At 45.9% G+C, this 131,022-nt stretch overlaps 1 protein-coding gene, 1 non-coding gene and 5 pseudogenes across 2 annotated transcripts; all 7 read left to right on the plus strand.

The window, feature by feature from the left end:
• The first annotated feature begins 35,761 nt into the window (after nucleotides 1-35,761).
• Nucleotides 35,762-35,952, plus strand: LOC118201926 (U2 spliceosomal RNA). Its single transcript, XR_004760330.2, has one exon. It is a non-coding gene; the product is annotated as a U2 spliceosomal RNA (small nuclear RNA).
• Nucleotides 35,953-62,727: 26,775 nt separating this feature from the next.
• LOC118204357 (uncharacterized) lies at nucleotides 62,728-65,019 on the plus strand. Its single transcript, XM_085826502.1, has one exon. The coding sequence runs from the start codon at nucleotides 62,737-62,739 to the stop codon at nucleotides 64,675-64,677; it is 1,941 nt and encodes a 646-aa protein (XP_085682628.1). The 5' UTR covers nucleotides 62,728-62,736; the 3' UTR covers nucleotides 64,678-65,019.
• Nucleotides 65,020-78,286: 13,267 nt separating this feature from the next.
• LOC146994545 (U2 spliceosomal RNA) lies at nucleotides 78,287-78,461 on the plus strand (annotated as a pseudogene).
• Nucleotides 78,462-92,234: 13,773 nt separating this feature from the next.
• LOC146994546 (U2 spliceosomal RNA) lies at nucleotides 92,235-92,412 on the plus strand (annotated as a pseudogene).
• A 7,760-nt stretch (nucleotides 92,413-100,172) lies between these two features.
• LOC146994547 (U2 spliceosomal RNA) lies at nucleotides 100,173-100,350 on the plus strand (annotated as a pseudogene).
• Nucleotides 100,351-102,127: 1,777 nt separating this feature from the next.
• Nucleotides 102,128-102,300, plus strand: LOC146994548 (U2 spliceosomal RNA; annotated as a pseudogene).
• A 5,798-nt stretch (nucleotides 102,301-108,098) lies between these two features.
• On the plus strand, nucleotides 108,099-108,276 carry LOC146994549 (U2 spliceosomal RNA; annotated as a pseudogene).
• Nucleotides 108,277-131,022: the final 22,746 nt, after the last annotated feature.

Below are 131,022 nucleotides of genomic sequence, written 5' to 3' on the forward strand. Positions count from 1 at the left end.
TTTCACAGGCCCCTCTAGTCGTTTAAAGCTTTCCTTTCAATCTGTGTCTTCTGGGTACGCGGATGCTTATTTTCAAATTTTCTTTTTGGGCCTTGCCCTTCAAGTTTCGATGCGTTAGCTTGATAGTTCTTTCCCCCATATGAGCGATTTCCATTTATTGTTTCCTCCTTCCTTCTGGTACTTTGAGAATATGTTTCCCCTCTCGCTCTTTCCGCGATTCTGCGATTTTGAAACTTCACCGCCAATTCGAAAAGTTCCTGCAATGTGGTTGGGTTTCTAATTTCAAAGTAGTCTTGGACAGCGGGTAACAATCTTGGTAATATTATTTCAATAATCTCCGCATCGGGTTTTTTCCCATACAACATATCCGTTAGCTTGATTTTTCGTAAAATAAAGTCCGTCAATTGTGCTGTATCCCGTTGATAGAAACTATATAGCTCGGCTTCCAGCCGTGCGCGATCTTTCACTATGGGGAAGGCCTTTACTAACGATTTTTTGAAATTTTCAAAAGTATACGTCGGGCTTCCAAATTCACCTAGAAGAAATTTGCCTATATTTTTCCACCATAGCGCGGCCTGTCCTCTTAGTGCTGATGTGGCGATAGCAACTTTTTGTCTTTCGGGCACAGGATAGAGCTGAAAGTGGTTTTCTATACCTTCTAAAAATACGGACACGAATTTTTTCCGTCGAAATAGACGTTTGGCTTGATTGATGCTCTCAAAGTCTGGACCAGGTATCCAAATCCTTCTAACTGCGTTGTCATTTCTTGGTGTTGTCCAGCGGCTTCCATCCAGTTTTCGGCCATTTCAGTTCGATAAGTGTTCGGGCGCCAATATAACGTTGCGCGCCTCTAACTAGCACGCAACCAAGAGGTGACTGTGAAAGCTTGTATAAACCACAGAGTCTTATAAAGGGTTTAAGTCCCTTTTTATTCAACGTACTAATTTACAATTGCGTTCTCTTGACGCTTACAAACGGTGCCAACTCGGCAGTCAAAATAAAAATAAAAACCTGAAAAGAAATTAAAGACAATATTCTAACTACGAGGCTCTCTCAAATAACTAACTCACCGCGTTTTACAATACGGCTGCTAATTCAGCAGACTTGAAGCTCACTGGAACAATTGCAACTACTTCCCGCCAAGCACATAGGCCGCAACGCGGGGTTTTTCAAATCTCTATAACTACCTCCGCGCTCGCTGAGTAAGAATAACTCTCTCTCACCGAACTTGTTTCCTTCTATTTAAATCATACTACTTCCGCTGATAATTTGAATGCTTGCGCGTTCTACTCAAATTTACATATTCTGGCATTGGCAGTTCCAGGGGAAAGTAAGGATTGACAGGAAAGATAGTTTAAACTTAAAATAAATGTTAGTTAAAATAAATATAAACCCTACAAATTTCCTGCGGGAACTGGCCAGGATGGTAGCACCGGCATGCGAGGCAGAGACGTATTCCTCATCATTGAAGAACCTGGTGACGCCCAGGCGACGTGAAGCAGAGCGAGCAAGAGACCATGTGGAGGAAGAACTTGACGGGAAGCGGAGGGATCCTTCATCAGAACCAGAGAGGTAGGCAGCAAGATCGGAGTTGAAGACTTCCTGTCTAGTCCTATTGGCGACTACGGAGCGAAGATCCAACCAGGCGATGTTGCGTGTCACTGGGTCACGGAATGTAAGTAATTTGAATGCCCCGTCAACAAGGGAAATGTCCGAATTCTCAGCAGCCAACGGTATTCCGGCACATGCAGCATTCTGATCTCCGTAGAGGTATTCATTTGCAGCTTCTTAGGGGAGATTCAGAGTCGCCTTGAGACGCGGTCGCAGGAAGTCGTCGATGCGGGTCCAGTCAGTCTTTTTCAGTCTGGCGGTTCTCATATGGAAGGCGAGTGCAGGAAAAAAGAAGGCCTTGATAGCGTCAATGCGTTGCCATGGGGGAAGGGGTGAATCCATTATTTTCTGGCAAGCGTCGAGGTGGGAGGAGAGGCTTGCATTGTCCGTGGGTAGCTGGAAACCAATCGGCTTCCCCAGAAATTCAGCACCTTCTCCATCGGTTAGCTGGTGGATTGGAGTCCCATTCACGCGGAAGGTGGTCGGTCGGGTGCCCACAGGCCGGGATCCAGAGAGGTGGATGGAGAAGCACTTCGATGGATTGAGGCAGAGGCCGAGAGCGCTGGAGTCTGTGACGATATCAATCCGGGATTGAAGGGCGGCAGGAGATGGTGCGAGAATTAGGTCATCAGCATAGGCTAATATGTTGTGCTCACTGTCTGTACCTTGTATCGCACGGATCACTGGGTCAATTACGAGGTTAAAAAGGAGCCCACTCAAAGGACATCCCTGGCGAACTCCCCTGTAGATGGGATAGGGTCGGTGATGCCATCACGAGCAAAGAATCGAGAGGAGGCGCCGTCGTAGAAAGCCATGATTAGTTCAGAGAACTCTTCACCAGCTCCTGATGACATAAGACCAGCAGTGATGGCATGGTGTGGGACTGAGCCGAAAGCATTTGCCAGGTCGAGGGACTCAATGCAGATGTCACTTTTCGAGCTTTTGGCTAGACGTAGTCGTTGCTGGAGCACATAATTATGTTCAAATACCCCGTCGAAAGGTAAAAATGGCTTTTTGCAGAAGGACAGGTCGTCATGAGTGATCAGCCATGAGGACAGACGGCGAGCAATGCATCCAGCGAACAATTTGACGATAGTGCAGCTCAGGGAAATCGGTCTCCAGTTCTCTATCTCGTCAGGGTTACCCTTCTTATGGAGGAGGATGGACAGAGACTCTTTCCATGAACTCGGAATACGTCGGGCCTCTAAGCAGACGTTGAAGATTGCGGATAGGATGATTCATTCGGGGTCCACGGACTTCCAATCATTGTAGGTAATACGATCTGGGCCAGGTGCAGAATTTTCACAGGCTCTCAGGCGAGTGGCGACTTCGGAAGGCGTGAAGGGTAGCATGCTAATGGGTGCGCGTTCCGTATCCGGTGGCTGGAAGATGTCAGTGTCGAAGTGAGGCGAAGCCGAAACCTGGGAGAAGTCGTTGAACACCCTGTCACTTGAGATGTTGCAGGTCGTAGAGTCGTCGTTCAGGATGAGGCGTACGGCCCTGCGTCTATTCCTGCGGTAGAGCTTCTGAGCAGACCTTGGGTCCCACATAGGGTTCCTTGCAGGCTGGCGTCGGCTGGCATTCTCGGAAGGCGGTGGAAGTCGGACTGCGGTTGCAGTAGCATCCAAGACCTCAGCAAGGCAGTCTTCAAAACGTTGCCACTGGAGCGCGGAGTTGTTGAGAATCTCAGAGAGTCTGTCACGGAAGTGGGCAGTAGGCGACACAGTATCAGGGAACCCGTCAAGGTCTGATGCTAGTTTCGGAACTAAGACAGGAAACTGGGAGAGGCCGTCATCGGTTGCATGCTGAGCTGGTGAGCTATTGTTGCTAGACGGGCACGCAGCAGGTGTGGACGAAGAGGACTGGGCAGGACGCGCTGGCGAGGTACGGCTTGCAGGGGCTGCCGAGGCGATGAGATGATCATCATGCCGCGTGCTGGGAGTAAGGCATCTCAATGTCGGGACTGCTTCCAGAAGGCACTTCAGGTGTCCTGGCACTCGCTGCCAAGGAGTGGACTCTGGTTATAGTACAGGTGCGTTCTCTCCTGTGAAGAGCAACGTGATTCAGGAATCCTCCACGGGTCGGGCAGGAAAAGCTGCAAATTTGACACTTCCATGTAAAGGATCTCCCAGTTCTGGTGACAGGTCCAGTATCACGGAGGCAAGGATGGCGAGAGGAGCGGTCCGGGAGACTGCAGGAGCACAGTTGACACCAGCGCATAGTATTCAAGATCGTGATGTTGTGGGCAACCAGGAGTTGACGAATCAGTGTCTGGTCTGCGTCTATTTCCGGGAAACAAACGTGCGGTTGCAGCCCACTTCTGTGCATAGAAGCGCATCTGGGACTGGGAAGACAAGGTGGAGACAGTCATCAGCTCTACAAGTAGCGTCTGGGCAGTGGGCCAACTGTAGCGGCAACACTGGGGAAGTCTCAGCAGCATCCAGGCAGTCGGGCGGTGTAGATGTCGCGGGTGTGGCCAGAATCCGGTGTTCCTCTGTAGCAGAGGCTGTAGACTCCAGGGGTGGTGAAGCGGCCGGCATAGCAGCAGACATTGCAGGCGGGGAAGTAGGAGTGGCAGACGCAGGCAGAAAAGCTGGGGTAGTGCACTCTGGGTCTATCGATTCTGATGCCATGGTGGTGAGGAGCGTAGTCATATCCGGTGTTACATCCACAGTAATAGGCAGCGGTGCAGCAACGTCAGGTGTAGAGGCGCTGGCGGACTTGAGGTGCAGGTACTTGGCAAAGAGGCAGCGATTTCAGCATAAGTCCTTGTGGAGGTATTAGTCGGTGAGGAGCTGCACACATGTCCGGCTGCAGTACGTGCTCTAGTGTGGTGGCATACTGGAGAGTCAGATGTCGGGCAGGTATGCTGTTCTGGAGGTGCTGGCTCGGTGCGCTGGTGGCGTATTATATGTCTCTGGAGGCACTTTTGCTGAAGATATGTCCACAAACATAGCATGGAAAGGAAGAAAACCGGCCAGAGGCATCTCTGACATCTCTCAGACAGGCACGGGAGGCAGGCTATGCAGAAGTTGACGCATCATTGGCAGTAGGAGAGTTGTGCATACTGGAGGTTCGAAGAGGGATTGCAGTATTCTCGGTCATTGGTGAGGAAGGACACGATGGGGCAGATTGAGGAAGGCATGTGCGGGTCTGTAAAGCAGCGGCAGGTTCAGGTGTCGGAGGTGTCCACCTCTGTAGAGCGGAAGCCCAGTTGGTGTCACGAATGCAGCAATGTGTCGTTTCTGCAAGGCACCAGTATTTTTTTGTATTTTGTATGGGCGCAGCCCCGGCCCCCCAGCCGATTTAAATCGGCCACATGGCCAAAATGGGACAGGCCCGTCCAACACAAAAACGAGAAGCCACCGAGCCGGCCGTGCTCAAAATTTACACAAGGAAAACCACAATTCAAAATTTACCTGAAAAGACTTAATATTTAAACAACCGCGAGACCTGAGTAACAAAAAAGGTTAAAAAAGGAAACATAACAAACACAAAATTACGAGAGCAAATGGTTGCAAGCCTAAGTTAAAACAAAAATCCATCATTCACACAAAAATGAAACTGAGGAAAATAATAAAATCTACAAAGTTAGTAATAACATGAAACCAAGACAAAACAACACAGAACCATTCATACAAAACATAAAAAGAACTTCTTGTAAAATCTTGATCAGCCTTCGAATGAGCACAAAATTATTGAATAGGTCAGAAGATTTTAACTCTCAATTCCGATCTTTTCTTTATTGCCATTAATAATTTTCATTATTTCTTGAGCAAAATCTTTAAATCTGTTACTATTTACGATCATTTCTTCAATCTTCCTGTCTCCATACTTAAGCCTCACACCCCGGGTAAGAATACACGACTCGACGAAGTGATCTGCGTCACCGATCTTATCACAAATGAGGCATTTATCGTTGCCCTGGAGATGGAATCTATGTAAATAGAAGGGAAATCTTCCATGATTGGTTATAATCTGGTTGGCATCAATATTTATATAACATTTCATTCTGTATGAAACTTCAATAAAATTCAAGAACCTATTTCTTTTAATAGAGATAGACCAAACCTGCTTCCATTTATCATAGTAAAAATTCTTCATAATTGAGATCATCTTTCTTCTAGCCGGTCTTACATCAAAATAATCCATACCATCCCCCAGGGCAGCCTCGTTTGCCAGTGCGTCCGCCCTCTCATTGCCAGGATGTCCAATATGTGCCTTAATCCAGTGAACATGGATAACATGATATCCTAATGCTCTTTTAAACAGATCTTTAATGTCTTCCAAAATTTCATTTTTAGGCTCTGGCCGGGAGAGAGCCGTTAGCTCAGATAGGGCATCTGAGTATATATGTATACAGTGTCTCTTAGTAAGTTCTCTTAATATCCAGTTAAGAGTTTCCCTCAAAGCATCCATCTCAGCCTGATAAACTGAATTATGTTCAGGCATTTTAAATTTCTCTACATGCATCTCAAGTCCATAAAAATAGACAACAAAGGCTGAACCGACTCCCCCCTCGAAGCCAGAGCCATCCGTATAAATTTCAATTTCCTGTAGGTCCAATTTATTGCAATCAAAACTAATGCTACAATAGTCCATAGGAGAAACACTCTCTGGATTAAAATATTTAATAAAATTGGCACAAACTTTAAAATCATTATAATTAAAAGAGTCTCTCAATCCATTACTTAGTAAAAATTTTTCAAAATAAAACTGGTAAAAAATCGAGAGAGGGGGCACGCCGGCAAGTATGCACAGAACCTCCGTCGAGACCGTCCTAAAAGCTCTGGTAACAGCCAAGAGCCAGCCTCTCTGCAAAGAGTCTAATTTAGTTCTTAAACGGAGGAGCTCCCCTGCCCGGACACCCCATGCGCCAATGCCATATATGATCTTGGGAAGAATAACGCTGATATAAATTTCTCTCAGGGTGGCACCTTTCTGAGCCAGAGTACTTAGATTAAAATTATAAACATAAAAAGTTAAAACCTTCTCTATCTTTCGTTGTATATCTTTAAAATGGGAAATAAAATTCAATTTCTGGTCTAAAATAACACCCAAATATTTTATCTCATCCTTGAAGCGTAGATTTTTTCCGTTAAATTTCAACTTAGGTGGTCTAGTATGGAAGCCACCCTTTGGAAAGATTATAGCATTTGTTTTATCCAAATTAAAGCGAAAAAATTGTTTATGGCTCCATCTATTAAATAAATGATCTATCTGGGAAAACCTCTGTTCCAACTTTTCCAAAGAAGAATCATACACCAAGACCCGAATATCATCGGCAAAGCAGTTAATTTCAATATTTGGTAAATCGATAAGTATTTCATTAATTATAAGGCTCCAGAACAGGGGAGCGCTGCAAGAGGGGAGCCTTGCGGGCATCCTTTCGTGATCTCATATTTCAGGTTAACACCATCACTATTACCTTGAGAGAACACTTGTCTATTTTTTAGATAATCTTCAATTAAGTAGTATAATCTTCCAATAACACCTAATTTCCTAAGGGCAGAAAGGAGTAAAGGCCAGGCAATAGAGTCAACGGCACCATGTATGTCAAATGAGACAAGTGCAACATGAAAGTCCTTCTTCTTTTCCCTAATCAACTGTATAGTGTGATAAAGTGCAAGTTCAGTAGAACGCCCTCTTCTAAATCCATATTGTCTAGGGCTAATAAAATCTTTCTTGTATAGAATAAAATTAAGACGATTTGTGAAAAGTTTATCTAAAACCTTACCAAAAACTTTCAGAAGACAGATTGGACGATAACGACCTTCACTCTTCGGAACAAGAACAATTTTTCCAATTTTCCAACAGTCAGGGAAAACAGATAAAATTAAACATCGATTATATAAAATTATAAAAAAGGAAGGATATTCACAAAACAATTTTTTAATAATAGTAGCACCTACCCCATCCAAACCAGGAGCAGATCTTGTTCGTAATCTTGAAATCACACAATAAATTTCTTCGTACGTAAAAGTGGAATCATAAACTTCTCTATAATCCTGACTATTTTTCTTTCATGTCCTATATCTTCTTCATAAGAGTCTCTCATCACAGAGTCCTCCACTCCACCGGAATGGCCCTCATCCAATTTCAAAGCACTGCGGATAATACAGTCATAGTACTGTTCGACTGAATCATTATTCTTATCTTCCCTAGCCCTCAGGGGCTCACTTTTGTGAGTACGGGTGTGGCAATCCCGAGGTACCCTAGCCCTTCAGGGGATCATCTTCTTGGTGAGACGGGTGTCACGATCCTGTAGCCCCAGTGATCTTTCCTCTTTTCCGTCTCCTCTCCTCTTGGCTGGAACTTTTTCCACTTCCCTTCTCCCTTTTGGTTTCTCTCTATGGAGTTTGGGGCTCGTCACGAGAGACTGGAACAGACCTTGTCTCTAGTTCTCGAGTGGCGAGAAAACTGCCCACGTGTTTGCCGTGCGTGGAGACCCGTGTCGCTGGAAAGGAGGGTCCTGGTAGTTGAGGGGCGAGGTACTGTCCCCAACACACTACTTTGGCCTCTGCTTCAGCTAAACGGGAGGCACCTTAGTCGTCCTCACGGGTGTCAATCGGCTGGTCACTAGTCCTTGTGTCAGTGGCTTGGGGTCAAGCTCTCGGGAGTACCTGCTTTCGGGAAAGCCGACTGTGGGGCTTCAGTTTGCGTATAGGTCCGGCCAGCCCTAACACAGGAATCTGTGTTCCCTTGTTGGGCTCCGTGGTGGGCGGGGCCGTCGGACCCGAATCTTTTCTCTTTCAAACATGGCTTCACTTTTATATTAAAAAAAACTGATACAAACGAAACTAAACAAGAAATAGAAATTATAGACAAATCCATTAACAAAAAGATCCGTACCGATGCAAATGCAAATGCAAATGCAAAGGAAACTACTGAAAATCCGCGCTTCCTAGTTGTCTCTAGCCCTTCTGGTGAACTGCAAAAGATGTCTCCTTTTCTAGTAAGCAAATACATTAAATCATGCATAGGTGAGCCAAAGAACATTAAGCGTCCCGTTCTGGAGACCTGCTTATAGATACCGTTTCGGCCACCCAGTCTGCTTCACTTTTGAGTCAAACCAATTTTGGACAAGTACCTATAACTGTGTCAGCACACAAAACTCTTAACTACTGTAAAGGTGTGATCTCGGAAATCGACCTTATGCTTGTTTCAGAAGAAGAGTTGGTTTCTGAGTTGGCTGACCAAAAGGTTTGTGCTGCTAAGCGGATCAAGATGCGTAAGGAAGGTCAGTTGATCGACACAAAACACGTGATCCTGACCTTCAAATCGCCTGATCTGCCAAAGAATATAAAGGCTGGGTATCTAAACTGCCCCGTAAGACCGTATATTCCCAACCCAATGCGATGCTTCCAATGCCAGCGGTTTGGTCACTCTAAAACATCCTGTCGTGGCAGCCTGACGTGTGCTCGATGCTCGTCGGTTGGTCACGATAGTGAAAATTGCACTGCTGCTGCATTGTGTGTAAATTGCAAAGGCGATCATCCGGCATTTTCTCGTTCTTGTCCAAAATGGAAAACAGAAAAGGAAGTACAGACGACAAAAGTCACTAGAAACATCTACGCAGAAGCCAGAAGGCTGGTTCAAAGCACACAGCTTCAACCAAATAGATCATATGCTAGTGCCGTTAAAGCAACAAGGACCGTTGCAACTCAAACATTGATAAATGCACAGATTCCTCCAAACAAAACCCAGAAGCATGCAAGCCAGAAAAAGGAAACTCCGACTCATGTAGTACAAAAACAAGAAATAGCAATCCAGAGCAAATCCAAAAATGAGCCTTCAAAAATAGAAACAAAAAACAGAAGTAATAGTAATAGTTCATTTGAGGATATGGTATCTGAATCTTTAGATTCAGATAGTATGGAAGTAGAAGAGGGGCTAGAACTTCCCGAGCATCTACTTCCACGAAAAACAAAAAAGCAGCACAGAAAAAACAAACATGAATTATAATGGCTACGCTGATCTCTTGGAACTGTCGCGGATTCCACCAAAATTTTCTCGACATCAAAAGTATAGTCAAAGTTCATCACCCTGTGTGCTTGGCAGTACAGGAAACAAATCTGAAACCAGATCAACCAGCAAAACTTCGGAGGTTCTCTTTCGTCAGGAAAGATAACCTTGCAGGTGAACGTGCCTGTGGAGGTGTAGGTCTTCTCACCTCACTCGACTATCCCTCAAGTTTCCTTCCTTTGACGACATCCCTCCAAGTTGTCGCTATACAAGTAAATTTTCATATTGTAGTTTCAGTTGTTTCTCTTTATTTGCCTCCTAATGAGCACATTGGGCAGGAAGATTTAAATTGTCTTATAGAGCAGCTGCCTGAGCCTTTCATCATAATAGGAGATTTTAACGGCCATAATCCGCTCTGGGGTAGTAAAGATACAAATTGCCGAGGAAGACAAATTGAGCGAATGATCGAAGATCATAGCCTTTGTCTCCTGAATAATGGGCAGGATACTTACTTCCATGAGCCTTCAAGGACATTCCACGCTCTCGACCTTGCCATCTGTTCACCATCTCTGTTGCCATTTTGCACCTTTAGTGTCGGTAATGATCTTTACAACAGCGATCATTATCCCATTTTGGTGTCTCTTGCACGAAGAGGAGCAAACCCCATGTCGAGATCCCCTCGATTCATACTGGACAGGGCAGACTGGGAACTCTTCTCTTCCATTGCAGAGCTCACAGATGAAATGGTAGAAGATGCGCATATAGATGATGCTGTTGAAGTTGTTACAAATACTATTATTGAGGCAGCTATGCTTTCCATTCCTAGAACATCAGGAAAAATACTGAAATATTCGAAACCGTGGTGGAATCGCGATTGTCATGAAGCACTGAAAAAACAGAAAAAAGCATGGGGTATTTTTCGTAGATATCCTACTCTGCGAAACCTCATTGCATTTAAAAGAGCCAAAGGAATTCTTGGATTTCCTATGTGTCATCAATTACATCCTCTACGCCTAGTAAGCGGATTTGGGAAAGAGTTCGAAAAGTATACGGAATATATAAAGACCACTCACTTTCCTTTTTGGAAAAAGATGGCCGAGTGATTAGCTCCATAGAAGAAATTGCGAATACTATCGGCGAGACATTTGCTGCCGTTTCTTCCAGCAGAAACTATTCACCTGCATTTCTCTCTATCAAGCAGCACTCTGAAATAAATCCCATTGCATTCAACTCGTCCAAATCTGAGACTTACAATAGAGCGTTTACTATGCTGGAATTAAAGAGAGCTTTATTGCAGACACATAGGTCTTCTCTTGGTCTTGATGGCGTGAATTACGAAATGCTAAAACATCTGTCCTATAAGTCACTGACTGCACTTCTCACTCTTTACAATAGAGTGTGGAAGGAGCGTATTTTTCCCAGTGCGTGGAGGAGAGCTGTGGTAATTCCTATTGCTAAGCCAGGGAAAGATCCAAGGAATCCATCGAAATATCGGCCAATTGCCCTTACGAGTTGCGTATGCAAACTGTTTGAAAAGATGGTAAACAGCCGCCTAGTCTACTTCTTGGAAAAGAATGATATTATATCGCCTTATCAGAGCGGTTTTCGAAAGGGAAGAACAACTGTAGATAACATGCTCCTCTTAGAGACATCTATTCGGAAAGCATTTGTCAGAAGAACCCACCTTGTCTCGATATTCTTCGATATTGAAAAAGCTTATGATAAGGCATGGAGATACGGTATACTCCGGGATCTTCACGAGAGTGGCTTGCGCGGCAACCTACCAATTTTCATTCAAAATTTCTTGAAGACTAGAACTTGTCAAGTAAGAATTGGCTCTGTTTTTTCAGATGTTTTTGAACAGGAAGAGGGTGTGCCTCAAGGCTGTGTGCTCAGTGTAACCGTGTTTAGTTTAAAAATAAATTCTGTACTAAAAGAACTTCCTACCACCATCTTAGGATCTCTATATGTTGATGATCTGCAGATTAGCTGTCGAGGAGCAGACATGAGATATGTAGAGAGGCAACTGCAGATGGCTCTGAATAAGATCCAAGAATGGTCAGACAAACAGGGATTTACATTTTCGAAACAGAAAACTGTGTGCGTGCACTTTTGTAGGAAGCGAGGTCTCCATCCTGAACCTGAGTTATATTTGAATGGTACAATTATTCCAGTTGCGCCTGAAGTAAAATTTTTAGGAGTGACTTTCGACCGAAAATTGACTTTCCTTTCTCATGTTTTAAACCTGAGAAAGAAGTGTCTAAAAACACTAAATATTTTAAAAGTGTTGGCGAACACCTCCTGGGGTGCAGAGCGTTGCTCCATGCTTCGCATTTACAGAGCCCTCGTCCGCTCTAAACTGGACTATGGCTCAGTTGTTTATGGATCCGCTCGGTCATCTGTTTTGTTAAACCTGGATCCTGTTCACCATCAAGGTCTGCGGATTTGTTCAGGAGCTTTCAGGACTTCTCCTGTGCAGAGCCTATATGTTGACTGTAACGAACCATCACTTTATCTGAGGCGTGAGCAATTGTCCCTTTTGCAATATTTTAATACTCTATCTCAACCTGAACATCCCAATAAGCTGTGCTTACTTGATAATGAATGTAACACATTATTTGAAACACCTCCATCCTGTGTTCCTAGCCCTCAGGGGCTCACTTTTGTGAGTACGGGTGTGGCAATCCAGAGGTACCCTAGCCCTTCAGGGGATCATCTTCTTGGTGAGACGGGTGTCACGATCCTGGAGCCCCAGTGATCTATCCTCTTTTCCGTCTCCTCTCCTCTTTGCTGGAACTTTTCCCCTTCCCTTCTCCCTTGTGGTTTCTCTCTACGGAGTTTGGGGCTCGTCACGAGAAACTGGAACAACCCTTGCGTCCAATTTTCAAATGGCGAGAAAACTGCCCACGTGTTTGCCGTGCGTGGAGACCCGTGTCGCTGGAAAGGAGGGTCCTGGTAGTTGAGGGGCGAGGTACTGTCCCCAACACACTGCTTTGGCCTCTGCTTCAGCTAAACGGGAGGCACCTTAGTTGTCCTCACGGGTGTCAATCGGCTGGTCACTAGTCCTTGTGTCAGTGGCTTGGGGTCAAGCTCTCGGGAGTTCCTGCTTTCGGGAAAGCCGACTGTGGGGCTTCAGTTTGCGTATAGGTCCAGCTAGCCCTAACACAGGAATCTGTGTTCCCTTGTTGGGCTCCGTGGTGAGCGGGGCCGTCGGACCCGAATCTTTTCTTATTTCAATATGGCTAATTCCCAAATTTTTCTGATCAAAGACTTCGAAGTCACTCCAGTCTCTCAACCTAGTTCTGAAACGTCTACTACTAAACCAGTCACTCAACCTAGCTCTGAACCACCTACTAATAAACCAATCATTCAACCTAGTTCTGAAAAGTCTACTACTAAACCAGTCACTCAACCTAGTTCTGAAAATTCTGCAAAAAAATTACGGACAGATGCAAATAAAAAAAATCATCACAATAGTCCCCGTTTCCTAGTCATCTCTAGTCCTTCTGGCGAAATGCATAAGATGTCTCCTTTCGTAATAAATAAATACATCCAGTCTTGTATTGGTGAGCCGAGAAACATAAAGCGTCTCCGCTCCGGAGACTTGCTTATTGATACAAACTCAGCCACCCAGTCTGCTTCTTTACTTCAGATTACTAAACTTGGGCAAGCGAATGTCACTGTAACAGCACATAAGACACTGAATTATTGTCGTGGCGTAATATCGGAATTCGACCTTCTGTACGTTCCTGAAGAAGAGATCGCTTCCGAGCTATCCGACCAAAATGTCTGCGGTGCTAGGCGGATCAAGATGCGTAAGGAAGGTAAGTTGATCGATACGAAACACGTGATCCTTACCTTCAACACGCCTGATCTGCCTAAGAATATTAAGGCCGGATATTTAAATTGTCCTGTAAGACCTTATATTCCCAACCCTATGCGATGCTTCCAATGCCAGCGTTTCGGCCATTCTAAGACGTCTTGTCGTGGCAGCCTCACATGCGCCCGATGCTCACAGATTGGCCACGATTCGGAAAATTGTACCGCTGCGCCTTCGTGTATAAATTGCAAGGGTCAGCACCCAGCATTTTCACGCCTCTGCCCAAAAGGGAAATCCGAAAAAGAAGTACAGACTCTTAAAGTTACCAGGAACATCTCGTATGCTGAAGCCAGAAAACTAGTTCAAAGCACACAGCTCCAATCAAACAAATCTTATGCCAGCGCAGTTAAAACAACACGTAGCATTGCCACCCAAACATCAATAGGCACGCAGACTAAACCAAATAAAATCCAACCAACCACATCCACCAAGAAAACGGAAAATGCAACTCATTTAATACAAAAAAAAGAAACAGTCATTCAAAGTAAACCTAAAATTGAAAGTCACAAAATAATTAATAAAAATAGAAGTCCCAGCAATAGCTCTTTTGACGAAATGATTTCTGAATCTGCGGATTCAGACACTATGGAAGTAGAGGAGGGTCTAGAATTTCCCAGGCATCTACTTCCACGAAAAACCAAACAAGAGCACAGAAAGAACAAAAACCAGACATAATGGCCACCCTAGTCTCATGGAACTGTCGCGGTTTCCACCGAAATTTGCTCGACATCAAAGCCATAATTAAGGCTTATCATCCTGTATGCTTCGCAGTACAGGAAACAAATCTAAAACCAGAACAACAGGCAAAACTTCGGAGGTTTTCCTTCGTCAGGAAAGATAACCTTGCAGGTGAGCGTGCCAGTGGAGGTGTAGGTCTCCTCACCTCACTGGATTATCCCTCAAATGTGCTTTCTTTGACGACATCCCTCCAAGTTGTCGCTACTCAAACAAATTTTGATTTTGTTGTTACAGTCGTTTCTCTGTATTTGCCTCCAAATGAGCATATTGATCAGCAAGATTTAAATGGTCTTTTAGAGCAGCTGCCTGAGCCTTTCATCATAATAGGAGATTTTAACGGCCATAGTCCGCTCTGGGGTAGTAAGGATGCTAATTGCCGAGGAAGACAAATTGAGCAGATGATCGAAGATCATAGCCTTTGTCTCCTCAATAATGGGCAAGATACTTACTTCCATGAGCCTTCAAAAACATTCCATGCTCTCGACCTTGCCATCTGTTCACCATCTCTGTTGCCTTTTTGCACTTTTAATGTGGGTAAAGATCTTTACAACAGTGATCATTATCCCATTCTTGTGTCTCTTGCACGAAGAGGAGCAAACCCCATGTCGAGATCCCCTCGATTCATACTGGACAGGGCAGACTGGGAACTCTTCTCTTCCATTGCAGAGCTCACAGATGAAATGGTAGAAGATGCGCATATCGATGACGCTGTTGAAGCTGTTACTAATACTATTATTCAGGCAGCTATGCTTTCGATTCCTAGAACATCAGGAAAACTACTAAAATATTCAAAACCATGGTGGAATCGCGACTGTCATGAAGCACTGAAAAAACAGAAAAAAGCATGGGGTATTTTTCGTAGATATCCTACTCTGCGAAACCTCATAGCCTTTAAAAGAGCCAAAGCAAATGCACGAAAAGTAAGAAGGCAGAGCCAGAGGGATTCCTGGATTTCATATGTGTCGTCAATAACATCCTCCACGCCTAGCAAGCGGGTTTGGGAAAGAGTTCAAAAAGCATGCGGCATATATAAAGACCACTCACTTTCCTTTTTGGAAAAAGATGGCCGAGTGATTAGCTCCATAGAAGAAATTGCGAATACTATTGGTGAGACATTTGCTTCCGTTTCTTCCAGCAGAAACTATACACCTGCATTTCTTTCTATGAAGCAGCACTCTGAAATAAATCCCATCGCATTCAACTCTTCCAAATCTGAGCCTTACAATAGAGACTTTACTATGCTTGAATTAAGGAGTGCTTTAATGCAGACACATAGGTCTTCTCCGGGTCTTGATGGAGTGAATTATGAAATGCTAAAGCATCTGTCCTGTAAGTCACTGAATGCCCTTCTCACACTTTACAATAGAGTGTGGAAGGAGCGTACATTTCCCAGTGCATGGAGGAGAGCTGTTGTCATTCCTATTCCTAAGCCAGGGAAAGATCCCAGGAATCCCTCCAACTATCGGCCAATTGCCCTTACGAGTTGCCTCTGCAAACTGTTTGAAAAGATGGTAAACAGCCGCCTAGTCTACTTCTTGGAAAAGAATATTATATCGCCTTATCAGAGTGGTTTTCGAAAGGGAAGAACAACTGTAGATAACATGCTCCTCTTAGAGACATCTATTCGAAAAGCATTTGTAAGAAGAAGCCACCTTGTCTCGATCTTCTTCGACATTGAAAAAGCTTATGATAAGGCATGGAGATACGGTATACTCCGGGATCTTCACGAGAGTGGCTTGCGCGGCAACCTACCAATTTTCATTCAAAATTTCTTGAACACTAGAACTTTTCAAGTAAGAATTGGCTCTGTTTTTTCGGATGTTTTTGAACAGGAAGAGGGTGTGCCTCAAGGCTGTGTGCTCAGTGTAACCCTGTTTAGTTTAAAAATAAATTCTGTACTAAAAGAACTTCCTCCCACCATCTTGGGATCTCTATATGTTGATGATCTGCAGATTAGCTGTCGAGGAGCAGACATGAGATATGTAGAGAGGCAACTGCAGATGGCTCTGATTAAGATCCAAGAATGGTCAGACAAACAGGGATTTACATTTTCGAAACAGAAAACTGTCTGCGTGCACTTTTGTAGGAAGCGAGGTCTCCATCCTGAACCTGAGTTATACTTGAATGGTACAATTATTCCAGTTGCGCCTGAAGTAAAATTTTTAGGAGTGACGTTCGACCGAAAATTGACTTTCCTTTCTCATGTTTTAAACCTGAGAAAGAAGTGTCTAAAAACACTAAATATTTTAAAAGTGTTGGCGAACACCTCCTGGGGTGCAGAGCGTTGCTCCATGCTTCGCATTTACAGAGCGCTTATCCGCTCTAAACTGGACTATGGCTCAGTTGTTTATGGATCCGCTCGGTCATCTGTTTTGTTAAAACTGGATCCTGTTCACCATCAAGGTCTGCGGATTTGTTCAGGAGCTTTCAGGACTTCTCCTGTGCAGAGCCTATATGTTGACTGTAACGAACCATCACTTTATCTGAGGCGTGAGCAATTGTCCCTTTTGCAATATTTTAATACTCTATCTCAACCTGAACATCCCAATAAGCTGTGCTTACTTGATAATGAGTGTAACACATTATTTGAAACACGTCCATCCTGTGTTCCTACTTTTCCTTTAAGAGTTCGCCCTGTCATTGAGGAACTCTCCCTCTCTGATATGCACCCCCAAGCAGTACAGAATTTTGAAATTCCACCTTGGGAAAATTCATGGATCCAGCTTCTTGATGTTTTTAAACATCACGTAAAGGCGAGCACTAACGAGATCGTTTACAGACAAATTTTCGCTGAGCACAGGCACAAATATAGCAGTTATTATCCGATATACACAGATGGATCAAAGTCAAATGATCATGTGGGGATGGCTTTTGTATTTGAAAATTACATAGAGGGCAGATGCCTGCACCATGCTTTCTCTGTCCTAACATCTGAACTAACTGCAATATATTATGCTCTTTTGTACATCTCAAAGCTCTGCCACAAAAAGTTCATAGTTTACACAGACTCGTATAGTGCTCTTAAATCCTTGGAAGCTTTTCCCAACGCTCAGAATCCTGTGGTAGTGGATGTTCTCAAAATTCATAGAAATTTAATGATACGAGGATATGAAATCCTGTACTGCTGGGTTCCCGGGCATACGGGAATAAAGGGAAACGAGCTTGCAGACATCGCGGCAAAATCTGCTGTCGAACTGTCCAGTCGCCTTATCCCTTTTAGAGACATCTGCTGTGTCATCAAGGGAAAGATACGAAAAAAATGGCAGCAAATTTGGGATGTTCAGCATCACAACAAGTTGAGAAACATCAAACCTAGAATTGAGCATTGGGATTTTGCTGGAAATCGTAAAGAGGACGCTCTTTTGACTCGACTCAGAATTGGTCATACCAGAGTTACACATAGCTATCTTCTTAAAGCTGAAAATGAGCCTGTTTGTTTTAATTGTAATGTTTGTTTATCTGTTCGTCATATTTTAATTGAGTGTCCATGTTTTAATAGTCTTCGCCAGAAATATTTTAATAGCTGTGACTTACCTCTCGACCGTTTAATCGGAAGAGAGGTCAATTCTAATTTATTTTATTATTTAAAAGAGATTGGGTTTTATTACCAAATGTAATTTGTTTTGAAGACTGTGTCTTGAATGTTAATATGTGCTTTTAACTTGTTTTTATATGACTTCATCCTCTGGATTTGGTACATTTATCTACTTGTTTTTATTTATTGAATTTTAATGTCATCAATTGTAATCATCTCATCTTTTGTTTGGCGCGTCATAATCATCTCTGGTTTTTGCGCCATAATCACTCACTCACCCTGTGTTCCTACTTTCCCTTTAAGAGTTCGCCCTGTCATTGAGGAACTTCCCTCTCTGATATGTGCCCTCAAGCAGTACAGAATTTTGAAATTCCACCTTGGGAAAATGCACGTATCCAGCTTCTCGATATTTTCAAACATCACGTAAAGGCGAGCACTAACGAGATCGTTTACAGACAACTCTTCGCTGAGCACAGGCACAAATATAGCAGTTATCATCCGATATACACAGATGGATCAAAGTCAAATGATCATGTCGGGATGGCTTTTGTATTTCAAGATTACATTGAGGGCCGATGCCTGCACCATGCTTTCTCAGTCCTAACATCTGAACTAACTGCAATATATTACGGTCTTTTGTACATCTCAAAGATCTGCCACAAGAAGTTCATAGTTTATACAGACTCGTATAGTGCTCTTAAATCCTTGGAAGCTTTTCCCAACACGCAGAATCCTGTCGTAGTGGATGTTCTCAAAATTCATAGAAATTTAACAATTGGAGGATATGAAGTTCTGTACTGCTGGGTCCCTGGACATGCAGGAATAAAGGGAAATGAGCTTGCAGACATCGCAGCCAAATATGCTGTTGAACCGTCCACTCGCCGTATTCCTTTTAGAGACATCTGCTGTGTAATCAAGGGGAAGATGCGGAAAAAATGGCAGCAAATTTGGGATGATCAGCATTACAACAAGTTGAGAAACGTCAAGCCTAGAATTGAACATTGGGATTTTGCTGGAAATCGTAAGGAGGACGTTCTTTTGACTCGCCTCAGAATAGGTCACACTAGAGTCACACATAACTATCTTCTCAAAGCTGAAAATGAGCCTGTTTGTTTTAATTGTAATGTTTGTTTATCTGTTCGTCATATTTTAATTGAGTGTCCATGTTTTAATAGTCTTCGCCAGAAATATTTTAATAGCTGTGACTTACCTCTCGACCGTTTAATCGGAAGAGAGGTCAATTGTAATTTATTTTATTATTTGAAAGAAACTGGCTTTTATCACCTAATGTAATTTGTTTTAAAGATTGTATCTTGAATTTTAAATGTGTGGTTTTAACTTGTGTTTATATGACTTCATCCTCTGGATTTGATACATTTGTCTACTTGTTTTTATTTATTGTATTTTAATTTCATCAATTGTACTCACCCCATCATGTGTTTGGCGCGCTATAATCATGTTTGGTTTTGCGCCATAATCTCTCACTCACTCTCACTCTCACTCTTATCTTCCCTATCCAAAATAATATGTTGTCTTCTTTTATTTGTAGCAATCCTGTAATACTTATCATAATAATATTTACTATTCAAAAATATTTCTTCTCTATTTTGTCTTTTAGTAAACTTAATCTTTTTCTTATAAAATGCAAGGTTTCTTTTATAATCCACTTTCCTTTTAATACGCAACTCATCAGGAATGTTTTTAACTTGGTAGCTTTTCCTAGAGGCTCTTAATTTCCTTCTAAGACTGTTCAATTCATTAGTCCACCATACGGTATAGTTCTTATGTTGCAAGGTCTTCTTAATCAATAGATATCTATTCATATTACTAATCAACAGTCTCTCCATTTCACTAATACAATTATTCAACTCTAAAGCGTTGGAGAAACAACTAACTTTGTCTTCAATATCAAAAATATCCCTGCGACTCTTCTTCACCATTATTTCAATTCTTTTAATGTTTCTAGAGTACTTCTTTCTAATGTCACTATTGACTTTAATATCATTCAAATTAATCAAAATATATCTGTGGTTCGCTAAGGGTATCCAAATCTAGAACTTCATATTTAACATTATTGATATCCATACCAGATGAACAAAGTGCAAGGTCAGTCCAGCCACTCCCCACAGAGGAAAAAAAGGATGGAGTAAAATCTTGAATATTTAAAAGCTTCAAATTATATTGTACTATAAAATCATAAGTTAAAACTCCTCTTTGATCCATTTCCTTAGCTCCCCAATTAAAATTCTTGGAATTAAAATCACCAGCAACTATAAAATCATAAGTATAGAGTTTAAAATTATTTTCAAGTTGAAATAAATGCATCTCCAAATCCTCTGCAGGTGAAAAATAAACTGAAATAAGAGCTAATTTAACTTGATCCAGGAAAACAGTGATTGCGACAATACAATCCTGAAGTACATCTACTGTAAACTCTAAATTGCTATCCGCAACAATAATACCAGTCCTGCCATTATCAATTTCTACAACTCTCCAATTTCCAAGTAGATGGGCAATCTTACCCTTAATAGTATAGGGCTCTTGCAGCATAATCACATTCAAAGGCTCTTTAATGATATCATTAATTGCAGAGAGCTGGCAAGAAGCGGCCGCACAATGATTTAAATTAATATTTAAAATATTCACGTATAACAAAATAAAACCAATATACATTAAAAGCAATATTTTAAAATCAATATGTACAAATAAAAACAGTATTAAAATCAATCAATTAAAATCCAGTAAAAGTCTTGGCATAAGTTCAATTGACATAAATAAATAAAATCAACACCAGAAGGTTCAAAGTCTTTATTAAAACCAGAGCAACTTACCAGGGGTGAGGACAAAATCCTTTTCTTCTTCTTTACTGGCTTCCAAAATAAAATACTTACCCAAAGGCCAATCAATAATAACAGAAAAATGTAAAATAAAATAAACAATATCACACTCCCTTTTAGTATTGAATTAAAAAATAAACAAACAAAAAGTCCCCGCTGACACCTAGTCTCTCAATAAAATCTAGATGTCCAAATGATCCTTAATAAATTTCATTTCCTCTAAGTATACGGAATAATCCTTAGAAAAAGCATGATGGTGTACATCAAAATCTGTGTGAAATTTCTTATTGAATTCCACACAGTTAATGCAAATAAACTCTTCACTTTGACAATTTTCCTTTCCATGCTCCCCCCTCAGGGGGCTCACTTCTGTGAGTACGGGTGTGGCAATCCCGAGGTACCCTAGCCCTTCAGGGGATCATCTTCTTGATGAGACGGGTATCACGATCCTGGAGCCCCAGTGATCTATCCTCTTTTCCGTCTCCTCTCCTCTTTGCTGGAACTTTTTCCCTTCTCTTCTCCCTCGTGGTTTCTCTCTACGGAGTTTGGGGCTCGTCACGAGAGACTGGAACAGCCCTTGTCTCTAGTCTTCGAGTGGCGAGAAAACTGCCCACGTGTTTGCCGTGCGTGGAGACCCGTGTCGCTGGAAAGGAGGGTCCTGGTAGTTGAGGGGCGAGGTACTGTCCCCAACACACTACTTTGGCCTCTGCTTCAGCTAAACGGGAGGCACCTTAGTCGTCCTCACGGGTGTCAATCGGCTGGTCACTAGTCCTTGTGTCAGTGGCTTGGGGTCAAGCTCTTGGGAGTACCTGCTTTCGGGAAAGCCGACTGTGGGGCTTCAGTTTGCGTATAGGTCCGGCTAGCCCTAACACAGGAATCTGTGTTCCCTTGTTGGGCTCCGTGGTGGGCGGGGCCGTCGGACCCGAATCTTTATTCTTTCACTATGGCTTCTCATATTTACTTAATAAAAGATTTCGAGGTATGTCCAGTCACTCAAGTCAATCCTGTCACTCAAATCACTCCTGTCACTCAACCTAGTTCTGAAACTTCTACTCCTAAACCAGTCACTCAACCTAGTTCTGAAACATCTACTGTTAAACCAGTCATTCAACCTATTTCTGAAACGTCTACTGCTAAACCACTCACTCAACCACTCACTCAACCACTCAGTCAACCTACTTCTGAAAAGTCTACTGCAAAAAAATTACGTACAGATACAAATGAAAAAAATCATAACAATAGTCCCCGTTTCCTAGTCATCTCTAGTCCTTCTGGCGAAATGCATAAGATGTCTCCTTTCGTAATAAACAAATACATCCAGTCCTGTATTGGTGAGCCGAGAAATATAAAGCGTCTCCGCTCCGGAGACTTGCTTATTGATACAACCTCAGCCACCCAGTCTGCTTCTTTACTTCAGATAACTAAACTTGGGCAAGCGAATGTGACTGTAACACCACATAAGTCACTCAACTATTGTCGGGGTGTAATCTCAGAATTCGACCTTCTGTATGTTTCTGAAGAAGAGATCGCTTCTGAGCTCTCCGAACAAAATGTCTGCGGTGTAAGGCGGATCAAGATGCGTAAAGAAGGTAAGTTGATAGACACGAAACACGTGATCCTTACCTTCAACACGCCTGATCTGCCTAAGAATATTAAGGCCGGATATCTAAATATTCCTGTAAGACCTTATATTCCAAACCCTATGCGATGTTTCCAATGCCAGCGTTTCGGCCATTCTAAGACGTCTTGTCGTGGCAGCCTTACATGCGCCCGATGCTCACAGATTGGCCACGATTCTGAAAATTGTACCGCTGCGCCTCTTTGTATAAATTGCAAGGGTGAGCACCCAGCATTTTCACGCCTCTGCCCAAAATGGAAATTGGAAAAAGAAGTGCAGACTGCAAAGTTTACGAGGAACATCTCATATGCCGAAGCCAGAAGATTAGTCCAGAGCACACAGCTTCGACCAAATACATCATACGCCAGTGCTGTAAAATCATCTCGTACAGTCGCCACCCAAACATCAATAGGCACACAGACCCTAGCAAATAAAACCCATCCGTCTACATCCAACAAGCAAAAAGAAAATGCAACCCATATAGTACAAAAGAAAGAAACAGTTATTCAAAGTAAGCCCAAAACTTCTACACATAAAATATCCAATAAAAATAGAAGTCACAGCAATAGCTCTTTTGATGAGATGATTTCTGAATCTGCGAATTCAGACTTTATGGAAGTAGAAGAGGGTCTAGAAGTTCCCAGGCATCTACTTCCACGAAAAACAAAAGAACAGCACAGAAAAAACAAAAACCATTCATAATGGCCACCCTCATGTCATGGAACTGTCGCGGTTTCCACCGAAATTTCCTTGACATCAAATCTATAATAAATGTGTATCATCCTGTGTGCTTAGCAATACAGGAAACAAATTTGAAACCCGAACACCATGCAAAACTTCGGAGGTTTTCTTTCGTCAGGAAGGATAACATTGCAGGTGAGCGTGCCAGTGGAGGTGTAGGTCTCCTCACCTCACTGGATTATCCCTCAAATGTACTTCCTTTGACGACATCCCTCCAAGTTGTCGCTACTCAAATAAATTTTGATATTATTGTTTCATTTGTTTCTTTGTATTTGCCTCCAAATGAGCACATTTATCAGCAAGATTTAAATAATCTAATAGAGCAGCTGCCTGAGCCTTTTATCATAATAGGAGATTTTAACGGCCATAGTCCACTCTGGGGAAGTAAAGATACAAATTGCCGAGGAAGACAAATAGAGCAGATGATCGAAGATCATAGCCTTTGTCTCCTAAATAATGGGCAAGATACGTACTTCCATGAGCCTTCAAGGACATTCCACGCTCTCGATCTTGCCATCTGTTCACCATCTCTGTTGCCATTTTGCACTTTTAGTGTCGGAAATGACCTGTACAACAGCGATCATTATCCTATTTTTGTGTCTCTTGCACGAAGAGGAGCAAACCCCGTGTCGAGAGTCCCTCGTTTTATCCTGGACAGGGCAGACTGGGAACTCTTCTCTTCCGTTGCAGAGCTGACAGAGGAAATGGTAGAAGGTGTGCATATCGACGACGCTGTTGAAGCTGTTACTAATACTATTATTCAGGCAGCTATGCTTTCGATTCCTAGAACATCAGGAAAAACACTAAAATATTCGAAACCGTGGTGTAATCGCGACTCTCATGAAGCACTGAAAAAACAGAAAAAAGCATGGGGTATTTTTCGTAGATATCCTCCTCTGCGAAACCTCATAGCTTTTAAAAGAGCCAAAGCAAATGCACGGAAAGTAAGAAGGCAGAGCCAGAAGGATTCCTGGATTTCATATGTGTCCTCAATAACATCCTCTACGCCTAGTAAGCGGGTTTAGGAAAGAGTTCGAAAAGCATGCGGAATGTATAGAGACCACTCACTTTCCTTTCTGGAAAAAGATGGCCGAGTGATTAGCTCCATAGAAGAAATTGCAAATACAATTGGTGAGACATTTGCTGTCGTTTCTTCCAGCCGAAATTACTCACCTGCATTTCTTTCTATCAAGCAACGCTCTGAGAAAAATCCTATCGCTTTCAACTCTTCCAACTTTGAGCCGTACAATAGAGACTTTACTATGGTTGAACTAAAGAGAGCTTTGTTGCAGACACATAGGTCTTGTCCGGGTCTGGATGGCGTGTATTATGAAATGCTAAAGCATCTGTCCTGTAAGTCACTGAGTGCCCTTCTCACACTTTACAATAGAGTGTGGAAGGAGCGTAGATTTCCCAGTGCATGGAGGAGAGCTATTGTCATTCCTATTGCGAAGCCAGGGAAAGACCCGAGGAATCCCTCGAACTATCGGCCAATTGCCCTTACCAGCTGTGTTTGCAAACTGTTTGAAAAGATGGTAAACAGCCGCCTAGTCTACTTCTTGGAAAAGAATAATATTATATCGCCTTATCAAAGTGGTTTTCGAAAGGGGAGAACAATCGTAGATAATATGCTCCTCTTAGAGACATCCATTCGAAAAGCTTTTGTAAGAAGAAATCACCTTGTCTCAATTTTCTTCGATATAGAGAAAGCCTATGATAACGCATGGAGATACGGTATAATTCGCGATCTTCACGAGAGTGGCTTGCGCGGCAACCTACCAAATTTCATTCAGAATTTCCTGAACGCTAGAACTTTTCAAGTAAGGATAGGCTCTGTTTTGTCTGATGTTTTTGAACAAGAAGAGGGTGTGCCTCAAGGCTGTGTGCTCAGTGTAACTCTTTTCAGCCTAAAAATAAATTCTGTATTAAAACAACTTCCTCCCACCATTTCAGGTTCTTTATATGTTGATGATCTACAAATTAGCTGTAGAGGTGTGGATATGAGACATGTAGAGAGACAGCTCCAGATCGCTTTGAACAGGATCCAGGAATGGGCAAAAAGACAAGGATTTACGTTTTCGAAACAGAAGACTGTGTGCGTGCATTTTTGTAAAAAGCGAGGTCTCCATCCTGAGCCGGAATTATACCTCAATGGGTCTGTAATTCCAGTTGCACCTGTAGTAAAATTTTTAGGGGTGATGTTCGACCGAAAATTGACTTTCCTTCCTCATGTCTTAAACTTGAGAAAAAAGTGTACCAAAGTTCTAAATATCTTAAAAGTCCTGGCGAACACCTCCTGGGGTGCAGAGCGTTGCTCCATGCTTCGCATTTACAGAGCTCTAATTCGCTCTAAACTGGACTACGGCTCAGTTGTTTACGGATCTGCCCGGTCTTCAGTGTTGTTAAAACTAGATCCTGTTCATCATCAGGCTCTGCGGATTTGTTCTGGAGCCTTCAGGACATCTCCTGTGCAGAGCCTTTATGTTGACTGTCACGAGCCATCACTCCGTTTGAGGCGTGAGGAGTTGTCTCTTTTACGCTATTTTAATATTTTATCTCAACCTGACCATCCTTATAACTTGTGTATATGTGAAAATAGCTGTGACCTTTTATTTGAGGCACGTCCATCCTGTGTGCCTTCTTTTCCTGTTAGAGTTCGTCCCCTCATTGAAGAATTCTCCCTGTTTGATATTTCCCCACAGGCAGTACAGCATTTTGAAATTGCACCTTGGGAAAATGCACTAATCCACCTTCTTGACATTTTCCACAATTACGGAAAAACAACTACTGTTGAGAGCATCTACTGACAAATTTTTGCTGATCACAGGCAGAGTTACAGGAGTTATGTTCCCATATATACGGATGGCTCTAAGTCAGCTTGCCATGTTGGCATGTCATGTATAATTGGTGACCACATGGAAGGCAGACGTTTACACGACGCTTCCTCTGTCTTAACCTCCGAACTGACTGCCATATATTATGCGCTTTTGTACATCTCAACGCTGCACCATCGAAAATTCATTGTATATACGGACTCCTACAGTGCATTGAAAGCTTTAGAATCCTTTTCTAGCACTGAGAATCCTGTGATAGTGGATGTTCTCAAGTTGAATATTAAATTGAAATGTCGTGGATTTGAACTTCTGTACTGCTGGGTCCCCGGACATACAGGAATAAAGGGCAATGAGCTGGCGGATATCGCAGCGAAATCTGCTGTTGAAATGTCCGGCCGCCTCATCCCTTTTAAAGATATCCGTTGTGTCATAAAAGAGAAGATCCGAAAGAAATGGCAGCAACTTTGGGACCTTCAACTTCATGGGATACTACTAGCAATCGCAGGGAGGAAGTTCTTTTGACTCGCCTTAGAATTGGTCACAGTAGAGTGACACATAACTACCTTCTGAAAGCTGAGAACGAGCCTATTTGTGCAACTTGTAATGTTTGTCTTTCAGTTTATCACATTTTAATTGAATGTTCATATTTTAATAATCTTCGTGAAAAGTATTTTAATAGCTGCGACCTGCCTCTCGACCGTTTAATCGGAAGAGAGGTCAATAATAATTTGTTTCACTACCTCAAGGAAACAGGTTTCTATTATTTAATTTGATTTTGTCCTGAGATTTTATGTTGGAATTTTAATTAATCAGATGTTTTAGGATTTTATATCTATACTGCATCTCTCATTATCAAAGTTATAATCAGCATTTTCATCCCATCATTTAAATATCTTTTAACTTGCCTCGATTTTAAAAGTGTGCTGTTGTCTTTATATTTTTTGTTCCTTTAGTTTGTATGTTAAAAAAAAGAATCCTGTGTTTGGCGCATATGGCCTATTGAGCTTTGCGCCATAAAACTACTACTACTACTACTTTCCATGCTCCTTAGAGCAGGCGGCACATATTTTGACATTCTCACAAAATCTTTTTGAATGTCCAAAGGCCAAACAGTTAGTACAACGTTTAGGTCTTAAAAAGATCTTAGTGCTATAGGCCTTCCAATCAATCCTTAATCGTTGATCTTCAATAGTGTTACCCTGGCATTCTCTCTAGTAACCTGATACACACGATGTGACACGAACTGCTCTGAGGCCCTCATTCTAAATATCGGCTTGACACAATTCCCCTCACAACAGCAATTTCTTTTCAGTGCTTGCGTAATCTTATCGTCTGACACTTCTTCTGAAACGTTATAAATAACAATCTTTGGTCTAATAAATTTCCTTCTTCTTGGTCTTACTAAAGAACATATTTTCTCATTATTCTTAATTACTTCCTCTAATCTCTTGCATTCATTCCGATTTTCAAGTTTTACCACCATATCACCGTTCTTACGGCAAAAGGAACTGACTATTCCAATTCCTATCTTTTGTGGGTCTACATTAGATTTAACTTCTTCAAGTCTAACTGCAAGGCACCAGTGTCCAAGGAAGACAGACGGGGCGTTGCCACGGCATCCAGTGGAAAAGGCAGCACCATGGATCTCGTAGACGCAGAAGGCTGGGGACCGTCGTGTCTGTGGCTCGGGCTGCATCCATCAGCAGGTAGACTTGCACGGGCGGGCTTGAAAGAGGCTCCCCTGTCAGGACCAGATCCATCGGTGAGAGCGGCTCCAGAGACTGCGACTGCGACTGCTAGGCTTCCAGTATCGGCTCCGGGTGTTCTGTCAAGGGCTCCAGGGACTCCGACTGCAAGGCTTCCAGCGAGGGATCCGGGTAAACCATTGAGGGCTCCAGGGACTCCGACTGCTTGGCTTGCAGCTTGGGCACCGTGGACTCCGTCATGGACTCCAGTGACACCATCCATTGGGGCTCCAGCTTCAGCTTGGCATCCGAGGACTCCAACAGTTGCACTTGCTTGGCCTCCAACGATGTCTCCGGGAACTCCAACTTGGCCTTCGTGTATTCCAAGGGCGGCTACAGCTTAGGCACTCCGGACACCAATGGCAGCACAAACATGGACATCTGAAGCTCCTAGAGCACCTCTTGGAGGCGAGCGAGAACCAGGACTCTGAACTCCAGGTGGAGGGCGGGGCTTCGGCGGTGGGCGGGGTCTTGGTACAGGCGACATCCGTCTTGTCCACCACTCAAAATCTAAAAAATAGAAAAGGTGCCAAAAATTAGTAGTAAAAATCGGCAGTTCGGCCAATTGAGCCTATCCGCTTAGCCGGTACTATGGATCTGTCAGCGACAAAAGAAACTAGTCCACCGGTCTAAGCAGACGAGCCCTACACTTTGATCTTAGCCAAAAGGCTGAGAAGCGATGCAGAATTCGGTGGCGTGATGAATTCACTTTCAATTTTTCATATTTGAAAAGTCCTTAGCATTCGTGCAGGGGAGAAGGGGGTGCAGAAGACTCAGGTTAGCGAGTGCTGCTTTGGGGATTTTTATGATATGTCGTTATTTCATCCTCCTCCTGTGCTACAAAAAAGAGGTGTACAAGGATGAACAATTTGTGTCTACTCAAGTGGATCATTTTTGCGGTCCTTTCTAATGTTCCCATTCTGGAGGCGTCATACCCCTCCTCCTTGGGCGGGGCTACTTTAAAAAATTATCATACAAGCGACTAAATTGCGATTTTCAGTTTTGACAACGTTTTTGATAGTAGTATGTAAAGAATCGTGAAATAAAGTGAAATTTGGATCCGTTGCCACGTTCTTCTCGACCAGCAGCTGAGAATATGACAGCAAAGGACGTAAGCAAGGGATCTCTAGCGCAAAGCAGCTTGAAAGCAAAGTCGACAGCAGCGATGTGTGAATCCTCCGCAGTGAGGGAAATGCCAAGGGCTCCTTTGCCGGAAAGGCTATAAAGATAGTTGTTAGATGCCTCGGGCGGAAAATTCAGGGTCTTCTTGAGGGTAGGACGCAGGAAATCGTCAATCTTCTTCCAGTCTCCCTTTGCGTGCTGCGAAGTCCTCATGAAGAAGAGGAGAGAGGGAAAAAAGAAAGTCTTCAGTGCATCCAGGCGTTGCCACGGAGCGAGCTTTGAATCCATAATCTACTTAGCCAGGATCAAGAAGTCACGTAGCTGAGCACGGAGAGGTGGAAGGTGGAAGCCCACGGGTTTCCCGAGGAAACGGACGCCAGAAATGCGGTCCAGGTCATCCTGAAGAACGTCGGGAGAAAATGCGAGCAGGAGGACGTCATCAGCGAAGGCGAGGACACGAAGCGAGGAAGGAGAAGAGTCAACAGAGCGGAGAACAGGATCAATGGCCAGGTTAAACAGGAGGCCGCATGTGGCTCCTTCACCATCTTTCCCAGCAAGAGGCATACCATTTTTCGTTCCTTCCGCACCCTGAAAAGGAGTGAGCGCCGTGATGACCTTATACTCCTCCCCAACCAGGGTAAGGTGATGGAATGTGTTGCCGCCTCTCGCGCGAGCTCCCACTTCCTGAGCAATGGGTTGTTTACCAGGTTCGCGGAGTGGAGATTCGTGCATCGTGCTCGCCTCAACTTGGTTCCTCTCAACGCCGCCAAGCCTTGGGACCGCTCTCGTCGAGGATGCCGCCGCTGCTCGTCTACGGAAGAAACGCTTCCTCATGTGCTTAATCACTGCATGCGTTATTCTGCTGTCTATCAGTCTCGACATAATGCAGTGGGGGACCGTGTGCGCAAAGCTGCTGGCAGTCGCTGGAACCTTCTCTCCGCCAGTCAGGTTTTCCCTGGCACCAATCTTCGACCGGATCTCGTCCTCTGCAAAGACCGCTCCGCTATTGTTATCGACGCTACCATCTCCTTCGAGAACAGGCTGTCTGCTTTTTCTTCTGCACGCGAGGATAAGATCACCAAGTACCGCCCCGTAGTCGACCTGCTGAAGCGAGATTTCGCTGATGTTCGTTCTTACGCGTTCGTTGTTGGCTCTCTTGGCGCATGGGATAAAGAGAACGACAAGTTGCTTCGAAGGCTGTGCAGCAATAAATATGCCAACCTACTGAGGAAACTTGTTGTAAGCGAAACTATCCGCTACTCAAGAAACATCTACGTTGAGCATCTCACTGGGATTCGCCAGATGTAATTGACTCCATCCCCGCCTCTGTGGTCTTGACTTTAACAGGACTTGTCACCTACCGCTGGACTCTTGCCCTGCCTCTTGCTATGTTGAGATGAATATTCCCGGTTTATTTGTAAATATGTATATAGCTCTGTAAATATTTTCTGTATCAAATATCTTCCCTCAAGAAATGAAATGTAAATCGCACTGCGTGCGTTATTGGTATTTCATGCCATGGTTATACCAATATGATGTAAAATGGCAATAAGCATTATCAATAAAAAACTTCTGTTCTTATCAGCTTAATTTGCGCACTTATTTTATTTTTATTTTTACAGTGGTGATTGTGCTGATTGACTAACTTCACTCTTCTGGAGGGCGGAGCTGAATCGGTCTGTATGTATGGTTTTTGCTTTCTTTCCCTCTTTTCCCATTGACGCTTGATGGTTCGAATATGTTCCTTACTTGCGTTCAATGGGGCCCTTTCCTATCCTCTGCGAGCGAGCAGGTTACCTGTGAGCAAGCGGTTCTTTCCTGTCTCCACCGAATATGCTGCTTGCAGTATACTTTGGTGTTTGTACGGGTCTTTCCTTTCCCTCCCCCTTTTGCTGATTCGGCTGTTTTTAGTCGTTCTCAGTAAGAATGTGGTTCTTTCCTATTACCTCTTGCTTCTCATTCAGGAAAACACTGCTTGCAGTGTCTTTCTTGCTTTGACAAGCCCTTTCATTTCGTTTCTGCCAACTACCTCTTAATTGTGGGCGTGGTTACTCCTTTTCTTCCTCTCTCCTTCTTTGCTCTTCCACTTTCACTCCCCCCTTTTTTTGGACTCGCTGAAGCTTTGATGGATGCTCCTAACTCCATGCTGCCTAGTTTGATCTTGCCGGCAGGCCTCTTGTTTTCCTCTGCTATTGGGATTTCTTCACACGATTCAAGGATACGTTGATGATGTCATCTCCGCATCGCCTTGCTGCCCGGCCGAAGCCTCGATCGCCCCCTGATGTCCGGAGCCCTGGTTCTCGGTCCACACCTTCTGTTAGATGCCTTGATGATTCCTTCGACCTTCCTGGTGGACTCCTGAACACATCCTCTCTCCTCTCTGGAGTTTCCCCGCCCAGGCCTGCAGCGAGTGATGGCGTCTCTCCTGGAGTGCTCACTTCCTTACCTGTGCAGCCCGATTGTTCCAGCTTGACTCCCCGTCAGTCCCGTGCCACCACTTTTGTCCCTACTGATGCGTTGTTGGATTCGAGTGCTGCTAATGGACTGTGTCTCTACAGAGAAGTTGCCAATGTCTCCACGCCTCTTCCTTTGCCACCTGCTGATGGATGTCCACTGTCTACTTTGGACACGCCTCCTGGACACTCTGGTGCTCCTCGTCAAGTTGCTGCTTTTGTTACGCGTAGAGTTCCACCCTTGGGAAGAGGCGGTCAAATCTGTGAGCTTCTCCGTAGAATCCGGGCCAGCAATACTGCTCCCTCCTCTCCGTTGACTGCTGCCACTTCTACTAGTCATGCCTCACCTATTGCTGCTGTCAAGTTCCCCACAATGCATGTCTCTTCCACATCCAGCTTGACGTCTTCATGTCATCCGGGGGAGATCTTGGATACTTTGCCTCCCTCTAATAGTCCCCAGAATAAGACTTCTTATGTCAGTCCTCGCAGTTATACTTCTCCAAAACTCTGTACTACCTGCGGGAAAGCTTTCTCGCAGAAAAGAAAATTTGAAAAACACATCAGAACGCACCGTGGTAATGACTCCCGGACTCTACATTATGATTCCATCCTTCAGGCTTCTTCCTGCGTACCAAATGACATCACCGGTGAATCACCCGTCTGCCATCACACCAGGTCACGTACTGCTGCTGGCCACGCTTGTCCACCTGTGAATGCTGCTTCCTCCGCACCTGGTTGCAATTCCTCTTCTCCTGTTCCACAGTCTGAATCTTCGTCTGATTCAGCATCTTCCTGCGCTCCAAGTCCTCACTGCGTGTCTCCTGCCCATGCGTCACCTGCACCGTCTGCTTCACCCCCTGCTTCTCCTTCTGCTCACCCTGCTGATGACTCCTTTCTGGATGATCCTGATGGGAACTCCTCCCCCGGTTCCTTAGGACTCAAAATGAGGATTCTCAGGATGTCTCTGTCAGTCGCCCTGGCTGCCCATCTGACCCTGCTGGTTGCTCTCCTGCTGCTGATGGATCTACTGACTCAGTCTTACGCCAGCCTTCTCGAGAGGAGTCATCCTTGTTTGTCTTCTTTCCCATTCCCCCGACTTTCGTTCTCACGGAGACTAGATGCAGATTTGCCTGCAGCAGTTGCAGGTGGACTGCACAGAGAAGATCACTGGAAAGGCATGTGACAACCACGATATTGAAATCCATTCAGTCAAATACTTCTGCCTCCACTGCAACAACGCCATAAGTGGACGACCGTCACACCACTCCTGCCTCGCAAATGGACTACATCTTATGTCTCAGTCTGAGACTATTCCAGTACAACGTAGATTCCAATGCCGGCTATGTGACAGATCTTTCACTTCTAGGAAGGGCCTTGACAATCACCGGATGTATCACAGAAGACGGGATGCAAGGAACAGGAACTTGGCTACACTTACTTCATCTGTACTTCCTGTCTCTCCTCAGGCTTCCACTGCCAGTCCTAATGCTGTTGTCCCAGCGATTGCAAGTAATCCTGATTCATCTGTGACGACTGTGCTGCCTCCTGCAAGTCCATGCCCTCCATTGGCTTCTGTTGCTCCTGCTCCTGCTCTACAGGCCCCTCCTGCCTCCAGTGCCCTTTCCTGCTTCCTGCCGATCCTTGACAACATCCTGAATAGTGAGGTGACCAATGACTCCTAGGCCCTCTTCCAGAACACACTCAATGAGATCATCGGGTTTGCACAGGGGGAATGCAAGCTTCAGTCGTCTGTTCCCACTCCCCAGCGGGCCCCTGTGAATATTGCTGACGCCACTGCTTTACAGAAGCTTTACAGAAGGAACAGAAGGCGGGCGGCACGGCTTATTATGTCTGGCAATTCCAGGAACTGTGAAATCCCCCTCTCACGCTTAGAGGAACACTTTAGCAACACCAGGACGGACAGAACTTTCAACAACTCCATCCCCAACTCTAGATCCCCGCCACAGATCTCTTCGCCGATTAATATGGAGCCTTTTACTGAAGCTGAGGTGATTACCAGGCTCAGAAGATTTGAGAACACGGCACCTGAGCCGGATCGACTCACTTACAACCATTGGAGATCTCTGGACCCGGAAGGATGCGTCCTGACTGTTCTCTTTAACATCTGCCTTCGGTTCCGTAGAATCCCTCACTCTTGGAAGTGATCTAGGAGCATCTTGATTTACAAGAAAGGCGACCCTGACGACCCGAATAACTGGCGACCGATTTCACTTTGTCGGATTATTGCAAAGATTTTCTCTGGCCTCCTTGCTACTAGACTATCCGATTGGCTTGAAAGCAATGACATCCTCCACCCAGGACAAAAAGGATTTCGCCCATTTGATGGTGTTATTTAGAATAACTTCCTGCTTCAAAAGAAGATGAATGATGCTAGAACACAGAAAAAAGATCTTTGTGTTGCGTGGATGGATATTGCTGACGCTTTCGGTTCCGTCCCCCACTCAGCTATCTCTGACATTCTTGAGTACATTAGTGCCGGAAATCACTTCTGCAGTATCATCAAAGACATGTATGAAAATGTATCTACTGAATTCGTGTCAAATGCCGGTACCACGCCCCCCATCCCAGTTCGCTCTGGCATCCTTCAAGGTGATCGTCTGAGTGGAGTTCTCTTTGTCACAACAATGGATCCCATTCTCTGGAACACGGCCTCTTCGGACAGAGGTGCTATTCTGGCATATGCAGATGACGTTGCCCTCCTTGCTTCCCCACCTGCTGAGCTTCAGTCACTGATTAACAAATTCTTCACTTCATGTGACTTACTCTCGCTTGGGATTAATGGAACTAAGTGCGCCTCCCTTCACCTGACTGGTTGCAGACCTGTTGGCACCCGACCTACACAGTTCAACATCAATGGACAGCCCATCCGCCACCTCAATGATGGAGAGACATGCGACTTTTTGGGAAAGCCAGTTGGATTCCTAGGTGAATGTGGCACTCCTTCCAGTATCGAGCGGTTCATTGGGAATGGACGAAGACTCCTAACATCAAAATTGGCACCCTGGCATAGATTGGATGCCGTTAAAACCTTCCTCTACCCATCCTTCACCTTTGCAATGCGCACATCCCAGATTCCTAAAGGAGAGTGGGAAAAGCTCGACAACGTCCTACGGCCGCTTTTGAAAGACACACTCTATCTACCTCACCGTGCCACCTATGACTACCTTTATGGAAGCCCGGCCAGTGGAGCAGTTAACTTGCCGAAGGCTGCTGAGGAATCAGACATTTTTGCGAGAGACACAGCGTTCAAGCTTCTGACTTCGCGTGACACCTTTGTACGTTCTTTGCCTGGGAAGATCTAAAAGATACTGTGAGACATCGCTTGCACCTGAAGGATGAGGACCCGGATGTTGCTGCCTTCCTCTCTGGCACTACTGACGGAGAATTCCGTAGAAGCAGCTATCGTATTGGGAACATCTGGACTGCTGCTCGTGCTGCCTCCAGGAGATTGCAAGTCAAGCGGACCATTCAGAATTGCCTCCCTGTCATCGAAGCTGGTGATTTTTCAGCCACGGCAGCACACCGCCGCAATATTGCCACCTCTATTAGGAAGTCCTGTAAATCCGTCAGAGATGAACGCCTCCTGTCTCTCCCCAATCAAGGAAAAACATTGGAATGTTTCGCCGCCTCAAAAGCCTCCACCCACTTTTTGCAATCTGGAAGTTACACTCGATTTGCAGATTGGAGGTTCGTCCATAAGGCCCGACTGAACCTTGTTAGCCTTAATGGCGCCAAGCCATAGTCCAACCTTGACCCAAGATGTCGCCGTTGTGGAGCCGACAGAGAAACTCTCCCACATGTTTTAGATCATTGCATGGCATACTCAACCCTCTACAAAGAGCGACACAATGCGATTGTCGATCGCCTAATCAAGATGTGTGAGAAAGACTTCAGCATCATTTCTGTGGATCAGTCCCTTGACACCTCACGGCTTAGGCCTGACCTCCTAGTTGAAAGGGATGGACAATACTTCCTCATTGACGTGACATTCCCCTTCGAAAACCACTTGGGTGCCTTTGCTGAAGCGAGAGCCAGAAAGCTTGAAAAATATGAAATGCTCCGTGCTTTCATCGCCCAAGAACGTGGACTCTGCGTGATCGTTCCATTCGTCATAGGTGCACTGGGGTCATGGGATCGTGCGAATGATAAATTCCTCAACATCGCCTGTTCCCGTTCCTATGCCCGCCTCCTTCGGATGCTATGTGTCAGCGATGAAATCCGCCATAGCAGGAATATCTACGTTGGACATTTAAGTGGAAGAAGCGAAGTCACATCACACATCGAGGCAAATCCTCCAAATAATGAGGAAGGCCCCTCCCACGCAAATGAAAATTAGGTATGAACTGTAAATTCTTACGAGCTTGTGCTTTTTGCAAATCCTGGACTGTATCAACTCTGACTCATGAACTTTGACTAGTGAACATTGACATGCAATTAGTACACCAATCATAGCCAACACGGTATGTTAAAACAAGTAAATGATGTATGTAACATTTACGCATCACCATCAGTTGTATATTTTATATTTTATATTTTATATCATGTATATAATCTGCAATATTGTAATATTTATGCTGTATTGCACTTCATGTATACATTTTTACACTGTAATGATATACTAAATTCTTGTTGAACGCTGTACTTGATTGTACATAGTCTGTAAATATTGTTAATATTAGCTTAATAACATTGGTTTTATCTGTTCTTATCAGCTTCATATCTGATACGACGTCGACATGACGTCAAGATATTAAACTAATTTTTGCAGATAGGCTTGTGGTTAGGAATTTATTCCGCCCTCGCCACGGTTTGGCCTGCTATGGCACTACTTGCAGGATACGGCCCACAATATATCCAAAAAGCAGAAACTTCACTCCCCCCACTGCATCCTCAGGAAAACGTCCTTTTAAAATGGCCCCTTCAAATTTCAGAAAACCGAAGGTCTAACAACATTATACCTTTGTACGAGTGTGCAGCGACCTGACTTTTTTTTACTTGATATTGCTCGGGGCTTTTCCTCGGAATGGGAACATTCTGGAGCCTCGGGATTAACCCTCGTTCTTTTCCAATGTCAAGTTCTGGTTTCTGTAAATACGAAGTTTTATTCGTATTTACAGAAATCCCATAAAATCCACATTTTGATCCCGTACTCAGAAAACTTACTCATTCTGTCTGACTGATTGAAGGAACATCGGCCTCGAAATATTACTCAAATTTCATTTGCAGTAACATTTTTGTCTCATTTCGTGTAAGTTTGAGAGAATTCCTATTCACATTTGCCAGATCTTTCCCACTACAGCGCGCGTATACACATTGCTTCCTTCAACACACGAGCCATTTTATTGTAAATAACTCTCGAAAGGGTGTAAAATGTTTGTAGGCACACTGCAGCAACAAAGACTTTTCTGTCTGTTTCCTAATGTTTTGTTTTGATTCTCTGTATGATTTCAAAACGCCAGCTAATTGTAATGGTCTACAATTATTGTTACGGATTGTTGTATTTATGTTTTTATTCATTCATTCATTTTGTGTAAAGGTAGCGGATGTTGTAGAAATATTTTTTAATAACTGTTTTACCAATTTCTGACCTTGTGGCTCAGCTGCCTGAGCCTTTTATCATAATGGGTGATTTTAATGGCCATAGTCCGTTGTGAGGAAGCAAAGACACCAACTCACGAGGAAGACAAATTGAGCAGGTAATTGAAGACCATTGCCTTTGTCTCCTGAATAATGGGCAGGACACTTACTTCCATGAATCTACAAGGACATTCCACGCTCTTGATCTAGCCATCTGTTCACCATCTCTCTTGCCATTTTGCGATTTCAGTGTCGGAAGTGATCTGTTTAACAGCAATCATTATCCCATTCTTTTATATCTTGCACGAAGAGGAGCGAACCCCACGTCGAGACTCTCCTCGGTTTATACTGGATAGGGCAGACTGGGAACTCTTCTCTTCCTCTGCAGATCTCACACAGAAAATGGCAGAAGATGTGCTTATCGATGATGCAGTGCAAGCAGTTACAACTGCTATTGCTCAGGCAGCTATGCTTTCCATTCCTAGAGCATCAGGAAAAATAATAAAATATTCGAAACCGTGGTGGAATCGTGACTGTCATGAAGCACTGAAAAAACAGAAAAAAGCATGGGGTATTTTTCGTAGATATCCTAATCTGCGAAACCTCATAGCCTTTAAAAAAGCCAAAGCAAATGCACGAAAAGTAAGAAGGCAGAGCCAGAGGGATTCCTGGATTTCATATGTGTCCTCAATAACATCCTCTACGCCTAGTAAGCGGGTTTGGGAAAGAGTTCGAAAAGCATGCCTAATGTATAAAGACCACTCACTTTCCTTTCTGGAAAAAGATGGCCGAGTGATTAGCTCCATAGAAGAAATTGCAAATACTATTGGTGAGACATTTGCTGCCGTTTCTTCAAGCAGAAACTATTCACCTGCATTTCTCTCTATCAAGCAACACTCTGAAATAAATCCCATCGCATTCAACTCTTCCAAATCTGAGCCTTACAATAGAGACTTTACTATGGTGGAATTAAAGAGAGCTTTATTGCAGACACATAGGTCTTCTCCGGGTCTTGATGGCGTGAATTACGAAATGCTAAAGCATCTGTCCTATAAGTCACTGAATGCCCTTCTCACTCTTTACAATAGGGTGTGGAAGGAGCGTACCTTTCCCAGTGCATGGAGGAGAGCTGTTGTCATTCCTATTGTTAAGTCAGGGAAAGATCCAAGGAATCCCTCCAACTATCGGCCAATTGCCCTTACGAGTTGCCTCTGCAAACTGTTTGAAAAGATGGTAAACAGCCGCCTAGTCTACTTCGTGGAAAAAAATAATATTATATCACCTTATCAAAGCGGTTTTCGAAAAGGGAGAACAACCGTAGATAACATGCTCCTCTTAGAGACATCCATTCGAAAAGCTTTTCTAAGAAAAAATCACCTTGTCTCAATTTTCTTCGATATAGAGAAAGCTTATGATAAGGCATGGAGATACGGTATACTTCGCGATCTTCACGAGAGTGGCTTGCGCGGCAACCTACCAATTTTCATTCAGAATTTCCTGAACGCTAGAACTTTTCAAGTAAGAATTGCCTCTGTTTTTTCGGATGTTTTTCAACAGGAAGAGGGTGTGCTTCAAGGCTGTGTGCTTAGTGTAACCCTGTTTAGTTTAAAAATAAACTCAGTACTAAAAGAACTTCCTTCCACCATCTTGGGATCTCTAAATGTTGATGATCTGCAGATTAGCTGTCGAGGGTCAGACATGAGATACGTTGAGAGGCAGTTGCAGATAGCTCTGAATAAGATCCAAGAATGGTCAAACAAACAGGGATTTACTTTTTCCAAACAAAAAACTGTGTGTGTGCACTTTTGTAGGAAGCGAGGTCTCCATCCTGAACCTGAGTTATATCTCAATGGTTCAATTATTCCAGTTGCTCCCGAAGTAAAATTTTTACGAGTGACGTTCGACCGAAAATTGACTTTCCTTTCTCATGTTTTAAACCTGAGAAAGAAGTGTCTAAGAACACTAAATATTTTAAAAGTGTTGGCGAACACCTCCTGGGGTGCAGAGCGTTGCTCCATGCTTCGCATTTACAGAGCCCTTGTTCGCTCTAAACTGGACTATGGCTCAGTTGTTTACGGATCCGCTCGGTCATCAGTTTTGTTAAAACTCGATCCTGTTCACCATCAAGCTCTGCGGATTTGTTCAGGAGCTTCCAGAACTTCTCCTGTCCAGAGCCTGTATGTTGACTCTAACGAACCAGCACTTTATCTGAGGCGTGAGCAATTGTCCCTATTGCAATATTTTAATATTCTATCACAACCTGAACATCCCAATAAACTGTACCTACTTGATGATGTGTGTAACACTTTATTTGAAACACGTCCATCCTGTGTTCCTACCTTTCCTTTAAGAGTTCGCTCTATCATTGAGGAACTTTCCCTCTCTGATATGCGCCCCCAAGCAGTACAGAATTTTGAATTCCCACCTTGGGAAAATGCACGGATTCAGCTTCTTGATGTTTTCAAGCATCACGTCAAGGCAAGCACCAATGACATCATTTATAGACAACTCTTTGCTGAGCACAGGCACAAATATAGCAGTTATCTTCCAGTTTATACAGATGGATCCAACTCAAAAGATCATGTCGGGATGGCATTTGTAATTCAAGACCACATGGAGGGCAGACGCTTGCACCATGCCTCCTCTGTCTTAACATCTGAGTTAACTGCAATATATTATTGTCTTTTGTACATCTCTAGGCTCTGCCACAAAAAGTTTATAGTTTATACAGACTCCTATAGTGCACTGAAATCTTTAGAAGCTTTTTCTAACACACAAAACCCAGTCATAGTGGATGTCCTCAAGATTCATATAAACCTAACCAATCGTGGATATGAAATCCTGTACTGCTGGGTTCCTGGTCATGTGGGAATTAAAGGGAATGAGCTGGCAGATATCACAGCCAAATCTGGTGTTGAACTGTCCAGTCTCCTCATCCCTTTTGGAGACATCTGTTGTGTTGTGAAAAAGAAGATACGTAAAAAATGGCAGCAATTTTGGGATGTTTAGCGTCAAAACAAGTTAAGACATGTAAAGCCTAGAATTGAGCATTGGGATTTTGCTGGAAATCGTAAAGAAGAAGTTCTTTTGACTCGCCTCAGAATTGGTCACACAAGAGTGACACATGGCTACCTTTTAAAAGCAGAGAATGAGCCTGTTTGTTCAAATTGTAATGTTTGTCTATCTGTCCGTCATATTTTAATTGAGTGTCCATGTTTTAATAGTCTTCGCCAGAAATATTTTAATAGCTCTGACTTACCTCTCGACCGTTTAATCGGAAGAGAGGTCAATTGTAATTTATTTTATTATTTGAAAGAAACTGGCTTTTATCACCTAATGTAATTTGTTTTAAAGATTGTATCTTGAATTTTAAATGTGTGGTTTTAACTTGTGTTTATATGACTTCATCCTCTGGATTTGATACATTTGTCTACTTGTTTGATTTATTGTATTTTAATTTCATCAATTGTACTCACCCCATCACGTGTTTGGCGCACTATAATCATCTTTGGTTTTGCGCCATAATCTCTCACTCACTCACTCATTTATTTTGTTGGCACATTAATATTAACAAACGGGAAAATGCCAATAGATGGCTGCACTATGCAGGAAGCAGTTTATTCTGAGTTTTGAGATGGCTTGCCCGCCGCTAGTGTGGAAGTGTAGAATACAAAGTAATCATTAATTGTAAAGTAAAAAGTACTGTTTGATTGTACATATTACAAATTAATTTGTAAAGTGTTTTTTGTAATTTTTCTGTTTGTTTAATTGTTTTAAGTTCCTAATATTTCACTCTGCGTTTTCAACTGCAACGTTTGAACTGAAGAGAGAGAGTATTTCTGAGTTGGGAACCATGTGCTGGACTGTGCATGTCGAGTTTGTGTCAATCAAACTCTGGCATTATTTAATGTAGTTTTGGCTGATTAATTTTACTGTATCAATATTGGTTTAGTCACAAAAAATAATTTCTTCCCAAACATGGGCATTCGATACCTCCAGGAATATTTATTTATTTTTTTTTTCCTTTTTTATTGCCTTTGTAATTAAATTTGTTTTATATTCACGTGCAGTGAAGAATGAGATTTTTCAGAGGAGGAAGCTACGCCAGAGAAATGAACACTTTCATAAATATTTCATTGTCCTCTTTTCCCATCTTAAAAAAATTGAGAAAGTACGAGAATATTATGTTGCATGATGCATAAGCTTATAAAAACTGCTGTTATTGACTTTAGCGATTTCGCGTTGAGATCGGATTAACTTTCTCTACTTTGAATTTTGTTCCGGCCAACGTTTTCGTAAAATGTCCAATATAACTACTGTAAGTTATTGCGATATTGTAGAAATATCTGTGAGGATATTTCAGCATTGTGGTTCATTTGCTGTAGTAAGAATAAAATTTGCAATTGAATCTGGATTGAAATGAACTTTTGACGTCCTTTGCTTTTTAAAAGTAGCCCCGCCCAAGGAGGAGGGGTATGACGCCTCCAGAATGGGAACATTAGAAAGGACCGCAAAATGATCCACTTGAGTAGACACAAATTGTTCATCCTTGTACACCTCTTTTTTTTGTAACACAGGAGGAGGATAAAATAACGACATATCATAAAAAGCCCCCCAAGTAGCACTCGCTAACCTGAGTCTTCTGCACCCCCTTCTCCCCTGCACGAATGCTCAGGACTCTTGAAATATGAAAAATTGAAAGTGAATTCATCACGCCACCGAATTCTGCATCGCTTCTCGGCCTGTTGGCTAAGATCAAGTGTAGTGCTGATCTGCTTAGCCCGGTGGACTAGTTTCTTTTGTCGGTCTGACAGTTTCATAGTACCGGCTAAGCGGATAGTCCCGATCGGCCGACTTGCCGATCCCTTTTTCTCTTTACAGATTGACTGGTGGACAAGAATGTCGTTCGTGCCGAGGCCCCGCCATCCTCCGAGGCCCCGCCCGCCGCCTGGAGTTCCGAGTCCCGGTTCCCGTTCGCCACTCAGAGCTGCTGTTAGAGCCAACTTAGGAGCTTCCGATGCCCAAGATGGAGCCGCCGTTGGCTCCTGCTCCCCTCCCGGAGCTGCTGTTGGAGTCACACTAGGAGTCCAGGATGGAGCCGCCTTTGGTTCACGTTCGCTTCCGGGATCAGCTGTTGCAGTCACCCTAGGAGCCCAAGATGGAGACGCCTTTGGCTCCCGTTCGCCTTCCGGAGCAGTCCATGGAGCCACCACTGGAAATGGAGCCGCATTGAGAGCCCCTGGAGCCGGAACAAGTGCCGTGTTTGGAGCCCAGACTACCGTTGATGCTGGTGATATCGGAGTGGGAATTGCCCGTGCTGGATGCGCCGTAGACGGTGCTAGACTCCATGTCCACGCCACAGGAGGACCCACTACCCCTGCTCTCCTTGGATTCTCCGGAACCAGTGATGTGGAGATCGGTCAAGGCGCAAATCGAGTACCTAGCCCTGGATCACCGATGGATACTGCACGAGGAGCTTCTCCTGCTGTTAGACTGCTGCCCGCTGCTTCATCGCTGGAGGACGCCAGAGGATCTCAGCTACAGGAGACAATGACCAGACCCAACAGTTCCCGACTCCCTCATTTGGCCACACTGGATTCGCACCTACTAACCACGCCCACTCTGGCAGGTACCCATAAGGCTCGACTTGTGGCTGCCTTCGTTACACCGACTGGCCCCCCATCAACAGAGGAGCACAAATTAGGCAACTGCTTGACCGCGTCATGAACCGCCACAGTAACACGGCCGCTGTACTGCCGAATGTCGGATCCTCATCGTCTTCCACACTTCCCGGAGATATGAGAGCTACATTTGCCGAGGTTGTTGCCCGACCCGCAGCATCTGCATCAACAGCTGACGCCCCACAAGGCCGCACTGTTCGGACACAAAAGATCACCTCCGTTGCTGATCGCTCCTCAGCTCAGGACACGGCCCCTTGCAAAGTCTGCGAAATCTGTGGGAGATCCTTCAGGAAGAACTCGAAGTTGAAGAGTCACCTCAGGTTGCATGCGAAACGTGGTGCTACACTACGATGGAAACCTTCCCCTTCCTCTGAGTCCAGCAGCAGACAGAAGGAGCTACCCGAAGCCTCACCCGTCGCCAACCATACGCGCTCGAGGACCACTGCTGGCCACGCCCACGTTAAAGATACTACAAGCAACCATAGGATAGCTGACCTACCCTGCATGACCGCTGCGCCTACGAGAACCATCAGCAAGGTCTCCACACCCGCGCCCGATCCTGACGTACCGATCGTCTGCGCAACACCAGCAGCGTCACACAGCAGTACTGCATCTGACACGCCCTCTGTTGCCGCCGGAAGAAATGCTTCGCCGCAGTTTACTCCTTCTGCTAATGAGGGCGTGGCAAGTGATCCTGCTTCCCAGTCACCCCAGGATGTCAGCTCATCATCGCCACCCAGTACCTCCCACTCTCCAGACGTGTTAATCATCTGCGCGTAACCACCCACATCACCTGATCTGATGACGCAAGACGCATCCAACTTGGGTACTTCATGTGCAGCTGCGACATATGCCATCCTCCCCTGGGCAAGCCATGATACTCTCTCCATCAACGGTGATGCCATCTCCCAGGGACCTTCTGCCACACCGGAAGCTGAGTTGCCTGCCCACCCGAGTGCCACCGCTGGCAACATGTCTTCGCCCAGCCCACGTGCGGATTCTGCCAATCCTGCTGGACGTGGTTCACCTGCTGAGACAGTGCCCACCGTGTCAGCACCCAATGTGACCTCACGTGTTGACCAGTGCCTTCACCTTGTTTTCCCAGTGCCTGACGCTCTTCCATGCACCGAAACAGGTTGCCGCAGCACGTTCGTCTCCAATAAGTGGACTCAAACCAGGCATTCACTAATTCGCTGTACTGCTAGTGGCACATAATATTGACATTAATACAACCACAAGATGGTGCCTGTACTGCTCAGCGACATTACCGGATCGACCATCCCGGCATCCCTACCTACGTGGCGATGGCCCTGTAGTCCACACTGGAAAGACATTTCGCTAGAAGTGCCAGCTATGTGTCTTCTCGTGCACTACGCGTGGCGGCTTCTTAAATCACGAAGCACTCCACAGAAGAGAAAGAGGCCGATCATCTACCACCGCTGTCCTTTCGACATCCCGTGGTACAGATGTCCGCAGCGTACAGACGAACGCAAGTCAAGACATCACCGTAACGCTCCAGCCTCGCCACACTAGCCCAAATCCGATGAGTGAACACCTTGCTACACAGAGCAACTCGGCTGTGGAATCAGCGCCAGCGATATCTCATGTAGACCCTACTCCACGACGCGGTCCTTCCGTGGAATCACCTACAAGATCGCATTCTGCATCACCCGTGTTCCCATCGGATGGCCCTGAACATCCTGAAGATCCCTTCGGACCCACTGATAACGCTGATGAACAGATACAAGCCTCATCCCCACTAGATAACTTTAGAAATCAGCTCGCTGAGTTTTCGGCTGGTAACATCAACAGTGAATGGGACAGCTTTTGCCACCTCCTCGAGGACATCACAAGAGTAGTTTCAGAAGTGGTTCGCCTACCGCCTCCTGCCGAATCTGCACCTACACGACCCCCTCCGTCCATTTTGCACGATCCGAGGGCACTTCAAAAGCTTTACAGGCGTAACCGCAGAAGGGCTGTCCGAATGATCATAGAAGGCGAATCCCGACGCTGCACCATCAGCAGGGACGACATACAGGACTATTTTCTCTCCCCTCAGTCGACGCAGACGCTCGACCAGAGACTGTATCCGGCCAAGGCACCGCCTCCGCCTGAGCTGGACCTCACCCCTTTTTCTCCAGCCGAAGTTGCGGCCAAGCTAAACGCCTGTGAAAACACCGCCCCGGGAGATGGCCGACTTACATACAACCACTGGAAGTCGGTTGACTCCGAGTGCCGCACGCTCGCCGCCATCTTCAATATATGCGTGATGGCGAAACGGGTCCCTGATGCATGGAAAAACTCAAGGACAATTCTCCTTTACAAAAAAGGTGACCCCGCCATAATCCAGAACTGGAGGCCGATTGCTCTAGGCCGCACCCTCGCAAAGTTGTTTTGTGGATGTTTGGCCAAAAGACTGACAGCATGGATTCTTCAAAATGATGGACTTTCCACGTCCCAGAAGGGCTTCCTGCCGCACGATGGGGTGTTTGAGAACAACTATGTCGTGCAACAGAGACTCCAGCGCGCCCGCTCAACAAAGACCGAACTATGCCTGGCTTCCTTAGACCTCACCGACGCGTTTGGATCAGTGCCCCACGAGGCAATCTTCACCTCTCTGGCAAAAGCAGGCATTGGGACTGGCTTCATAGACATCATCAAAGCCCTATACGACCAAGCTGCTACGGCCTACATCACTGCTGAGGGAACCACCGACCTCATCCCAATCGTCAAAGGAGTGCGCCTAGGCTGCCCACTAAGTGGGCTCTTATTCAACTTAGCTATTGACCCCATTGTACGGGAATTACAAGGACATGCTACTGAGCACCGCGTACTGGCATACGCAGATGACCTGCTCTTGCTCGCTCCATCGCCAGAAGAACTACAGGTGCAACTAGATGTCGCGTGCTCACTCAGCTCTAAAATTGGGCTCAGGTTCAACCCCATAAATTGCTACACCATCCACATATCTGGCATCACCCCAATAGGCACTCGCCCCACTACTTTTAACATCGCTGGGCATAACATAAAGAAACTTGACAACGGGGAAGCTGAGGACTTCCTTGGGAAGCCAATTGGATTCCAACTCCCGCCCGACACCCCGGCTCTACAGGCTTACATCAAGACATGCAGCGCCATCCTGGAATCCAACCTAGCGCCATGGCAGAGGATTGATGCTCTCAAATCCTTCATCTACCCCGCCATGGATTTTGACATGAGGACAGCGCGACTGCAAAAGTCTGCTTGGGAGAAAGTTGACGACTTTGTACGCCCTCGATTAAAAAGACTCTACCTGCCAACAAACGCAGCAAACGAGTACCTATACGGACACTCCAAGTCCGCCTGCATTGGTTTTCCACTAGCTGAAGAGAGTTCCGACATTGCTCGAATCGACGGCGCATTCAAGCTTCTAAACTCTAGGGACCACATCGTACAGGAGCTTGCATGGAATGATCTGAAACGCCTCGTCGAAGCAAGGACCAGGCGCACTGCCTCATCTGCCATTCTTGCCTCCTTCCTATCCGGATCTGACGATGAAATCCCGAGGTCAACTTCCAATCCTATATCCTCGGTATGGTCCGCTGCAAGGAGTGCTTCCAGACGCCTTCATGTGATATGGAACTTCAGCGATGACCATCATGTCTCCATTACGCATAATGGAATCACGATATACCAAGGGAAAAGACATCTAATCTTTAAGACCCTCCGCCGCAACTTCAGAGAGTCAAGGACCGCTAAACTTATCGCATACCCCAACCAAGGAAAGGCAATCGAGTGTGCCGCCGCCGCTAAAGCAAGATCACACTTCATTCGCGAGGGTGCGTTCACTAGATTTGCGGATTGGCGGTTCATACACAGAGCACGACTCAACCTTGTGCCATTAAATGGAGCAGACCGGAGATTTAACAGTAACAAAGGATGCCGCCGCTGCAACCATGACTTGGAGACTCTTCCGCATGTCCTCTGCCACTGCATGCGGTATAGTCGCCTGTACCGGGACAGACACAATGCAGTGGTAGAGCGCATTAAGAAAGCCGCGGCTGGAAGATATCAAATAATGTCGGAAGACCGTATGATTGATGGTCAGCCCCTACGACCGGACCTGGTTCTTACAAACGGCGACGCCTGCATCATTATCGACGTTACTATCCCATTTGATAACCGCCGCGACGCCTTTGACCGGGCAAGAAGGGAGAAGGAGGAGAAATACCGCCCACTTGTAGACGCCCTCAAGAACCGTTTCAGCAATGTCCGAGTCGAGGCAATAGTGGTTGGGGCACTCGGTTCCTGGGACCCCAAGAACGACCGCGTGGTCAGAAGGCTCTGCTCAAGGAAATACGCCGCCCTCATGCGTAAGCTGGCCGTGAGTGACACCATCAGGTCCTCCCGAGATATATATGTCGAACACGTCACTGGCACCCGACAGAACACCGTCACCGGCTCACGACAGAACACCGTCGCCGGCACACGATATAACACCGCAAGAAGCAACACAGGAGGAGAAAGCAGGAACGACTTGTAAATTGGCAAGAATTCATACGTCGGACTGCACTGATTAATTTTGTTTTATTTGTCGCACGACACACATTAGTTGTGCTTTTATTACAGACTGCAGAGGTTAGTTGTTTACAGATTTTATTAATTGTTAATTGTAAATTTCCTCTACTGAATAGTGAATTGGACGAAACAAACTATGAATAGAAATAAATCGCACTTCGTGCGTTATTGGTGAGACCGCCACGCCTACACCAATATGATGTAAAGTGGCAGTTAACATTTTTCAATAAATATCTGTTCTTATCAGCTTAATCGGTGGACTAGTTGCTTTTGTCTAACTAACAGCTCCATAGTACCGGTTGAGCAGATAGGACAAAATCTCAGCAATATTTACCAGTTTAATTTATTTTTTCTAGGTTTACTGGTCGATATGCTGATGGTGTAGTTTCTTCACTTGGAGGGCGGGGCTGAAGGCGGAGCCAAGGTGGACCTTTGGTAAGTTTTGCTTTATTTTTTCTCTCATTTCTCCTATTGACGCTTGATGGGTTGGTGACCTTTACTTGCGTCAGTAGGAACCTTTCCTTTCCCTGTGAGCGTGCAGGCTGCCTGTGAGCGTGCAGGTGTCTTTTCCCGCCATCGCTGAACTAGCTGTTTTCGGTTAGTCCATGTGATGGGCGGGGTCTAACTTTCTCTACCTCTTTACTATCTATTCTCGCTCTTCTTTAGTATTTTTTCACTATTTAGTGTTAAAATGCTTTCGTTGAGACCTTATTTTTTCCTTTTCACAAACTCACTATTACGGTGGGCGTGGTCTTTCCTTTATTTCACCCCTGTCTCTTTACTTTTTCTACTATTGTTTATTTCGTTTCATTTATTTTTTCCATTTCCAGGTTAAGGTCGAAATTACTGGTTGGTCTCTATGCTTACTCGGATTAGTGTCCCGGAGTAGCCGTGAGCCCTTAGCCTGTGTTCTGCCACAGGTCAGGGATCGAGTAAGCTTCCGATTACCCATCCATGTGAAAAGGACACCCGGCTGGGTGCGGCCTTTAGTGGGGCGTAATCTTCCAAGTCCTGGTCATCGTCTTTGCTTTCCTGTCCATGGTTCTTCCTTTCGCTTTTTTTAGTCTCGGTAGGTGCCTCGACCCCCAGTTCGTCGTGGGTCCAGGGACTTACCTCCATTGGAGTCCTTGTAGACTGGCCTCTCGCTTGAGTGTATCCTTAGCACGACACCAATTTTCATCCAAATCGGCTAGTTGCACGCGCTAGTTTCTCCGCCTACCCTGGTCATGTTTTTTTATTGTAACCTTTTTTTACCTGGTCCACCAGTGCTCTCAACTGATGCTCCTACCTCTGCCATCCGCTTTGATCTTGCCACTGTGCTCTAGTGCTATTTGTATTTGCTCTGCTGTGCCTCTGTTTTTTTCTTGATTTACAGGTTCAGCAATGTCTGGATCACCTACATTGCCCAACCTACCTGAGTTTTCCCCTCCGCCAAGGATCCCATCGCCGACCTCTCCTGGGCTTCCTCTGCTGCCTGCTGCTCGCGCCATGACGGATAACTCCGAGTACTCCCTGGCCATGGCTTCTGCACTTCAACTCAACCAGCTTGTGGATTCCTCGCCTCCTCATAGTAGACACACTTCCGTCCGTGCTCATACCATCGATCTCTCCTGCCAACCGTCTTGCAGCCGCCACATTGCTGCATCTGTTACACCTTCGGGTCCTCCTCTCCTAAGAAGTGGCCACTTAAGGTATCTCCTTGCTCCCATCACTGCCAGGTCCATTGCCTCCACTCGTCTTTCATCCAGAGCTTCTCCGCCTCTTGCCTGCAAGGTATCACCTCCGGTTTCTGCTCCTACGCCGTCCTCGCTGCCTCCTTCTCAGCCCAGCTACCCCACCCGCTTCGACTGCCACGTCTGCGGAAGGTCGTTCTCCCAACTCCGGAGACTCAAGAAGCATACTCGGTCCCACCCTGGCCAGTCCTCTCTTGCATCTTCATGTGCTACAGACAACGGGTCTCCCATCGCTCCTGAAGCCCACACACAGGTTGCTATCGACACTCCGGTGGGACATCACACACGTTCTCGCCGTGCTGCTGGCCACTCCTGTGCCCCTGCTGCCTGCCAGACTGCTACTGCACCTGCCGTCACCGAGCCTACCACCTCCTGTGATGCATCGCCTCTTAGTCCGTCCTCCTCCCCTGGTACTTGTCATGTCTCCCTCCAGCTGCCTGTCTCTCCACCACCGCTTGTTCCTGATGCCATCATCTCTTCATCTAATGCCATGCCTGCTGTGTCACGTCCTCCTCTCGCCTCTGCCGTCCATGCTGCATCTGCTCATTCCGACACAGGCCCTTTGATGCTTGCCTCCTCACCTGCTGTTCCTGACGAGCTTCCAGTGCCCCATCCCGAGGTGACCTCTACTCCCTTGACGCCGGCCCAACTTGCTACCTCCTCCTGCCACTCATCCCCCGGACATGACCTCGACAGAAGCTCCTACCGAGGTACCTTAGGACACAGAGCCAGGACTCCGCTACCGATGTACTGCGCACCTCCCCTGATGCCACACCTGTTCCTGATACGCCGCTGGTCTCGTCGCCACCTTCTCTTGCGACCAACGCCTCCGTGACATCTGCTTTCCCACACTCCACCTGCAGACAGGAGTCCGAGATTCATCTGATCTCGGTCCGATCTGATCGATGATCGGATGAACGGATGATTGGATCGGATGAACGGATGATCGGATGAACGGTCCGATGATCGGATCTGATCTCGGTCCATGTCTGACACTCTCCACTGCACCGAGGAGGGATGCACACGTACCTTTCATGCTAGAGCATGGTCGCAACTTCGCCACTCCCTCTGTAGACACCTTCTCTATGCCCACAACATTGATGTCTCCCAGACGCGCAATTGGTGCGCGCACTGCCGGCTGATGATACCATCTCGTGTGTCACAACACCAATGTTTGAGAGACCACCCCGTTGTCGTCCCCTCCGGCATCACTCACAGATGGAGTTGCCCCCACTGCGACTTCTCCTGCCAGACGAGACGTGGCTTTCTCAACCACCAGGCACGACACAAGCGTGAGAGACTCAATGCCAACAGAACACAAAAACCGCTGCCTGTACGTCCCCGTCAGAGACCGCGACGTCGACACCACCGCACGGATCCTGCTCCTCCCTCCCCACCTGCTACTGCCTCCACTTTACTGACGAATACGTCTCCTATCTCATCTGCTAACTCTGGAAATCTCGGAGGACCTCCTCCCCCATCCCCTCTGGACCTGGTACCACTACTGACTTCGAGACACCACCTGCATCCCTGCCTTCATACCGTAACCCCACACAATCTACAGATCAATCCCAGGACACCTTCACACCCCGGCCAACGACTCCACTGATAGCATACCTGCTGATACTGCTGCTGCTGCCGACGACGCCATGGATGCCCCCATTGACGACTCTGCTCCTCCTCCTGACACACCTGAGGACCTGGATTCTCCGCTAGCCCATTTCCGCTCCGGATTAGTTCAGCTGCTGTCCTGTGACCTGTCCACGAACTGGCGCAGATTTGAAGAGATCCTGGATGACATCATCTCTGAGGCCCGGGACCACCTTAAGTTACCTTTGCCAAGTGCCCGCCCTCCTCCTTCCTCACCCATCTCGGCAAGTGACCCCAGGGCCATTCAACGCCTCTACCGGAGAAATAGAAGACGTGCGATGAGGCTCATCACCGAAGGGGAATCTCAAAAATGTCCTCTAGACCGGACCTCAGTGTTTGACCATTTTTCCTCTCAGGCCTCCCCTTACCTGATTGACTCGTCCGTCTTCACTCCGCCAGACTGCCTGCCTCCTGAGCTTGACCTCTCCAACTTCACACCCTCCGAGGTTGCCTCCCGCCTGCATGCGTGTGAAAACACCGCCCCTGGACCCGACAGGCTAACTTACCAGCACTGAAAGACACTGGACCCCGACTGCAACATCCTTGCTCTCATTTTTAACATCTGCGTGAGGGCTCAGCGCACTCCTGACTCCTGGAAGTCGACCTCGTCCGTGCTCATCTTTAAGAAAGGGGATCCCAATGACCTCCGGAATTGGCGGCCGATCACCCTCAGCTGCACCATGGCCAAGCTATTCTCTGGATGTATCGCCAGACGACTGACAACATGGTTCTGTGCCAACACTTTGCTCTCACCCTGCCAGAAGGGCTTCATGCCTTATGACGGAGTATTTGAGCACAACTTCATCCTGGAGAACAGGATCCGCAGTGCTGTACGTTCCGGCCACGAGATCTGCATTGCTTCCCTTGACCTCTCTGATGCCTTTGGGTCTGTACAACATCATGCCATCCTTGATGCCCTGTCTGCGTCTGGAGCAGGTGCGCCGATTGTCAACAACGTCCGGTCAATGTATGCGGAAACAGCTACTCAATTCCTATGCACCGATGGCGCCACTGACCCCATTCCCGTCACGAGAGGAGTCCGTCAAGGCTGCCCGCTGAGTGGTCTGTTATTTAACCTGACCATCAACCCTCTTGTCACTGCCATCCAAGGATCCTCTGCTGTACACCGGGTGCTTGCTTACGCAGACGACTTGCTGCTGTTAGCACAATCTCCAACGGAGCTTCAGTGCCTGCTCGACCTGGCTGCAGACTTCGCAGAGAAGCTTTCACTTAAATTCAACCCTGACAAATGCTTCTCTCTACACCTCTCCGGTCAGCGGCCCACTGGGACACGACCCGCATCATTCTCCCTTTACGGCATCACCTTTCCGCACCTTACCGATGGAGATGCTGCTTCTTTCCTAGGAAAGCCTATCGGCTACCAGATTCCCTCTGACATTGATGCTCTTGCCAACTACATGCGCTCCTGTCAGAAGATCATGGAATCCGCCCTGGCACCTTGGCAAAAAATTGATGCACTCAAGGCCTTTTTCTATCCTGCACTGTCTTTCGACATGAGAACTGCCCGTCTCAAGAAAGGTGCCTGGACTCGACTAGACGACTTCCTACGACCCTTTCTCAAGAAGACCATCTACGTCCCTCCGGAAGCAGCCAATGAGTACTTGTACGGAGATTCTGCTGCGGGCTGCTTTGGTGTGCCGATGGCTGCTGAAGACTCTGACATCGCACTCATTGACAACGCCTTCAAGCTTCTTACATCCCGAGATGCCACCGTTAAAGACATGGCCTGGGAAGACCTGGAATGCTTCATTACCCAGAGGATCGGATGCCCTCCTTCTCTCAACGACATAGGCCTCTTCCTCTCTGCTGACGACTCTGGACCGTTCAGAGGGACATCCAACTCTTCAACATCTCCATGGTCACTAGCTCGTGCTGCCTCCCGTCGGCTAGGGACCACCTGGAACGTTCAACTAGGTCACCGGGCTTCGCTCTCCTACAAAGATGCTACCATAGAACCGAGCATGCGACAGAGCATCTTCCGGATCCTACGAAAAGCCAAGCCTGCTGAACGTACCGCAAGGCCTGCCATTTTTTCCGAGCCGGTGATTACACCAGGTTTGCAGACTGGCGATTCATTCACCGTGCCCGCTTCAATTTAGTGCCGCTCAATGCCAATAAACGTGCCAACCCAGGAGCAAAAGGATGTCGACGTTGTGACCGCCCCCTTGAGACTCTTCCTCACGTCGCAGGACATTGTATGCGCTATAGCCGCAATTATCAAGACCGGCACAATGCGATTGTACATCGGATCAAGAAGGCCGCGACGTGTAGATGGAGTGTCTTTTCCGAAAACCAATGTATCGCAGGCACCACGCTACGACCAGATCTTGTGCTTGTTAAGGATAACTCGGCACTCATTCTAGATGTGACGGTCCCATTTGATAATCGCCTCTATTCATTTGAAGCTGCTCGCAGTGAAAAGGAGGAAAAATATGCTGCCGCCGCCGAACTCCTTCGTTTCCGCTTCCCTGATGTACGTGTTGAAGGCGTCGTGGTTGGAACTCTTGGATCATGGGATCCAAAGAACGACCGGATCATCCGGAGATTATGCTTCAAAAAATATGCCAGCCAGATGCGCCGATTTATCGTCAGCGACACCATCCGCAGTACCCGGGACATCTACATAGAACATCTCACTGGACAACGGCAAATCCCATGGCAAGCACGTCGCCAAGTCAACAATTAGTAAACTAAATAAGTCACCTAAGACTAAAATTTTTGACAGGCCTCAACGGGTACACTTTCTTAAATGACAGCATATTTGTGCTACCCTCTATCAAGCAATCATGTAGGACAGTGTGAAAACTTTTATGCGAACTCTGTAAATATCCTGTAAATACATTTATATATACGCTGTCAAAAAAAATCTCTGTAATATATTTCTGGAAAATTGTCTGTAAATACTTCTGTTTTCTTTTTTTTTTCTTTTTTTTTATTTTATTTTGTAACACTGGAATTGGAAAAATGTCAGACCACGAATGTTGTGGAAAAAGTCGCACTGCGTGCGCTACCGATATATCAGCTGCGAATATATCAGTATTCATGTAAGCGGCACAAAACGTTGAAATAAAAAGTTTTTCTGTTCTTATCAGCTTAATTTGCCGGTTTAATTTATTTTTATAGGTTCACCGGTGGTTATGCTGATGGACTAATTTCTACGTCCGGAGAGCGGAGCTAAGGTGGACTTTGATAAGTTTTGCTTTATTTTGTCTCTTATTTGTCCTACTGATGCTTGATGGGTTGGTGACCTTTACTTGCGTGAGTAGGAACCTTTCCTTTCCCTGTGAGCGTGCAGGTGTCTTTTCCTGCTATCGCTGAGCTAGCCGTTTTCGGTTAGTCCATGTGATGGGCGGGGTCTAACTTTCCCTACCTCTTTCCTGTCTTTCTTGCTCTTTAGTATTTTTTCACTATTTAGTGTTAAAATGCTTTCGTTGAGCCCTTATTTTTCCTTTCCCACAAACTCACTGTTATAGTGGGCGTGGTCTTTCCTATGTTTCACTCCTATCTCTTTACTCCTTCCGCTATCGTTTATTTCGTTTTATTTATTTTTTCTCCATTTCCAGGTTAGGTTCGAACTAACTGGTTGGTTTATATGCTTACTCGGATTAGTGTCCCGGAGTAGCCGTGAGCCCTTAGCCTGTGTTGTGCCACAGGTCAAAGATCGAGTAAGCTTCCGATTACCCATCCATGAGAAAAGGACACCCGGCTGGGTTCGGCCTTTAGTGGGGCGTAATCTTCCAAGTTCTGGTCATCGTCTTTGCTTTCCTGTCCACGGTTCTTCCTTTCCTTTTTAGTCTCGGTAGGTGCCTCGACCCCCAGTTCGTCGTGGGTCCAGGGACTTACCTCCATTGGAGTCCTTGCAGACAGGCCACTCGGCTGAGTGTATCCTTAGCTCGACAGCAATTTCCATCCAAATCGGCTAGTTGCACGCGCTAGTTTCTCCGCCTACCCTGGTTATGTGTTTTTTTTTCTACCAGGTTCACCCTTGGCTCGGACGAAAGGTCTGACCTCCTGTCTCCTCGCTGATCTTACCAAAAGGCCCTTTTATTTTCGCCCTCAGGGGCTCACTTTTGTGAGTACGGGTGTGGCAATCCCGAGGTACCCTAGCCCTTCAGGGGATCATCTTCTTGGTGAGACGGGTGTCACGATCCTGGAGCCCCAGTGATCTATCCTCTTTTCCGTCTCCTCTCCTCTTTGCTGGAACTTTTTCCCTTCTCTTCTCCCTCGTGGTTTCTCTCTACGGAGTTTGGGGCTCGTCACGAGAGACTGGAACAGCCCTTGTCTCTAGTCATCGAGTGGCGAGAAAACTGCCCACGTGTTTGCCGTGCGTGGAGACCCGTGTCGCTGGAAAGGAGGGTCCTGGTAGTTGAGGGGCGAGGTACTGTCCCCAACACACTACTTTGGCCTCTGCTTCAGCTAAACGGGAGGCACCTTAGTCGTCCTCACGGGTGTCAATCGGCTGGTCACTAGTCCTTGTGTCAGTGGCTTGGGGTCAAGCTCTCGGGAGTACCTGCTTTCGGGAAAGCCGACTGTGGGGCTTCAGTTTGCGTATAGGTCCGGCTAGCCCTAACACAGGAATCTGTGTTCCCTTGTTGGGCTCCGTGGTGGGCGGGGCCGTCGGACCCGAATTTTTTCTCTTTTAAACATGGCTTCAATCTTCATACTAAAAAAACCTGACCCAAACGAAATTAAACAAGATATAGAAATAATTGAGAAACCTATTAGTAAGAAAACCCGTACTGATGTAAATGTAAAGGAAACTACTGAAAATCCGCGCTTCCTAGTTGTCTCTTGTCCTTCTGGTGAACTGCAAAAGATGTCTCCTTTTCTAGTAAGCAAATACGTTAACTCATGCATAGGTCAGCCAAAGAATATTAAGCGTCTCCGTTCTGGAGACCTGCTTATAGATACTGTTTCGCAAACACAATCTGCTTCCCTTTTGTCACAAACCAAACTTGGAAATGTAGCTATAACTGTGTCAGCGCATAAAACTCTGAATTTTTGTAGAGGAGTTATCTCGGAAATCGACCTTCTCTCTGTTTCAGAAGAAGAGTTCGTTTCCGAGTTAGCTGACCAAAATGTCTGTGGCGCTAGGCGGATCAAGATGCGTAAGGAAGGTCAGTTGATTGACACCAAACACGTGATCCTGACCTTCAAATCGCCTGATCTGCCTAAGAATATTAAGGCTGGATACCTCAATTGTCCTGTACGTCCATACATTCCAAACCCTATGCGATGTTTCCAGTGCCAGCGTTTTGGCCATTCCAAGATGTCCTGTCGTGGGACCCTGACGTGCGCTCGATGCTCGTCGGTTGGCCACGATAGCGAAAATTGCACCGCTGCAGCACTGTGTATAAATTGCAAGGGCAACCATCCAGCATTTTCTCGTTCCTGTCCGAAATGGAAATTAGAAAAGGATGTGCAGACCATAAAAGTTACCAGGAACATTTCGTATTCCGAAGCCAGAAGACAAGTTCAAAGCACACAGCCTATATCGAACAAATCATATGCCAATGCCGTGAAATCAACCCGCACAATAGCCACCCAAACTTCCATAAGTACACAGACTCCACCAAATAAAAACCAGCAGCCTGCAAGCAAGAACAAAGAAAATCCAACACATACCATACAAAATAAAGAAATAGCAATCCCGAGCAAACCTAAAACTGTGCCTCCAATAATAGAAACCAAAAATAGAAGTCCCAGCAATAGTTCTGCAAATAAAATTATTTCTGAATCTGCAGATTCAGACAGTATGGAAGTGGAAGACGGTCTAGAAGTTCCCGATCATCTGCTTCCGCGCAAAACTAAAAAGGAACACAGGAACAACAAACATCAATCATAATGGCCACCCTCGTCTCATGGAACTGTCGCGGTTTCCACCGAAATTTGCTCGACATCAAAGCCATAATCAATGCTTATCATCCTGTATGCTTCGCAATACAGGAAACAAATCTAAAACCAGAACAACAGGCAAAACTTCGGAGGTTTTCTTTCGTCAGGAAAGATAACATTGCAGGTGAACGTGCCAGTGGAGGTGTAGGTCTCCTCACCTCACTGGATTATCCCTCAAATGTGCTTTCTTTGACGACATCCCTCCAAGTTGTCGCTACTCAAACAAATTTTGATATTGTTGTTACAGTCGTTTCTCTGTATTTGCCTCCAAATGAGCATATTGATCAGCAAGATTTAAATGGTCTTTTAGAGCAGCTGCCTGAGCCTTTCATCATAATAGGAGATCTTAACGGCCATAGTCCGCTCTGGGGTAGTAAAGATACAAATTGCCGAGGGAGACAAATTGAGCAGATGATCGAAGATCATAGCCTTTGTCTCCTGAATAATGGGCAGGATACTTACTTCCATGAGCCTACAAAGACATTCCATGCTCTCGACCTTGCCATCTGTTCACCATCTCTGTTGCCATTTTGCACTTTTAGTGTCGGAAATGACCTGTACAACAGCGATCATTATCCTATTTTTGTGTCTCTTGCACGAAGAGAAGCAAATCCCATGACGAGACTCCCTCGTTTTATCCTGGACAGGGCAGACTGGGAACTCTTCTCTTCCATTGCAGAGCTCACACACCAAATGGTAGAAGGTGTGCATATCGATGACGCTGTTGAAGCTGTTACTAATACTATTATTCAGGCAGCTATGCTCTCCATTCCTAGAACATCAGGAAAACTACTAAAATATTCGAAACCGTGGTGGAATCGCGACTGTCATGAAGCACTGAAAAAACAGAAAAAAGCATGGGGTATTTTTCGTAGATATCCTACTCTGCGAAACCTCATAGCTTTTAAAAGAGCCAGAGCAAATGCACGGAAAGTAAGAAGGCAGAGCCAGAGGGATTCCTGGATTTCATATGTGTCCTCAATAACATCCTCTACGCCTAGTAAGCGGGTTTGGCAAAGAGTTCGAAAAGCATGCGGAATGTATAAAGACCACTCACTTTCCTTTCTGGAAAAAGATGGCCGAGTGATTAGCTCCATAGAAGAAATTGCAAATACAATTGGTGAGACATTTGCTGCCGTTTCTTCCAGCCGAAATTACTCACCTGCATTTCTTTCTATCAAGCAACGCTCTGAAAAAAATCCCATCGCTTTCAACTCTTCCAACTTTGAGCCGTACAATAGAGACTTTACTATGGTTGAACTAAAGAGAGCTTTGTTGCAGACACATAGGTCTTGTCCGGGTCTGGATGGCGTGTATTATGAAATGCTAAAGCATCTGTCCTATAAGTCACTGAGTGCCCTTCTCACACTTTACAATAGAGTCTGGAAGGAGCGTACATTTCCCAGTGCATGGAGGAGAGCTATTGTCATTCCTATTGCGAAGCCAGGGAAAGACCCGAGGAATCCCTCGAACTATCGGCCAATTGCCCTTACCAGTTGTGTTTGCAAACTGTTTGAAAAGATGGTAAACAGCCGCCTAGTCTACTTCTTGGAAAAGAATAATATTATATCGCCTTATCAGAGCGGTTTTCGAAAGGGGAGAACGACCGTAGACAATATGCTTCTATTAGAGACATCTATTCGAAAAGCCTTTGTCAGAAGAAGTCACCTTGTCTCCATATTCTTCGACATTGAGAAAGCTTATGATAAGGCATGGAGATACGGTATACTCCGGGATCTTCACGAGAGTGGCTTGCGCGGCAACCTACCAATTTTCATACAGAATTTCTTGAACGCTAGAACTTTTCAAGTAAGGATTGGCTTTGTTTTTTCGGATGTTTTTCAACAGGAAGAGGGTGTGCCTCAAGGCTGTGTGCTTAGTGTAACCCTGTTTAGTTTAAAAATAAACTCTGTATTAAAAGAACTTCCTCCCACCATCTTGGGATCTCTATATGTTGATGATCTGCAGATTAGCTGTCGAGGAGCAGACATGAGATATGTAGAGCGGCAACTGCAGATGGCTCTGAATAAGATCCAAGAATGGTCAGACAAACAGGGATTTACATTTTCGAAACAGAAAACTGTGTGTGTTCACTTTTGTAGGAAGCGTGGTCTCCATCCTGAACCTGAGTTATATTTGAATGGTACAATTATTCCAGTTACGCCCGAAGTAAAATTTTTAGGAGTGACGTTCGACCGAAAATTGACTTTCCTTTCTCATGTTTTAAACCTGAGAAAGAAGTGTCTAAAAACACTAAATATTTTAAAAGTGTTGGCGAACACCTCCTGGGGTGCAGAGCGTTGCTCCATGCTTCGCATTTACAGAGCGCTTATCCGCTCTAAACTGGACTATGGCTCAGTTGTTTATGGATCCGCTCGCTCATCTGTTTTGTTAAAACTGGATCCTGTTCACCATCAAGGTCTGCGGATTTGTTCAGGAGCTTTCAGGACTTCTCCTGTGCAGAGCCTATATGTTGACTGTAACGAACCATCACTTCATCTGAGGCGTGAGCAATTGTCCCTTTTGCAATATTTTAATACTCTATCTCAACCTGAACATCCCAATAAGCTGTGCTTACTTGATAATGAGTGTAACACATTATTTGAAACACGTCCATCCTGTGTTCCTACTTTCCCTTTAAGAGTTCGCCCTGTCATTGAGGAACTCTCCCTCTCTGATATGCACCCCCAAGCAGTACAGAATTTTGAAATTCCACCTTGGGAAAATTCACGGATCCAGCTTCTTGATGTTTTTAAACATCACGTAAAGGCGAGCACTAACGAGATCGTTTACAGACAACTTTTCGCTGAGCACAGGCACAAATATAGCAGTTATTGTCCGATATACACAGATGGATCAAAGTCAAATGATCATGTCGGGATGGCTTTTGTATTTGAAAATTACATAGAGGGCAGATGCCTGCACCATGCTTTCTCTGTCCTAACATCTGAACTAACTGCAATATATTATGCTCTTTTGTACATCCCAAAGCTCTGCCACAAAAAGTCCATAGTTTACACAGACTCGTATAGTGCTCTTAAATCCTTGGAAGCTTTTCCCAACGCTCAGAATCCTGTGGTAGTGGATGTTCTCAAAATTCATAGAAATTTAATGATACGAGGATATGAAATCCTGTACTGGTGGGTTCCCGGGCATACGGGAATAAAGGGAAACGAGCTTGCAGACATCGCGGCAAAATCTGCTGTCGAACTGTCCAGTCGCCTTATCCCTTTTAGAGACATCTGCTGTGTCATCAAGGGAAAGATACGAAAAAAATGGCAGCAAATTTGGGATGTTCAGCATCACAACAAGTTGAGAAACATCAAACCTAGAATTGAGCATTGGGATTTTGCTGGAAATCGTAAAGAGGACGTTCTTTTGACTCGACTCAGAATTGGTCATACCAGAGTCACACATAGCTATCTTCTTAAAGCTGAAAATGAGCCTGTTTGTTTTAATTGTAATGTTTGTTTATCTGTTCGTCATATTTTAATTGAGTGTCAATGTTTTAATAGTCTTCGCCAGAAATATTTTAATAGCTGTGACTTACCTCTCGACCGTTTAATCGGAAGAGAGGTCAATTCTAATTTATTTTATTATTTAAAAGAGATTGGCTTTTATTACCAAATGTAATTTGTTTTGAAGACTGTGTCTTGAATGTTAATATGTGCTTTTAACTTGTTTTTATATGACTTCATCCTCTGGATTTGGTACATTTATCTACTTGTTTTTATTTATTGAATTTTCATGTCATCAATTGTAATCATCTCATCTTTTGTTTGGCGCGTCATAATCATCTCTGGTTTTTGCGCCATAATCACTCACTCACTCACTCACTCACCCCTTTTATTTTCTTGCTGCTGCTGTGCCTGCTTTCCTCTGATTACAGAATGTCTGGCTCTCCTGACACTGCTGATCCATCCACGCCCTGCCTCCCTGTGCTGGTACGTCCACCTCGGATCCCTTCGCCGACCACTCCTGGCCTGCCTCCAATGCCCAGGTCGCCTGTTCTTCTGTACCCGGATGTGTCTCCATCTCCTTGCGATAGGCGCCGCCCTGAAGTCCTGTACAGTCCGTCGAGTCAGACTCCTTCCCGACACATCGCTGCCTCTGTCACTCCGTTAGGGCCACCACTTCTCAGAAGTGGCCACCTGAAGCAACTACTGGCAAGGATCACTGCTAGGCCACCTTCCACCTCCCACTCTGGTGCCACCTCCACGCTGCCTTCATCACATAGCCCAGATAAGATGCCTCCTTCAATGGCCTGCCCACCGCTGCAGTCTTCCTCGTCTCCTGCTTCTTCCGACGCCACTTCCATTGCTAGCTGCTCTCGCGCCTGCCTGCGTGACGACAGGGACCCATCTGCTAGATCCGGACGCTTCTCCTCCTTCCCTTGTTATGTCTGTGGAAGGATCTTCAGCAGAAGGAAAACGCTCCAGAAACACGTCGACCGACATGGTCCTGACTGCGTACAGAGCCTACCATCTCCGCTACCTGCCGCACCAGTACAGACTCCTGCTTCTAACCATGATTCGCCTGTGTGCCATCACACCAGAGCTAAGACAGCTGCTCGCCACGCTTGCTCCTCCCAGCCATGCCTGCCTGACATGCTCCTTGCAGAAGCTTCTACTTCACCAGCCTTGACTCCTCCGACTGTTCACCTCAGCTCTATTCCCGTGGACTCGTCTTCTCTCTGCCATGCCACGCTTGCTCCAAGGCCTTCGCCGACTCCTGTCTCTTCCTCTTACTCTGCCGCTCTTTTGCCTCACCAAGAGTCCGCGACATCTGGTTCATTCTTTCCTGCAGCCTCCCCGTCCCCAGTTGCTCCCACATCATCACCTCTCGGCGACTCTTGCCTTATGTCTAACGATGTGCTGCCAAGTTCGCTGCCTCCTCCAGTCTCCGCTTCTGCTCCAATGGACATGACATCCGCTGGTGCCTCAGCTGTTCCTGCTCCCGAGTCCACATGCCGCGTCGACAGGACTGTCCATCTCGGCTCCAATGCCCTGACCAATGGCACCTCCCAGCCTCCCTTGGACTCCTGCCCTCATGATGACTCGGATTGCAGCACCTCCTCTCGCTATCTTAGGACTCAGAACGAGGACCGTCACCCCTCTGCTTCTTCACCTGAGAGCAGCTCCGTCATCACCAATGTGGCCGTCATTCCTCGCCAGCCCTGCCGCGATGCATCGTGCCTCAAGGTCTTCCTTCCCATTTCACCGGTATTTAACTGCACTGAAGAAAGTTGCCGCTTCTCCTACAGTGCCACCAAATGGACTGCACAGCGTAGATCTCTGGAGAGACACCTTCTCACTGAACATAACATCCGCATCCAATCTGTTTGCTATGTCTGCCTCTACTGCAATAGAACTATTACTGGAAGACCATCTCTCCACCCCTGCTTGTCAGAAGGAGTTTTCCTCTCGTCACATACCTCGCCAGAACCTCCTAGAAGACGTTTCTCTTGCAGTAGATGCAACAAGGTACTCCCCTCACGCAAAGGACTTGACAACCTTCGCATGTGGCATAGACGTATGGACGTCCTACATAGGAACTCCGATACTTCAGCGGATGGGCCTGCGGCTACAAACCCACCGATGACTGTCTCTCCATTACAACCTTCTACTCCTGATGATAATTTATTGACTACCTCTGTTCCTTCCAATGACCCTTCTGTCTCTACGCCAACATAGGACGTCTCACGTGCTCTTGTTCCTCCTCCCCCTCTGTCACACGCAACTCCTGCTCCTACACCTCTGTCTGGCTTCGTTCCTGCACTTGAAGACATTTCCGGTTGTAATCCATCTGATGAGGCCTGGTGACATTTTGAAAACATCTTAGAAGAACTTGTTGCTCATGCTCAGGGAGAATGTAAATTACCTGTTCTAGCACCGAACACTGCTGGCTCTCCTACGAACGTGGACGATGCTACACAGATTCAGAAGATGTATCGTAGAAACCGGCGACGTGCTGCACGCCTCATTATGTCCGGTGATACAAGAAATTGTGATCTCCCACCTTCGCAAGTTGAAGCTCACTTTCGCAACGCTCGCATGAATAGAGAATTTGACCAGTCCATCTTTGAGAATACGCCTATGAGCAATGCCTCCTCACCTGTGAACCTCGAACCCTTCACCGAGACTGAAGTAATTACCAGACTTAGGCGATTTGAGAATACCGCTCCAGGACCAGATCGCCTCACCTATAGTCACTGGCGGTCGCTGGACCCTGAAGGACAAGTCCTTGCACTGATCTTTAACATCTGCCTGAAGTTCCAACGTATCCCACAGTGCTGGAAAATATCGAGGAGCATCCTTATTTATAAAAAATGTGATCCACAAGACCCTGCTAACTGGCGTCCCATTGCTCTCTGTCGGACCATTGCTAAGATCTACTCAGGTCTCCTGGGCACCAGACTGTCCCGCTGGATCGAGACGAACAACCTCCTTCACCCGGGTCAAAAGGGTTTCCTGCCCTATGACGGAGTGATGGAGAATAGCTTCGCACTGCAAAAAAGGATGAATGACGCCAGAACTTCAAAAAAGGGCATCTGCATCGCCTGGATCGACATCGCAGATGCATTCGGATCGGTTCCTCACCCTGCCATCACAAGCACATTGTCCCATCTGGGTGCCGGTCAAAACTTCTGCAATATTGTCACAGACCTGTACAGAGATGTTTCCACGGAGTTCATCACCGAAGCTGGCTTCACTTCTCCAATTCCAATCAATGCCGGAATTCTGCAGGGAGACCCTCTTAGTGGACTTCTATTCATCACGACCATGGATTTCATTCTCTGGAGAACTGCTTCTGCTGACAGTGGCGCCATCCTGGGATATGCTGATGACGTTGCCCTCATGGCTCCTACTCCTGCTGAAGACCTCATTGACCGCTTCTGCACTTCCTGCTGCACTTAATATCAACTCCTCCAAATGCGCCTCTTTACATCTGTCTGGCTGTCGCCCCGTAGGTACTCGCCCCACCTGCTTCAACGTATCTGGTTCCACTATCCGAAACCTCTCTGACGGGGACACTAGCGACTTCCTTGGCAAACCCGTAGGATTCCTGGGAGAGTACGGCACGCCCTCAAGCCTGGAGCGATTTATTGGAAATGGACGTCGTCTGCTTACTTCCAAACTTGCCCCGTGGCAGAGGCTAGATGCTGTAAAGACCTTTCTCTTCCCATCGTTCACTTTTGCCATGAGGACCTGCCAGCTGAAAAAGCATGAGTGGGAAAAGCTTGACAAGACCCTAAGGCCGCTGTTAAAAGATACTTTGTACGTACCCCATCGTGCTGCAAATGAGTACCTGTACGGCAGTCCTGCAAGCGGTGCCATGAATCTACCAATCGCTGCTGAGGAGGCAGACATCTTTGCAATAGATACTGCATTCAAACTCCTCACGTCACGAGATCTGACGGTTCGCTCCTTAGCTTGGGACGACCTGAAAGAGACTGTAAGGCATCGCCTTCCCTCCCACGCTGACCCACCAGACTTTGCTGCGTTCCTCTCCGGCGCTAATGACGATGATTACCGCAGGAGATCAAATCGTATTAGCAACATCTGGACTGCTGCCAGAGCCGCCTCAAGGAGACTCCAGATCAACTGGTCAATCCAGAATTCCCTTCCTGTCATTGAAGCTGGAGACTTCTCTGCCACCGCTGCCCACAGAAGAAGTATTGCCTCTTCCATCAGAAAATTCTGCAAGTCTGGCCGTGACGAACATCTCCTGGCACTTCCCAACCAAGGAAAGACTCTTGAATGCGTTGCAGCTTCCAAGGCCTCCAGTCACTTCCTCCACTCTGGCAATTACACCCAATTTAGTGATTGGAGATTCATCCATAAGGCACGCCTCAACCTGGTAAATCTGAATGGTGCAAAGCCCTGGTCAAACGCAGATCCAAGATGCCGACGATGCGGTGCTGACAGAGAGACCTTACCACATGTGCTTGACCACTGTATGGCCTACTCCACTCTTTACAAGGAACGGCATAATGCCATCATAGACCGCCTCATAAAGATGTGTGAAAAGGATTTCAGGATTATCTCTGCTGACCGTGCCCTTGACGCTTCCCGCCTAAGGCCTGACTTGGTTCTCGAACGCGATGGTCAATTTTTCATTCTCGATGTTACTATCCCTTTTGAGAATCACCTTGGCGCCTTCGCTGAAGCTAGAGCGCGCAAGTTAGAGAAATACGAAGCTCTCCGTGCCTCCATCGCACGTGAACATGGCCACTGCACTATAGTTCCCTTCGTAATTGGTGCGTTAGGGTCCTGGGATAGAGCCAACGACAAATTCTTAACCATTGCCTGCTCTCGCTCCTATGGACGTCTCTTTCGCATGCTATGTGTAAGTGATGTCATACGGCATAGCAAAAACATCTATGTTGGACACATAAGCGGACAAAATAATCCAACACCCAACACTGAAGAACAGGAGGCCACGCAGACCAATGACAATTAGAGAATTAAGGAAAGATCACGCAATGGCATGCAACATACATTATGGACTGTACAAGGACTGTACACACTTAAGAACTCTATGTGTGTTAAGCTCCTTAACAAAGAATTCATTCACTTAATCATGAACATTTGTGTGAACTTTTGTGCGAATAATATTGTGAACACTTGTAAATCAACCCTATGAGAACTATAATACCAAACAACGTTTGTGATCATTTGTAAGTCAGCGTGCTCCAACATTTGTGAAACTTTGTATATCCTGTAAATAATTGTAAATAATGCACATTGTTGTATTTAAATATGTGTAATCCTGTACATAATGTACATAGTTTGTAAATTTTAATATTCGCTCAATAAAATTATCTGTTCTTATCAGCTTAATCTGACGTTTTATTTTGTTTCTTTCTTTTAGATTTCCTGACCATGCTGATAGAATAGTTTACTCGTCTGGTGGACGGAGCTGAAAGCGGAGTCAAGGTGAATCCTATGTAAGTTTTTCTTTCTTTCTTTCTCTCTCCTCTCCCATTGACGCTTGATGGTTCTAATACGTTCTTTACTTGCGTTCAATGGGGCCCTTTCAACTGTGAGCGTGCAGGTTCCCTGTGAGCTAGCAGGTTCTTTCCCGTCTACACTGAATATACTGCTTGCAGTGTATTTCGGTACTGGGCGGGGCCTAACTTTCTCTTCTCCTTTCTTACTGCTTCGTCTGTTTTACAGTCGTCTCTAGTGAGAAATGGTTTCTTTTCTATCACTTCTCGCTTTTCATTTCAGAAATACTCCGTTTTACGGTGTCTTTTCTGTTTTGATAAGCCCTGAAGCTTCCTTTCCGCTGCCTCACTCTTCCGGGTGGGCGCGGCTTCTACTTTACTCTCTCCCTACTTTTCTTCCTTTTCTTTTGCTCTTTCCCTCGTTTTCCTTCTTCTTTTGCTCTTCCCCTCCTTTTTCTTTTCCTGGTTCTTATCTTCTTTTCTTGGGTCCACCAAAGCTCCAATTGAAGCTCCTCCCGCTGCCTCACTTTGATCTTGCCACTGGGATTTTTCGTGCATCTTTGCTGCCTTACCTATTGTTTTATTTTTTCGGACACTGTGAAGGATGAGCTCCCCGCCACGCCTCGCAGCTCGACCAAGGCCACGCCCGCCGCCTGCAGTGAGAAGCCCTTGGTCGCGATCTCCACCACCGGCTGTCCTGAATGGATCTCTCTGAAGCCAGACTCTGACATGGCCCCTCCCACCTGCTGCCCGGAGCCCTGTATCCCTGCCTCTGCCCTCTGGAGGTTTTCTGCCGGACGACGCGTTCCTCCAGATAGCCGCTGGATCGACGGTCACCCTGGTTCACACTGGCTGCCGGAAGCTCCCATGATGATTCTCTGAATGCTGACGCTATTGCTTCAGTCTGGACGCTACCGTGGAACCTGCCACCGATCAAGGACTGATGTCCTCGCCTACTCCAGTTGTCTCCAACTCTGCCCGCACAGGATCTCTGCTCAAACATCGACATGTGCCAGTTTTCGTGACACCCTCTGGTCCACCTCTGAGGCAGGGTGGCCATCTGCGGCCTCTGCTCGACCGAATTCAGACACACATGTCAAGTGGCCCCAGCCCTGATACCCCTGATACTCCTGCACCACCTGTCTCTACCTCGTGCGCTCCACTTCCGGACTCCTTCGCTTGCTATGTATGCGGGCATGCCTTTCCAAGCAGGAGAGCCCTGAGGAAGAACGCTAGGTCTCACGTGTCTGCGAAGGCCCGCCCAACGCATGCCTCTCCTGCGACTAGCACAGTATCTCCTGTCTGCCATCATACGCGTTCCCGTGTTGCTGCCGGTCACGCCTGCTCCTCGCTGACTTCCCACTCTTCTTTTACATATGCGGACGCTGTTCGCACACCTGAAGTTGCGACGTCAGACTGTCAGTATGGCCCTCCTGCTTGCTCCACCACCGCCGATCCTGTGAGGACTCTGTACAGTAGCACTCCTGGGGAAGGATTTGTTCCGGTGCCCGCCTCGACGCTGCCCCATGTGCTGATGCCTCCTGCTGCCCAGGTGATACAGGATGGTTATACCACTGCTCTCCATGTTCAGCCCGATGATGTCTCCCCTGCTGCTGGTTGTCGTCCTCTAACACCTCCTCCCGCTTGGACTGCCAATACCGGCTCTTTCACCAATGTTACTGGCTCACCTGTTGACACTGGTCCCTCGACGCCTGTCTCTTCGTCTGCTACCCCTTCACCTGCCATTGCTACCTGCACCACCTCTCCATGTGACTGCAGTCCTGGATCGCCGCCCCGTGCTACCTCTCCTGCTGCCACTACCGGCTCCGGCTCTCCTTCCTGCTCTAGACTCCCTTCTCCTCACATACATCTGCCCCGTTCGGCTGTGCCTCCTGCACCTGTCCTCGCCGGCTCTTTCAACTCATCACACTCTACGACCTTGGACTACGAACCTCCGTCACCTCCTGGGATGATGTGCCCTAGCCGCACCCTGCCAGTGGATTCATGTTCATCACTTCCCCTCAGAGAACAGGTCGACTGCCCTGGATCTTCCTCGTCACCGACGCCACCTGCACCTCCACGTAGGGTCATGCTGATTGCTGACACTACAAGCTCAGCCTCCACGCCTCCTGCCTCTCTCAGCGGATCACCCGCAGACGGGAATGCTTCAGATGACTGCTACGGACTTCACCGTTGCCATTCGCAACACGTCTGTCACCGCACCTTGCCTCGTTCGTGGTCCAGATGTCACAACACGCATCGATGATGTTCTCCACCTGGTTTTTCCTGTCCCCGACGCCCTTAGATGCACCGAGCCAGGATGCAACAAGAACTTCGTCTCCAGCTCTTGGTCTCACACTCGGCACTCACTCCTACGCCACCTCTCCGTCGCCCACGGCACCTCTGTTCGTCTCACCATCAGATGGTGCAGCGCCTGCTCCTGCACTCTTTCTGACAGACCTTCTCGGCACTCCAATCTCCGCCTGCATGGACCGGTTGCTGCCACTGGTAGAACTTTTCGGTGGAGATGTCGCACCTGCAATTTCTCTTGTCCCACGCGTGGAGGCTTCCTCAACCATGAAGCCCTCCACAAGAGGGAAAGAATTCGTTCCATGCACTCTGTTGGCCCGCCTCCTGAACGTCATCAACAACGCACCTGAAGAAGAAGTAGGATCTATTACTCAAGACAGCCTCCACCTCCCCATTCTCCCTCAGGGGGCTCACTTTTGTGAGTACGGGTGTGGCAATCCCGAGGTACCCTAGCCCTTCAGGGGATCATCTTCTTGGTGAGACGGGTGTCACGATCCTGGAGCCCCAGTGATCTATCCTCTTTTCCGTCTCTTCTCCTCTTGGCTGGATCTTTTTCCCTTCCCTTCACCCTTGTGGTTTCTCTCTACGGAGTTTGGGGCTCGTCACGAGAGGCTGGAACAGACCTTGTTTCTAATTTTCAAGTGGCGAGAAAACTGCCCACGTGTTTGCCGTGCGTGGAGACCCGTGTCGCTGGAAAGGAGGGTCCTGGTAGTTGAGGGGCGAGGTACTGTCCCCAACACACTGCTTTGGCCTCTGCTTCAGCTAAACGGGAGGCACCTTAGTCGTCCTCACGGGTGTCAATCGGCTGGTCACTAGTCCTTGTGTCAGTGGCTTGGGGTCAAGCTCTCGGGAGTACCTGCTTTCGGGAAAGCCTACTGTGGGGCTTCAGTTTGCGTATAGGTCCGGCTAGCCCTAACACAGGAATCTGTGTTCCCTTGTTGGGCTCCGTGGTGGGCGGGGCCGTCGGACCCGAATCTTTATTCTTTCACTATGGCTTCTCATATTTACTTAATAAAAGATTTCGAGGTAACTCCAGTCACTCAAGTCAATCCTGTCACTCAAGTCACTCAAATCACTCCTGTCACTCAACCTAGTTCTGAAACTTCTACTCCTAAACCAGTCACTCAACCTAGTTCTGAAACATCTACTGTTAAACCAGTCATTCAACCTATTTCTGAAACGTCTACTGCTAAACCACTCACTCAACCACTCACTCAACCTACTTCTGAAAAGTCTACTGCAAAAAAATTACGTACAGATACAAATGAAAAAAATCATAACAATAGTCCCCGTTTCCTAGTCATCTCTAGTCCTTCTGGCGAAATGCATAAGATGTCTCCTTTCGTAATAAACAAATACATCCAGTCCTGTATTGGTGAGCCGAGAAATATAAAGCGTCTCCGCTCCGGAGACTTGCTTATTGATACAACCTCAGCCACCCAGTCTGCTTCTTTACTTCAGATAACTAAACTTGGGCAAGCGAATGTGACTGTAACACCACATAAGTCACTCAACTATTGTCGGGGTGTAATCTCAGAATTCGACCTTCTGTATGTTTCTGAAGAAGAGATCGCTTCTGAGCTCTCCGAACAAAATGTCTGCGGTGTAAGGCGGATCAAGATGCGTAAAGAAGGTAAGTTGATAGACACGAAACACGTGATCCTTACCTTCAACGCGCCTGATCTGCCTAAGAATATTAAGGCCGGATATCTAAATATTCCTGTAAGACCTTATATTCCAAACCCTATGCGATGTTTCCAATGCCAGCGTTTCGGCCATTCTAAGACGTCTTGTCGTGGCAGCCTTACATGCGCCCGATGCTCACAGATTGGCCACGATTCTGAAAATTGTACCGCTGCGCCTCTTTGTATAAATTGCAAGGGTGACCACCCAGCATTTTCTCGCTTGTGCCCAAAATGGAATTCGGAAAAAGAAATCCAGACTGCAAAAGTTACTAGGAACATCTCTTACGCCGAAGCCAGAAGATTAGTCCAGAGCACACAGCTTCGACCAAATACATCATACGCCAGTGCTGTAAAATCATCTCGTACAGTCGCCACCCAAACATCAATAGGCACACAGACCCTAGCAAATAAAACCCATCCGTCTACATCCAACAAGCAAAAAGAAAATGCAACACATATAGTACAAAAGAAAGAAACAGTTATTCAAAGTAAGCCCAAAACTTCTACACATAAAATATCCAATAAAAATAGAAGTCACAGCAATAGCTCTTTTGATGAGATGATTTCTGAATCTGCGGATTCAGACTTTATGGAAGTAGAAGAGGGTCTAGAAGTTCCCAGGCATCTACTTCCACGAAAAACAAAAGAACAGCACAGAAAAAACAAAAACCATTCATAATGGCCACCCTCATGTGATGGAACTGTCGCGGTTTCCACCGAAATTTCCTTGACATCAAATCTATAATAAATGTGTATCATCCTGTGTGCTTAGCAATACAGGAAACAAATTTGAAACCCGAACACCATGCAAAACTTCGGAGGTTTTCTTTCGTCAGGAAGGATAACATTGCAGGTGAGCGTGCCAGTGGAGGTGTAGGTCTCCTCTCCTCACTGGATTATCCCTCAAATGTACTTCCTTTGACGACATCCCTCCAAGTTGTCGCTACTCAAATAAATTTTGATATTATTGTTTCATTTGTTTCTTTGTATTTGCCTCCAAATGAGCACATTTATCAGCAAGATTTAAATAATCTAATAGAGCAGCTGCCTGAGCCTTTTATCATAATAGGAGATTTTAACGGCCATAGTCCACTCTGGGGAAGTAAAGATACAAATTGCCGAGGAAGACAAATAGAGCAGATGATCGAAGATCATAGCCTATGTCTCCTAAATAATGGGCAAGATACGTACTTCCATGAGCCTTCAAGGACATTCCAAGCTCTCGATCTTGCCATCTGTTCACTATCTCTGTTGCCATTTTGCACTTTTAGTGTCGGAAATGACCTGTACAACAGCGATCATTATCCTATTTTTGTGTCTCTTGCACGAAGAGGAGCAAACCCCGTGTCGAGAGTCCCTCGTTTTATCCTGGACAGGGCAGACTGGGAACTCTTCTCTTCCGTTGCAGAGCTGTCAGAGGAAATGGTAGAAGGTGTGCATATCGATGACGCTGTTGAAGCTGTTACTAATACTATTATTCAGGCAGCTATGCTTTCGATTCCTAGAACATCAGGAAAAACACTAAAATATTCGAAACCGTGGTGGAATCGCGACTGTCATGAAGCACTGAAAAAACAGAAAAAAGCATGGGGTATTTTTCGTAGATATCCTACTCTGCGAAACCTCATAGCTTTTAAAAGAGCCAAAGCAAATGCACGGAAAGTAAGAAGGCAGAGCCAGAGGGATTCCTGGATGTCATATGTGTCCTCAATAACATCCTCTACGCCTAGTAAGCGGGTTTGGCAAAGAGTTCGAAAAGCATGCGGAATGTACAAAGACCACTCACTTTCCTTTCTGGAAAAAGATGGCCGAGTGATTAGCTCCATAGAAGAAATTGCAAATACAATTGGTGAGACATTTGCTGCCGTTTCTTCCAGCCGAAATTACTCACCTGCATTTCTTTCTATCAAGCAACGCTCTGAGAAAAATCCCATCGCTTTCAACTCTTCCAACTTTGAGCCGTACAATAGAGACTTTACTATGGTTGAACTAAAGAGAGCTTTGTTGCAGACACATAGGTCTTGTCCGGGTCTGGATGGCGTGTATTATGAAATGCTAAAGCATCTGTCCTGTAAGTCACTGAGTGCCCTTCTCACACTTTACAACAGAGTGTGGAAGGAGCGTACATTTCCCAGTGCATGGAGGAGAGCTATTGTCATTCCTATTGCGAAGCCAGGGAAAGACCCGAGGAATCCCTCGAACTATCGGCCAATTGCCCTTACCAGCTGTGTTTGCAAACTGTTTGAAAAGATGGTAAACAGCCGCCTAGTCTACTTCTTGGAAAAGAATTATATTATATCGCCTTATCAAAGTGGTTTTCGAAAGGGGAGAACAACCGTAGATAATATGCTCCTCTAGAGACATCCATTCGAAAAGCTTTTGTAAGAAGAAATCACCTTGTCTGAATTTTCTTCGATATAGAGAAAGCCTATGATAAGGCATGGAGATACGGTATAATTCGCGATCTTCACGAGAGTGGCTTGCGCGGCAACCTACCAAATTTCATTCAGAATTTCCTGAACGCTAGAACTTTTCAAGTAAGGATAGGCTCTGTTTTGTCTGATGTTTTTGAACAAGAAGAGGGTGTGCCTCAAGGCTGTGTGCTCAGTGTAACTCTTTTCAGCTTAAAAATAAATTCTGTATTAAAACAACTTCCTCCCACCATTTCAGGTTCTGTATATGTTGATGATCTACAAATTAGCTGTAGAGGTGTGGATATGAGACATGTAGAGAGACAGCTCCAGATCGCTTTGAACAGGATCCAGGAATGGGCAAAAAGACAAGGATTTACGTTTTCGAAACAGAAGACTGTGTGCGTGCATTTTTGTAAAAAGCGAGGTCTCCATCCTGAGCCGGAATTATACCTCAATGGGTTTGTAATTCCAGTTGCACCTGAAGTAAAATTTTTAGGTGTGATGTTCGACCGAAAATTGACTTTCCTTCCTGATGTCTTAAACTTGAGAAAAAAGTGTACCAAAGTTCTAAATATCTTAAAAGTCCTGGCGAACACCTCCTGGGGTGCAGAGCGTTGCTCCATGCTTCGCATTTACAGAGCTCTAATTCGCTCTAAACTGGACTACGGCTCAGTTGTTTACGGATCTGCCCGGTCTTCAGTGTTGTTAAAACTAGATCCTGTTCATCATCAGGCTCTGCGGATTTGTTCTGGAGCCTTCAGGACATCTCCTGTGCAGAGCCTTGATGTTGACTGTCACGAGCCATCACTCCGTTTGAGGCGTGAGGAGTTGTCTCTTTTACGCTATTTTAATATTTTATCTCAACCTGACCATCCTTATAACTTGTGTATATGTGAAAATAGCTGTGACCTTTTATTTGAGGCACGTCCATCCTGTGTGCCTTCTTTTCCTGTTAGAGTTCGTCCCCTCATTGAAGAATTCTCCCTGTTTGATATTTCCCCACAGGCAGTACAGCATTTTGAAATTGCACCTTGGGAAAATGCACTAATCCACCTTCTTGACATTTTCCACAATTACGGAAAAACAACTACTGATGAGAGCATCTACAGACAAATTTTTGCTGATCACAGGCAGAGTTACAGGAGTTAGAGTTATGTTCCCATATATACGGATGGCTCTAAGTCAGCTTGCCATGTTGGCATGTCATGTATAATTGGTGACCACATGGAAGGCAGACGTTTACACGACGCTTCCTCTGTCTTAACCTCCGAACTGACTGCCATATATTATGCGCTTTTGTACATCTCAACGCTGCACCATCGAAAATTCATTGTATATACGGACTCCTACAGTGCATTGAAAGCTTTAGAATCCTTTTATAGCACTGAGAATCCTGTGATAGTGGATGTTCTCAAGTTGAATATTAAATTGAAATGTCGTGGATTTGAACTTCTGTACTGCTGGGTCCCCGGACATACAGGAATAAAGGGCAATGAGCTGGCGGACATCGCAGCGAAATCTGCTGTTGAAATGTCCGGCCGCCTCATCCCTTTTAAAGATATCCGTTGTGTCATAAAAGAGAAGATCCGAAAGAAATGGCAGCAACTTTGGGACCTTCAACTTCATAACAAGTTGAGAAAGGTGAAGCCTAAAATAGAGCATTGGGATACTACTAGCAATCGCAGGGAGGAAGTTCTTTTGACTCGCCTTAGAATTGGTCACAGTAGAGTGACACATAACTACCTTTTGAAAGCTGAGAACGAGCCTATTTGTGCAACTTGTAATGTTTGTCTTTCAGTTTATCACATTTTAATTGAATGTTCATATTTTAATAATCTTCGTGAGAAGTATTTTAATAGCTGCGACCTGCCTCTCGACCGTTTAATCGGAAGAGAGGTCAATAATAATTTGTTTCACTACCTCAAGGAAACAGGTTTCTATTATTAAATTTGATTTTGTCCTGAGATTTTATGTTGGAATTTTAATTAATCAGATGTTTTAGGATTTTATATCTATACTGCATCTCAAATTATCAAAGTTATAATCAGCATTTTCATCCCATCATTTAAATATCTTTTTACTTGCCTCGATTTTAAAAGTGTGCTGTTGTCTTTATATTTTTTGTTCCTTTAGTTTGTATGTTAAAAAAGAATCCTGTGTTTGGCGCATATGGCCTATTGAGCTTTGCGCCATAAAACTACTACTACTACTACTACCACCTCCCCATTCTATGCCTGCTGCTCCACCCTTGCCTGCTGAGTACTCCAGCCGGGATCTACCTCCTCCCTCCGCTCCTATGTCTCCTGAGAAGTCCAGCCAGGATCTACCTCCTCCCACCGCTCCTGGGTCTCCTGCATCTCCTGATGCTCCTCTACTCAGCCCTGACCCTCCTGATGGCTTTCCAGCCTCTGGTGTACTACCACTTGAACCACCTCTAGACTCACTCGACTATGGACATCACCGCCGTTGATGATGCTTCTCCTCTACCTGATGAACTCTCCTCTCCATCCCCCATCGCACACTACAAAGAGAAGTTCCTCGCACTCGGAGCTGCCTCGTCCCCGTCTGAATGGCGCATGTTTGAGGATTACATGGACGAAGTCACTGGAATCATAACGGAACACGTAAAACTGCCTCCTGTCGTTTCGTCCACCCCCTCCGCCCGGGACTCCACTTCTTTACTTGATGATCCTAAAAAGCTGCAGAAACTGTACCGCCGCAATCGCCGTCGTGCCGTACGTCTAATCGTTGAAGTAGATGCTCCCAGATGTCCTAGCCCCAGTGATACCATCTTTGCTTACTTCTCCAATCTCACAGACACACCCAGTGCTGATGCATCTGTCTTCTCTTGTGTCACACCTGCACCAGCCACAGTTGATTCTTCTCCATTTTCTTCTGTGGAAGTTTCGGCACGTCTCCGTGCTGCAGAAAATATCGCACCCGGTCCCGACAGGATCAGCTACCAGCACTGGCGGTCAGTGTATCCTGACGCAACAGTCCTCACCTCCATCTTTAATATCTGCTTTGCCGCCCGTCGCATCCCAGACTGCTGGAAGCTCTCGACTTCTGTTCTCCTCTTCAAGCACGGTGAGCCCACTGACATTAAGAACTGGAGACCGATCGCCCTCAGATCGACGGCCTCGAAGCTGTTCACTGGTTGTATTGCCAAGAGAGTCACCAATTGGATCCTTGAACACGACGTCCTCTCACACTGTCAGAAGGGCTTCTTGCCCTATGATGGTGTGTTTGAAAACAACTATGTTTTACAACAACGCCTCCTGAGAGCAAGACGGACTAAAAAGGACATCTGCTTCGCCTCTCTTGACCTTTCGAACGCTTTTGGATCCCTTCCACATCAGGCCATCTACGCTGCCCTCAATGCTTACGGCGCCGGACCACAACTGATTGATACTGTCAAGTCTCTGTACAGCGACTCAAGTACTCAGTTCCTCACTCTCGACGGTCTCACTGATCCTATCCCGTTCACTATGGGAGTGAAACAGGGCTGCCCGCTTAGTGGCCTCCTTTTCAACATTACTATCGCTCCAATCATCCGTGAGCTTCAAGGTAATGATCCCGTTCATCGTGTCCTGGCTTACGCTGACGACCTGCTCCTGATCTGTGACTCTCCCTCGGAGCTCCAGTCAACTGTTGACAAGGCCTCCTCTCTGACCGGAAAGATGTCGCTGCGTTTCAACCCCAGCAAGTGCTTCTCCATGCACATTTCTGGAACTGCACCAATTGGTACTAGGCCCTCCATCCTCCGGATCGATGACACCCCTATCCGCTGCCTCGCTGATGGCGACTGTGGCATCTTCCTCGGAAGACCCATTGGCTTCCAGCTCCCCCGGATGATGACAGCCACAATGCCCACCTCCGCTCTGCTAAAGCCATACTGGAATCAAAGCTTGCGCCATGGCAGCGCCTCGACGCCTTAAAGTCATTCTTCCCCTCGCTCCACTTCGACATGAGAATTGCGAGGCACAAGAAGTCTGATCACGCCTCGACTCTTTCATTCGCCCTCTCTTGAAGACCACTTTGAATGTGCCTCCAGAGGCATCTAATGAATACCATTACGGGAGCACCAAGGGTGCTTGCTTTGGCATCCCCGTCTCGGCCGAGGATTCTGACATCGCTCTTGTGGATGGGGCGTTTAAGCTGCTTACCTCCAGGGATCCTTACGTCCGCGCGCTTGCGAGGGATGACCTGCACTTTACTGTCTCTTCTAGAACAAAGACATCTGCCTCTACTGCTGAACTCGCCGCCTTCCTTTCGGCTCATGATAGTGGCCCATTCCTTAATACCTCCAACACCTGCTCCAGTTCCTGATCCAACGCCCGGAGTGCATCTAGATGCCTTGGCATACGGTGGAATCTTGATGACAATCGCGATGTTTCCATGACATTCAAAGACATCACTCTGTACTCCTCTAGCCGACGTCAAGTCTTCAGGTCACTCCGTACGACGTTCCAGTCCGACAGAGCTGCCAAGCTATGCTCTCCTAATCAAGGGAAGGCTATTGAATGCGCCGCAGCCTCCAAAGCCAGTTATCACTTCTTCCGGAAAAGAAAATTCACCCGCTTCGCTGACTGGCGTTTCATTCATCGCGCTAGGCTAAACCTCGTTCCCCTTAATGCTGCCCGCCGCCAGGATAATGGAATGTGAGGATGTCGTCGCTGCTCCTTCTCCTTGGAAACCCTCGCCCACGTAGTATGCCACTGCATGCGCTACAGCCGTGCCTTCACGTCAAGACATAACACCATCGTGGGAAGAATCAAGAAAGCCGCTTCTCCTAGATGGACTATCGAGGCAGAGAATCAGACGCTCTCCAATCTCAATCTTAGACCCGACCTCCTCCTCACTAAAGGAAGATCCGCCATTGTTGTAGACGTGACAGTTGGCCCTCCAACATCAAAAATCTACTAATCAAAACAGACAGCCAAGCAGCTCTCCTTGCACTCAGACTCCCACAATAAATCCTCAATAGCCTATGAAATTAACTCCACCACTCTTCAAACCCCACAGACTAAAATTTCAATAGAATGGATTAAAGGCCGCAGTTAAAATAGAGGAAACGACGTCGCAGACAGCCTAGCAAGAGAAGCAGCCATAAACCAAGAAACCACCCCCATCAATATCAAACTTCCCATAACACACCTCAAGAACCAAATCAGACAAAAAATACAACAAGAATGGCAAATGACATGGGACAACGGCATCACTGGCAGACGGACATATGAATTCTATCCAACATGTAATACGGAAACCAAAAGCACCAGACCATCAAGCACAAGCTACCTCACCGAACACGGCCCCTACCCAACATATTTCAACAAGAGAAACCTTTCAATAACAGACGACTGTATCTGCGGGGAGAGAGGTGATGCAGACCACTACCATTTCTTCTGCCCACTAACCCAAAATCTGCACATACGACATCCATCAACAATAAATATTGCCTACAAGAAAATGATCGTCAAAAACCAGCACCTCCACAAAAACTTCGACAAAATGCACACCAAACTAAATAACCTAGGACTAGATCTGTGCAACGTGACCACATAAATGACGGGGTAACAACAAAAGAACACATCCATCTCCATGACACAACTGAGGTACAACAAGAACATTTTGAACTTATGAACTTGAACTAGAACTGCAAAAGTTGTACCTTGACAAATCATGCAACCCAAATAACACACAACACCATATACAACAATACCACTAAACATCCAAGCCTCTGCAATGTACGCTTCATGTAAATATCTGTAAATCCCTGTTATAAAATGTAATGTAATATATATGTATGTGTATGTAACCCAAATGTTTAAATTCCTCAATAAACTAGCCCTCCGACCCCAAAGGTAAGTCAGGCACCCCCGAGACGAAGTCCCTGAAGGTGGAGAGAATAATGGGCGAGGGCGGAGGCGCTCTGGCCCTAACGCTCGACTCTTGATGTGTGGGAGGTCTGGCCCGCAGAACTGAACAACACTATCAACCTTCCCCGTCCTCACAACTCCCCATGAAATTTAATCTAATTACAAAACACCCTCATGAGGTCCCATCGGAGGTGTACTCTAGAACGGTTAGTGACAGGGAACAATACCTGTTCGTGTCATGAAGTCCAGGTGTTTCCCTCACTTTTACCTGTACCTGTACCTGCTCTCCTCCCCCTTCTCAGATAACGCTTCGATGACGTCAAGATTGAGGCTGTCGTTGTCGCGCTTTGGGCACCTGGGAGCCAGGCAATGACCGGTTTGTTCGTCGAATATGTTCCAAGAAGTATGCCACCTTAATGCGAAAGTTAATCATAAGTGACACCATCCGCGCTACTCGTGACATATACATAGAGCACCTCACCGGCCTCCCGCAAAACGCAACACCAAATCAAGAATAATCTGCAATCGCGATAATCTATTGTTGTGCTCTAGGACTCCTTGACTCTTGTTTTATGATCTAGACTTACCCGGTGTGTCATGTAGACCCCACTGAATTCCTCGTTGTAAATAGTGTACATATCCTCGTAACGTTGTCTGTTTTGTATATGCTCATCTGTTTTGTATACCTCCTGATATGTTATGCAATGTAATTCCTCCTCTTGTACTGTGAATTTAAAAGTCCTGCACAATATTAATGTTAAAGACAAACCGCACTGCGTGCGTTATTGATAGACTCGCCATGGTCTGTCCAAAATATGTGTAAAGTGGCACAAAATATTCTCACAATAAAAAAATTCTGTTCTTATCAGCTTAATATCTGATACGACGTCGACAGGACGTCAAGATATTAAACTAACTTTTGCAGATAGGCTTGTGGTTAGGAATTTATTCCGCCCTCGCCACGGATTGGCCTGCTATGGCACTACTTGCAGGATACGGCCCACAATATATCCAAAAAGCAGAAACTTCACTCCCCCACTGCATCCTCAGGAAAACGTCCTTTTAAAATGGCCCCTTCAAATTTCAGAAAACCGAAGGTGTAACAGCATCATCCCTTTGTACGAGTGTGCGGCGACCTGCCTTTTTTTTAACTTGATATTGCTCGGGCCCCTCGTTCTTTTCCTCGGAACGGGAACATTCTGGAGCCTCGGGTTTAACCCTCGTCCTTTTCCAATGTCAAGTTCTAGTTTCTGTAAATACGAAGTTTTATTCGTATTTACAGAAATCCCATAAAATCCACATTTTGATCCCGTACTCAGAAAACTTACTCATTCTGTCTGACTGATTGAAGGAACATCGGCCTCGAAATATTACTCAAATTTCATTTGCAGTAACATTTTTGTCTCATTTCGTGTACGTTTGAGAGAATTCCTATTCACATTTGCCAGATCTTTCCCACTACAGCGTCCCTCAGGGGGCTCACTTTTGTGAGTACGGGTGTGGCAATCCCGAGGTACCCTAGCCCTTCAGGGGATCATCTTCTTGGTGAGACGGGTGTCACGATCCTGGAGCCCCAGTGATCTATCCTCTTTTCCGTCTCCTCTCCTCTTGGCTGGATCTTTTTCCCTTCCCTTCTCCCTTGTGGTTTCTCTCTACGGAGTTTGGGGCTCGTCACGAGAGGCTGGAACAGACCTTGTTTCTAGTATTCAAGTGGCGAGAAAACTGCCCACGTGTTTGCCGTGCGTGGAGACCCGTGTCGCTGGAAAGGAGGGTCCTGGTAGTTGAGGGGCGAGGTACTGTCCCCAACACACTGCTTTGGCCTCTGCTTCAGCTAAACGGGAGGCACCTTAGTCGTCCTCACGGGTGTCAATCGGCTGGTCACTAGTCCTTGTGTCAGTGGCTTGGGGTCAAGCTCTCGGGAGTACCTGCTTTCGGGAAAGCCGACTGTGGGGCTTCAGTTTGCGTATAGGTCCGGCTAGCCCTAACACAGGAATCTGTGTTCCCTTGTTGGGCTCTGTGGTGGGCGGGGCCGTCGGACCCTAATCTTTATTCTTTCACTATGGCTTCTCATATTTACTTAATAAAAGATTTCGAGGTAACTCCTGTCACTCAAGTCAATCCTGTCACTCAAGTCACTCAAATCACTCCTGTCACTGAACCTAGTTCTGAAACTTCTACTCCTAAACCAGTCACTCAACCTAGTTCTGAAACATCTACTGTTAAACCAGTCATTCAACCTATTTCTGAAACGTCTACTGCTAAACCACTCACTCAACCTACTTCTGAAAAGTCTACTGCAAAAAAATTACGTACAGATACAAATGAAAAAAATCATAACAATAGTCCCCGTTTCCTAGTCATCTCTAGTCCTTCTGGCGAAATGCATAAGATGTCTCCTTTCGTAATAAACAAATACATCCAGTCCTGTATTGGTGAGCCGAGAAATATAAAGCGTCTCCGCTCCGGAGACTTGCTTATTGATACAACCTCAGCCACCCAGTCTGCTTCTTTACTTCAGATAACTAAACTTGGGCAAGCGAATGTGACTGTAACACCACATAAGTCACTCAACTATTGTCGGGGTGTAATCTCAGAATTCGACCTTCTGTATGTTTCTGAAGAAGAGATCGCTTCTGAGCTCTCCGAACAAAATGTCTGCGGTGTAAGGCGGATCAAGATGCGTAAAGAAGGTAAGTTGATAGACACGAAACACGTGATCCTTACCTTCAACACGCCTGATCTGCCTAAGAATATTAAGGCCGGATATCTAAATATTCCTGTAAGACCTTATATTCCAAACCCTATGCGATGTTTCCAATGCCAGCGTTTCGGCCATTCTAAGACGTCTTGTCGTGGCAGCCTTACATGCACCCGATGCTCACAGATTGGCCACGATTCTGAAAATTGTACCGCTGCGCCTCTTTGTATAAATTGCAAGGGTGAGCACCCAGCATTTTCACGCCTCTGCCCAAAATGGAAATTGGAAAAAGAAGTGCAGACTGCAAAGTTTACGAGGAACATCTCATATGCCGAAGCCAGAAGATTAGTCCAGAGCACACAGCTTCGACCAAATACATCATACGCCAGTGCTGTAAAATCATCTCGTACAGTCGCCACCCAAACTTCAATAGGCACACAGACCCTAGCAAATAAAACCCATCCATCTACATCCAACAAGCAAAAAGAAAATGCAACCCATATAGTACAAAAGAAAGAAACAGTTATTCAAAGTAAGCCCAAAACTTCTACACATAAAATATCCAATAAAAATAGAACTCACAGCAATAGCTCTTTTGATGAGATGATTTCTGAATCTGCGGATTCAGACTTTATGGAAGTAGAAGAGGGTCTAGAAGTTCCCAGGCATCTACTTCCACGAAAAACAAAAGAACAGCACAGAAAAAACAAAAACCATTCATAATGGCCACCCTCATGTCATGGAACTGTCGCGGTTTCCACCGAAATTTCCTTGAATCAAATCTATAATAAATGTGTATCATCCTGTGTGCTTAGCAATACAGGAAACAAATTTGAAACCCGAACACCATGCAAAACTTCGGAGGTTTTCTTTCGTCAGGAAGGATAACATTGCAGGTGAGCGTGTCAGTGGAGGTGTAGGTCTCCTCTCCTCACTGGATTATCCCTCAAATGTACTTCCTTTGACGACATCCCTCCAAGTTGTCGCTACTCAAATAAATTTTGATATTATTGTTTCATTTGTTTCTTTGTATTTGCCTCCAAATGAGCACATTTATCAGCAAGATTTAAATAATCTAATAGAGCAGCTGCCTGAGCCTTTTATCATAATAGGAGATTTTAACGGCCATAGTCCACTCTGGGGAAGTAAAGATACAAATTGCCGAGGAAGACAAATAGAGCAGATGATCGAAGATCATAGCCTTTGTCTCCTAAATAATGGGCAAGATACGTACTTCCATGAGCCTTCAAGGACATTCCACGCTCTCGATCTTGCCATCTGTTCACCATCTCTGTTGCCATTTTGCACTTTTAGTGTCGGAAATGACCTGTACAACAGCGATCATTATCCTATTTTTGTGTCTCTTGCACGAAGAGGAGCAAACCCCGTGTCGAGAGTCCCTCGTTTTATCCTGGACAGGGCAGACTGGGAACTCTTCTCTTCCGTTGCAGAGCTGACAGAGGAAATGGTAGAAGGTGTGCATATCGATGACGCTGTTGAAGCTGTTACTAATACTATTATTCAGGCAGCTATGCTTTCGATTCCTAGAACATCAGGAAAAACACTAAAATATTCGAAACCGTGGTGGAATCGCGACTGTCATGAAGCACTGAAAAAACAGAAAAAAGCATGGGGTATTTTTTGTAGATATCCTACTCTGCGAAACCTCATAGCTTTTAAAAGAGCCAAAGCAAATGCACGGAAAGTAAGAAGGCAGAGCCAGAGGGATTCCTGGATTTCATATGTGTCCTCAATAACATCCTCTACGCCTAGTAAGCGGGTTTGGGAAAGAGTTCGAAAAGCATGCGGAATGTACAAAGACCTTTCACTTTCCTTTCTGGAAAAATATGGCCGAGTGATTAGCTCCATAGAAGAAATTGCAAATACAATTGGTGAGACATTTGCTGCCGTTTCTTCCAGCCGAAATTACTCACCTGCATTTCTTTCTATCAAGCAACGCTCTGAGAAAAATCCCATCGCTTTCAACTCTTCCAACTTTGAGCCGTACAATAGAGACTTTACTATGGTTGAACTAAAGAGAGCTTTGTTGCAGACACATAGGTCTTGTCCGGGTCTGGATGGCGTGTATTATGAAATGCTAAAGCATCTGTCCTGTAAGTCACTGAGTGCCCTTCTCACACTTTACAATAGAGTGTGGAAGGAGCGTACATTTCCCAGTGCATGGAGGAGAGCTATTGTCATTCCTATTGCGAAGCCAGGGAAAGACCCGAGGAATCCCTCGAACTATCGGCCAATTGCCCTTACCAGCTGTGTTTGCAAACTGTTTGAAAAGATGGTAAACAGCCGCCTAGTCTACTTCTTGGAAAAGAATAATATTATATCGCCTTATCAAAGTGGTTTTCGAAAGGGGAGAACAACCGTAGATAATATGCTCCTCTTAGAGACATCCATTCGAAAAGCTTTTGTAAGAAGAAATCACCTTGTCTCAGTTTTCTTCGATATAGAGAAAGCCTATGATAAGGCATGGAGATACGGTATAATTCGCGATCTTCACGAGAGTGGCTTGCGCGGCAACCTACCAAATTTCATTCAGAATTTCCTGAACGCTAGAACTTTTCAAGTAAGGATAGGCTCTGTTTTGTCTGATGTTTTTGAACAAGAAGAGGGTGTGCCTCAAGGCTGTGTGCTCAGTGTAACTCTTTTCAACCTAAAAATAAATTCTGTATTAAAACAACTTCCTCCCACCATTTCAGGTTCTTTATATGTTGATGATCTACAAATTAGCTGTAGAGGTGTGGATATGAGACATGTAGAGAGACAGCTCCAGATCGCTTTGAACAGGATCCAGGAATGGGCAAAAAGACAAGGATTTACGTTTTCGAAACAGAAGACTGTGTGCGTGCATTTTTGTAAAAAGCGAGGTCTCCATCCTGAGCCGGAATTATACCTCAATGGGTCTGTAATTCCAGTTGCACCTGAAGTAAAATTTTTAGGGGTGATGTTCGACCGAAAATTGACTTTCCTTCCTCATGTCTTAAACTTGAGAAAAAAGTGTACCAAAGTTCTAAATATCTTAAAAGTCCTGGCGAACACCTCCTGGGGTGCAGAGCGTTGCTCCATGCTTCGCATTTACAGAGCTCTAATTCGCTCTAAACTGGACTACGGCTCAGTTGTTTACGGATCTGCCCGGTCTTCAGTGTTGTTAAAACTAGATCCTGTTCATCATCAGGCTCTGCGGATTTGTTCTGGAGCCTTCAGGACATCTCCTGTGCAGAGCCTTGATGTTGACTGTCACGAGCCATCACTCCGTTTGAGGCGTGAGGAGTTGTCTCTTTTACGCTATTTTAATATTTTATCTCAACCTGACCATCCTTATAACTTGTGTATATGTGAAAATAGCTGTGACCTTTTATTTGAGGCACGTCCATCCTGTGTGCCTTCTTTTCCTGTTAGAGTTCGTCCCCTCATTGAAGAATTCTCCCTGTTTGATATTTCCCCACAGGCAGTACAGCATTTTGAAATTGCACCTTGGGAAAATGCACTAATCCACCTTCTTGACATTTTCCACAATTACGGAAAAACAACTACTGATGAGAGCATCTACAGACAAATTTTTGCTGATGACAGGCAGAGTTACAGGAGTTATGTTCCCATATATACGGATGGCTCTAAGTCAGCTTGCCATGTTGGCATGTCATGTATAATTGGTGACCACATGGAAGGCAGACGTTTACACGACGCTTCCTCTGTCTTAACCTCCGAACTGACTGCCATATATTATGCGCTTTTGTACATCTCAACGCTGCACCATCGAAAATTCATTGTATATACGGACTCCTACAGTGCATTGAAAGCTTTAGAATCCTTTTCTAGCACTGAGAATCCTGTGATAGTGGATGTTCTCAAGTTGAATATTAAATTGAAATGTCGTGGATTTGAACTTCTGTACTGCTGGGTCCCCGGACATACAGGAATAAAGGGCAATGAGCTGGCGGACATCGCAGTGAAATCTGCTGTTGAAATGTTCGGCCGCCTCATCCCTTTTAACGATATCCGTTGTGTCATAAAAAAGAAGATCCGAAAGAAATGGCAGCAACTTTGGGACCTTCAACTTCATAACAAGTTGAGAAGGGTGAAGCCTTAAATAGAGCATTGGGATACTACTAGCAATCGCAGGGAGGAAGTTCTTTTGACTCGCCTTAGAATTGGTCACAGTAGAGTGACACATAACTACCTTCTGAAAGCTGAGAACGAGCCTATTTGTGCAACTTGTAATGTTTGTCTTTCAGTTTATCACATTTTAATTGAATGTTCATATTTTAATAATCTTCGTGAGAAGTATTTTAATAGCTGCGACCTGCCTCTCGACCGTTTAATCGGAAGAGAGGTCAATAATAATTTGTTTCACTACCTCAAGGAAACAGGTTTTTATTATTTAATTTGATTTTTGTCCTGAGATTTTATGTTGGAATTTTAATTAATCAGATGTTTTAGGATTTTATATCTATACTGCATCTCTCATTATCAAAGTTATAATCAGCATTTTCATCCCATCATTTAAATATCTTTTTACTTGCCTCGATTTTAAAAGTGTGCTGTTGTCTTTATATTTTTTGTTCCTTTAGTTTGTATGTTAAAAAAAAAAGAATCCTGTGTTTGGCGCATATGGCCTATTGAGCTTTGCGCCATAAAACTACTACAACTACTACTACTTCCCACTACAGCGCGCGTATACACATTGCTTCCTTCAACACACGAGCCATTTTATTGTAAATAACTCTCGAAAGGGTGTAAAATCTTTGTAGGCACACTGCAGCAACAAAGACTTATCTGTCTGTTTCCTAATGTTTTGTTTGGATTCTCTGTATGATTTAAAAACGCCAGCGAATTGTAATGGTCTACAATTATTGTTACGGATTGTTGTATTTGTTTTTATTCATTCATTCATTCATTCATTCATTCATTTATTTTGTTGGCACATTAATATTAACAAACTTGGGAAAATGCCAATAGATGGCTGCACTATGCAGGAAGCACTTTATTCTGAGTTTTGAGATGGCTTGCCCGCCGCTAGTGTGGAAGTGTAGAATACAAAGTAATCATTAATTGTAAAGTAAAAAGTACTGTTTGATTGTACATATTACAAATTAATTTGTAAAGTGTTTTTTGTAATTTTTCTGTTTGTTTAATTGTTTTAAGTTCCTAATATTTCACACTGTGTTTTCAACTGCAACGTTTGAACTGAAGAGAGAGAGAGAGAGAGTATCTCTGAGTTGGGAACCATGTGCTGGACTGTGCATGTCGAGTTTGTGTCAATCAAACTCTATCATTATTTAATGTAGTTTTGGCTGATTAATTTTACTGTATCAATATTGGTTTAACCACAAAAAATAATTTCTTCCCAAACATGGGCATTCTGATACCTCCAGGAATATTTATTTATATTTGGTTTTGCTATTTTTATTGCCTTTGTAATTACATTTGTTTTATATTCACGGGCAGTGAAGAATGAGATTTTTCAGAGGAGGAAGCTACTCCAGAGAAATGAACACTTTCATAAATATTTCATTATCCTCTTTTCCCATCTTAAAAAAATTGAGAAAGTACGAGAATATTATGTTGCATGATGCATAAGCTTATAAAAACTGCTGTTATTGACTTTAGCGATTTCGCGTTGAGATCGGATTAACTTTCTCTACTTTGAATTTTGTTCCGGCCAACGTTTTCGTAAAATGTCCAATATAACTACTGTAAGTTATTGCGATATTGTAGAAATATCTGTGAGGATATTTCAGCATTGTGGTTCATTTGCTGTAGTAAGAATAAAATTTGCAATTGAATCTGGAATGAAATGAACTTTTGACGTCCTTTGCTTTTTAAAAGTAGCCCCGCCCAAGGAGGAGGGGTATGACGCCTCCAGAATGGGAACATTAGAAAGGACCGCAAAATGATCCACTTGAGTAGACACATATTGTTCATCCTTGTACACCTCTTTTTTTTGTAACACAGGAGGAGGATGAAATAACGACATATCATAAAAAGCCCCCAAGCAGCACTCGCTAACCTCAGTCTTCTGCACCCCCTTGTCCCATGCACGAATGCTCAGGACTTTTGAAATATGAAAAATTGAAAGTGAATTCATCACGCTACCGAATTCTTCATCGCTTCTCGGCCTTTTGTCTAAGATCAAAGATCTGTTCTTATCAGCTTAATCGGTGGACTAGTTGCTTTTGTCTAACTGACAGCTCCAGAGTACCGGTTGAGCAGATAGAACAAAATCTCAGCAATATTTACTAGTTTAATTTATTTTTTTAGGTTTACTGGTCGATATGCTGATGGTGTAGTTTCTTCACTTGGAGGGCGGGGCTGAAGGCGGAGCCAAGTTGTACCTTTGGTAAGTTTTGCTTTATTTTTTCTCTCATTTCTCCTATTGATGCTTGATGGGTTGGTGACCTTTACTTGCGTCAGTAGGAACCTTTCCTTTCGCTGTGAGCGTGCAGGTGTCTTTTCCCGCTATCGCTGAACTAGCGGTTTTCGGTTAGTCCATGTGATGGGCGGGGTCTTACTTTCTCTACCTCGTTCCTGTCTATTCTTGCTCTTCTTTAGTATTTTTTCACTATTTAGTGTTAAAATGCTTTCCTTGAGCCCTTATTTTTTTCCCTCTCCACAAACTCACTATTATGGTGGGCGTGGTCTTTCCTTTATTTCATCCCTATCCCTTTACTTTTTCTGCTATCGTTTGTTTCGTTTTATTTATTTTTTCCATGTCCAGGTTAGGTTCGAACTAACTGGTTGGTTTTTATGCTTACTCGGATTAGTGTCCCGGAGTAGCCGTGAGCCCTTAGCCCGTGTTCTGCCACAGGTCAGGGATCGAGTAAGCTTCCGATTACTCATCCGTGTGAAAAGGACACCCGGCTGTGTGCCGCCTTTAGTGGGGCGTAATCTTCCAAGTCCTGGTCATCGTCTTTGCTGTCCTGTCAATGGTTTTTCCTTTCGATCATTTAGTCTCGGTAGGTTCCTCGACCCCCAGTTCGTCGTGGGTCCAGGGACTTACCTCCATTGGAGTCCTTGCAGACAGGCCACTCGGCTGAGTGTATCCTTAGCTCGACACCAATTTCCTTCCGAATCGGCTAGTTGCACGCGCTAGTTTCTCCGCCTACCCGGGTCATGTTTTTTTTTCTACCAGAGCCACCGAATTTTCTGCAAAGGCTCTTGCTCTCCATTCTCGCTTTGATCTTGCCAATTGCCGATTAGCAGTATTACTAATTATTTTTACTCTCGATTTCGAGCTCTATTTTCAGATGTCTGAGTCACCCGGCTTGCCATGCATTTCTGTGTCTCCACGGCCGCCTCGGATACCGTCGCCTACTACTCCTGGTCTCCCTCCGATGCCATCTGTCCTTGGTGGACTGCCACTGAGTGTTGGATGCCCCGATGGATCGCTGGACATGACGCCACACCGATCTCTGAGCCATTTGCACGCTTCGGGTCACTCCTCCGTGATGACAACGCGGTCTGGTAGTCCTCACCCTGCTCCTGCTCCACGTTGACACATCTATGCCTCTGCTGTTCCCTCTGGTCCTCCTCTGCTGAGAAGTCGTTCCCTGTGCCAGATGCTCTCCATCATCTCTGCCAGGACGTCGGCCTCCTCTCGCATCTGCAATGATATCTTCGCTTCCTGCTCCAGGACTTCGCCTCCTCCGGAAATGCTCACTGCACCGCTCGTGCCTCTCACTTCTGCTCCTTCCTTACCTTCTCCTGGCTCCATCCTTGCTACTGCTGCCCCTTCTTCAGATTCCCCAGTGTGTGACCACACAAGGTCACGTGCTGCTGCTGGACACTCCTGCTCGCACACTTTTCCGACCAAGTCTCCTGTTGCTACTGACACGCTGGATGCTCGATCTGCCACTTCTGATTCTCCTTCGGGTAGCCCAACAGTTCGTTTGCCGTCCTCTGCGATCTCTGTTAATGGAACTCCTAGTGCTTCCTCCTCTCCTGTTCCTACTCCTGCAACTTCTGGCGACAGAGCGTCTCTCCTATCTTCCGACGATTCTGCTTCTATGCGGGGGTCTCCTTCACGCCCGGATCCTGGTAATTCTCCTCCTGCTGCTGTGTCCGCGTCTCCTGGTGTCTCCACTTGCTCTTCTCCGGTTGACTGTCCGACGTGTGGTAAGTCGTTCCTCAACAAGAGAGAGCTACGCTTTCACCGGTTCCGCCGTCATCGCCTTGCTCCTCCTCCCTCCTCTCCTGGTGCTGCTGACTTTTCTACCACTGGCCATCCGCAGCTCCCGTCTACTTCTCTTCAGGCGCTCCTATTCCTTCTAATACCTGCCGCGAGGGTTCCACGCTCCATCTCGTCTTTCCTGTAAGCGATGTCTTTATGTGCACAGACCCCAATTGCAGCCTCCTGTTCCGCTCCAACTCCTGGTCCTGTATTAAGAGATCCCTCACCAGACACCTTCTCCAGGAACATCTGACCCCCCTTTCTTCATGCATGAAATGGTGCTGCCTTTGCAACTCCCGGCTAGCCAACAAGGTATCTGTCCATGCCTGTTTCCGCACCTCTCCTCCCGTCATCTCCACTGGTGCCTCTTTCCGCTGGAAGTGCACAGTTTGTCCGTTCTCCTGTCCTTCCCGGAAAGGGATATTCAATCACTCCGAATACCACCGGCGTGCTGAGAGGAACTCTTCCATTGACCACGACATTCCTCTTCCTGCTCCTGTGCCTCAGCGACAGCGCCTTAGACAACCGCACCCTCCACCTGGTGCCTCTTCTTCACCCGCTGATGTGTCCTCCAGATCTCCTGCTAAGACCGCTCCAGCTCCTCCCGTGACTTCTGTGGACGCTCCTTCTTCACCTGCTCCAGTCCCATCTCCTTGCTCTTCCGATTCGTCTCCTGCTGTATCGGCCTCTCACTCCCTGCCTCCTTCTCCTCATGACGTCTCCAGGACTACTGTTGCTCCTCGTCCAGGGCTTCTTCATCCCTCTTCGGCCGCTCCTCCTGCTCCAGTGTTGACTTCTGCCTCGCCTGCTGCCTCCTCCTCCCGTGCTGTTGTTCCTCCAGATTGCCTCGTCTCTGCATCTTCTTCCTCCTCATCGTCACCTGCTGATGACACACAGTCTTCTGCCGACTTCCCCGCTTCCGAGTTTCCTGATGTCGACCTTTATGAGGTTGTCCCCCGTTGTGGCCGCTGATGACCCTGCTCGTATTCCTCCTGCTGACGAAATTCCTGTCACAGAGCCTCCTCTCCTGAACTTCTGGGATTCCCTGCATAGCTTTTCTTCTGGGATTACTGACGATGACGCTTGGGACTCCTTTGAGGCCTGCCTTCTGAACGTCACGGAGTCTGCCTCAGAAATTGTCAAGCTCCCTCCACCTTCTCCTCCTACGCCTGGTTCTCCGCGCCCGGTCAACACCTCTAATCCTCGGGTCATTCAACGTTTATACCGGAGAAATCGTTGCAGAGCCATCCGTCTCCTTTCCTCTGACAGCTCTCCTCCTTGCTCCATTCCTGCAGAAGAGATTGCCCTCGAATTCTCCTCAAGGTACTCCGCCAGAGACTCCGACTCCTGTATCTTCACTTCCTGTATCCCGGAACGTCCTCCTCTCGATTTGTCTCCTTTCTCTCCTGCCAAGGTTCTTGCCAAGCTTCGCTCCTGTGAGAACTCTACGCCCGGCCCTGACCGCCTCTCGTATGCCCACTGGCGAGAGGCTGATCGAGACTGCAAGATCTTGTGTGAGATATTCAACATCTGTCTTCGCTTCCGGCGTGTTCCGTCTTCATGGAAATCTTCCCGCTCGTTCCTCATCTTCAAGAAAGGGGACCCGTCGGTGATTGACAACTGGAGGCCAATTGCCCTCAGTTCTTCAATTGCTTGCCTTTTCTCTGGATGTCTAGCGAAACGGCTCACGCACTGGTTATGTGACAACGAGATTCTCCACCCCTCACAGAAAGGATTCATGCCGCACGATGGGGTTCTTGAGCACAACTTCATCGTCCAGCAACAGTTCCAGCTTGCCCGTAGGACGAAGTTAGAGCTCTGTCTGGCCTCTCTCGACATTGCCAACGCCTTCGGCTCGATCCCGCACTCTGCGATCTTCACAGCAGTTCTCACGTCTGGTGTCGGGGAGGACTTCGTCTCCTTAATCCAAGACCTCTACAGGAATTCCTCTACCTGCTTCCTCTCTTCCGACGGTGTTTCTGGCCCTGTAGACATCAATACCGGTGTTCGTCAGGGGTGTCCTTTGAGCGGCCTCCTGTTTAACCTGGCCATTGATCCTGTTCTCCGCTCCGTTGGCTCTTCTCCTTCCTCGCCTCGTGTCCTCGCCTTCGCTGATGACGTCCTCCTGCTCGCTCCTTCTCCCAACGTTCTTCATAATGACCTGGATCGCATTTCTGACGTCTTCTCTCGTCTTGGTCTTCAGCTTAATCCCGGTAAATGCCACACACTTCACCTTGATGCTTCTCGCCCTGCTAGGGTGCGTCCGACCGTCTTCTACCTGGATGGCATCCCTATCAACGCCCTTGGTGATGGTGATCACTTCCGTTTCCTCGGGAAACCTGTGGGCTTCCACCTTCCACCCCTCCGTGCGCAGCTACGTGATTTCTTGATCCTGGCTAAGAAAATTATGGACTCGAAGCTCGCTCCGTGGCAACGCCTGGATGCACTGAAGACTTTTTTCCCTCTCTCCTCTTATTCATGAGGAATTCGCAGCACGCAAAGGGAGACTGGAAGAAGATTGACGATTTTCTGCGTCCTGCCCTCAAGAAGACCTTGAATCTTCCTCCCGAGGCCTCTAACAACTATCTTTATGGCCTTTCCGGCAAAGGTACCCTTGGCATACCACTCGCTGCGAAGGATTCAGACATCGCTGCCGTCGACTCTGCTTTCAAGCTGCTTTGCGCTATAGATCCCTTTGTTCGTGCTTCCGCCTGGGATGATCTGACCTCCTCCGTCCGTTCACGCATCGGATTCGCTCATTCTCCTGAGTTAGTGGCACAGTTCCTGTCTGCATCCGACGAAGCTCCCTTTGCCGCCTCTTGCAATTCCATCTCCTCTACGTGGTCTGCCGCAAGGTCCGCGTCACGGCGCCTCAAGGTTATTTGGACTATCGATGCTGGTGGGTCTCCCTCTATTTCCTGTGGTCCTAACACCATCTTCCCGAGCCAGAAGCACACCATCTTCCGGGCCTTCCGGAACCTAAGACGGGCTACCCGTATTAGTGACCTGTTCCTCCTCCCGAACCAGGGCAAGGCCATGGAATGTGTTGCCGTCTCGCGCTCGAGCTCGCACTTCTTCAGAGAGGGGTCCTTCACGCGCTTCGCGGACTGGAGATTTGTTCACCGTGCCAGGCTGAACCTGGTACCTCTCAATGCCTGCAAGCCCTGGGACCGTTCACGCCGTGGATGTCGCCGTTGCAACTTCAGTGAAGAAACGCTCCCACATGTCCTCAACCACTGTATGCGTTACTCTTCCATCTTCCAACGACGTCACAATGCTGTGGTTGAACGGCTGAAGAAGGCCGCGAGTGGGCGCTGGGATGTGCTCTTCTGCAACCAACTCTTCCCTGGTAGTTCTCTCCGCCCCGATCTGGTTCTTTGCAAAGGCTCCTCCGCTCTGATAATCGACGTCACCATCCCGTTCGAGAATACGCTTGCTGCTTTTTCTTCCGCCAGAGAGGAAAAGATTTCCAAGTATCGCCCTGTTGTTGAGCTGCTCAGGAGAGATTACACCGATGTCCAGATCCATCCCATCATTATTGGTTCCCTCGGCTCTTGGGACGACAAGAATGACAGAGTGCTACGTAGGCTGTGCAGCAACAAATATGGAAACGTTTTAAAGAAGCTCGCAGTTAGCGAAACCATTAAATTTTCTAGGGACGTATATGTTGAACACGTCACTGGAATAAAACAAACCTAAATAGGCACTGTTGGACTCAGTGACAGGTTTTCAATATGCGATCATTGGATAACATTTGTATAAAGGACTTTCACGGTTATGTAAATTTTGTAAATATGTAAATATCTCCCACATCAAATAAATATGAAATCTAAAATCGCACTGTGTGCGTTGTTGGTATAACATGCCATGGTCTTACCAACACTATGTAAAATGGTAAGAAACATTGAACAATAAAAAATTTTTCTGTCCTTATCAGCTTAATATCTGATACGACGTCGACATGACGTCAAGATATTAAACTAGTTTTTGCAGATAGGCTTGTGGTTAGGAATTTATTCCGCCCTCGCCACGGGTTGGCCTGCTATGGCACTACTTGCAGGATACGGCCCACAATATATCCAAAAAGCAGAAACTTCACTCCCCCACTGCATCCTCAGGAAAACGTTCTTTTAAAATGGCCCCTTCAAATTTCAGAAAACCGAAGGTCTAACAACATCATACCTTTGTACGAGTGTGCGGGGACCTGCCTTTTTTTAACTTGATATTGCTCGGGCCCCTCGTTCTTTTCCTCGGAATGGGAACATTCTGGAGCCTCGGGTTTAACCCTCGTCCTTTTCCAATGTCAAGTTCTGGTTTCTGTAAATACGAAGTTTTTTTCGTATTTACAGAAATCCCATAAAATCCACATTTTGATCCCGTACTCAGAAAACTTACTCATTCTGTCTGACTGATTGAAGGAACATCGGCCTCGAAATATTACTCAAATTTCATTTGCAGTAACATTTTTATCTCATTTCGTGTGAGTTTGAGAGAATTCCTATTCACATTTGCCAGATCTTTCCCGCTACAGCGCGCGTATACACATTGCTTCCTTCAACACACGAGCCATTTTATTGTAAATAACTCTTGAAAGGGTGTAAAATGTTTGTAGGCACACTGCAGCAACAAAGACTTTTCTGTCTGTTTCCTAATGTTTTGTTTTGATTCTCTGTATGATTTAAAAACGCCAGCTAATTGTAATGGTCTACAATTATTGTTACGGATTGTTGTATTTATGTTTTTATTCATTCATTCATTCATTCATTCATTCATTTATTTTGTTGGCACATTAATATTAACAAACTTGGGAAAATGCCAATAGATGGCTGCACTATGCAGGAAGCTGTTTATTCTGAGTTTTGGGATGGCTTGCCCGCCGCTAGTGTGGAAGTTTAGAATACAAAGTAATCATTAATTGTAAAGTAAAAAGTACTGTTTGATTGTACATATTACAAATTAACTTGTAAAGTGTTTTTTGTAATTTTTCTGTTTGTTTAATTGTTTTAATTTCCTAATATTTCACTCTGTGTTTTCAACTGCAACGTTTGAACTGAAGAGAGAGAGAGAGTATCTCTGAGTTGGGAACCATGTGCTGGACTGTGCATGTCGAGTTTGTGTCAATCAAACTCTGGCATTATTTAATGTAGTTTTGGCTGATTAATTTACTGTATCAATATTGGTTTAATCACAAAAATAATTTCTTCCCAAACATGGGCATTCGATACCTCCAGGAATAATTATTTATTTTTTTTTGCCTTTTTTATTGCCTTTGTAATTAATCCCATCTTAAAAAAATTGAGAAAGTACGAGAATATTATGTTGCATGATGCTTAAGCTTATAAAAACTGCTGTTATTGACTTTAGCGATTTCGCGTTGAGATTGGATTAACTTTCTCTACTTTGAATTTTGTTCCGGCCAACGTTTTCGTAAAATGTCCAATATAACTACTGTAAGTTATTGCGATATTGTAGAAATATCTGTGAGGATATTTCAGCATTGTGGTTCATTTGCTGTAGTAAGAATAAAATTTGCAATTGAATCTGGAATGAAATGAACTTTTGACGTCCTTTGCTTTTTAAAAGTAGCCCCGCCCAAGGAGGAGGGGTATGACGCCTCCAGAATGGGAACATTAGAAAGGACCGCAAAATGATCCACTTGAGTAGACACAAATTGTTCATCCTTGTACACCTCTTTTTTTTGTAACACAGGAGGAGGATGAAATAACGACATATCATAAAAAGCCCCCAAGCAGCACTCGCTAACCTCAGTCTTCTGCACCCCCTTCTCCCCTGCACCCCCTTCTCCCCTGCACGAATGCTCAGGACTTTTGAAATATGAAAAATTGAAAGTGAATTCATCACGCTACCGAATTCTTCATCGCTTCTCGGCCTTTTGTCTAAGATCAAAGATCTGTTCTTATCAGCTTAATCGGTGGACTAGTTGCTTTTGTCTAACTGACAGCTCCAGAGTACCGGTTGAGCAGATAGAACAAAATCTCAGCAATATTTACTAGTTTAATTTATTTTTTTAGGTTTACTGGTCGATATGCTGATGGTGTAGTTTCTTCACTTGGAGGGCGGGGCTGAAGGCGGAGCCAAGTTGTACCTTTGGTAAGTTTTGCTTTATTTTTTCTCTCATTTCTCCTATTGATGCTTGATGGGTTGGTGACCTTTACTTGCGTCAGTAGGAACCTTTCCTTTCGCTGTGAGCGTGCAGGTGTCTTTTCCCGCTATCGCTGAACTAGCGGTTTTCGGTTAGTCCATGTGATGGGCGGGGTCTTACTTTCTCTACCTCGTTCCTGTCTATTCTTGCTCTTCTTTAGTATTTTTTCACTATTTAGTGTTAAAATGCTTTCCTTGAGCCCTTATTTTTTCCCTCTCCACAAACTCACTATTATGGTGGGCGTGGTCTTTCCTTTATTTCATCCCTATCCCTTTACTTTTTCTGCTATCGTTTGTTTCGTTTTATTTATTTTTTCCATGTCCAGGTTAGGTTCGAACTAACTGGTTGGTTTTTATGCTTACTCGGATTAGTGTCCCGGAGTAGCCGTGAGCCCTTAGCCCGTGTTCTGCCACAGGTCAGGGATCGAGTAAGCTTCCGATTACTCATCCGTGTGAAAAGGACACCCGGCTGTGTGCTGCCTTTAGTGGGGCGTAATCTTCCAAGTCCTGGTCATCGTCTTTGCTGTCCTGTCAATGGTTTTTCCTTTCGATCATTTAGTCTCGGTAGGTTCCTCGACCCCCAGTTCGTCATGGGTCCAGGGACTTACCTCCTTTGGTATCCTTGCAGACAGGCCACTCGGCTGAGTGTATCCTTAGCTCGACACCAATTTCCTTCCGAATCGGCTAGTTGCACGCGCTAGTTTCTCCGCCTACCCGGGTCATTTTTTTTTTCTACCAGAGCCACCGAATTTTCTGCAAAGGCTCTTGCTCTCCATTCTCGCTTTGATCTTGCCAATTGCCGATTAGCAGTATTACTAATTATTTTTACTCTCGATTTCGAGCTCTATTTTCAGATGTCTGAGTCACCCGGCTTGCCATGCATTTCTGTGTCTCCGCGGCCGCCTCGGATACCGTCGCCTACTACTCCTGGTCTCCCTCCGATGCCATCTGTCCTTGGTGGACTGCCACTGAGTGTTGGATGCCCCGATGGATCGCTGGACATGACGCCACACCGATCTCTGAGCCATTTGCACGCTTCGGGTCACTCCTCCATGATGACAACGCGGTCTGGTAGTCCTCACCCTGCTCCTGCTCCACGTTGACACATCTATGCCTCTGCTGTTCCCTCTGGTCCTCCTCTGCTGAGAAGTCGTTCCCTGTGCCAGATGCTCTCCATCATCTCTGCCAGGACGTCGGCCTCCTCTCGCATCTGCAATGATATCTTCGCTTCCTGCTCCAGGACTTCGCCTCCTCCGGAAATGCTCACTGCACCGCTCGTGCCTCTCACTTCTGCTCCTTCCTTACCTTCTCCTGGCTCCATCCTTGCTACTGCTGCCCCTTCTTCAGATTCCCCAGTGTGTGACCACACAAGGTCACGTGCTGCTGCTGGACACTCCTGCTCGCACACTTTTCCGACCAAGTCTCCTGTTGCTACTGACACGCTGGATGCTCGATCTGCCACTTCTGCTTCTCCTTCGGGTAGCCCAACAGTTCGTTTGCCGTCCTCTGCGATCTCTGTTAATGGAACTCCTAGTGCTTCCTCCTCTCCTGTTCCTACTCCTGCAACTTCTGGCGACAGAGCGTCTCTCCTATCTTCCGACGATTCTGCTTCTATGCGGGGGTCTCCTTCACGCCCGGATCCTGGTAATTCTCCTCCTGCTGCTGTGTCCGCGTCTCCTAGTGTCTCCACTTGCTCTTCTCCGGTTGACTGTCCGACGTGTGGTAAGTCGTTCCTCAACAAGAGAGAGCTACGCTTTCACCGGTTGCGCCGTCATCGCCTTGCTCCTCCTCCCTCCTCTCCTGGTGCTGCTGACTTCTCTACCACTGGCCATCCGCAGCTCCCGTCTACTTCTCTTCAGGCGCTCCTATTCCTTCTAATACCTGCCGCGAGGGTTCCACGCTCCATCTCGTCTTTCCTGTAAGCGATGTCTTTATGTGCACAGACCCCAATTGCAGCCTCCTGTTCCGCTCCAACTCCTGGTCCTGTATTAAGAGATCCCTCACCAGACACCTTCTCCAGGAACATCTGACCCCCCTTTCTTCATGCATGAAATGGTGCTGCCTTTGCAACTCCCGGCTAGCCAACAAGGTATCTGTCCATGCCTGTTTCCGCACCTCTCCTCCCGTCATCTCCACTGGTGCCTCTTTCCGCTGGAAGTGCACAGTTTGTCCGTTCTCCTGTCCTTCCCGGAAAGGGATATTCAATCACTCCGAATACCACCGGCGTGCTGAGAGGAACTCTTCCATTGACCACGACATTCCTCTTCCTGCTCCTGTGCCTCAGCGACAGCGCCTTAGACAACCGCACCCTCCACCTGGTGCCTCTTCTTCACCCGCTGATGTGTCCTCCAGATCTCCGGCTAAGACCGCTCCAGCTCCTCCCGTGACTTCTGTGGACGCTCCTTCTTCACCTGCTCCAGTCCCATCTCCTTGCTCTTCCGATTCGTCTCCTGCTGTATCGGCCTCTCACTCCCTGCCTCCTTCTCCTCATGACGTCTCCAGGACTACTGTTGCTCCTCGTCCAGGGCTTCTTCATCCCTCTTCGGCCGCTCCTCCTGCTCCAGTGTTGACTTCTGCCTCGCCTGCTGCCTCCTCCTCCCGTGCTGTTGTTCCTCCAGATTGCCTCGTCTCTGCATCTTCTTCCTCCTCATCGTCACCTGCTGATGACACACAGTCTTCTGCCGACTTCCCCGCTTCCGAGTTTCCTGATGTCGACCTTTATGAGGTTGTCCCCCGTTGTGGCCGCTGATGACCCTGCTCGTATTCCTCCTGCTGACGAAATTCCTGTCACAGAGCCTCCTCTCCTGAACTTCTGGGATTCCCTGCATAGCTTTTCTTCTGGGATTACTGACGATGACGCTTGGGACTCCTTTGAGGCCTGCCTTCTGAACGTCACGGAGTCTGCCTCAGAAATTGTCAAGCTCCCTCCACCTTCTCCTCCTACGCCTGGTTCTCCGCGCCCGGTCAACACCTCTAATCCTCGGGTCATTCAACGTTTATACCGGAGAAATCGTTGCAGAGCCATCCGTCTCCTTTCCTCTGACAGCTCTCCTCCTTGCTCCATTCCTGCAGAAGAGATTGCCCTCGAATTCTCCTCAAGGTACTCCGCCAGAGACTCCGACTCCTGTATCTTCACTTCCTGTATCCCGGAACGTCCTCCTCTCGATTTGTCTCCTTTCTCTCCTGCCAAGGTTCTTGCCAAGCTTCGCTCCTGTGAGAACTCTGCGCCCGGCCCTGACCGCCTCTCGTATGCCCACTGGCGAGAGGCTGATCCAGACTGCAAGATCTTGTGTGAGATATTCAACATCTGTCTTCGCTTCCGGCGTGTTCCGTCTTCATGGAAATCTTCCCGCTCGTTCTTCATCTTCAAGAAAGGGGACCCGTCGGTGATTGACAACTGGAGGCCAATTGCCCTCAGTTCTTCAATTGCTTGCCTTTTCTCTGGATGTCTAGCGAAACGGCTCACGCACTGGTTATGTGACAACGAGATTCTCCACCCCTCACAGAAAGGATTCATGCCGCACGATGGGGTTCTTGAGCACAACTTCATCGTCCAGCAACAGTTCCAGCTTGCCCGTAGGACGAAGTTAGAGCTCTGTCTGGCCTCTCTCGACATTGCCAACGCCTTCGGCTCGATCCCGCACTCTGCGATCTTCACAGCACTTCTCACGTCTGGTGTCGGGGAGGACTTCGTCTCCTTAATCCAAGACCTCTACAGGAATTCCTCTACCTGCTTCCTCTCTTCCGACGGTGTTTCTGGCCCTGTAGACATCAATACCGGTGTTCGTCAGGGGTGTCCTTTGAGCGGCCTCCTGTTTAACCTGGCCATTGATCCTGTTCTCCGCTCCGTTGGCTCTTCTCCTTCCTCGCCTTGTGTCCTCGCCTTCGCTGATGACGTCCTCCTGCTCGCTCCTTCTCCCAACGTTCTTCATAATGACCTGGATCGCATTTCTGACGTCTTCTCTCGTCTTGGTCTTCAGCTTAATCCCGGTAAATGCCACACACTTCACCTTGATGCTTCTCGCCCTGCTAGGGTGCGTCCGACCGTCTTCTACCTGGATGGCATCCCTATCAACGCCCTTGGTGATGGTGATCACTTCCGTTTCCTCGGGAAACCTGTGGGCTTCCACCTTCCACCCCTCCGTGCGCAGCTACGTGATTTCTTGATCCTGGCTAAGAAAATTATGGACTCGAAGCTCGCTCCGTGGCAACGCCTGGATGCACTGAAGACTTTTTTCCCTCTCTCCTCTTATTCATGAGGACTTCGCAGCACGCAAAGGGAGACTGGAAGAAGATTGACGATTTTCTGCGTCCTGCCCTCAAGAAGACCTTGAATCTTCCAACGAGGCCTCTAACAACTATCTTTATGGCCTTTCCGGCAAAGGTACCCTTGGCATACCACTCGCTGCGAAGGATTCAGACATCGCTGCCGTCGACTCTGCTTTCAAGCTGCTTTGCGCTATAGATCCCTTTGTTCGTGCTTCCGCCTGGGATGATCTGACCTCCTCCGTCCGTTCACGCATCGGATTCGCTCATTCTCCTGAGTTAGTGGCACAGTTCCTGTCTGCATCCGACGAAGCTCCCTTTGCCGCCTCTTGCAATTCCATCTCCTCTACGTGGTCTGCCGCAAGGTCCGCGTCACGGCGCCTCAAGGTTATTTGGACTATCGATGCTGGTGGGTCTCCTTCTATTTCCTGTGGTCCTAACACCATCTTCCCGAGCCAGAAGCACACCATCTTCCGGGCCTTCCGGACCCTAAGACGGGCTACCCGTATTAGTGACCTGTTCCTCCTCCCGAACCAGGGCAAGGCCATGGAATGTGTTGCCGTCTCGCGCTCGAGCTCGCACTTCTTCAGAGAGGGGTCCTTCACGCGCTTCGCGGACTGGAGATTTGTTCACCGTGCCAGGCTGAACCTGGTACCTCTCAATGCCTGCAAGCCCTGGGACCGTTCACGCCGTGGATGTCGCCGTTGCAACTTCAGTGAAGAAACGCTCCCACATGTCCTCAACCACTGTATGCGTTACTCTTCCATCTTCCAACGACGTCACAATGCTGTGGTTGAACGGCTGAAGAAGGCCGCGAGTGGGCGCTGGGATGTGCTCTTCTGCAACCAAGTCTTCCCTGGTACTTCTCTCCGCCCCGATCTGGTTCTTTGCAAAGGCTCCTCCGCTCTGATAATCGACGTCACCATCCCGTTCGAGAATACGCTTGCTGCTTTTTCTTCCGCCAGAGAGGAAAAGATTTCCAAGTATCGCCCTGTTGTTGAGCTGCTCAGGAGAGATTACACCGATGTCCAGATCCATCCCATCATCATTGGTTCCCTCGGCTCTTGGGACGACAAGAATGACAGAGTGCTACGTAGGCTGTGCAGCAACAAATATGGAAACCTTTTAAAGAAGCTCGCAGTTAGCGAAACCATTAAATTTTCTAGGGACGTATATGTTGAACACGTCACTGGAATAAAACAAACCTAAATAGGCACTGTTGGACTCAGTGACAGGTTTTCAATATGCGATCATTGGATAACATTTGTATAAAGGACTTTCACGGTTATGTAAATTTTGTAAATATGTAAATATCTCCCACATCAAATAAATATGAAATCTAAAATCGCACTGTGTGCGTTGTTGGTATAACATGCCATGGTCTTACCAACACTATGTAAAATGGTAAGAAACATTGAACAATAAAAAATTTTTCTGTCCTTATCAGCTTAATATCTGATACGACGTCGACATGACGTCAAGATATTAAACTAGTTTTTGCAGATAGGCTTGTGGTTAGGAATTTATTCCGCCCTCGCCACGGGTTGGCCTGCTATGGCACTACTTGCAGGATACGGCCCACAATATATCCAAAAAGCAGAAACTTCACTCCCCCACTGCATCCTCAGGAAAACGTCCTTTTAAAATGGCCCCTTCAAATTTCAGAAAACCGAAGGTCTAACAACATCATACCTTTGTACGAGTGTGCGGGGACCTGCCTTTTTTTAACTTGATATTGCTCGGGCCCCTCGTTCTTTTCCTCGGAATGGGAACATTCTGGAGCCTCGGGTTTAACCCTCGTCCTTTTCCAATGTCAAGTTCTGGTTTCTGTAAATACGAAGTTTTTTTCGTATTTACAGAAATCCCATAAAATCCACATTTTGATCCCGTACTCAGAAAACTTACTCATTCTGTCTGACTGATTGAAGGAACATCGGCCTCGAAATATTACTCAAATTTCATTTGCAGTAACATTTTTATCTCATTTCGTGTGAGTTTGAGAGAATTCCTATTCACATTTGCCAGATCTTTCCCGCTACAGCGCGCGTATACACATTGCTTCCTTCAACACACGAGCCATTTTATTGTAAATAACTCTTGAAAGGGTGTAAAATGTTTGTAGGCACACTGCAGCAACAAAGACTTTTCTGTCTGTTTCCTAATGTTTTGTTTTGATTCTCTGTATGATTTAAAAACGCCAGCTAATTGTAATGGTCTACAATTATTGTTACGGATTGTTGTATTTATGTTTTTATTCATTCATTTATTTTGTTGGCACATTAATATTAACAAACTTGGGAAAATGCCAATAGATGGCTGCACTATGCAGGAAGCAGTTTATTCTGAGTTTTGATATGGCTTGCCCGCCGCTAGTGTGGAAGTTTAGAATACAAAGTAATCATTAATTGTAAAGTAAAAAGAACTGTTTGATTGTACATATTACAAATTAATTTGTAAAGTGTTTTTTGTAATTTTTCTGTTTGTTTAATTGTTTTAAGTTCCTAATATTTCACTCTGTGTTTTCAACTGCAACGTTTGAACTGAAGAGAGAGAGAGAGTATCTCTGAGTTGGGAACCATGTGCTGGACTGTGCATGTCGAGTTTGTGTCAATCAAACTCTGGCATTATTTAATGTAGTTTTGGCTGATTAATTTACTGTATCAATATTGGTTTAATCACAAAAATAATTTCTTCCCAAACATGGGCATTCGATACCTCCAGGAATATTTACTTTTTTTTTGCCATTTTTATTGCGTTTGTAATTAATCCCATCTTAAAAAAATTGAGAAAGTACGAGAATATTATGTTGCATGATGCTTAAGCTTATAAAAACTGCTGTTATTGACTTTAGCGATTTCGCGTTGAGATCGGATTAACTTTCTCTACTTTGAATTTTGTTCCGGCCAACGTTTTCGTAAAATGTCCAATATAACTACTGTAAGTTATTGCGATATTGTAGAAATATCTGTGAGGATATTTCAGCATTGTGGTTCATTTGCTGTAGTAAGAATAAAATTTGCAATTGAATCTGGAATGAAATGAACTTTTGACGTCCTTTGCTTTTTAAAAGTAGCCCCGCCCAAGGAGGAGGGGTATGACGCCTCCAGAATGGGAACATTAGAAAGGACCGCAAAATGATCCACTTGAGTAGACACAAATTGTTCATCCTTGTACACCTCTTTTTTTTGTAACACAGGAGGAGGATGAAATAACGACATATCATAAAAAGCCCCCAAGCAGCACTCGCTAACCTCAGTCTTCTGCACCCCCTTCTCCCCTGCACCCCCTTCTCCCCTGCACGAATGCTCAGGACTTTTGAAATATGAAAAATTGAAAGTGAATTCATCACGCTACCGAATTCTTCATCGCTTCTCGGCCTTTTGTCTAAGATCAAAGTGTAGTATCTGTTCTTATCAGCTTAATCGGTGGACTAGTTGCTTTTGTCTAACTGACAGCTCCATAGTACCGGTTGAGCAGATAGGACAAAATCTCAGCAATATTTACTAGTTTAATTTATTTTTTTTAGGTTTACTGGTCGATATGCTGATGGTGTAGTTTCTTCACTTGGAGGGCGGGGCTGAAGGCGGAGCCAAGTTGTACCTTTGGTAAGTTTTGCTTTATTTTTTCTCTCATTTCTCCTATTGATGCTTGATGGGTTGGTGACCTTTACTTGCGTCAGTAGGAACCTTTCCTTTCGCTGTGAGCGTGCAGGTGTCTTTTCCCGCTATCGCTGAACTAGCGGTTTTCGGTTAGTCCATGTGATGGGCGGGGTCTTACTTTCTCTACCTCGTTCCTGTCTATTCTTGCTCTTCTTTAGTATTTTTTCACTATTTAGTGTTAAAATGCTTTCCTTGAGCCCTTATTTTTTTCCCTCTCCACAAACTCACTATTATGGTGGGCGTGGTCTTTCCTTTATTTCAACCCTATTCCTTTACTTTTTCTGCTATCGTTTGTTTCGTTTTATTTATTTTTTCCATGTCCAGGTTAGGTTCGAACTAACTGGTTGGTTTTTATGCTTACTCGGATTAGTGTCCCGGAGTAGCCGTGAGCCCTTAGCCTGTGTTCTGCCACAGGTCAGGGATCGAGTAAGCTTCCGATTACTCATCCGTGTGAAAAGGACACCCGGCTGGGTGCCGCCTTTAGTGGGGCGTAATCTTCCAAGTCCTGGTCATCGTCTTTGCTGTCCTGTCAATGGTTTTTCCTTTCGATCATTTAGTCTCGGTAGGTTCCTCGACCCCCAGTTCGTCGTGGGTCCAGGGACTTACCTCCTTTGGTATCCTTGCAGACAGGCCACTCGGCTGAGTGTATCCTTAGCTCGACACCAATTTCCTTCCGAATCGGCTAGTTGCACGCGCTAGTTTCTCCGCCTACCCGGGTCATGTTTTTTTTTCTACCAGAGCCACCGAATTTTCTGCAAAGGCTCTTGCTCTCCATTCTCGCTTTGATCTTGCCAATTGCCGATTAGCAGTATTACTAATTATTTTTACTCTCGATTTCGAGCTCTATTTTCAGATGTCTGAGTCACCCGGCTTGCCATGCATTTCTGTGTCTCCACGGCCGCCTCGGATACCGTCGCCTACTACTCCTGGTCTCCCTCCGATGCCATCTGTCCTTGGTGGACTGCCACTGAGTGTTGGATGCCCCGATGGATCGCTGGACATGACGCCACACCGATCTCTGAGCCATTTGCACGCTTCGGGTCACTCCTCCGTGATGACAACGCGGTCTGGTAGTCCTCACCCTGCTCCTGCTCCACGTTGACACATCTATGCCTCTGCTGTTCCCTCTGGTCCTCCTCTGCTGAGAAGTCGTTCCCTGTGCCAGATGCTCTCCATCATCTCTGCCAGGACGTCTGCCTCCTCTCGCATCTGCAATGATATCTTCGCTTCCTGCTCCAGGACTTCGCCTCCTCCGGAAATGCTCACTGCACCGCTCGTGCCTCTCACTTCTGCTCCTTCCTTACCTTCTCCTGGCTCCATCCTTGCTACTGCTGCCCCTTCTTCAGATTCCCCAGTGTGTGACCACATAAGGTTACGTGCTGCTGCTGGACACTCCTGCTCGCACACTTTTCCGACCAAGTCTCCTGTTGCTACTGACACGCTGGATGCTCGACCTGCCACTTCTGCTTCTCCTTCGGGTAGCCCAACAGTTCGTTTGCCGTCCTCTGCGATCTCTGTTAATGGAACTCGTAGTGCTTCCTCCTCTCCTGTTCCTGCTCCTGCAACTTCTGGCGACAGAGCGTCTCTCCTATCTTCCGACGATTCTGCTTCTATGCGGGGGTCTCCTTCACGCCCGGATCCTGGCAATTCTCCTCCTGCTGCTGTGTCCGCGTCTCCTGGTGTCTCCACTTGCTCTTCTCCGGTTGACTGTCCGACGTGTGGTAAGTCGTTCCTCAACAAGAGAGAGCTACGCTTTCACCGGTTCCGCCGTCATCGCCTTGCTCCTCCTCCCTCCTCTCCTGGTGCTGCTGACTTCTCTACCACTGGCCATCCGCAGCTCCCGTCTACTTCTCTTCAGGCGCTCCTATTCCTTCTAATACCTGCCGCGAGGGTTCCACGCTCCATCTCGTCTTTCCTGTAAGCGATGTCTTTATGTGCACGGACCCCAATTGCAGCCTCCTGTTCCGCTCCAACTCCTGGTCCTGTATTAAGAGATCCCTCACCAGACACCTTCTCCAGGAACATCTGACCCCCCTTTCTTCATGCATGAAATGGTGCTGCCTTTGCAACTCCCGGCTAGCCAACAAGGTATCTGTCCATGCCTGTTTCCGCACCTCTCCTCCCGTCATCTCCACTGGTGCCTCTTTCCGCTGGAAGTGCACAGTTTGTCCGTTCTCCTGTCCTTCCCGGAAAGGGATATTCAATCACTCCGAATACCACCGGCGTGCTGAGAGGAACTCTTCCATTGACCACGACATTCCTCTTCCTGCTCCTGTGCCTCAGGGACAGCGCCTTAGACAACCGCACCCTCCACCTGGTGCCTCTTCTTCACCCGCTGATGTGTCCTCCAGATCTCCGGCTAAGACCGCTCCAGCTCCTCCCGTGACTTCTGTGGACGCTCCTTCTTCACCTGCTCCAGTCCCATCTCCTTGCTCTTCCGATTCGTCTCCTGCTGTATCGGCCTCTCACTCCCTGCCTCCTTCTCCTCATGACGTCTCCAGGACTACTGTTGCTCCTCGTCCAGGGCTTCTTCATCCCTCTTCGGCCGCTCCTCCTGCTCCAGTGTTGACTTCTGCCTCGCCTGCTGCCTCCTCCTCCCGTGCTGTTGTTCCTCCAGATTGCCTCGTCTCTGCATCTTCTTCCTCCTCATCGTCACCTGCTGATGACACACAGTCTTCTGCCGACTTCCCCGCTTCCGAGTTTCCTGATGTCGACCTTTATGAGGTTGTCCCCCGTTGTGGCCGCTGATGACCCTGCTCGTATTCCTCCTGCTGACGAAATTCCTGTCACAGAGCCTCCTCTCCTGAACTTCTGGGATTCCCTGCATAGCTTTTCTTCTGGGATTACTGACGATGACGCTTGGGACTCCTTTGAGGCCTGCCTTCTGAACGTCACGGAGTCTGCCTCAGAAATTGTCAAGCTCCCTCCACCTTCTCCTCCTACGCCTGGTTCTCCGCGCCCGGTCAACACCTCTAATCCTCGGGTCATTCAACGTTTATACCGGAGAAATCGTCGCAGAGCCATCCGTCTCCTTTCCTCTGACAGCTCTCCTCCTTGCTCCATTCCTGCAGAAGAGATTGCCCTCGAATTCTCCTCAAGGTACTCCGCCAGAGACTCCGACTCCTGTATCTTCACTTCCTGTATCCCGGAACGTCCTCCTCTCGATTTGTCTCCTTTCTCTCCTGCCAAGGTTCTTGCCAAGCTTCGCTCCTGTGAGAACTCTGCGCCCGGCCCTGACCGCCTCTCGTATGCCCACTGGCGAGAGGCTGATCCAGACTGCAAGATCTTGTGTGAGATATTCAACATCTGTCTTCGCTTCCGACGTGTTCCGTCTTCATGGAAATCTTCCCGCTCGTTCCTCATCTTCAAGAAAGGGGACCCGTCGGTGATTGACAACTGGAGGCCAATTGCCCTCAGTTCTTCAATTGCTTGCCTTTTCTCTGGATGTCTAGCGAAACGGCTCACGCACTGGTTATGTGACAACGAGATTCTCCACCCCTCACAGAAAGGATTCATGCCGCACGATGGGGTTCTTGAGCACAACTTCATCGTCCAGCAACAGTTCCAGCTTGCCCGTAGGACGAAGTCAGAGCTCTGTCTGGCCTCTCTCGACATTGCCAACGCCTTCGGCTCGATCCCGCACTCTGCGATCTTCACAGCACTTCTCACGTCTGGTGTCGGGGAGGACTTCGTCTCCTTAATCCAAGACCTCTACAGGAATTCCTCTACCTGCTTCCTCTCTTCCGACGGTTTTTCTGGCCCTGTAGACATCAATACCGGTGTTCGTCAGGGGTGTCCTTTGAGCGGCCTCCTGTTTAACCTGGCCATTGATCCTGTTCTCCGCTCCGTTGGCTCTTCTCCTTCCTCGCCTCGTGTCCTCGCCTTCGCTGATGACGTCCTCCTGCTCGCTCCTTCTCCCAACGTTCTTCATAATGACCTGGATCGCATTTCTGACGTCTTCTCTCGTCTTGGTCTTCAGCTTAATCCCGGTAAATGCCACACACTTCACCTTGATGCTTCTCGCCCTGCTAGGGTGCGTCCGACCGTCTTCTACCTGGATGGCATCCCTATCAACGCCCTTGGTGATGGTGATCACTTCCGTTTCCTCGGGAAACCTGTGGGCTTCCACCTTCCACCCCTCCGTGCGCAGCTACGTGATTTCTTGATCCTGGCTAAGAAAATTATGGACTCGAAGCTTGCTCCGTGGCAACGCCTGGATGCACTGAAGACTTTTTTCCCCTCTCTCCTCTTATTCATGAGGACTTCGCAGCACGCAAAGGGAGACTGGAAGAAGATTGACGATTTTCTGCGTCATGCCCTCAAGAAGACCTTGAATCTTCCTCCCGAGGCCTCTAACAACTATCTTTATGGCCTTTCCGGCAAAGGTACCCTTGGCATACCACTCGCTGCGAAGGATTCAGACATCGCTGCCGTCGACTCTGCTTTCAAGCTGCTTTGCGCTATAGATCCCTTTGTTCGTGCTTCCGCCTGGGATGATCTGACCTCCTCCGTCCGTTCACGCATCGGATTCGCTCATTCTCCTGAGTTAGTGGCACAGTTCCTGTCTGCATCCGACGAAGCTCCCTTTGCCGCCTCTTGCAATTCCATCTCCTCTACGTGGTCTGCCGCAAGGTCCGCGTCACGGCGCCTCAAGGTTATTTGGACTATCGATGCTGGTGGGTCTCCCTCTATTTCCTGTGGTCCTAACACCATCTTCCCGAGCCAGAAGCACACCATCTTCCGGGCCTTCCGGACCCTAAGACGGGCTACCCGTATTAGTGACCTGTTCCTCCTCCCGAACCAGGGTAAGGCCATGGAATGTGTTGCCGTCTCGCGCTCGAGCTCGCACTTCTTCAGAGAGGGGTCCTTCACGCGCTTCGCGGACTGGAGATTTGTTCACCGTGCCAGGCTGAACCTGGTACCTCTCAATGCCTGCAAGCCCTGGGACCGTTCACGCCGTGGATGTCGCCGTTGCAACTTCAGTGAAGAAACGCTCCCACATGTCCTCAACCACTGTATGCGTTACTCTTCCATCTTCCAACGACGTCACAATGCTGTGGTTGAACGGCTGAAGAAGGCCGCGAGTGGGCGCTGGGATGTGCTCTTCTGCAACCAACTCTTCCCTGGTACTTCTCTCCGCCCCGATCTGGTTCTTTGCAAAGGCTCCACCGCTCTGATAATCGACGTCACCATCCCGTTCGAGAATACGCTTGCTGCTTTTTCTTCCGCCAGAGAGGAAAAGATTTCCAAGTATCGCCCTGTTGTTGAGCTGCTCAGGAGAGATTACACCGATGTCCAGATCCATCCCATCATCATTGGTTCCCTCGGCTCTTGGGACGACAAGAATGACAGAGTGCTACGTAGGCTGTGCAGCAACAAATATGGAAACCTTTTAAAGAAGCTCGCAGTTAGCGAAACCATTAAATTTTCTAGGGACGTATATGTTGAACACGTCACTGGAATAAAACAAACCTAAATAGGCACTGTTGGACTCAGTGACAGGTTTTCAATATGCGATCATTGGATAACATTTGTATAAAGGACTTTCACGGTTATGTAAATTTTGTAAATATGTAAATATCTCCCACATCAAATAAATATGAAATCTAAAATCGCACTGTGTGCGTTGTTGGTATAACATGCCATGGTCTTACCAACACTATGTAAAATGGTAAGAAACATTGAACAATAAAAAATTTTTCTGTCCTTATCAGCTTAATATCTGATACGACGTCGACATGACGTCAAGATATTAAACTAGTTTTTGCAGATACGCTTGTGGTTAGGAATTTATTCCGCCCTCGCCACGGGTTGGCCTGCTATGGCACTACTTGCAGGATACGGCCCACAATATATCCAAAAAGCAGAAACTTCACTCCCCCACTGCATCCTCAGGAAAACGTCCTTTTAAAATGGCCCCTTCAAATTTCAGAAAACCGAAGGTCTAACAACATCATACCTTTGTACGAGTGTGCGGGGACCTGCCTTCTTTTTAACTTGATATTGCTCGGGCCCCTCGTTCTTTTCCTCGGAATGGGAACATTCTGGAGCCTCGGGTTTAACCCTCGTCCTTTTCCAATGTCAAGTTCTGGTTTCTGTAAATACGAAGTTTTTTTCGTATTTACAGAAATCCCATAAAATCCACATTTTCATCCCGTACTCAGAAAACTTACTCATTCTGTCTGACTGATTGAAGGAACATCGGCCTCGAAATATTACTCAAATTTCATTTGCAGTAACATTTTTATCTCATTTCGTGTGAGTTTGAGAGAATTCCTATTCACATTTGCCAGATCTTTCCCGCTACAGCGCGCGTATACACATTGCTTCCTTCAACACACGAGCCATTTTATTGTAAATAACTCTTGAAAGGGTGTAAAATGTTTGTAGGCACACTGCAGCAACAAAGACTTTTCTGTCTGTTTCCTAATGTTTTGTTTTGATTCTCTGTATGATTTAAAAACGCCAGCTAATTGTAATGGTCTACAATTATTGTTACGGATTGTTGTATTTATGTTTTTATTCATTCATTCATTCATTCATTCATTTATTTTGTTGGCACATTAATATTAACAAACTTGGGAAAATGCCAATAGATGGCTGCACTATGCAGGAAGCAGTTTATTCTGAGTTTTGGGATGGCTTGCCCGCCGCTAGTGTGCAAGTTTAGAATACAAAGTAATCATTAATTGTAAAGTAAAAAGTACTGTTTGATTGTACATATTACAAATTAATTTGTAAAGTGTTTTTTGTAATTTTTCTGTTTGTTTAATTGTTTTAAGTTCCTAATATTTCACTCTGTGTTTTCAACTGCAACGTTTGAACTGAAGAGAGAGAGAGAGTATCTCTGAGTTGGGAACCATGTGCTGGACTGTGCATGTCGAGTTTGTGTCAATCAAACTCTGGCATTATTTAATGTAGTTTTGGCTGATTAATTTACTGTATCAATATTGGTTTAATCACAAAAATAATTTCTTCCCAAACATGGGCATTCGATACCTCCAGGAATATTTATTTATTTTTTTTTTGCCTTTTTTATTGCCTTTGTAATTAAATTTGTTTTATATTCACGTGCAGTGAAGAATGAGATTTTTCAGAGGAGGAAGCTACGCCAGAGAAATGAACACTTTCATAAATATTTCATTGTCCTCTTTTCCCATCTTAAAAAAATTGAGAAAGTACGAGAATATTATGTTGCATGATGCATAAGCTTATAAAAACTGCTGTTATTGACTTTAGCGATTTCGCGTTGAGATCGGATTAACTTTCTCTACTTTGAATTTTGTTCCGGCCAACGTTTTCGTAAAATGTCCAATATAACTACTGTAAGTTATTGCGATATTGTAGAAATATCTGTGAGGATATTTCAGCATTGTGGTTCATTTGCTGTAGTAAGAATAAAATTTGCAATTGAATCTGGAATGAAATGAACTTTTGACGTCCTTTGCTTTTTAAAAGTAGCCCCGCCCAAGGAGGAGGGGTATGACGCCTCCAGAATGGGAACATTAGAAAGGACCGCAAAATGATCCACTTGAGTAGACACAAATTTTTCATGCTTGTACACCTCTTTTTTTGTAACACAGGAGGAGGATGAAATAACGACATATCATAAAAAGCCCCCAAGCAGCACTCGCTAACCTGAGTCTTCTGCACCCTCTTCTCCCCTGCACGAATGCTCAGGACTTTTGATATATGAAAAATTGAAAGTGAATTCATCACGCCACCGAATTCTGCATCGCTTCTCGGCCTTTTGGCTAAGATCAAAGTGTAGTAAAACAACAACAATTCCGCCAAGATACGTGATGACCCAAAGTTGCTCCAGAAACTCTACCGTCGTAACCGACGCAGAGCGGTCCGACTGATTTGCGGGGATGATTCACAGAGATGCCCAATTGGAAGACAGGATATACAAGATCACTTTGCTGCTGCCCTATGCAACAACCGAGTTGACACCTCAGTGTACACCTCACCATCCCCTCTCCCCAGAGAACTTGACCTCTCTCCATTTTCTCCTGCAGAGATCGCAAGGAAACTCTATTCAGCTGAAAACTCGGCACCCGGACACGATCGACTCTCATACAACCATTGGAAGGCCGTTGATCCGGACTGTACAGTACTCGCAGCCATCTTCAACATCTGCTTGAAAGCTAGGAAAGTCCCTGCAGCTTGGAAAGACTCTCGTACTATCCTGTTACCCAAAGGGGGTGACCCGCATAACATCAAAAACTGGCGTCCTATCTCGCTGAGTGTTACGATTGCCAAGCTGTTCTGTGGTTGCCTGGCAGGACGGTTCACTTCTTGGCTCATCGACAACTGCATCCTCTCCCCGTCACAGAAGGGATTTCTACCCTTCGACGGGGTGTTTGAAAATAACTTCGTTGTTCAGCAGAGAATCCAGCTAGCACGGACCAGCCAATCTGACACCTGCCTGGCGTCATTGGACCTATCCAATGCCTTCGGATCCGTGCCCCACGATGCAATTTTTGCTGCGCTTCGAGCCTCTGGAGTTGGGAATCATTTCACCGAGCTGATACAGGAGCTGTACACGGATGCGTCCACACGCGTCTTCACAGAGGAAGGCCCCACGGATCCAATTCCAATTGACATCGGAGTACGTCAGGGTTGCCCCCTAAGTGGGCTGTTGTTCAACTTGACCATCAACCCGATACTTGTCGCAGTCCAAGGGCAAAGTCCTCTACACCGCATACTGGCGTATGCCGACGACCTACTGCTACTCGCGCCCTCCCCTGCGGAGCTGCAAACTCAACTCAATCTGACGCACAACCTGGTTGGAAAGCTTGGCCTCTACATCAACCCCAGAAAATGCTTCTCCCTACATATCTCCGGAGCTCGCCCAACGGGTGTCCGCCACTCTCAGTTCTCGATCGACGGCACTGCCATCAGGTGTCTTCGTGAGGGTGAAGGTGAGGAATTTTTGGGGAAACCAATTGGATTCAACCAACCACCGGACATCGAGGCACTCAATACTTACCTACAGAAATGCGAGATGATCCTGAATTCGCCACTTGCTCCCTGGCAGCGCATTGACGCGCTCAAATCCTTTGTGTTTCCATCAATGGATTTTGATATGAGGACGGCCCGGTTGAAGAAAACCGACTGGGCAAAGATTGACTCACATGTGCGCCCGCTACTAAAGAGGACTCTCAACCTACCTCCCGAGGCGGCAAATGAATATCTTTACGGCGCGAAGGAATCTGCATGCTTTGGTATCCCGCTGGCTGCCGAAAGCTCAGATATAGCAAGGATTGACAGCGCTTTCAAGTTGCTCACTTCATTGGACCCTGGGATACAACAGCTCGCTTGGGAGGACCTTACGCGACTTGTAAGTGGACGACTGAAAAGGGTTCCTTCCTTCTCTGAGATTGCAGCTTTCCTTTCGGGATGTGACGAAGACTTTCCCAGGAGCACCTCCAACCCAATTTCATCAGTTTGGTCCGCGGCCAGAAGCGCAGCCCGTCGCCTAAAAGTCACGTGGACAATTTCTGACGACCACACTGTGGAGATCTCTCATGACGGTACCACCATAACAGCCGGCAAGCGACGCCTTGTATTCCGCACCCTGCGGAATGCCATCAAGAAATCCCGCGCAGAGAAACTCATCACTTATCCCAACCAGGGCAAGGCGATGGAATGCGCAGCGGCTGCCAAAGCAAGCTCTCACTTTTTCCGGAACGGGGCATTTACACGATTCGCCGACTGGCGATTTATACATCGTGCAAGGCTAAACCTCGTCCCCCTGAACGGTGTTCGTCGCAATGTGAATGGCTCCCGTGGCTGCAGAAGATGCAACTTTGAGCTCGAGACCCTCCCGCATGTCCTCTGCCACTGCATGAGATACAGCCGTCTCTACCAAGCGAGGCACAATGCAGTGGTAGAGAGGATTAAAAAGGCAGCCAGTGGAAGGTGGCAGCTCCTCTCCGAGAACCGGCCAGTCAGAGGACTCCCGCTACGCCCGGACATCATCCTAACAAGAGACAACGCATGCCTCATCCTAGACATAACAGTTGCTTTTGACAACCGTCGGTCTTCATTTGATGCTGCTCGCCGAGAGAAGATGAACAAGTACCGTCCGCTAATCGAAGCACTGAAATCTACATACAACGATGTGCGCGTAGAAGCAATTGTAATCGGAGCACTAGGATCATGGGATCCAAACAACGATAAAGTTCTCAGCAGGATCTGCAGCAGGAAGTACGCATCACTTATGCGAAAGCTCATCGTAAGTGAAACAATAAGTAAATCAAGGGATATCTATGTGGAGCATCTCACGGACGTCAGACAGGAGAACTGGTAAATTTAACATGGACTCACTGAACTATCCGATTAAGTGTTCACAAAGTACAAACCCCCGAAATATGTAAGTAGAAAGAAAAACCTAGTATGTTGTACATAAGTGCTTGGTTCTGAAAATAGTTGTTGTACATATCTGCTTCGCTCTGTAAATAATTGTAAATAGAAAATTAATGTATAATAGAATTGTAAAATGATATTTCTGCCACGCAAATATCATTCTTCTGTAAAGTGGCCAAAAATATTGTTCAATAAAAAACATCTGTTCTTATCAGCTTAATCTGACGTTTTATTTTGTTTTTATTTTTCAGATGTCCAGACCATGCTGATGGAATAGTTTACTCGTCTGGTTGACGGAGCTGAAAGCGGAGTCGAGGTGGATCCTACGTAAGTTTTGCTTTCTTTCTCTCTCTCTCTCTCTCCCCTCCCATTGACGCTTGATTGTTCGAATACGTTCTTTACTTGCGTTCAATGGCGCCCTTTCACCTGTGAGCGTGCAGGTTGCCTGTGAGCGAGCAGGTTCTTTCCCGTCTACACTGAATATACTGCTTGCAGTATATTTCGGTGTTGGGCGGGGCCTAACTTTCCCTTCTCCTTTCCTACTGCTTCAGCTGTTTTACAGTCGTTTCTAGTGAGAAGTGGTTTCTTTTCTATCTCTTCTCGCTTTTCATTTCAGAAATACTCCGTTCACAGTGTCTTTTCTGTTTTGATAAGCCCTGAAATTTCCTCTGCCTCACTCTTTCTTCCCAGCAATAGCTCTTTTGACGAAATGATTTCTGAATCTGCGGATTCAGACACTATGGAAGTAGAGGAGGGTCTAGAATTTCCCAGGCATCTACTTCCACGAAAAACCAAACAAGAGCACAGAAAGAACAAAAACCAGACATAATGGCCACCCTCGTCTCATGGAACTGTCGCGGTTTCCACCGAAATTTGCTCGACATCAAAGCCATAATTAATGCTTATCATCCTGTATGCTTCGCAGTACAGGAAAAAAATCTAAAACCAGAACAACAGGCAAAACTTCGGAGGTTTTCCTTCGTCAGGAAAGATAACCTTGCAGGTGAGCGTGCCAGTGGAGGTGTAGGTCTCCTCACCTCACTGGATTATCCCTCAAATGTGCTTTCTTTGACGACATCCCTCCAAGTTGTCGCTACTCAAACAAATTTTGATATTGTTGTTACAGTCGTTTCTCTGTATTTGCCTCCAAATGAGCATATTGATCAGCAAGATTTAAATAGTCTTTTAGAGCAGCTGCCTGAGCCTTTCATCATAATAGGAGATTTTAACGGCCATAGTCCGCTCTGGGGTAGTAAGGATACTAATTGCCGAGGAAGACAAATTGAGCAGATGATCGAAGATCATAGCCTTTGTCTCCTCAATAATGGGCAAGATACTTACTTCCATGAGCCTTCAAAAACATTCCATGCTCTCGACCTTGCCATCTGTTCACCATCTCTGTTGCCTTTTTGCACTTTTAATGTGGGTAAAGATCTTTACAACAGTGATCATTATCCCATTCTTGTGTCTCTTGCACGAAGAGGAGCAAACACCATGTCGAGATCCCCTCGATTCATACTGGACAGGGCAGACTGGGAACTCTTCTCTTCCATTGCAGAGCTCACAGATGAAATGGTAGAAGATGCGCATATCGATGACGCTGTTGAAGCTGTTACTAATACTATTATTCAGGCAGCTATGCTTTCGATTCCTAGAACATCAGGAAAACTACTAAAATATTCAAAACCATGGTGGAATCGCGACTGTCATGAAGCACTGAAAAAACAGAAAAAAGCATGGGGTATTTTTCGTAGATATCCTACTCTGCGAAACCTCATAGCCTTTAAAAGAGCCAAAGCAAATGCACGAAAAGTAAGAAGGCAGAGCCAGAGGGATTCCTGGATTTCATATGTGTCGTCAATAACATCCTCCACGCCTAGCAAGCGGGTTTGGGAAAGAGTTCAAAAAGCATGCGGCATATATAGACCACTCACTTTCCTTTTTGGAAAAAGATGGCCGAGTGATTAGCTCCATAGAAGAAATTGCGAATACTATTGGTGAGACATTTGCTTCCGTTTCTTCCAGCAGAAACTATACACCTGCATTTCTTTCTATGAAGCAGCACTCTGAAATAAATCCCATCGCATTCAACTCTTCCAAATCTGAGCCTTACAATAGAGACTTTACTATGCTTGAATTAAGGAGTGCTTTATTGCAGACACATAGGTCTTCTCCGGGTCTTGATGGAGTGAATTATGAAATGCTAAAGCATCTGTCCTGTAAGTCACTGAATGCCCTTCTCACACTTTACAATAGAGTGTGGAAGGAGCGTACATTTCCCAGTGCATGGAGGAGAGCTGTTGTCATTCCTATTCCTAAGCCAGGGAAAGATCCAAGGAATCCCTCCAACTATCGGCCAATTGCCCTTACGAGTTGCCTCTGCAAACTGTTTGAAAAGATGGTAAACAGCCGCCTAGTGTACTTCTTGGAAAAGAATGATATTATATCGCCTTATCAGAGTGGTTTTCGAAAGGGAAGAACAACTGTAGATAACATGCTCCTCTTAGAGACATCTATTCGAAAAGCATTTGTGAGAAGAAGCCACCTTGTCTCGATATTCTTCGACATTGAAAAAGCTTATGATAAGGCATGGAGATACGGTATACTCCGGGATCTTCACGAGAGTGGCTTGCGCGGCAACCTACCAATTTTCATTCAAAATTTCTTGAACACTAGAACTTTTCAAGTAAGAATTGGCTCTGTTTTTTCGGATGTTTTTGAACAGGAAGAGGGTGTGCCTCAAGGCTGTGTGCTCAGTGTAACCCTGTTTAGTTTAAAAATAAATTCTGTACTAAAAGAACTTCCTCCCACCATCTTGGGATCTCTATATGTTGATGATCTGCAGATTAGCTGTCGAGGAGCAGACATGAGATATGTAGAGAGGCAACTGCAGATGGCTCTGATTAAGATCCAAGAATGGTCAGACAAACAGGGATTTACATTTTCGAAACAGAAAACTGTCTGCGTGCACTTTTGTAGGAAGCGAGGTCTCCATCCTGAACCTGAGTTATACTTGAATGGTACAATTATTCCAGTTGCGCCTGAAGTAAAATTTTTAGGAGTGACGTTCGACCGAAAATTGACTTTCCTTTCTCATGTTTTAAACCTGAGAAAGAAGTGTCTAAAAACACTAAATATTTTCAAAGTGTTGGCGAACACCTCCTGGGGTGCAGAGCGTTGCTCCATGCTTCGCATTTACAGAGCGCTTATCCGCTCTAAACTGGACTATGGCTCAGTTGTTTATGGATCCGCTCGGTCATCTGTTTTGTTAAAACTGGATCCTGTTCACTATCAAGGTCTGCGGATTTGTTCAGGAGCTTTCAGGACTTCTCCTGTGCAGAGCCTATATGTTGACTGTAACGAACCATCACTTTATCTGACGCGTGAGCAATTGTCCCTTTTGCAATATTTTAATACTCTATCACAACCTGAACATCCCAATAAGCTGTGCTTACTTGATAATGAGTGTAACACATTATTTGAAACACGTCCATCCTGTGTTCCTACTTTCCCTTTAAGAGTTCGCCCTGTCATTGAGGAACTCTCCCTCTCTGATATGCACCCCCAAGCAGTACAGAATTTTGAAATTCCACCTTGGGAAAATTCACGGATCCAGCTTCTTGATGTTTTTAAACATCACGTAAAGGCGAGCACTAACGAGATCGTTTACAGACAAATTTTCGCTGAGCACAGGCACAAATATAGCAGTTATTATCCGATATACACAGATGGATCAAAGTCAAATGATCATGTGGGGATGGCTTTTGTATTTGAAAATTACATAGAGGGCAGATGCCTGCACCATGCTTTCTCTGTCCTAACATCTGAACTAACTGCAATATATTATGCTCTTTTGTACATCTCAAAGCTCTGCCACAAAAAGTTCATAGTTTACACAGACTCGTATAGTGCTCTTAAATCCTTGGAAGCTTTTCCCAACGCTCAGAATCCTGTGGTAGTGGATGTTCTCAAAATTCATAGAAATTTAATGATACGAGGATATGAAATCCTGTACTGCTGGGTTCCCGGGCATACGGGAATAAAGGGAAACGAGCTTGCAGACATCGCGGCAAAATCTGCTGTCGAACTGTCCAGTCGCCTTATCCCTTTTAGAGACATCTACTGTGTCATCAAGGGAAAGATACGAAAAAAATGGCAGCAAATTTGGGATGTTCAGCATCACAACAAGTTGAGAAACATCAAACCTAGAATTGAGCATTGGGATTTTGCTGGAAATCGTAAAGAGGACGTTCTTTTGACTCGACTCAGAATTGGTCATACCAGAGTTACACATAGCTATCTTCTTAAAGCTGAAAATGAGCCTGTTTGTTTTAATTGTAATGTTTGTTTATCTGTTCGTCATATTTTAATTGAGTGTCCATGTTTTAATAGTCTTCGCCAGAAATATTTTAATAGCTGTGACTTACCTCTCGACCGTTTAATCGGAAGAGAGGTCAATTCTAATTTATTTTATTATTTAAAAGAGATTGGGTTTTATTACCAAATGTAATTTGTTTTGAAGACTGTGTCTTGAATGTTAATATGTGCTTTTAACTTGTTTTTATATGACTTCATCCTCTGGATTTGGTACATTTATCTACTTGTTTTTATTTATTGAATTTTAATGTCATCAATTGTAATCATCTCATCCTTTGTTTGGCGCGTCATAATCATCTCTGGTTTTTGCGCCATAATCACTCACTCACTCACTGTCACCAGACCCGCGCTCGGATCGCTGCTGGACACGCGTGTTCTTCTCTTGCAGACCCTACCACCTCCTCTCTGACCTACGCCGCTGTCGGAGCGTCCTCGTCCTCTGCTCCACGGCTGCCTTCTCCTGAGGCTCCTCCATCTGCTGCGATCATCCTGACGTCTCCTGATTCTGTGATGCCTACTCATGATGTTGGAGAATCCAGTCCAACTTCACCGTCACCTCGCCGCTCTCCTGTTCTGATGACTCAGTCTCCGCCCCGTGTTGCTGCTCCTGCTGCCACCACTGTTTCCAGCTCTCTCACCGGTACTGGACGTCCTGCTCTTCCCCTGGCTACGAATGACTCGCCTGTTCCTCTTCCTGCTGTCCCCGTTGCCTCTTCCACTGCCTCCTCTCTTCCCGGATCCAGGACCCCGACTTCATTGCTACCTCCTACCTCTAGTGCACCTTCCTCTGGCCATGATACTGACGAGTCCGCGCCTTCCCCTCTTCCACGTGCCGACGAGATGCCATCGTCAACATCGTCTTCCCTGTCTCTGACACCATGGCATGCACCGAATCATCCTGCACACGCACCTTTCATGCAAGTCAATGGTCCCAACTGCGACATTCCCTGTGCCGACATCTCTCGTACGCTCACGGTATTGAGATCGAGACCACGTCAAACTGGTGCTCCCACTGCCGATCTGCCATCCCGACGAGAGTCTCCAGCCACCCCTGCTTCAATGACCGACCAGTGATCGTCGCTTCTGGTATCTCACACAGGTGGAAATGCAACTCGTGCGATTTCTCATGCCAAACTCGTGGTGGGTTCCTTTACCATCAGGCTTACCACAAGAGACAACGTCAGCGCCAGTGACCTCCTCTGGTTCCTCCACCTGTTCTTGCCAGCACGTCTACTCGCCATCGCCGTCGGAGATACAGCACGCCTTCTGCTCCTCCTACTTCAGCGACAGCCTCTCCGGACGCCACCGCCCCTTCTGCTCCATCTTCTGCTTCGCCGTGCACCTCTCCACCCGCTACCAGCTCCAGTTTCTCTCCTTCCTCGGAACTTCCTCTTCCTTCAACGGACTTGCCACCTTCGCCCTCCGAGGTTCCCATCACCGACTCTGTTCCGGTTGCTGATGCTATCGATGATGACATCCTCCCTGACACTGGCCCTCAGGGGCTCACTTTTGTGAGTACGGGTGTGGCAATCCCGAGGTACCCTAGCCCTTCAGGGGATCATCTTCTTGGTGAGACGGGTGTCACGATCCTGGAGCCCCAGTGATCTATCCTCTTTTCCGTCTCCTCTCCTCTTGGCTGGATCTTTTTCCCTTCCCTTCTCCCTTGTGGTTTCTCTCTACGGAGTTTGGGGCTTGTCACGAGAGGCTGGAACAGACCTTGTCTCTAGTTCTCGAGTGGCGAGAAAACTGCCCACGTGTTTGCCGTGCGTGGAGACCCGTGTCGCTGGAAAGGAGGGTCCTGGTAGTTGAGGGGCGAGGTACTGTCCCCAACACACTGCTTTGGCCTCTGCTTGAGCTAAACGGGAGGCACCTTAGTCGTCCTCACGGGTGTCAATCGGCTGGTCACTAGTCCTTGTGTCAGTGGCTTGGGGTCAAGCTCTCGGAAGTACCTGCTTTCGGGAAAGCCGACTGTGGGGCTTCAGTTTGCGTATAGGTCCGGCTAGCCCTAACACAGGAATCTGTGTTCCCTTGTTGGGCTCCGTGGTGGGCGGGGCCGTCGGACCCGAATCTTTATTCTTTCACTATGGCTTCTCATATTTACTTAATAAAAGATTTCGAGGTAACTCCAGTCACTCAAGTCAATCCTGTCACTCAAGTCACTCAAATCACTCCCGTCACTCAACCTAGTTCTGAAACTTCTACTCCTAAACCAGTCACTCAACCTAGTTCTGAAACATCTACTGTTAAACCAGTCATTCAACCTATTTCTGAAACGTCTACTGCTAAACCACTCACTCAACCACTCACTCAACCTACTTCTGAAAAGTCTACTGCAAAAAAATTACGTACAGATACAAATGAAAAAAATCATAACAATATTCCCCGTTTCCTAGTCATCTCTAGTCCTTCTGGCGAAATGCATAAGATGTCTCCTTTCGTAATAAACAAATACATCCAGTCCTGTATTGGTGAGCCGAGAAATATAAAGCGTCTCCACTCCGGAGACCTGCTTATTGATACAACCTCAGCCACCCAGTCTGCTTCTTTACTTCAGATAACTAAACTTGGGCAAGCGAATGTGACTGTAACACCACATAAGTCACTCAACTATTGTCGGGGTGTAATCTCAGAATTCGACCTTCTGTATGTTTCTGAAGAAGAGATCGCTTCTGAGCTCTCCGAACAAAATGTCTGCGGTGTAAGGCGGATCAAGATGCGTAAAGAAGGTAAGTTGATAGACACGAAACACGTGATCCTTACCTTCAACACGCCTGATCTGCCTAAGAATATTAAGGCCGGATATCTAAATATTCCTGTAAGACCTTATATTCCAAACCCTATGCGATGTTTCCAATGCCAGCGTTTCGGCCATTCTAAGACGTCTTGTCGTGGCAGCCTTACATGCGCCCGATGCTCACAGATTGGCCACGATTCGGAAAATTGTACGGCTGCGCCTCTTTGTATAAATTGCAAGGGTGAGCACCCAGCATTTTCACGCCTCTGCCCAAAATGGAAATTGGAGAAAGAAGTGCAGACTGCAAAGTTTACGAGGAACATCTCATATGCCGAAGCCAGAAGATTAGTCCAGAGCACACAGCTTCGACCAAATACATCATACGCCAGTGCTGTAAAATCATCTCGTACAGTCGCCACCCAAACATCAATAGGCACACAGACCCTAGCAAATAAAACCCATCCGTCTACATCCAACAAGCAAAAAGAAAATGCAACCCATATAGTACAAAAGAAAGAAACAGTTATTCAAAGTAAGCCCAAAACTTCTACACATAAAATATCCAATAAAAATAGAAGTCACAGCAATAGCTCTTTTGATGAGATGATTTCTGAATCTGCGGATTCAGACTTTATGGAAGTAGAAGAGGGTCTAGAAGTTCCCAGGCATCTACTTCCACGAAAAACAAAAGAACAGCACAGAAAAAACAAAAACCATTCATAATGGCCACCCTCATGTCATGTAACTGTCGCGGTTTCCACCGAAATTTCCTTGACATCAAATCTATAGTAAATGTGTATCATCCTGTGTGCTTAGCAATACAGGAAACAAATTTGAAACCTGAACACCATGCAAAACTTCGGAGGTTTTCTTTCGTCAGGAAGGATAACATTGCAGGTGAGCGTGCCAGTGGAGGTGTAGGTCTCCTCTCCTCACTGGATTATCCCTCAAATGTACTTCCTTTGACGACATCCCTCCAAGTTGTCGCTACTCAAATAAATTTTGATGTTATTGTTTCATTTGTTTCTTTGTATTTGCCTCCAAATGAGCACATTTATCAGCAAGATAAAATAATCTAATAGAGCAGCTGCCTGAGCCTTTTATCATAATAGGAGATTTTAACGGCCATAGTCCACTCTGGGGAAGTAAAGATACAAATTGCCGAGGAAGACAAATAGAGCAGATGATCGAAGATCATAGCCTTTGTCTCCTAAATAATGGGCAAGATACGTACTTCCATGAGCCTTCAAGGACATTCCACGCTCTCGATCTTGCCATCTGTTCACCATCTCTGTTGCCATTTTGCACTTTTAGTGTCGGAAATGACCTGTACAACAGCGATCATTATCCTATTTTTGTGTCTCTTGCACGAAGAGGAGCAAACCCGGTGTCGAGAGTCCCTCGTTTTATCCTGGACAGGGCAGACTGGGAACTCTTCTCTTCCGTTGCAGAGCTGACAGAGGAAATGGTAGAAGGTGTGCATATCGATGACGCTGTTGAAGCTGTTACTAATACTATTATTCAGGCAGCTATGCTTTCGATTCCTAGAACATCAGGAAAAACACTAAAATATTCGAAACCATGGTGGAATCGCGACTGTCATGAAGCACTGAAAAAACAGGAAAAAGCATGGGGTATTTTTCGTAGATATCCTACTCTGCGAAACCTCATAGCTTTTAAAAGAGCCAAAGCAAATGCACGGAAAGTAAGAAGGCAGAGCCAGAGGGATTCCTGGATTTCATATGTGTCCTCAATAACATCCTCTACGCCTAGTAAGCGGGTTTGGGAAAGAGTTCGAAAAGCATGCGGAATGTACAAAGACCACTCACTTTCCTTTCTGGAAAAAGATGGCCGAGTGATTAGCTCCATAGAAGAAATTGCAAATACAATTGGTGAGACATTTGCTGCCGTTTCTTCCAGCCGAAATTACTCACCTGCATTTCTTTCTATCAAGCAACGCTCTGAGAAAAATCCCATCGCTTTCAACTCTTCCAACTTTGAGCCGTACAATAGAGACTTTACTATGGTTGAACTAAAGAGAGCTTTGTTGCAGACACATAGGTCTTGTCCGGGTCTGGATGGCGTGTATTATGAAATGCTAAAGCATCTGTCCTGTAAGTCACTGAGTGCCCTTCTCACACTTTACAATAGAGTGTGGAAGGAGCGTACATTTCCCAGTGCATGGAGGAGAGCTATTGTCATTCCTATTGCGAAGCCAGGGAAAGACCCGAGGAATCCCTCGAACTATCGGCCAATTGCCCTTACCAGCTGTGTTTGCAAACTGTTTGAAAAGATGGTAAACAGCCGCCTAGTCTACTTCTTGGAAAAGAATGATATTATATCGCCTTATCAGAGTGGTTTTCGAAAGGGAAGAACAACTGTAGATAACATGCTCCTCTTAGAGACATCTATTCGAAAAGCATTTGTAAGAAGAAGCCACCTTGTCTCGATATTCTTCGACATTGAAAAAGCTTATGATAAGGCATGGAGATACGGTATACTCCGGGATCTTCACGAGAGTGGCTTGCGCGGCAACCTACCAATTTTCATTCAAAATTTCTTGAACACTAGAACTTTTCAAGTAAGAATTGGCTCTGTTTTTTCGGATGTTTTTGAACAGGAAGAGGGTGTGCCTCAAGGCTGTGTGCTCAGTGTAACCCTGTTTAGTTTAAAAATAAATTCTGTACTAAAAGAACTTCCTCCCACCATCTTGGGATCTCTATATGTTGATGATCTGCAGATTAGCTGTCGAGGAGCAGACATGAGATATGTAGAGAGGCAACTGCAGATGGCTCTGATTAAGATCCAAGAATGGTCAGACAAACAGGGATTTACATTTTCGAAACAGAAAACTGTCTGCGTGCACTTTTGTAGGAAGCGAGGTCTCCATCCTGAACCTGAGTTATACTTGAATGGTACAATTATTCCAGTTGCGCCTGAAGTAAAATTATTAGGAGTGACGTTCGACCGAAAATTGACTTTCCTTTCTCATGTTTTAAACCTGAGAAAGAAGTGTCTAAAAACACTAAATATTTTCAAAGTGTTGGCGAACACCTCCTGGGGTGCAGAGCGTTGCTCCATGCTTCGCATTTACAGAGCGCTTATCCGCTCTAAACTGGACTATGGCTCAGTTGTTTATGGATCCGCTCGCTCATCTGTTTTGTTAAAACTGGATCCTGTTCACCATCAAGGTCTGCGGATTTGTTCAGGTGCTTTCAGGACTTCTCCTGTGCAGAGCCTATATGTTGACTGTAACGAACCATCACTTCATCTGAGGCGTGAGCAATTGTCCCTTTTGCAATATTTTAATACTCTATCTCAACCTGAACATCCCAATAAGCTGTGCTTACTTGATAATGAGTGTAACACATTATTTGAAACACGTCCATCCTGTGTTCCTACTTTCCCTTTAAGAGTTCGCCCTGTCATTGAGGAACTCTCCCTCTCTGATATGCACCCCCAAGCAGTACAGAATTTTGAAATTCCACCTTGGGAAAATTCACGGATCCAGCTTCTTGATGTTTTTAAACATCACGTAAAGGCGAGCACTAACGAGATCGTTTACAGACAACTTTTCGCTGAGCACAGGCACAAATATAGCAGTTATTATCCGATATACACAGATGGATCAAAGTCAAATGATCATGTCGGGATGGCTTTTGTATTTGAAAATTACATAGAGGGCAGATGCCTGCACCATGCTTTCTCTGTCCTAACATCTGAACTAACTGCAATATATTATGCTCTTTTGTACATCCCAAAGCTCTGCCACAAAAAGTTCATAGTTTACACAGACTCGTATAGTGCTCTTAAATCCTTGGAAGCTTTTCCCAACGCTCAGAATCCTGTGGTAGTGGATGTTCTCAAAATTCATAGAAATTTAATGATACGAGGATATGAAATCCTGTACTGCTGGGTTCCCGGGCATACGGGAATAAAGGGAAACGAGCTTGCAGACATCGCGGCAAAATCTGCTGTCGAACTGTCCAGTCGCCTTATCCCTTTTAGAGACATCTGCTGTGTCATCAAGGGAAAGATACGAAAAAAATGGCAGCAAATTTGGGATGTTCAGCATCACAACAAGTTGAGAAACATCAAACCTAGAATTGAGCATTGGGATTTTGCTGGAAATCGTAAAGAGGACGTTCTTTTGACTCGACTCAGAATTGGTCATACCAGAGTCACACATAGCTATCTTCTTAAAGCTGAAAATGAGCCTGTTTGTTTTAATTGTAATGTTTGTTTATCTGTTCGTCATATTTTAATTGAGTGTCAATGATTTAATAGTCTTCGCCAGAAATATTTTAATAGCTGTGACTTACCTCTCGACCGTTTAATCGGAAGAGAGGTCAATTCTAATTTATTTTATTATTTAAAAGAGATTGGCTTTTATTACCAAATGTAATTTGTTTTGACGACTGTGTCTTGAATGTTAATATGTGCTTTTAACTTGTTTTTATATGACTTCATCCTCTGGATTTGGTACATTTATCTACTTGTTTTTATTTATTGAATTTTAATGTCATCAATTGTAAACATCTCATCTTTTGTTTGGCGCGTCATAATCATCTCTGGTTTTTGCGCCATAATCACTCACTCACTCACTCACCCCCGTCTTGTCGTGGCAGCCTTACATGCGCCCGATGCTCACAGATTGGCCACGATTCTGAAAATTGTACCGCTGCGCCTCTTTGTATAAATTGCAAGGGTGACCACCCAGCATTTTCTCGCTTGTGCCCAAAATGGAAATCGGAAAAAGAAATACAGACTGCAAAAGTTACTAGGAACATCTCTTACCCCGAAGCCAGAAGACTAGTCCAGAGCACACAGCTTCGACCAAATACATCATACGCCAGTGCTGTAAAATCATCTCGTACAGTCGCCACGCAAACATCAATAGGCACACAGACCCTAGCAAATAAAACCCATCCGTCTACATCCAACAAGCAAAAAGAAAATGCAACCCATATAGTACAAAAGAAAGAAACAGTTATTCAAAGTAAGCCCAAAACTTCTACACATAAAATATCCAATAAAAATAGAAGTCACAGCAATAGCTCTTTTGATGAGATGATTTCTGAATCTGCAGATTCAGACTTTATGGAAGTAGAAGAGGGTCTAGAAGTTCCCAGGCATCTACTTCCACGAAAAACAAAAGAACAGCACAGAAAAAACAAAAACCATTCATAATGGCCACCCTCATGTCATGGAACTGTCGCGGTTTCCACCGAAATTTCCTTGACATCAAATCTATAATAAATGTGTATCATCCTGTGTGCTTAGCAATACAGGAAACAAATTTGAAACCCGAACACCATGCAAAACTTCGGAGGTTATCTTTCGTCAGGAAGGATAACATTGCAGGTGAGCGTGCCAGTGGAGGTGTAGGTCTCCTCTCCTCACTGGATTATCCCTCAAATGTACTTCCTTTGACGACATCCCTCCAAGTTGTCGCTACTCAAATAAATTTTGATATTATTGTTTCATTTGTTTCTTTGTATTTGCCTCCAAATAAGCACATTTATCAGCAAGATTTAAATAATCTAATAGAGCAGCTGCCTGAGCCTTTTATCATAATAGGAGATTTTAACGGCCATAGTCCACTCTGGGGAAGTAAAGATACAAATTGCCGAGGAAGACAAATAGAGCAGATGATCGAAGATCATAGCCTATGTCTCCTAAATAATGGGCAAGATACGTACTTCCATGAGCCTTCAAGGACATTCCAAGCTCTCGATCTTGCCATCTGTTCACCATCTCTGTTGCCATTTTGCACTTTTAGTGTCGGAAATGTCCTGTACAACAGCGATCATTATCCTATTTTTGTGTCTCTTGCACGAAGAGGAGCAAACCCCGTGTCGAGAGTCCCTCGTTTTATCCTGGACAGGGCAGACTGGGAACTCTTCTCTTCCGTTGCAGAGCTGACAGAGGAAATGGTAGAAGGTGTGCATATCGATGACGCTGTTGAAGCTGTTACTAATACTATTATTCAGGCAGCTATGCTTTCGATTCCTAGAACATCAGGAAAAACACTAAAATATTCGACACCGTGGTGGAATCGCGACTGTCATGAAGCACTGAAAAAAACAGAAAAAAGCATGGGGTATTTTTCGTAGATATCCTACTCCCTCAGGGGGCTCACTTTTGTGAGTACGGGTGTGGCAATCCCGAGGTACCCTAGCCCTTCAGGGGATCATCTTCTTGGTGAGACGGGTGTCACGATCCTGGAGCCCCAGTGATCTATCCTCTTTTCCGTCTCCTCTCCTCTTGGCTGGATCTTTTTCCCTTCCCTTCTCCCTTGTGGTTTCTCTCTACGGAGTTTGGGGCTCGTCACGAGAGGCTGGAACAGACCTTGTTTCTAGTTTTCAAGTGGGGAGAAAACTGCCCACGTGTTTGCCGTGCGTGGAGACCCGTGTCGCTGGAAAGGAGGGTCCTGGTAGTTGAGGGGCGAGGTACTGTCCCCAACACACTGCTTTGGCCTCTGCTTCAGCTAAACGGGAGGCACCTTAGTCGTCCTCACGGGTGTCAATCGGCTGGTCACTAGTCCTTGTGTCAGTGGCTTAAGGTCAAGCTCTCGGGAGTACCTGCTTTCGGGAAAGCCGACTGTGGGGCTTCAGTTTGCGTATAGGTCCGGCTAGCCCTAACACAGGAATCTGTGTTCCCTTGTTGGGCTCCGTGGTGGGCGGGGCCGTCGGACCCGAATCTTTATTCTTTCACTATGGCTTCTCATATTTACTTAATAAAAGATTTCGAGGTAACTCCAGTCACTCAAGTCAATCCTGTCACTCAAGTCACTCAAATCACTCCTGTCACTCAACCTAGTTCTGAAACTTCTACTCCTAAACCAGTCACTCAACCTAGTTCTGAAACGTCTACTGCTAAACCACTCACTCAACCACTCACTCAACCTCTCACTCAACCTACTTCTGAAAAGTCTACTGCAAAAAAATTACGTACAGATACAAATGAAAAAAATCATAACAATATTCCCCGTTTCCTAGTCATCTCTAGTCCTTCTGGCGAAATGCATAAGATGTCTCCTTTTGTAATAAACAAATACATCCAGTCCTGTATTGGTGAGCCGAGAAATTTAAAGCGTCTCCGCTCCGGAGACCTGCTTATTGATACAACCTCAGCCACCCAGTCTGCTTCTTTACTTCAGATAACTAAACTTGGGCAAGCGAATGTGACTGTAACACCACATAAGTCACTCAACTATTGTCGGGGTGTAATCTCAGAATTCGACCTTCTGTATGTTTCTGAAGAAGAGATCGCTTCTGAGCTCTCCGAACAAAATGTCTGCGGTGTAAGGCGGATCAAGATGCGTAAAGAAGGTAAGTTGATAGACACGAAACACGTGATCCTTACCTTCAACACGCCTGATCTGCCTAAGAATATTAAGGCCGGATATCTAAATATTCCTGTAAGACCTTATATTCCAAACCCTATGCGATGTTTCCAATGCCAGCGTTTCGGCCATTCTAAGACGTCTTGTCGTGGCAGCCTTACATGCGCCCGATGCTCACAGATTGGCCACGATTCTGAAAATTGTACGGCTGCGCCTCTTTGTATAAATTGCAAGGGTGAGCACCCAGCATTTTCACGCCTCTGCCCAAAATGGAAATTGGAAAAAGAAGTGCAGACTGCAAAGTTTACGAGGAACATCTCATATGCCGAAGCCAGAAGATTAGTCCAGAGCACACAGCTTCGACCAAATACATCATACGCCAGTGCTGTAAAATCATCTCGTACAGTCGCCACCCAAACATCAATAGGCACACAGACCCTAGCAAATAAAACCCATCCGTCTACATCCAACAAGCAAAAAGAAAATGCAACACATATAGTACAAAAGAAAGAAACAGTTATTCAAAGTAAGCCCAAAACTTCTACACATAAAATATCCAATAAAAATAGAAGTCACAGCAATAGCTCTTTTGATGAGATGATTTCTGAATCTGCGGATTCAGACTTTATGGAAGTAGAAGAGGGTCTAGAAGTTCCCAGGCATCTACTTCCACGAAAAACAAAAGAACAGCACAGAAAAAACAAAAACCATTCATAATGGCCACCCTCATGTCATGGAACTGTCGCGGTTTCCACCGAAATTTCCTTGACATCAAATCTATAATAAATGTGTATCATCCTGTGTGCTTAGCAATACAGGAAACAAATTTGAAACCTGAACACCATGCAAAACTTCGGAGGTTTTCTTTCGTCAGGAAGGATAACATTGCAGGTGAGCGTGCCAGTGGAGGTGTAGGTCTCCTCTCCTCACTGGATTATCCCTCAAATGTACTTCCTTTGACGACATCCCTCCAAGTTGTCGCTACTCAAATAAATTTTGATATTATTATTTCATTTGTTTCTTTGTATTTGCCTCCAAATGAGCACATTTATCAGGAAGATTTAAATAATCTAATAGAGCAGCTGCCTGAGCCTTTTATCATAATAGGAGATTTTAACGGCCATAGTCCACTCTGGGGAAGTAAGGATACAAATTGCCGAGGAAGACAAATAGAGCAGATGATCGAAGATCATAGCCTTTGTCTCCTAAATAATGGGCAAGATACGTACTTCCATGAGCCTTCAAGGACATTCCACGCTCTCGATCTTGCCATCTGTTCACCATCTCTGTTGCCATTTTGCACTTTTAGTGTCGGAAATGACCTGTACAACAGCGATCATTATCCTATTTTTGTGTCTCTTGCACGAAGAGGAGCAAACCCCGTGTCGAGAGTCCCTCGTTTTATCCTGGACAGGGCAGACTGGGAACTCTTCTCTTCCGTTGCAGAGCTGACAGAGGAAATGGTAGAAGGTGTGCATATCGATGACGCTGTTGAAGCTGTTACTAATACTATTATTCAGGCAGCTATGCTTTCGATTCCTAGAACATCAGGAAAAACACTAAAATATTCGAAACCATGGTGGAGTCGCGACTGTCATGAAGCACTGAAAAAACAGAAAAAAGCATGGGGTATTTTTCGTAGATATCCTACTCTGCGAAACCTCATAGCTTTTAAAAGAGCCAAAGCAAATGCACGGAAAGTAAGAAGGCAGAGCCAGAGGGATTCCTGGATTTCATATGTGTCCTCAATAACATCCTCTACGCCTAGTAAGCGGGTTTGGGAAAGAGTTCGAAAAGCATGCGGAATGTACAAAGACCACTCACTTTCCTTTCTGGAAAAAGATGGCCGAGTGATTAGCTCCATAGAAGAAATTGCAAATACAATTGGTGAGACATTTGCTGCCGTTTCTTCCAGCCGAAATTACTCACCTGCATTTCTTTCTATCAAGCAACGCTCTGAGAAAAATCCCATCGCTTTCAACTCTTCCAACTTTGAGTCGTACAATAGAGACTTTACTATGGTTGAACTAAAGAGAGCTTTGTTGCAAACACATAGGTCTTGTCCGGGTCTGGATGGCGTGTATTATGAAATGCTAAAGCATCTGTCCTGTAAGTCACTGAGTGCCCTTCTCACACTTTACAATAGAGTGTGGAAGGAGCGTACATTTCCCAGTGCATGGAGGAGAGCTATTGTCATTCCTATTGCGAAGCCAGGGAAAGACCCGAGGAATCCCTCGAACTATCGGCCAATTGCCCTTAACAGCTGTGTTTGCAAACTGTTTGAAAAGATGGTAAACAGCCGCCTAGTCTACTTCTTGGAAAAGAATGATATTATATCGCCTTATCAGAGTGGTTTTCGAAAGGGAAGAACAACTGTAGATAACATGCTCCTCTTAGAGACATCTATTCGAAAAGCATTTGTAAGAAGAAGCCACCTTGTCTCGATATTCTTCGACATTGAAAAAGCTTATGATAAGGCATGGAGATACGGTATACTCCGGGATCTTCACGAGAGTGGCTTGCGCGGCAACCTACCAATTTTCATTCAAAATTTCTTGAACACTAGAACTTTTCAAGTAAGAATTGGCTCTGTTTTTTCGGATGTTTTTGAACAGGAAGAGGGTGTGCCTCAAGGCTGTGTGCTCAGTGTAACCCTGTTTAGTTTAAAAATAAATTCTGTACTAAAAGAACTTCCTCCCACCATCTTGGGATCTCTATATGTTGATGATCTGCAGATTAGCTGTCGAGGAGCAGACATGAGATATGTAGAGAGGCAACTGCAGATGGCTCTGATTAAGATCCAAGAATGGTCAGACAAACAGGGATTTACATTTTCGAAACAGAAAACTGTCTGCGTGCACTTTTGTAGGAAGCGAGGTCTCCATCCTGAACCTGAGTTATACTTGAATGGTACAATTATTCCAGTTGCGCCTGAAGTAAAATTTTTAGGAGTGACGTTCGACCGAAAATTGACTTTCCTTTCTCATGTTTTAAACCTGAGAAAGAAGTGTCTAAAAACACTAAATATTTTAAAAGTGTTGGCGAACACCTCCTGGGGTGCAGAGCGTTGCTCCATGCTTCGGATTTACAGAGCGCTTATTCGCTCTAAACTGGACTATGGCTCAGTTGTTTATGGATCCGCTCGGTCATCTGTTTTGTTAAAACTGGATCCTGTTCACCATCAAGGTCTGCGGATTTGTTCAGGAGCTTTCAGGACTTCTCCTGTGCAGAGCCTATATGTTGACTGTAACGAACCATCACTTTATCTGACGCGTGAGCAATTGTCCCTTTTGCAATATTTTAATACTCTATCACAACCTGAACATCCCAATAAGCTGTGCTTACTTGATAATGAGTGTAACACATTATTTGAAACACGTCCATCCTGTGTTCCTACTTTCCCTTTAAGAGTTCGCCCTGTCATTGAGGAACTCTCCCTCTCTGATATGCACCCCCAAGCAGTACAGAATTTTGAAATTCCACCTTGGGAAAATTCACGGATCCAGCTTCTTGATGTTTTTAAACATCACGTAAAGGCGAGCACTAACGAGATCGTTTACAGACAAATTTTCGCTGAGCACAGGCACAAATATAGCAGTTATTATCCGATATACACAGATGGATCAAAGTCAAATGATCATGTCGGGATGGCTTTTGTATTTGAAAATTACATAGAGGGCAGATGCCTGCACCATGCTTTCTCTGTCCTAACATCTGAACTAACTGCAATATATTATGCTCTTTTGTACATCTCAAAGCTCTGCCACAAA

Source organism: Stegodyphus dumicola, chromosome 11 (genome assembly GCF_044657685.1).
Source record: "Stegodyphus dumicola isolate Sdum_Otavi_A_Nest chromosome 11, ASM4465768v1".
NCBI lineage: Eukaryota > Metazoa > Arthropoda > Arachnida > Araneae > Eresidae > Stegodyphus > Stegodyphus dumicola.

What these genes read in the sequence shown, in the direction of transcription:
- LOC118204357 (XM_085826502.1), top strand. Translation starts at nt 62,737, where the DNA reads ATGACGCCAGAACTTCAAAAAAGGGCATCTGCATCGCCTGGATCGACA.